Genomic DNA, 110,970 nt, shown 5'->3' on the forward strand with positions numbered 1-110,970 from the left:
TAAATTTTAATTTAGTATTTGCTGAGTCGAATACCCTGCTAAGAGCATTCCTAGTAGCCTCATCAAAATAGCTTTCTAGTTATTTTAGTGAGCCAATTTGACGAAAACACTAAAAAATCACTTCCAGCAGCCTCACAATTTTAACCAAAAAATTTTGATGAGTAAAATTACTTACAAATTCTTATGAGTAATATTTACTCACCAATTTTGTTTCACATTTCTCTCTCACATGATTAGCACACTTTTTTCATTTTTTTCTCTCATTTTTTTCTCCCATCTCCCATCTCCCATCTCCCATCTCTCTCACACGATATTGTCCTTATTTTATGGACATTAATGATTCTTTGTAAAAAGATTAAATAGAAAAAGAATAAAGAAATATAAAAAAATATTATTTAAATGGAATAGTGATAATAAATAGTTAAAATGACGAGGCTGCTGAAAAAATTTTAAAAAAATGAACCACTATAATAGATAAAAATGATTTTTAACTATTTTGGTGATTAAAATTTAACGGAAAATGCTATGAAGTATGAACTACGTACCAGAAAGTCAATAAAAGAAACGTTTTTATCACATGGAATCGACGTGACAAAAATGTCGCTTTTAGGGAGGGAGAGAGAGGGGCCGCTGGACCCCGATAGGAGCATTCAGCCATTAGAGCGATGTGCGAAGCGCCAATACCCGATACGAAACAAAATACTACGTAGTAAAACAGAGGTGATTTGAACACCTGTGCTTATATCCCTATATTTGACATGTGGTTCTGAGAACCCATTTCGCTTATACTGTAATATATACTGTACACTACATACTCTCCCCCCACATCGCTACAGATATTTCCAACTTTCCCAAAGTCTTCGTCTATGCCAAAGCTCCACCTTTTGCTGATATAGTGAAGACCTATTCGAGTAGAGGAAGTAGAGGAAGAAGAGAACCCCCCATTTCCATGAAAATTTCCAGATTAGAAGCTCGGTATCTGTGTGTGTGTGTGTGTGTGTGTGTGTGTGTGTGTATCTGTGTGTGTGTGTTCTGGGGGAGGGGGAGTGTTTATTTTTGTTCTGGTGCAATATATGGAAGTTGGTGTCAAAGTTGGGGTGTGAATTGGTAGTTGTTAGGAGATTGTTTTAGTAAATATTCTCGGGAACGTGTAATGAACTGTGTGATAATGTGGAATTGTTCAGACAAAGCTATAACTTAGCATTTCATGTTTAGATTTTTAGAAACTAGAACATTGAAAAAAGAAGAAGCTACTTACCTGTATACAAATTTCAAGGAAGCTCCTTTTTATTTTATGTTTTCTTTCAAAACTATTTTCTTTTTCCAAGTTTTGGGTTCTTTTTTTTTTTTCTGTTCGTTAAGTCACTTGATTTACACCTTACTACCTTAGCATAAGGATTTAAAGGAAGCATTCTTCCTTCACTCGGAAAAGATATATCTTTCTTTTTTCTTTTTCCTTTTATTTATTTATTTTCTTTTTTAATTTGGAAATTGCTATTAACTAACTCTTAATTTTCTTGTACTGAATTGATGGTAGACTATATTTTTTCTTAGCTTGGAAGCCAATTCCCCTAAAATTGAACATTGCCAGAAGTTCATTTAATGGAATACACGGCTAAACAATGTTGCTTGATGCTCTGTTTTATTCGTATAAAGGTTTTTTTTTTTTTTAACAGTCCAGTGTTGTTTATTATCTTAATGCTCTAGTAACTCCCTTTTTTTTTTGGGTGCTAGCTATCTTGATTCTTGCCAGAAGCATGAGGTGCTACCCAACTCTGCAGTGCTATCCTTGTTTTCTAAGGTCCTTTTTAAATAAAACTCGTACTTCCTTTAAATCATCATTGATCGTGTAAATATTTCACAGCTTTCTTAGCTTAATTTTCTGCTTGTTATACTTTTGTATATGCATATGTGAGTGTGTGATGTAGTAGACCCCCATAACAAATGTGCACCAAATGACGTGCTACCCAACTCTGCAGTGCTATCCTTGTTTTCTAAGGTCCTTTTTGAATAAAACTCGTACTTCCTTTAAATCACCATTGATCGTGTAAATATTTCATAGCTTTCTTAGCTTAATATTCTGCTTGTTATACTTTTGTTTATGCATATGTGAGTGTGTGATGTAGCAGACCCCCATAAAAAATGTGCACCAAATGCACCATTCTAGAATCGAGGCAAAATGCACCGATTACAACCAGGTTCGGACAGGTTGCAAACTGATCGAAACTAGGTTTGAATGGGGTTGCAAACGTGACAATTTGAGCCGAGGCAAAATGCCCCGTTTGCAATCAGGTTCAAACTACTTGCAAACACAACAATTTGAATTGAGGCAGAATGCCCCGATCGCAATCAGGTTCGAACAGGGTTGTAGACGTGACATTTTGGGAAATCCACTCGATATGCAACATATGTTTCAAAAGGAAATGATCACCGATTTCTTTTCAGACTTTCCAACTTTAGATGATTTTATTGCATTTGAGATTTAGTCTTTGTAATGTTTCCTTCTTAGATGATTTACTTGCCTTTTAAGTTTTACTTTAGGTGATCTCGGTTAATGTTATACGAAGACTATGGATGTATTGATAGGACAACTTTGAGAATGAAATATTGAATAGAGTAATGATTCTTGCACAACTCTTACACAATTTTTGCACAACTCTAACTAATTTTTTTTTATGATCAAACATTAAATTTATTCTCCTACATGTGGGTCATAAATATTCAATGGTTGAACTTATAAAAAAGTTGTTAGAGTTGTGCAAGAAACATTACTCTGTTGAATAATAGTGAAAGTTTCAGTTTCTTTTGTGTTTCTAAGCTATTTGTTAGCTTGTTAAGTTTCTAGAATTGAAGTCGTCGAACTTCTTTTCTTTTTTTATTGCTTCCTCTTTTCTTTTTCTTTTTTTATTGCTTCCTCTCCGTCAGTGTGGGTGTGTGTAAAAATCTGTAAAGCTTGTATGCAAATACCCAACCCTTTCTTAGCTTGCAGCAGCATAGTGTACTTACTATAAGGATAACCTCTTGTTTCATTATCATTCAGGGCAATATCCAAAACTCACTCCATGAGAAGTGTACTGTAGTGGTTTCATTAGACCAGCTAAAGGATGCTGATATCTCCCCACTGATCGATGTATTTATGGCAAGCGACTGTTCTGACATTGATGCAGTTGACATACTTCATGAATCACATTGTGTCTTGAGTAAAGAAAATATTACAGCTTTGTTGCGTGTGATCAATCTAAAGCTCCGTATCGTCGATCTCCTGGATATGTCATTGAAGAAGGACGTGGTGTGGTCTGTATTAGTAATATTCTATGAATTCATTAGTGTTTTGTACTCATTTACTCACCCTGACTCTAAGAAAGCTTAACAGTCAAGGCCGTACAGCTCTCTATCCATTGAAAAATAGATAAATAAGGTCTTACATATTTAATGAAGCGTTTTACTTATGTATCCATTTGGGTTTTCTCCAGGGATGTTTGCGATGATGGCTTGGCTTGTGAAGTCTTGAATTTGAGGTCTCTCCACATCCAAAAACTCAACATGGTTGGAATATATATGCAGTTACACACCCTTAATCTGGATTTTTGTACTTCACTCACCGGCTTACAGAAGGACTGTTTTTCTTGCATGCCAAATCTGATGCGACTCTCAATGTGTGAGACAAGAGTTGCTAATCTCTGGACAACTACTGCTGCACTATTAAAACTCCCTTCTTTGGTGGAATTACGGTTCCAAAATTGTTTATGTTGCAAGGACACTGGAGCATGTCCTGCATCATCTGGTGAGAAAACTAATTTTCGTTTTTGTGAGAGAACTGGTTCAGCTCAGTTGAATATGAGTTATAACAGAGAGACACCATCTACTGATAAAGGAGATGCTACATATGTTTTTAGGACAAAAGAAGCAGTCAGGAACTTGCTTGCTCTTGATGATTCAGAAATAACTTGTGAGACCCAGAGCGGACCTGATAATTTTTCAGAGAATAGGGAAGTAAAACTTTCAAGTTACCTAAAAGAAATGTGTTTGTTGGAACTATCATCTACTATTCCTGATTTGAATGGACAGACCAAAATGCAAAATAAGGTAAGAGTAGGATATACTTTTGGATTGACATAATTGACAATTCCAAAAGGGAAAGTTTACAAATCTAATTTATTCTTGATGAATTTGTTAGCCTATGTAACAGGTTTCTTTTGGCAAATTGTAGATTCAAGACAAAGATGAATTTACTCTGAGATTTCATAAGCAGCTCTTGACAAATGGCACCATGTCATTAACCATGTATAATTCTCATAATCCTTCACCCATATGCTTTGAGAAACATTATAGGGACTACATGATTGCTTCATTGCCTCGTTTAGAAGTTTTAGACAATATCCCTATCAGAAAGATTGACAGGGAAACGGCCAAGTCAATCTCTTCAAAATACTATGAATACTTACCTTATACACGAAAGCTCAAGGAAAGTGTTGTTCATGTTTTGGATAAGCGTGAAATGGGAACAAGTGGTATTTACTTTCAAAAACCTTTCAAGCCAAAACAGCTATTTCCTTATAGAAATGGTCAACATTTTTTCTCAAGATCCCTTAGTGCTGCCAAACTTGGGTCTTCTGCTTGGCCACTCCTACAGCCGGTGTTTAACTTTAGCCACACATTTAAAGAAGAAAGCAAGAGGCTTCGTCCGAGGCAGTTTGAGTATCATCCATCAAACTCTAGTCTTATGGCTTTTGGAACTCTGGATGGTGAAGTAGTTGTTATCAACCATGAAAGCGGAAAGACTGTAAGCTATATCCCATCCATAGGAGCAATGAACAGCGTTTTGGGGCTGTCTTGGCTCAAGAAGCATCCATCCAAGGTATGCACTTTCCTTACAGCACTATATGCTCTTAAGTGTACTGTGAGTTAGCGGTATTAGTGAAAACAGCATCTTGCTTTTTAGATTTAAGTCATTTATGTTGATGACATTTTCTGGTGTATAATCGGATACTAATATATGAGAATGCATGATGCTTCCTCTCTAGATTTGCCATAGAGTTTGTCACAAAGACCTTTCTAATTTATGAGCTAATTTGAGATACCAAGATATTTAACGGCACCATGTTGTGTATCAAGTGGGCATGCATATCCTGGAAGATTGTCAAATGGGACTGATCAGAGGTCAATCCATGGCCAACCAATGTGCTTGGTTGGCATGCTCATATACGTATATAATTGACATATTAGTAGCCAGTAAGCGTACACAGGGTTGGAAACTTTTCAGTTACTTTAAACATCTGCCTTTTCTCTGACTTCTTTTCCATTTGTGATGAACAATCAGCTTCTTGCCGGTTCTGATAATGGTTCGTTGAGGTTGTTTGACATCAATCATATGCCACCAAAAGTTGCAGATCTCTGTTGCTATTCTGCTACCGTAACCTTTGATGCTTTTGAGCAATTGACTTCTCTTCATGTCAATTCAACGGATGATCAGTTTCTTGCTAGTGGATACTCAAAAGATGTTGCTCTATATGACATCAGCAGTGGAAAACGTTTGCAACTATTTACTAATATGCACCAAGAACCGATCAATGTTGTTAAGTTTGCACACCATTCCCCTTTTCTATTTGCTACTTCATCATTTGACAAGGATGTCAAGATGTGGGATTTGAGACAGAACCCAGTGCGGCCTTGCTATACAGCTTCAAGCTCAAGGGGAAACGTGATGGTTTGCTTTTCTCCTGATGACCTCTATTTGCTTGTTTCAGCTGTTGACAATGAGGTAAACCTTCCTAGGAGTATACGCGAAATTAAGTGGATAAATTTTGATGACTCGTGCATATGGTCTCCACTATCCTGATTAAAAGGGTCTACTCAAATCAATATAGTCATCCCATTTTTAGGTTAGCAATTCTATTAGGTCAAAATTTGACCTGGGTGAGCTTAGAGATGTTGATGTTCTCAACATATTGCCATGTGCCATGTCATAGTTTAAGGTCTGCTACTTCGGCAGTTAGGCTGTCAGCTTGCCTTTTAGCGATTACAAATTTATGTTGTTTCTTTGTGGGTTTAAAATGGAGGCTAACAGTTTAAGGGATGCCAGGTTAAACAACTTCTGGCAGCAGACGGGAGGCTTTACCTAAATTTTGAGATAGCTTCAACAGGAAGTGCTCATAATTATACACGTTCCTATTACTTGAATGGAAGGGACTATATTATCAGTGGGAGCTGTGATGAACATGTTGTTCGCATCTGCTGTGCTCAAACTGGAAGACGACTTAGGGATGTCTGTTTGGAGGTACAACGAAATTTGTAATTTTCACCTATGGAGCATTTCCGCAACTGCTTCATAACTTTTTTTATGGCCTAGGTATTTGACATGTCTGGTGCTTCCCTTTGCAGGATAAGGAATCAGGAAATTCTCTGTTTGTACAATCCTTAAGGGGCGATCCTTATAGGGTAAGTCTTTTGCAGATATGGTGCATAATAACTTTTCTACTTAACGTTTCCCATCAGCAGTTGTTCTCTTTAGCATATTCAAAGGACCAAATTCAGTTACCAGCTGTATATTATAGCTAGTTGTTCATCTGATCCTGATAATATCATCTGGAAATTCTCCCTCTTCTTGATCTCCATACTAGAATGGCTTATGAACTCCCACAAAATGAGAAAAAAGTAGTTATCAGAAAAGTTTGAGCTTCATTAAGATTATTCACAACGTATATGCTGCAGTTAAGCTATACATGTTTACTTGTGTTCCCCAAAACAGGAATTTCACATGAGTATCTTAGCAGCCCCTGTGCGTCCAAGCTCAAAGTGGGAGATTATCAAGGTAATATATGTGTGCACTGGTTCTTCATGTTGTTGATGGTGCATGCGAAAAGCCCACAAGTGGAGTGGCTAAAACCAGTGAGATTCATGCAGGTCAATTTGCTTGCTTCCAGTTGCGATGCTGAAGAATATTCTTATGGCCAACGTTGCAGTCCTTTCTACGGTCTAGGAGGATGATGTATATATCTTTGTCATGTGCCATTCAAACCATAATTCACGTTTATATGCCTATATGTACGAGGAGCCATGTTGTTGTAGCCATGCTTCCTTATGTACTGCTGCATGTCCTTGTTAATCTGCCAGAACGCCTAATAGCCTAATTCACATGTTGTAAATCTCATAACTTTTTGGTTAATTATAAGTTCCACACTTGTAAATAAATACTGATTTAATCGGATGGTTCCCCTTCAAGCTTTATGCAGAGACCATACCGGACTCAAAATGAGTCCATATATTGTTTATTGTAGGGTCTAAATAGAGTTTGTCTTCTGAGAAAGCAAATTCGCCATTTCCTTAGATTTTCTGCCCTCCCATTTGACCTTATTATGCAGGGGGACAGGTACCCCCCGTCCCTCTCTCTCTCTCTCTCTCTCTCTCTCTCTCTCTCTCTCTCTCTCACATGCATGCACGTGCGGATGCACAAAGGCGATTAACAAACTCTTTAATATTTCGAAGATTCCCTGTCTCTGTCCTCTCTTAAGTATTCATATTTTTCTCCGAGCTGGAAAGGGACTGAGTTTAGTATACAACAAGTGCTTATGGGTGAGACCGAGGAAGCTACAGAGTATAGAGCTTGTAGTCTTTCCAAGGACGGAAACGGAAAGGCCGGTGATCTCTAATTTTACAGCGCAAGAGTAATCAAGATATTAATTAAAAAGAAAATCTGTAGTGTACAGAGACTAAACTTCCATGGTTAAGTAGTGTGAATATGTCCTTGGGTGAGGAAATTAAGAAGTATCTTACATTCTTAGCTCCCATTTTCTACTTGGAAATTCAATCTTACATTAGGTGACACTGATTTATGCTTAAAGGAGAAGATATTAAGATGGCATAAAATGTGGTGCTAGCGTACTTTAACATAGAGGACTAGCGCAAAGATGGCAAGAATTGACATGATTAAACGTAATTGGGGCTATAACGTGTTGTGTGCAGTAAAACGGACATAATTTTTGTGGTATCGGAGTTGCACATATGATCCCAATTCAGAAAGCTTATTTTTGTGCGAGTAATGCAACAGTTCCCAACGTTACGACATATCAATCTACTCTTCCTGCTCTAAAGGCTTGTATTTCTCATGACCCTCGCAATGTTTTGACAACCGGTTGGTCCACCAACATCTTTGTTTGCATTTGAGTTAGTATCACTTATGATTCTAGCTATCATCGACTCACCACCTTGAACCTTTCTTACTTGGGCCTTGAAAGCACCATTTCTCCCCACATTGGCGAACAAGCTAGTTCATTTCCAGCCCTAATTGCACCTTTTCTTTTGAGCTAAAACTCCAATTTGATTTGTGAGTAGGGTATTGGTAATTGGTATCCCCTCACCATTTATTTGCACAATCTATCCATTTGCTCAACTATTCTTCATTAAGTTTAGGCGTGTTGACTTTTTTGCACCAACTATCTGTCCAAGACCATTCTGGAAAAGCTTTTGGCGGTTGACAATTTATCAGGTTCAAACTTTGATTTAAAAGGGTCTTTAGAATGAATTGATTTCAACTTTAATATTTTTAATTATTTTTTAAAAAAACTTTATCCCTTAATCTTGCTCCATGTGAAATGAAATTTTGGCTCTGCCACGCTTTATAGCTCTATCCTAAGATTTGTAGAGCGTCAAATACTCGGGGCCCTCATTATTACTTTTGGAAACTGAAAAAAAAAAAAAAAAAATGGTACTTAAACACACATTAACCAAAACAAGTTTTTTTCTCTTTGTTGACCCTACCCTACTTAAGAAGCTTCAGTTAAGCTTCTGCGTAGCATAAACCTGGTTGGACAGCATAAACTGACAATGAGGCAAGTAGACCGCATGTTCTCCCAACTCATCAAGTCTGTATTAAAGGCTGTAAATCATTCTCAGTGTTTTCTTTCATGGATTCCTTCATGCTCTGTCTCTCTGAATTTTCACGTAAACCTCCACTTTCTAAAAGACTACCGATTATATAAATACCCACGTAAACTTTACGATGCTCTATAGCCTCCTCAGTCCTCAGGTCTATCACACTATTCACAAGTGGTCTCTAGCCTTTTCAACGCTCCATTTTGATCTCTCTCTTCCCTACTACTATCAACAAACAGTGAAATGAAGCCTACCCTTTCAACTTTGCTACTTGTTTCAATGCTTCTGAGCTCCTCTTTCCTTCAGTTCGCCATGGCTGATCCCACCACCATGGCTGCTGCTCCAATTCCAAGTAATTAAGTTCCTTTGGCACCGGTGCTTAAGATAGTGGTTTTTTTTGGCATATTTGTAGGCTGATTGGTCTTTTTGCATATTTGTTTTTCGCAAGGTTTTTGCGACTCCAAATGCGGCGCGAGGTGCGCAAATGCGGGAGTGAAGGACCGGTGCTTGAGATACTGTGGAATCTGCTGTCAACAGTGCAAGTGTGTTCCTCCAGGGACATACGGAAACAAGTCTGAATGCCCCTGCTACAGAGACATGTTGAACTCCAAGGGCCAGTCTAAATGCCCTTGATTGCTTTCATCACTTATGCATTGGTTTTTGTACTACTTGGCAGCTTTGGTTGGCATTATGTATGCACTTTTCTTGCTTTGCTTCTATGCAATTCACATTTATTAAAACTCACTCTGGTGCTCGGTCCCTGCATCTCAACAGAACTTGAAATAATAACAAACTCGACCAAATCTAATCTTGATCATTAAATGGTTCTTATCAATTTAAAGTGAAATGAAGAGAATCCTGATCCGTCATTGTCTTATGTGCATCATTATAAGTAATTGCATTGGCGCGCTCATGTACACCGCAATGCAATTTCTCTATGTGAGATAAAAGGCTGATAATTATCTTAAACTTATTGTACTAGTGCTCTTCTAGACTGCAATTATAAGGGAAATCTTGGCATCAGCTCCAAAGTGAGACGGCACCAGCACAGGCACGGGCACGGGCACCATCTCTTTTGAGTAAATATAGAGATAAAGCTGAGTGGAAGCAGGTTTAGCAGCCAAGGAACCAGCAAAAGAGGGTTAATTTTTCCATTGAAATGCACCTAAACTGAGCTACTAAATAGGGTAAACAAAAGGCACTAATTTGGCAATCAAACTGTTTTACAAAACAAAAGCTTTATTTATCTGCAAAGATAACTAACGTGCAAAGAATAACCAGCAGCCTACACTAAACAACATTTTGAAATTCAATGAAACACTACTGAAAAAAAAAACAAATATGCACAAGAGAAAGATGCAAACGAGGCCACGAAATTAATTAAATAAAACTGATTATTTGTCTCTCACCATCTTGCCCAGGCTTACTGCAACTTAACTCTCAACCTGTATAAAATTTTCTTCCCACATTCACATGTTTCACATGTAGATGTATTTCACAAGAGGACTCTTAATAAAATCCTCCATAAATCATAATTTTTTCTTTTCTTTTCTTTTCCCTCTACAATACAAGTAAAATCCAAGCAACAACACCTTCACATGCATTATTTGCACCAAGAAATGTACACACGCCATCTTTAAAACTTGACACAAGAACTTGGGTATGAAACCGAAGGTTGTGCTTCCAAAATCAGCCCCTCCCAGCATTACCATGCCTGTGGGTTCTAAAGTAGCTAAGAAGCGCCTGTGCCTGCAAGTAACAAAAAATTCGTCAATTGGTCTTCTACATAAAATTAACAAAAACTGCAACATAATAAGCAGGTATATACCTTTTCTTTGGCCCTTGGGGTGCCTGACTGTGACAATGCCACCAGTGGTGGGACAGCTCCTTCTTGGAGCACCATAGTGCAAAATCTACTACTGTTAGTACATAGATGTAAAAGAGCAGCAGCTGCATTCTCCCTTCCTCTTGCAGAACCCAACTCAACAACCTCTACCAGAACAGGGATCCCACCCTCCTGACCAATAGCAACTCGTCCCTCAGGAATGGTAGCCAGATTTGCCAAAACAGCTACTGCCTTGTCAACCATTCCGGCAGCTGGGTCCATCAACTCCACAAGGTGCTTTACGGCACCAGCTTGCACGATACGGGCCTTGTTTTCATGAAATATTGATAAATTAAACAAAGCTGTGGCTGCATCTTTCTTCCCCCTAGGGGTCCCATTCCCTAATAAATCAACCAGAGGCCCAATTGCACCAGACCTTCCAATCCTGATTTTGTTATCTTCAATCACTGACAGGCTAAAGAGAGTGGCAGCTGAGTTCTCCCTCGCCTCAGGACTCCCTGTCTGAAGAACATGAATCAGAGGTACAATTGCATCAGCATTGGCAATTGCCGTTTTGTTGTTATCATTGATTGATAAGTTAAGAAGCGCCGTAACAGCATTTTCCTGAATCCTTGTGTCTGTTGAGCAGAGCAAATTGACCAACACGCCAATGGCCCCACAGTTAGCAATTACAATCCGATTATCCATGTTGTGTTTGGCAAGTAACCGGAGCTCAGCTGTCGCATCTCTTTGAGTATCCAGTGAAGTGCTCTTCAAGTCATCAACCACCTTCCGCACTATAGTTTCGAGGCCAGAAAGATCAGCTCTTGTTTCAATAACAGGAGAAGAAACCAACCTTGGAACATACCTCTCTGATGGTCGCCGCCATATTGTTTGGCTTCGAGACCTTGTTTCCAACAATCTGGGAGAGAACTCAGGTTCTCTCTGTGGCGAGGTCAAGGCAGCAGCATGTGGCTCTGCTCTCACCTCTCCTGACACATCACTGCTGTAGCCAGTCATATTGGCTGATATATGCGAAGCTTCATCAGCATCTCCTGGTGTTCTTTGAGAAAAATTTGTACCAGAAAGAACGCTGGAGGCAGAGGCAGTTCTATTATGGCTCTGTGATGACTCTTCATCCCCAATAGCACTAGAAAATTCATTTCCAGATGGTGATGCAGTGGGTTGGCCAACTGAATCCATACTCCGTTCTTCCGAGTTAGCAGACCTGTCTTCAGAACTTGTTAGTGATATTCTTGCAATATCCAAATCCTGCCCATTGTCGGCTACAGCAGTCATGGAACCCTCTGATGAAGAGCGAGGGTGCAATGGAGAAGTTCCCTCTCGACGGATTCCGGCAGAAGAATTCAAGTTCGTACCAGGTGAACCCATAGAGCGACTTGACTCAAGCGATATTGGTTGGTTGCCCCTGGAATGAGGAAAAACAGCAGACTCCCTGGTTGCACCAGGCTCTGGGTGCCCAAGAAGGGGCAATGGTTGGTTTAAGCTCGTAGACCTCATGGGATCGGGCAACTTCACATTGTTTGACTCACACCAGTTTGCAATTAGTGCCTTTACAGTGTAATTCGTTATTAGATTGGTATGAGCCAGCGTCTGCCGCGTCTTAGGACAGACTGTGAGGCCCAGATCAATCCATTTCTTGATGAAAGCCCGCTCATAGGTTTGCCCTGAAGACACAATCACCGGATCTGTCATCAGCTCGAGAGAGAGAGGACAGCAGAAATCAGGAGGTATCTGAACCGGGCTACAGTTCTGAGATTGCTTTGTCGTTGTAAGGCGATCATGCATGCAATTTACAAAAGTAATCATTTTATCAATATATTCAGCTTCCCCTGTCTTTTCGGCTTGTTCAGCATTCTCCTTCAACTTTTCAAGGGCAACAGCTTCAATGAGGATCTCCTGGTTTGACCTCAAGCTCAGGCTCTCTGCAATTTTCACCAGGATCTCTGAGCTGGGTCCAACACCCTCCATTTGATCCCTTATAGCTTCTTTAATAATAGATGACATTTGTTCGTATCCCTTAGGCTTAATTTTCTGTACACAGTGCTGCAATTGAACATGCTGAGTATTAGACATCATAAAAGAATTTAGTTCATACAAGTTCCCAACTCTGGCAATGTAACTTAGTGGGTCAACCGCAAAAACTGTGGGCTATGTCTATCTGTAACACTATGAAAAACAGCTGATAATGATTACCTCAAGAGATGCTGAACTCAATTCGTCAGGGAGCTGTTCATGTGAAGCTTTCAACAGCTGGAAAATGTCAAGCCCAGAAGTCCTAGTCTTTGATATAAATGATTCACTTCGCCGAACCTATAGATCATGCAAAAGAAAAAGACGTTTACAGAAGTTTTATCAATCACCAAAACATATATAAAAGATTTTATACCTCAAGCATTCAATGCCACATAAAAAGATTAGAAGTGCACAATTTTATGGAACTTCTATTTTAATTTTAATTTTTCCAGTACTTGATCATACTGTAGAATTACAGGCGAAGCTGGATGTGGGAATCTGGACTGCCCATAATTTCAATTATTTTCCTTTTGGAGAGATCCTTTAAAACTGAGTAAATTCCTCTAGAAATTTCAAAATGAAAGTATTCATAAAAGAAAAAATGCATCAGAGAACCCTGAGAAGGCCTTAAGAAATGGAAGATAAAAGGGAAGTTTTATAAACTAGAAGATAGAACACAGGCATGTGCCGACTCTCATTCTTCCCCGCTGTCACGCATAAACATGCACTAAAAGCAACCCAATTCACCACCACATCTTTCACTACCCCTTCACCACCATCATCATTGCTGTCATCATCAAAAACCCACAAAACTGCCCATCGAATGCTTCTGCCCATGCCGTCACCTCCAGCAACATTAATGCCCCACCACTATCAAAGGCCACCTTCACCAGCATTACTATCACAGGCTGCAGCACCTTCTCAGAAGCATCAATTCATTTTCTCCAACCAATCTACTACACCTTCTCCCGAGATTATAAGTCCCCAGTGGGAACTACAGCCTATTTGAGAGAATGGACAACTGGACTGACAAATAGAGATAAAGTGAAGGATTACAGCACAAGAAATTACATATACTTCCGTGGCCAGAATAGCTGTGTACCGTTATAACCAAGTTACCCCTAAAAGCATATTGAGGAAATATATCAATTTTAACAGAAACTATAAGGTATACTAATCATGAATTAACAGAAACTATAAGGTATACTAATCATGAATAAGACAACTTTTCTGTATTTGTGGATTTATGTTCTTCTTTTAGTTATCAATGAGGACTCTCTTTGTATACATCCTGTGTACTAGGCTTGCGCTCCTCTGCGCTTATTAATAATATGCATTACTTATCAAAAATATGAATCATGAATAAGACAACTCATACATGGCCAGAATAGTTAGTTCTCTTAAAATTGGTGATCAAGATCGTATCATCTAAGTCATAAAATACACCTGATTATATTGCTGTAATTGGAACTTACAAAATAAAGTTTGCTCGATAATGATTGCCAGTTTTCAAAGAGCTCTCTCAATTCTTCAACAGAATGACTTAGTTCTTCAAATGCCTTGATAAGCACTTCATCAGAAGCTATTTCAGAATCAACAATCACATCAAGTATTGGCTTCAACAACTTCAATATTTCTTCTGCCTTTTGATAATACTTCAGAACTGGTTCCGAGTTTATATTGTCACAAGATGATAAATGGAAAAATGAGGAGATGTTATTAAGAAGGGCTTTTAACAACGATATCTCCATCACACCTGTATCAATAACGGAATTAGAAATGGTTACTCCACTCTACCTTGTCAGCATGACATGCAATAAAAGTTCTACTACAATAAATTACATACATTTATTAAGAAGCAAAAATATGTATAAAAGCCCTTCCTTTCAGTTAATCTGTAGAGACAAAAGGCAAAAAGAGTGCCACAATATGAGGCTTATTTTATTGCCTTAAACATTGAGGCAGATGGTTATGGAATTTATGCTTGAGATGTAATCCTTAAGCAAAAAATCAACTTAATAGAATACGGTGGGTGGGAAGGAGGTAGAACTAATTAATGTAACTTATTTAGAGCAAGCATTCTTCAAAGTCTTCAATGTCACATTTTTTTTTTTTTTTTTTGAAGATTTGAAGGGGGGAGGGGAGGACTGCCCATGGCATGCCAAAGTTCCCCAAAAAATTTTAACACCATAATATTAATGCAAGTGAAACGATCCTGTCACAGGGAAGACACAAATTATATTTAACTTAAAAAAAATGATGGTAAATAATATTACTTAATTATTATTTTTCCCAATAAGCACATTTTACTTGATTAACTCATGAACCTCACACTTCATTTGTTTATGGGGGAAGGTGATGCCATTAGGTCCAAAGACCACAGGCACAAACACAAATAATATATATATATATATATATATATATATATATATATATATATAAGTAAATTTAGTCTTATTGAAAGCGTAAGGCGCCCCTGAGTACACTGGACAGGAAATACCTAACTAGAAAAGGAAAAAGAAACAAGAAAATCAGCAAAATTGATAGATAAAGGGTACAAAAAAGCCATCGACCAGAAATACAAAGTATGGAGAAACGACTCTAACACCTCCTCTAGGGAGCTCTCTAGGTTCTCAAAACACCTAAGGTTTCTTTCTCTCCAAATACACCAAAAAATGCAGATAGGCACCATCTTCCATATTGTAGCACTCCTTGATCTTCCAAACTTCCACCAACAGGCAACTAGGTCTAGCACTCTCCTAGGCATGACCCAAGAAATACCAAAGTGATAGAAGATGTTGTTCCACAGAGCGGAAGCCACATCACAATGCAGAAGAATATGGTCCACTGATTCCACATCTCGCTTGCATAGGCATCTTATATATATATAAGTAAAAGAAATGATATGTATTTAAAAAAAATTACACAGAAAGTAAACTAATTGGATCACCCCCCCCCCCCCCCCCCCCCCAGATTTTTATTTTTATTTAAAAAAAAAAAAGAATAACAGTGCAAGATCTGAAGTTGAGAAAATCTATAAAATCAAAGAAAAGAAACTGAGCCAAATGAAGAGTGGACTGAGACCCATCTGAAGAAAACTTTTAAGAGTATTCCACATAATTTTCCCCATGGATTTCTCCACACCGTCAAAACCCATCATGTTTCTTCTAACCAAATGCCCCACATATGGCATGAAGGGATTGCTCTCCAAGCCACTAGGCTGCCCCCAACCCCAACTTCAAGCCCCATGAAGCTAATAATTCAGTGACTATTTTGGGCATGACCCACCGTGCTCCAAACAACAAAAAAGCCACATATAGATCATGAGCAACAGTACAGTGGAGGATGATTTCTGCTACAGTGAGAGGAGGACTATTATCTGGATTCACCTTCTGTTTGCGGATGATACTTTGATTTTCGGTAGGGATGACCTAGATCATCTACGTCATCTGTGGTGCTTGTTTTTATGTTTTGAAGTTGTCCCAGGCTTGAAGGTTAATTTGGCTACGTTGGAATTAGTTCCTGTGGGTGATGTTGCTGATGTGGATGAGTTGGCAAGTACCATGGGTTGTGGAGTTTCCCTTTTGCCTTTAAAGTATCTTGGTTAATAAGGCCAAGTCTATTTGAAATGGCGTTATTGAAAAGATAGAGCGTCGGTTGGTGTAACAACTTGGTCCCAGCTGAGTAGCCTAAATAGAGTGGGTAACTTAACAAAAAAAATTTATAAAGACATTTATGGGTGCTAAGTTACTATGTGAAACTAAACTTTATAAGTGATTCTAGGAAAACTCTAAATTGATTAGTCCTTTTGAGATGATAGCGCAGATGTAGCTAATGTTTTTCTCTGGGTCATTACAAGTCCGGTGGAAGAACTTGGTTTTTTATCCCCCTCTCTTAGCCATAACGCCTTCGAATTTTGCCTCCAACACAACTTTTCCAAAGGAGTAGTCTTTTCCAACTCCATTGTAACCACATCCTTCCTCAATTTCTCTTCCCCAAACAAAGGCCTCTGCTTCTCAGCCACATCTAGGCCTTGTGGCTCATCAAGAAGAGCCCTTATTATCTTTTCAACGTTACCAAACTCCAATTCATTCCACTTCTTTTAAGTCGACTTTCAGAGCTTTAAACTTCTGAGCTAAGCAAAAATTAGGGCACCCTTGGAAGCTCCACCAGTGTCTCACCTTCTCAACAAATCCATCAATTTTCAACCACATGTTTTCAATTTTAAAGTCAATTCTACCCTTTGAAAATCACCGCAGTCATGAAGTAGAGGGAAATGATATGAAAGAAGTCTGGGTAACCTATTCTAAACAACGTCCGGAAAGTGAACCTCCCAATTAGGAGAAATGAGAAACCCATCAATTCTAGACCATAAGGGGGAGTCTCGATTGTTAGACCAAGTGTGAAACTTCCACCCCAAAGAGGTAAATCCATAAGACCTTGCTCAAAGATAAAGTCTGAAAATTCTTCCATAGAGGGAGAGAAATTAGCCCTCGATCTCTCACTAGGGAAACAAAAGATGTTAAAATCACCCCCAATACACCAAGGGGTATCCCACCACAAAATCAGACCTGCTAGTTCCTCCCATAGCAACCGACGGTCAACATCTGAATTGGGCCCATCGACACTAGCGAAAGCCGACTCAAACTGGTCAATAACACTTCTGAATTTACAAGCCACCAAAAAATTACACGCAGTTCAATCTTTTCCACTACTAATATGTAACACAATCTCTAGCTAGTAGTGAAGATAAAATTAACATGTGTATCAATTGTAACCAGCTAGTATGTGCATGCATATTTGCAGAGTGGACAACTTATCAGGAGCACTATGACCAGAAATTAACTGGTAAATAAGTTCAATTCTTGAAGGGATGAATCAACCAAAATGCAGCACTTCCACGGCAAAGATATGTCATACAGAAGAGGGGAGAGAGAGAGAGAGAGATTAACTTAATGGAAAAAAGGAATAATCAAGCTGGTTGAAAAACTCCAAGAGCAACATCTATAAAAGCTAAGTTTATCAAACAAATGTCCTCTTGGCTTAGTGATGCAAGTTAAGCATTGTTAGACTCAAGTTAAATGATGTCATGACCTCAAAACTCCTTAAGCGTTAAGTGATGGCTCATCTAGTGCATTGATTCACATGGATTCTGTGTGGTTCAGGTTCTTTTACCATTTCCCCAAAAATTAGAATAAACACTAGGCTTATAAAAGTTATGTCTCTTTTAAACAAACAATGCATAAGTACCATACTAGAATAAGAGAATTCAACCCAATAACGGATTTTTTTTTTTTTTATAAGCAATCAATATATCATTAAAAGCGTTAAATACCCCGTGTACACATGAAGTACCATGTACACAAAAAGTATATAAGAGAAGCCACCTAACTAGTAGGGGCACAAAGAACAAGAAAATCATGATAACTAATCACTAAAGGAGAGACATAAGTAGCTGTCCAAAGATACAAAGTGTTGAAAAATAAAGACTTCATTTCGTCTAAAGTTCTTTCGTGGTCCTCAAAATTTTTATCATTTCTTTCCATCCATAGACACCACAAAAGGCATGAAGGCACCATCTTCCACACAATTGCACTCCGAGTGTTGCTGACAGTCCACTAATAGTTTTGCTCCTTGAGGATTCAGGTTTGAGGGCTTGGTATTTGAGGGATTGTTGGGTTTTTTTTCTTGTTGTAGGTAGCTTTGGTTATTACTGTGTATACTTCCTATGTATTTGGGGGCGCCTTATACTTTTTTATAAAATTTTATTAATTAAAAAAATAAATAACCTAAGACAATCCAAATCGACCGAGGAAAACATTTCAAATGGCCCCAAACAACCTCATAATAAAGAAGAAGAAATATGGTCCACAGATTCCCCATTCATTTTTGATACGTTCAAATTTTCCTAGGGCTAGGTGGCACTACTGTAGCCACCAAGCAACCCCAAGCCGGCTGGAATAAGGAGTTTAATTCTCCATATTTTATTTCTTTAAGTATTTAGTTTAATAAGGAATGTATTTTCCATTAGTTATTTCCTTCGGAGTTTATTTTCCTACATTGTGATATGACGGCTAGACCTAATGGTTATGTCTTATGACCTAGCCGTCATCTATTTAAGTGTAATCCTACTCAATGAATAAGCATGCTGAATATTATGAAAACCTAAACCTTTGTGGTTGTTTTAGAGATCAAGGCTCTCTCGAAGTAACTATTGGAGATCACGGCTCTCTTGAAGTAGCCATTGGAGATCACGGCTCTCTTGAAGTAGCCATTGGAGATCACGGCTCTCTCGAAGTAGCTATTGGAGATCACGGCTCTCTTGAAGTAGCCATTGGAGATCACGGCTCTCTCGAAGTAGCCTTTATCCCTTTTCTTTGTTCTTTTTACTATTTGATTGCATCAATTTTGCACATACAACACTTATCAACCACAATGATGCGTCACTTCCATATATTATCCATAGTACGAATCTTTTCTAAGGCCGTAGACCACACAAAAAGGCCACCCTGAACGAAACCTTAGTCCGCCAAACACTCTTCCACTCTTCCAAGGACAACGGGAACCATCATGACAACCTATGACATTGCAGAAGGATTTAACACCAAACAACCCTCTTTTAAAAGGGACCCACCACAACTTGTCTTCCTCTTCCCGTCTCATTCTCACTAAATACAATATCTCAGAGAACGAAACATAGGCATCCCACCTCCCAATCACGAGCCGCTCTAACAAAGCTCACGTTCTACTAAATGACACCTCCAAAAAATTTCAAGTGAGCTGCAAGAGAAGCATTCTTTCCACAAGCAATACCAAATAAAACTGGAAAGACATCCTTAAGGGCCATATCCCCAAACCAAATATCATACTAGAATCTAACCTTGGAGCTATCTTCCACCTCAAATCTGGTGTAACTACAAAACTTCCCCCAACCCCTCCTAATATTATTCCATAAACCCACCCCATATGCCCCAACAGGCTCACTAGAACACTATCCTCCCCATCAGTTTCCATATTTAGAGCCCACCACCATTTTCCACCAAACCTTCTTCTCAAACCCGTAGCCCTAGAGCTATTTACCTAAGAGATCATGATTGAACCTCAACAAGTTCCTAATCCCCAACCCTCCCTCAAAGATTAGCGTGCAAACCTTGGGCCAACTCACCAAATGATATTTGAACTCTTCACCTAACCCACCCCATAAGAAGTCACATTGGAGCTTCTCAATACGGTTTACAACACTCATAGGGAGAGGAAAGAGGGTCATGAAGTACGTAGGTAAGTTGGATAGGGTGCTCTTAATAAGGATAATCCTACCACCTTTAGACAAATACAAAAGAGAATAACGGAATTAAATCAACTCAAACAACAAAAGAGATGCTTAACAAAGCCTGCGGACCTTCCAATGGTCCTTGGAATCTCCTGCCCCATAAGTAAAGGGTGGAGAGTGAAGTCATAAGATCTATCCTGTGTGGCATGTGTATTTACCTACAGCAAAATATATATATATATAAAGGTCTTTGAATCCATCCACCAGTTTGAAGAAATACCAACAGAAACAACTCTACCATGCCTCTGAATATCTGATCCACCAGTCTGAAGAATTAATAGTAGCCACATATGTCAGGATGAGACGAGAAAGAAATGTACCTTTCTCACAACAAACCTGTAATTTCAAAAACCAAAATAATCTTTCTCACACTGCTGATCCTTACGAAACCATATTAATCCATATAAATGAAGATTGCACTTTCAAGCAGACATAGACAAAACCCATGCACACTAACTGTTAGGAGATCAGATCAACGTAAAGCATCTTTGATCCAAAGTCATCCAGGTAGCAAACCCTGTACAGAACCAAAAAATTTGTTTATGAATTCTAACTATCATAGAGTTAATAATATACAGGTAATTAATTGCTAATTTATAACTTTAAACCTTCAAAATAGAGCTAGCTAAATGCTAATGCAGCAAATCCTTCCCTTAATTATGGGCATTAGCCAAAAAATTCCCCCCCCCCCCCCCCCCCCCCCCCCACCACCAAAAAAAAAAACACAAAAAATTATGTAGATAAGAGTGGACAGAGAACGAATTCATCTGACTAGGAAAAAAAAAGGCAAATGGAGGAGAAATCCTACTGTCAAAAATTCCTAATCATCCCGCTGCATCTCCAAGTACTTATACAGCATCATTTTTTTTTTTGATAAGTAAAGTATATTCAAAAGGCGCAAAGGGGCACAACCCATAGTACACAGGACGTATACAAGAAGCCCCTAATTCAAAGAAAAAAGAGAGCACCTATCTATAAATTCAAAAAAAGAACACTCATGCATAAGCTGAAATTTTTCTCTCCACATAAACATCGTTTGTAGCATCATTCTCTTCAAGTTCATCAAATCAATCTCACAATCTTCAAAACAGCGTGCGTTTCGTTCCCTCCAAACACACCACATCAAACACAATGGCGCCATGCGCCAAATCGGTATCAGAGTCTGATTACCCTTTTGCCCCCTCCAACTCCCCAACATATCTTTCACCGACCGCGGCATTACCCACTCCACCCCAAACATTTGCAGTATCGTCCTCCACAATTCTGTAGCCACCATACAATGCAAAAACAAATGGTTAATGGACTCTCCAGAACTCTTACACATAAAGCACCACTCCATCACAATAATGTTTCTCTTTCGTAAATTATCCAAGGTTAATATTTTCCCTAACGTTGCCGTCCAAACAAAGAAAGCCACTCTCGGGGGGACCTTAACTTGCCAAATACTTTTCCACGGAAAGGAAAACTGAATAGGACTAGATAAGACCTTATAGTAAGACTTCACCTCAAAAGAATTCTTTCGCGCAGGATTCCAACACATCTTATCCTCTCCCTCATTTCTAATTTTAAGAGTGTACAACATCTCAAAAAATCTACTAACCGCTTCGACCTCCCAATCATGAACTGGGCGAGAAAACAGAATATTCCATAGAATTGTGCCATTTTGTTTTTGCATATTCTCCTCCACCCAAGCATCATTGCCTCTAGCAATGAGAAACAATTCTGGAAAAAGAATCTTCAAAGGGATCTCCCCACACCACAAATCATGCCAAAACCGAACTTTCGAACCATTCCCTATCTCATATCTTACATGAGCTGCAAAAGCATCCCATCCCCTCCTAATACTCTTCCAAACACCAAACCCATAACAACCCCCAACCTCCTTAGAGCACCAACCACCCCTCATACTTCCATATTTGAAGTCCACCACCATCCTCCAAAGAGCATCCCTCTCCATAACCATTTACCCATCAAGGCTTTATTGAACATAACCATATTTCTCACCCCTAGCCCCCCCGAAACCTTAGAAGAACAACTCGTATGCCAATTAACCAAATGAAATTTAAATTCATTTCCAATACCGCCCCACAGGAAATCTCTCTGAAGTTTTTCCAAATGATTAGCCACCCCCACTGGAATAGGGAAAAGAGATAGAAAATACGTAGGTAAACTTGAAAGAGTGCTATTAATCAACGTTAACCTCCCACCTTTAGATAAACACAACCTCTTCCACCCCGCTAATCTAGCTTCCATCTTCTCAATAATGCTATTCCACATATGCGCGTCTTTATACTTAGCACCCAACGGAAGACCCAAATATTTTATCGGAAGGGAGGCCACACCACACCCAAGAATACTAGCCAATTCCTCCACATCCCCTACCTCACCTACCGGAACCATCTCAGATTTAGACAAATTAATTCTCAATCCCGAAGCTGCTTCAAAACAAAGCAACAAACACCTCAAATCTCGGATCTGGTCAGCAATAGGATCACAGAAGATCAACGTATCATCTGCAAATAATAAATGGGAAACCATCATCGCATCTTGCGTGCTCGATCCCACTGAAAACCCCAATAGGCGCCCACTATCCACCGTCGCATATATCATCCGATTGAACGCCTCCATCACCAACACAAACAGAAGCGGAGACAAAGGATCCCCTTGTCGAAAACCCCGTGAGCTACGGAAAAACCCTGAAGGCGACCCATTGATATTTATGGAAAAACAAACAGTGGAAATACAATGAGCAATCCAGCCATTTGATTCTCATAGTTTGGATTATTTTTATGGTCAAGTATTCACATTCCTCTTTACCATGTCTAATTTTTTTAATGGGAGAATACTATGTTCCTTCTGCTTACTAATGCATTGGTAAGGTCACCCAATTTAGAGTTAAGAAACTAATCCAAAACTAAAAAGGTTTCAAAGCGAATTAAGCATAGAAAATGGGACATGAAAATTTTAGTTCCTGCTATTTGTCAGCAATATGATATTCTTCTCTAAGTGGATAGGTCATACCTCTAATGCTACCGTAATTTACTTCAACTTTCCAGTCTACACCACAAACAACTTATGTTACAAGGTTCAAACTAAAACAAAAAACAAAAAGGAAAAGAAATGAGCAATAAGATGGGTTCTTGCTAATTGTTTGTCAAACCATAATCAACCCATTCCTTAAATTTTCACATTAAACCATCCCACATAATCTAAGTGTCAGAAAATAAGTTTTAAAGTACTTATAAAAAACCAAAATTCTCATACATTAAAAAACTTGGTATGCTAAGAGAAATTAACATAAGAAGCGTAACCCTTTACCAGAAGGGGGCCCTAACCCCAATCAATTGATTATCAAAATTTTGCAAGCTTCTAACAAGCATAGATCACACTATCGAGTATATAAGTTCTCCTTTACACATTCAGAGCTTATTCGTTGAGATTCTATGCTAAATCAAAGAAATTATGGAATTTTCAAATCCACAATTGCCACAAACTCTCTCCTAAAAGCAGGAAACCTGCTATCAAAAGCAAAACTACGATTGCAAAATGAGAATAGTTTTGTTGTTCCTAACAACTTCTACTTAGTTTCATAAAAGCTTCCACCAATCTTCCCATAACAGTCAAGCAAATTGGTAAGAACTTATTCGAATTCATACTTCCAAGCTCAAATGCATTCCACCGTGGCATAGAGCCATACCCCATAACTATTCAAACACCCTTGTAAACTTTCCCATTTCTAAACCAAATTTCCCATACCCACCTCCTCCCATAATGGCTTGCCCGAATCAGGAACAATGTTATCAGCTACCTCAATTTATATAAGCTAGGATACAAAGCACTAATACCAAAAACCTACTCAATCAATAGAAATAATTTCCAATACCATAACCAGCCCAGATATCAACTCAGGTCGTATATAGCTACAACAGCAAATTCAAAACTCACAGCCACTAAGGAGAAAATATAAACACATGCACACAAACACATATGATGCATCAATTAAACGAAAAAAAAAAATGACAAAAACAAAAACGAGAGGCTTCCCAATCCAAGACACAACCTTCAAATTTTGCCCGACCGGACTTGAAACATGCTTCAATCCCAAAAAAAAACAAAGACAAAAGGGATTCGATAAAATTCTGAGCCCCAAATGCAGGTACCAGGGTTTCAGAAGCGGCCAATTAAACAAGGAGAAAATTCAAAACCCTAGGCTAGTTGGATCAAGCCGAAGAGGCTGAAAGAGAAAATTGTACCTGAATGCCAGCGAAGATGAGAGCTCCGGTTGTTTGTTTGTTTGTTCAATTTCGCTCTCTCTCTCTCTCTCTCTCTCTCTCTCAAACGCACAGATTTCGCCAATTCTCTGCTGGTTTTTTGATCCGTTTTTTTCTTTCAGTCTTACTTTTAATTTTTCTACTATATTTTTATTTTATGATTTTTATATGTTGTTGGGAGAGGGGTAGTAACGTACAGCGGGAGTGAGGGACATTCTCGTCATTCACTCCGTATTTATGTATTATCATAAACACTTACGAATTAAATGCCAAAGTCCCGTTTATTTATGTGGATTGACTGGGTATTGTGGGATTCAATGGGTAGCCGCCAAAAGGGCCGTTAAGGAAGTTTCTTTGGATAAATATGTTTTACTTTTCTTTTCTTTTTTCTTTTTAATATATATTTTTACCTTCTTTTGGAAAATACGAGGCATAATTTTTATTATAATTTCCTTATAAATATAAAAAAAATTTGTATTAATGAGAACCTAATCATGTGTTATATAATTAATGTTTTTTTTTTTTAATGTTTTTGTTCATTTTCAACACACATGAATTAAGAATATATAATAAAGTTGTAGAGTTTCCATAATTTTAATATTATGAAATTCCTTGAATCAATCATTAAAGTTGGTCTGCAAGCCTTTTTATTAAGCAGCATCAATGTCATTCAAAATTCTCACTAGTAATAATTTTATGATTATTGGAGAAAAGGACGACAGAAATTTTTTTTTACCTTCTTTGAATGGGGTACCCACGCAATTCACAATCCAACGAGCGTTTTGGATTTTTATGCCTTTGAAAATCCAGTTTGACCAAAAAGTAGGAGATTCTCCTAAGCTGCCGGAGAATGTGGAAAATGGGGAAGTTCTCGGAATCTCTTCCCAAATGCAAGAGCCATTCAAAACCTTATTCTTTTCTTTGATTTTCTAATCGATCATGTTAGGTGGTTAATTTATAGGATTAGGTTCTTAATAGATTTCAAATGAAAGAACCAAGAAAAGGAGTTGTCACTTGGAAAGAAATCGCTAGAAATCTTTATTCCTTAAACTTAACCATGGTTAAAAAAAAAATTGTTTGACTTAAAACCTCAGTAAGATGTTAACACGTATCTTAAAGTTGTAAAAAAGTTAATTAAGGAATTGTGAGTGTAGCATTACTTTTCATGGTATGAATTGCATTTAACCTAATGTTAAGAGGAAGACTTTAATTAGGTGTTTGAATTGCACAGTTGAAGCCACACTAAGGTAAAAAGGAAAAAATTGACAAAATACAAAATGGGATCCTTAGAGCAGATCCCAACAACATGGAGTTACAGTACAATGACACGTGTAATGTGTCCTGCTTGTTTTCATTTACACATTTTGTCCAAGTACTGCCTTTTGGGGTTTATTTGGTTGCATTTATTATGGCGACCCATAAATTTAGTCTTGCATTGAGAAAATGAATTTTTCATATAAAATGAGTAAATTGTAAATAAGTTTATGGTTGTTGTTACGTTTATAAGTGTCTCACATGGCTTAAATGCAATATTAATCATGTGTATATAAGCTCTTGGACACCCTTTCATTGCAAGCCGGTTTCCAATGATAAGTTCTACTTCAGTTTTATATCATTTAGTATCAGAGTCACCACCACGTCAAGTTTGAGATTAAATGGGTTGCGGTTTTGTAGTTGAGTCCCGGTATGGACGACCTGTAGGTTGTATTAAAATGTCTTAGTATTATGTATAGACATAGTATTAAATCATTGAATACTGATAGGTGAATGAAACGGCCTTCACTAGCTCCAATCTACAATTGTTGCCAGAGACAATGTCCTGGTCCATTTTTTTTTTTTTGTTGCTTACTAGTATGGACCATACATCGGATCCAGTATACTCTAACACTAAATGATTTAAACCTCATATAGAACTCATCATTAAAAACTAGCTTACAAAAGAAAGGTGTTCAAGAGCTTATATACATATGGTTAAAATTGTACTTAAGCCATGTGAGACACTTAAGATCGTAACATATGCTAAATCTTATATTGGTTATTTACCAAGTAAGATTGGACTTTATAAGCAATTTTAGAGAGTTCCAATTACAATTTGACCAATCATTTTGAAATAATAACACAAATATAACTAGTACTTTTCGCGATCGTCACATTTAACTCACATAACAAAACAAGTGAAAATAGAAACAATATGACAAGAACAGTCTTTGCTAATTGGCATAGGCTGTAATGTTTGATTGGTTGCAAAAGCCATAGTCTATAATTTCAGTCATAAAGGTAAGCCGCAAAAATGAAGTAAAATGATAAAAGAACTTGAAAATTGCTTTATTGAGCAAGCTTTTGGTTCACTGTATGTTACAATATTGCATATAAAAACTTTAGGGATAATCCAAAATTTAAAATGTTTACAAACATATCCCAAATCGAAAATTTGTGTTCCTATACCTCTCTATCCAGATTTACTGAACAACAATCTCGGTCAGCTTAAAAAGCTATGGTTGCAGACTTTAGTCAGTGTGAGTCAAAAATTCAAATAGAAACAGAATCCAACATAAATCACGACAACTCCCGGATAGTCTATATCGGCTGCAGTTCTTGCTCCGGAACAGCTGCATTGACAGGCTTGTATGCATTTAGCTTTTGTTGTCTGTCTCTCCAAATAAACCACATTCCAGAAGCTGATAATCCAATAATTAATGTAACAAAAACTGCTAAAAATACTATCAGATGGTTTTGCTGCCACCATGTCCTGCAATATTCAGAAAACCCCAATATAAAGAAAAGAGGCTGTGTATAATGTTAAACTTAGAAAGGATATGGCATATACTGAAGGATACCAAATGTAAGCAACTATTATTAACAAATAGAAAGGCATGCAAGATCGATATGGAAATTTCTGTAAGGGAAAATCAGATGAGAAAGGAAGCCCAGATATAAAAACAAGAAACTATAACAAATAAATGTTGAAAGAGGTCATGACATACAATAATTTAAAATAAATAGCTCCTTCACTGAATATATTTTTTTATGGGCAAATACAACTGACACACAAATATCAGGGTGGATCAAGCTCACCCTCCACCAAGCATGGTTCTCCACGCATAGTAGAGGGCTTCCCTCTTTTATTAGGTTTCCCATCCTATTTTTGCTCCATATATTTGAAGTGCCCACAGCTCTCAGCCTCAAAATAACAAAATAATGATCTTGCCCTTTTCATCATAAGCGTTTTCTGAAAATATCTAATTTTCTTTAAATGGTTATATTTAGATTTTAGTAACTCTAAGTGGTGAGATTTTAGTGACTTAAGGAAAAACAGCTCAGGTTTTTCAATTCTATTAGCATAATTTTATACTTATAAAAATACCATAAAGATTACCACATATCCTTAATCTCATTGCCAATATCCATATATCAAACTCTATACAAATACTGAGAGAGGAACCCAAGAAGTAAAAATAATATACCGTTTTGCCAGAGGCTCAATGTTCCATCCAACCAACTGATAACTTCCAAAGGTACCAGGAAGCTGCACGCGGTGTTCAGCAAATCGGGCAATTATACTCTGTGGCCAGAAAAAAATTATCACACAAATGCTTCTAATCTTTTCCAAGGAAAATAGTAGCAATCCATATTTGCAAACTTACTGCAGCTGTTGCATTAGAAATGTAGTGACTGGACCCTGCTGGAAAGATGGCCCATCTAATGAGGGAATCATTTCCAATTGGAGTAAAATTCAATAAAAGGACCTGAAATCATATATTCAAGATTATTGGCATCCTAAAGTGAAAATGAACTTTCACTTAGAAAGACCCAATGATAGACAGACATCTATCAATTGGGAAGCTAGCTTTTAAGTAAATTATGAACATATGATGTTCCAAAAAAAAATTCTGCATTCCAATGTGGTATCTATCTAACCTGTGAAGGATTAACATCTAAGTCATCAGCTATGAATTTAGCCAGTTCTGTAATGTGAGGCTCAAGATCTGAGTAGCTGACATTCACCAAGAGATTGAGTGTTATTTTTCCAATTGGGAGTTCCCCTGTGCATCAGAGTTACAGAATCTAATGAGAGAGTGTCTCCAACAAGTTAAATCTGATACATATTTATGTCAAAAAGACATAAAACAACAAGCTTCTGCTACAACATAAATAAGATCATAGCTTCAGATTCAAGTAGCTAAATTTCATCTTGACATAAGATAATAGGTGGCAAGATACCAAAAACGGTAATTACAATAAAAGTCTAAAAATGTTCATTTTACTCTCGGTATCCCATTTGCCACAAATATAAAATTCCAGTTTTGCAATCAATCTCTCTTTTACAAATTTCGTATCTTAATCATTAACTTAAATCATAAGATCTGAGTGAAAGGGCATCTTTTGCTATCCATGTCTTTACTGAATGGGATTGGAAAGCAAGAATATATTACATACAAGTAATGTTTATTTAAATGGTTGGTTCCCTCATCTAGATTTCTTCAGTGTGGTTGTTTGAACTTTGAACATTATATCCATGCAAATCAACATAAAGAAAACAAAAACCACAATCTGAAGACCTGTAGTTAACGGTACCTGGAAGCCCATAATGTGGTGCTTCAGCCGGAGCTAATGTAGGTGGGATTTCTGTTGTTGAATTCTCTCTATTTGGAGCTGAAGGCATTAGTGGAGGGGAACCAGATATGTGAAGCTTTTCCCATAACTCTGAACAATTAGTTTTCCAGAAACCAATCTTTGAATGCTCACGATCATACATCACAAGAGTATTGCGGACAATGATACCTATTCAACAAATAAGTACATTAAAAGAATTTTTGAAAGTACGACACAAATTAAATGAAAGTAAGTTGGCAGTTCACCATGAGATGGAGGAGAAAAGCCATAGCATGGCTTGGTGGGGGGGTGGGGGGCAAGAAAAATGAAAAGACATTTATTAAAGCATAACATACCTCCTAAAAGAGTAGTTGGATCATTTCTATTCTGAAAAATCCCCAGGCAATATGCACCTTGTACCTTTGAATGCTTCATGAAAATTGACGACAAATAAACCAAAAAAATTAATGATCAGTTTATACCAAGTAACCAACAGCAGGAATAGTAAAGTCGCATTTAGAATGCGGTAATCCTATTAGAAAAGACTTTAACAAGCTTAGTTTGTTCTCATAAAGGATATGCATACTCATAACATTCATACATACATAACTCCATTACTTACACGAAACAAGTAATTTTCAGGTGATAGTGACAGCTTTTGTCCATTGCTAAATACCATGTCAACAGCTGGAAAGGTGTTTGATAGTTCAGAGACATCACTGAAGCAAAAAAAAAATATAATGTAAATGGCATCAGAAAGTAACTCATTTATGCGATCAAAGTCTTCAGTTATGCTATAGACAATACCTTCCAGCACCAGAAAAGCATATATCGTTATAATTTGGATCAGGACCACGGATCTTCTGGAAGGAATGAAGTTCCTTCATAATCTGCATGCATATGTAGACAAGATCAGAAACTTTTTTTTTTTTTTTTGATAGGTAGACAAGATCAGAAACATTTCAAGGTCAAAGAAAGACAAAAAGGAAAAAAGTAAAACAAAAAACAAAAAAGGTTAAGAACATAAAAGATGAGGAACAAATAACTACTGGCAGAAAGAAAAACATAATTTTTTCTTTCACAAGTATAAAGAAAATCAAAAATGATTTTAGCACAAAACCAGTTTTGCCAACAAATTCATGGTTTGACGCATATTTCAATCAAATATAGATTAGCCTTTGCTGCCTCTGTCTAAATGAATCAACCACAAATTTTTTTTGATAGGTAAACAAATTGCATTAAAAAAGCGTAAAGGCGCCCCTAAGCATACAGGAAATATACAAAAAGGACACCAAAACAAAAGAAAAACAAAAACACAAAAGAAGAGCAACCGAAAAACCCAAAAACAGAAGAAAAGTTACATCAAAACCCCAACTTCTTGCCTCTAACCCGATTGGAACCCACACCCCTAGCATCGAAATTCATCGAGCATTCTAAATTCTTGACCTCTCTTTTCCCCTTTTTCCTATTTAGCTTCTTGTCCTTCTTAGGAGGGGAATCAGAGTCATAGCGCTGATTCTCAGTCCAAGTCAAGAAGTCCAAAAAACCCTTCTCATCAGTTCCCAAGAACGAAACCCCCATCGTGCGAAAACACGAACTGGCATGCTGCACAACCCTGGGGTAAACCACATCTCTTTCCTCCTGACCGGCCCCCTTTGAAGATTCTCCAACCTCAAAGACTTCAAACGACACAAACTGGGTACACCCATACAAATTCACCAAACAAGAAGAACTCAAGATGACCTGCTTTGTTTTTTTATCTATTAGTTCTATAAGTACAACTCACCCCTCTACTAATATGATTCACAAAGAATTGTGATGTATTTAGGTCACTTAATTTCATTTTTTCACTTATAGTTATGAGGATGAGTCAAGCAAGAATATGTTAATGTTTTCTCTAAAATCCAAGAAAAAATACTTTTTTTGAAAAATAATATGGAAGAGTGGATGATGAGACTTAAAGAAACAGGTCTTACAGCATCCTTAAATGCTACAAACGCTGCTTTAGGCAAGTAAGCATATGTTGTACCACTATCCAAGATAGTTCCATGCTTTCCGTCAAAGACACTTGGGTTTAACGGCAATGGCTTTCCCGCAACATGTATCTCCTTCAAATCAATATTGTAGTATGGACTGTTGCCATCCCGAAACTAGAGTAAATGTGTGAGATGTATCAAAATTATTTCTTAGGGAAAAAACAACACATGATGTCTTATATCTATAAGACAAAATGTTCACGTAAAACACACCTTCGGACAGGGTTCGAGTGGCTAAACACCATGTCTGTTGGTGGAGAAATACTGCCAAGAACCATAGCACCCCCGCCAACACCCATCCCGCCATAGCATAACGAGAAAGAATCATTAATGACACCTTTGTCAACAAGTTGGTCCATGATACTGAGATCACCACTGCCCAAACCCATGATTCCGTCGGCACGTTGAGTATAAAGGTCACCAGTTTCCACGTTCTCGCAACCAAAAACAGCACGTTGTGGCTCAAGCTCACTCAAATTACCAAATGATATAAGATCCTCACCAAGAACACCGCTGCTGGTACTCATCTCAGCATATTGCCTCTCATACACACATTGCCTACTCTCACTGTCACAATTACAATCCAAACTACATTTCACAGGTTGGTAGGTGCTCGACAAGTCCGGCTGGAACTTCGGATCCTGGTGAAAACAAAGCATTGTTACAAAAACCAATACGCATTTATCCGGTTGATTAAGTAACTAAAATTGCCTAAAGTATCAAATTGTTATAGTTTCATGTGTGATAGAAAATCCCAAATCAAGTAGAAACAACAATCTTAAGTGAATTGACATAACATAACTAGGCCTAATCACATTGGCTTCCATTGTTGCAGTTTCAGGTGTTACAAAATGCCTAAAATATCAAATTGTAGTAGTTTTATGTGTCCCAACATGTTATATCAACATCTCCTCAACAAGTAGTATAAGGTGGTGCTTCAAATCTACGAGCACACTTGAATTTTTTTTTTTCTTCAAATTTTTGTTTCTTTTTCTAAGTTGAATCATCAACTCTGAATTAGACACAAAGCTAACCAAAAAAAAAAAAGAAAACTGAAAGAAAAGCAAGAGAATCAACACATGATTGAGAAATCTTAGACCTGGTGCCTGCCACAATCTACGCAAGTAGAGCAGGGGACGTACGTCACAGAGCTACCCGTATCAACAATAAGAGCAAATCTCTGAGGTGGCGTCCCGATCCACAACAACGTCGTGTAGTACCTATACGCGTTTCCATCCAACCCAACCAATCAAAATTACAAAACATAATTTGCAAAAAATAATAATAATAATAACGAAAATACCCGTGGAGGAGGAGATCGTCGTAGAGTCCCATGCGAGCATTGGATCTCTGGAGGAGTCGATGGGGATTGGAGGAGCCTCTGGAAGTGTTCGGAGGAGAGTGAAAGAGCGGTAACAACATGGCGGGACGGGTCCCATCGTGGAGGAGAAGTGGCGTGGAGGGAGATGATTCGGTGAGAGAGAGGACGGTGGTGATGAAGCTGACGGTGATGACGAGCTGGATTAATGCCCGCGCCATTTCGTTCGTTGGCACAGGCGGTTCGTGCGAGAGGGATGCAGATCGAGAAGGAAGAGAATGCCAGGGAGGCAAGGCAATGAGTGAACAAAACGGTAGATCGTTGAAACTTGAAAGAGACCGTGGGAACTGGAAGGAGGGAGGAAAGCAAAGAAAGTCAATGTGCCTGAAATTTATTAGTCATTTACTTATTTATTTGTTAGGTCATAGGTGGTATGTCTTTTTCTATTCCTTTTTTTTTTCTTTGAGATAGCGATAGAAAAAACAACAATTACATAATTTGTATACAATAATCATTCACATAAAGAGGGGCTTATTACCGCATGAATTCATTCCATGTGAGTGATGGTTATGTAAAAATTGTATAATTATTTTTTTTTATCATTTTCCTTTTTCGTGTAAAGCTTTTTCCAAATTGGCCGGATTCGATTGTTTCTTTTTTTAAAAAAAATAATAATTTATCAAACTGTCTAAAATGCATGTGATTTAATATATTAGCTAGAAATTAAAAATGAAGGTAAGTATTACATTCATTTTGAACATACGTGAGTATAATATATCGATTGAAAATAAAAAATAAAAAATGAAGAAAACTTTATCGGATAATTTTTTTTTCTTTTAATTACTTAAATTATTTTTCTGTTTCTCTCTCTCTTCTTTTTTTTTTGGGGGGAGGGGGGGGGGGGGGGGGGTAGTGTGTTGCAATCAAAGTAGGTAATCCGACAATGAGATTCTTTCAGCGGCTGGTGATGAAATGGTGAAGTTTTTACGAGTTAAACGACATGGTTTGAATAATCATTCTGATTTAATTAATTCTTCCTCGCAATGTTAGCGTCTTCTTTTATAAAAAAATAAAGAGTTATGCTATTATGGTTTGGTGACTGCAAACCACATATATCACCAATTATCTTGTCCTCCAATGTCATCTGCCAGAATTTGAAAGAGGGGAGAAAAGACTGGACCAATCTATGAAAATGTTAAAAGCCTCTTACCATAAATACAACATATTCATGTCTTCCCGGCCAATTTAAAGCCATCAGCCAGAAACAATATATAGGTTCAATCTAGCAGAAAAGTACTAGTTCTAACGCATTTGGCAAGAGAGACCTTGAGCCCTAATGACAAAAGAAAAATAAAACGTACTTGCATTGAACAGAATATCAGATGAGTTAGTCCAGCATCTCTAATATGTCAATTGTCAATGGCTGGTGGGAAGATTGCAATCCATTACCAATATAACTGCCGTAAGTAGTCTAATAATATAAATTATAAATAGTAGCAATCCATAGTTGCAAACTTACTGCAGCTGTTGCATTAGAAATGTAGTGACTGGACCCTGCTGGAAAGATGGCCCATCTAATGAGGGAATCATTTTCAATTGGAGTAAAATTCAATTAAAGGACCTGAAATCATATATTCAAGATTATTGGCATCCTGAAGTGAAAATGAACTCTCACTTAGAAAGACCCAAATGACAGACAGACATCTATCAATTGGGAAGCTAGCTTTCAAGTAAATTTTGAACATATCTAAGTCATCAGCTATGAGTTTAGCCAGTTCTGTAATGCGAGGCTCAAGATCTGAGTAGCTGACATTCACCAAGAGATTTGAGTGTTATTTGTCCAATTGGGAGTTCCCCTGTGCATCAGAGTTACAGAATCTAATGGGAGAGTGTCTCCAACAAGCTAAATATGAAACATATTTATGTCAAAAAGACGTAAATAAGATCATAGCTTCAGATTCAAGTGACTAAATTTCATCTTGACATAAGATAATAGGTGGTAAGATACCAAAAACGGTAATTACAATAAAAGTCTAAAAATGTTCCATTTTACTCTCGGTATCCCATTTGCCACAAATATAAAATTCCAGTTTTGCAAGCAAACTCTCTTTTACATCAACTTAAATCATAAGATCTGAGTGAAAGGGCTTATTTTGCTATCCATATCTACACTGAATGTGATTGGAAAGCAAGAATATTACATATGAATAATGTTTATTTAGATGGTTGGTTCCCCCATCTAGATTTCTTCAGTGTAGTTGTTTGAACATAATATCCATGCCAATCAGCATAAAGAAAACAAAAACCACAATATGAAGACCTGTAGTTAATGTACCTGGAAGCCCATAATGCGGTGTAACATCCGAGATGTTAATTAAATATTTAAAATGTAAAATTGAGTAATTAAATAATTAGGGAGTATTTGGATGTCAGAAAAATTGTTAGAAAACACTTGAAATAGTGTCTTTGCTTCTTGCGTCCGGATGGTGAGCGACTAGTGTCGAGACGGTCACTAGACCCCCGACTGAACACTAGCCACAGAGAGCAAAATTTGCTCTCTGGTCCAGTTGTCCGGACAGGACACCGAATAGATCACCAGACGCGACTCGAATCACAGGGAACAAACTTTTTTGGGCGCGCGTCCCGATGATCACTTACCACGTCCAGACGACCTCGGACTTAAATACGGAACTGAGCCCTTTTTGGCTCATTTCTCCGGTTTCCTCTCCTCCTTTACACGATTTCTTATGGGTCTTTCATAGAAAACATGTTATGTCAAGTCCAGGTGTAAAAGAATGCCCAAATGGACATTCTGGTTGCACCATTCACAAAGCTGTCGGGATGCCCGAGCAAACGATGAAGGCAGAAACTCACTTAAAGTGCGCGTATTCGGACGCTCACTTATCCCGTCCAGACGGTGGCCAATATAAAAGTGAAAATGGGTCATTTTGACTCATTTCTTCCTAATTTCTTCTTCCTTAAACGTTTTCTCTTGGTTTTTCACCCAAAAATGCTGATCTACAAAGATCTAACTGTTCAATCTCAAATCCGACTTCGAAAACGTAATCAACAAAGCCCGATCTATGTTTCTACCAATTGGTTTGAGGTATTTTCGTAAACTCTTGTCTTTTAAGATTTTGGGTTAAATCTTGAGGGATTTGAGTTTAATCTTGTATATTCTTTAGGATTTGCACGATTTGGAGCTTCATAAACACTCTTCAAGTGTTTGATTGCATTCGGATGAATTTTGTTTAGTTTCCTAAAACCCTAACTTTTAGGTAAATCGTTTAAGAGGTGTTTTCATGTGTTTAACCCTAAGTAAACCTTATGGGTTTATGTTATTGTGAATATGTTAGTGTTCAATGTTAATGGGTTAGTGTTTATTGTTATGGGTATTTGTTTAGGTTGTGATTTTAGTGTCTAACCCTAAACAAATGTTTTGGGTTAGTGATATTTGGGTTGGTTTAGTATTTTTATATTATGGGTAAAATGTGTTTGGAACCCTATAAATTCTATGGGTTTCCAATGGGTTTAACTTATAAGCATTGATTGAGGGAAGTGTGAGTCTAGAAATATAAATGCTAATGTAAGGTGCAATTTAATACAGCTATACATTGCACGACCTTGGTTGTGGATTATTCCACTTAAGCCGCGAATCTTGCAAAGAGGTGAGTATTCTACTCACTTAGAGACCATATAAACTTTATATTTATGCATTACCATGTTTGGTTGAACTTGAATGAACTCTATAATGATAATTATATATTTATGATTATGAAGTATATTGATGACAATATATGTGATTGCATTGTGAATTGTTGGATTGTGAATTATGAAGATAAGTTGATGTTGAGATGCTTGAAATTGTTTGGGATTGAGTAACATGACATTGGATTGATGATTAGAATAACACAGGAGTATGCTATAAATGTGATTGAGTTGTAGATTGTTGGAATATGAGTATGATGTGGTAATTGTGCAATGTGGGTGAACATTGAAGTAAGTTGAGTTTTTGTAATGATGTTAGCATACGAGTACTTAGCATACAAGGTAAGTCTAGAATTGTTGCTCCTAACACTTGTCTGTTGTATGCCATGCGGGTCATTACTTTACGGGCAGTGTCTATGAAAGGTAAGCCTAGAGTCATTACTCCTAGCACTTGAGAGTCTTGCATTGCGGGTCGTTGCTTTACGGCCGATGTCTATAAAAGGTAAGCCTAGAGTCATAACTCATAGCACTTGAGAGTCTTGCCTTGCGGGTCGTTGCTTTACGGACAGTGTCTATAAAAGATAAGCGTAGAGTCGTTGCTCCTAGCACTTGCGGGTCGTTGCTTTACGGGCGGTGTCTATAAAAGGTAAACCTAGAGTCATTGCTCCTAGCACTTGAGAGTCTTGCCTTGCAGATCGTTGCTTCACGGGCGGTGTCTATAAAATATAAGCCTAGAGTCATTGCTCCTAGCATTTAAGAGTCTTGCCTTGCAGGTCGTTGCTTTACGGGCGGTGTCTATAAAAGGTAAGCCTAGAGTCATTGCTCCTAGCACTTGAGAGTCTTGCCTTGTGGGTTGTTGATTTACGGGCAGTGTCTATAAAAGGTAAGCTTAGGATCGTTGCTCCTAACACTTGTTTGTCATACCCTGTGGGTCATTGTTTTACAGGCGGTGTTAAGGTAAGCCCAAAGTCATTGCTCTTGGCACTTGAGTTGATATTCTTGCGTTAAATGCGTAAGTCTAAAGTTGTTGCTTCTAGCTGCAGTGTTGGTAAGTCCAAAGATGTTGCTTTTGGCACATGTAGGTCGTTGTCCTTAGAATCAAAGATAGAATATAAGCATGCAATGAATGGTGTGATTTGGGTTGGATGATATGCTGGTGTGTGAACATAGTAAATTTAGATTGCTATTATTGTATCTTGTATGTGTGCATGTTTGTGTGCTTTTGTTCACTATGTAGTGAGTTTTATACCACTGAGACCTCAGTATTTCTTATTGAGATGATAAACTCACACTTTTACCTATACAGATATGGCTACCACTACAACCATATAGATGAAGCTTCTTTGGCTACAGGTACTCTTGATGTGGAGGATGACTCCGCAGCAAATTACTTAGAGCACCACAACTAAAGCATGTAGCTCGGGTTTTAATGGTGTCAGACTTGCATAGTCCCTTTTGATGTATATTTTATATATGGCTAGTGTTGCTTGTAACACTTAGTTATTAGCCATTCTTTTGTTATGTATAACTTATGCTTAAACTTTAAACAGATAGACATTAAATGAATCTTTTGTGAAAATGTATCAGTTTAAGTTTATGATGTTGATTTTCACTATTACATCTATAATCCGCTGCATAGATTTTATTACTCGTATATATCAGGTACATGTTAAGGAACGTGTGCTATGAGTTGGTTGGGTGACATATAGTTGTAATGACTCATTTTTATGTTTTCAAAAAAAAAAAGAAAAAAGGCCATCACATGCGGTGCTTCAACGGAAGATAATGCTAGTGGGATTTCTGTAGTTGAATTCTATCTATTTGGAGCTGAAGACATTAGTGGAGGGGAACCAGATATGTGAAACTTTTCCCATAACTCCGAACAATTAGTTTTCCAAAAACCAATCTTTGAATGCTCACGATCATACATCACAAGAGTATTGCGGACAATGACACCTATTCAACAAATAAGTACATTAAAAGAATTATTGAAAGTACTGCACAAATTAAATGAACGGAAGTTGGCAGTTTACCATGAGATGGAGGAGAAAAGCCATAGCATGGTTTGTGGGGAATCATAACATAACTCCTAAAAGAGTAGTTGGATCATTTCCATTCTGAAAAATCCCCAGGCAATATGCACCTTGTACCTTTGAATGCTTCATGAAAATTGACGAAAAATAAACCAAACAAATTAATGATCAGTTTATACCATGTAACCAACAGCAAGAATGGTAAAGTCGCATTTAGAATTCGATAATCCTATTAGAAAAGACTTTAGCAAGCTTAGTTTGTTCTCAGAAAGGATATGCATACTCATAACATTCATACATACATAACTCCATCACTTACATGAAACAAGTAATTTTCAGGTGATAATGACAGCTTTTGCCCGTTGCTAAATACCATGTCAGCAGATGGAAAGGTGTTCGATAATTCAGAGACATCACTGAAGCAAAAACAATATATAATGTAAATGGCATAAGAAAGTAACTCATTTATGCGATCAAAGTCTTCAGTTATGCTATAGACAATACCTTCCAGCACCAGAAAAGCATATATCGTTATAATTTGGATCAGGACCACGGATCTTCTGGAAGGAACGAAGTTCCTTCATAATCTGCATGCATATGTAGACAAGATCAAAAACTTTTTTTTTGGTAATTACCTTTTTCCCTCCATCAACTACCAGCCATTGTCAACATGACCCCATGAACTGACACCTCGACCAAAAGAGAGTATCAAACTACCAACTTTACATACCTTACCCCCTTCCGTCAGTTTAATTCGTAAAAAGACTGAAATACCCTAACTCAAATTCAAAAATGACATAAATGCCCTCAACTTTTTTAAACATATTAATTTTAATATTTTTTTTATTAATTACTGTTGGAGGGGATTTTAGTCTTTAAACCAAAATTAATGCCCAAAAATGAAATATTTCGTCCAAGTTAACAAGATTTCCTGACGAAGGGGGGCAAAGTATGTAAAGTTGGTAGTTGGATGCTCTCTTTTGGTCGAGGTGTCAGTTCATGGGGACTGTTGACAATGGCTGGTAGTTGATGGGGGGAAAAGGTAATTACCCTTTTTTTTTTTATAGGTAGACAAGATAAGAAACATTTCAAGGTCAAAGAAAGACAAAAAGTAAAACAAAAAAGGTTAAGAACAAAAAAGATGAGGAACAAATAACTACTGGCAGAAAGAAAAGCATAATTTTTTCTTTCACAAGTATAAAGAAAATCATAATTGATTTTAGCACAAAACCTGTTTTGCCAACAAATTCATGGTTTGACGCATATTTCAATAAGATATAGATTAGCATTTTTTATTTTTTTTTTCGATACTGGGTATCCTGTTTCACTTATAGCTGAACAATACATCAGAATAGCTGGCCTACACACAGTGGTAGCGTAGCCGAGCATAGAGGCCCAGTCAGGATCCAAAGACTAATCTCTGGCCCAACACACCCATCTACACCAGTTGAGCATTGAAACGCAGGCTATGCCTGGGTGGTGGCCCCAAGAGGAAAGTAGCACTCAGGAGAATTTGAACTAGTGACCTCATAGGAATTATCTCTTAGAAGCCATCAACTCTGACCAACTGAACCACCCCTTTGGGGTTTGCTGCCTGTGTCTAAATTAATCAACCACAAATTCACCAAACAAGAAGAACTCAAGATGAACTGCTTTGTTCTTTTATCTATTAGTTCTATAAGTACAACTCACCCCTCTACTAATATGATTCACAGAGAATTGTGATGTATTTAGGTCACTTAATTTCATTTTTTTCACTTATAGTTATGAGGATGAGTCAAGCAAGACTATGTTCATGTTTTCTCTAAAATCCAAGAAAAAAAATACTTTTTTTGAAAAATAACATGGAAGAATGGATGCTGAGACTTAAAGAAACAGATCTTACAGCATCCTTAAATGCTACAAATGCTGCTTCAGGCAAGTAAGCATATGTTCTTACAGCATCCTTAAATGCTACAAATGCTGCTTCAGGCAAGTAAGCATATGTTGTACCACTATCCAGGACAGTTCCATGGTTTCCATCAAAGACACTTGGGTTTAACGGCAATGGCTTTCCCGCAACATGTATCTCCTTCAAATCAATATTGTAGTATGGACTGTCGCCATCCAGAAACAAGAGTAAATGTGTGAGATGTATCAAATATGTTTCTTAGGTAAAAAACAACACATGATGTCTTATATCTATAAGACAAAATGTTCACGTAAAACACACCTTCGGACAGGGTTTGAGTGGCTAAACACCATGTCTGTTGGTGGAGAAATACCGCCTAGAACCATAGCACCCCCGCCAACACCCATCCCGCCATAGCATAACGAGAAAGAGTCATTAATGACACCTTTGTCAACAAGTTGGTCCATGATACTGAGATCACCACTGCCCAAACCCATGATTCCGTCAACACGTTGACTATAAAGGTCACCAGTTTCCACGTTCTCGCAACCAAAAACAGCACGTTGTGGCTCAAGCTCACTCGAATTACCAAATGATATAAGATCCTCACCAAGAACACCGCTACTGGTACTCATCTCAGCATATTGCCTCTCATACACACATTGTCCACTCTCACTGTCACAATTACAATCCAAACTACATTTCACAGGTCGGTACGTGCTCGACAAGTTCGGCTGGAACTTCGGATCCTGGTGAAAACAAAGCATTGTTACAAAAACCAATACGCATTTATCTGGTTGATTAAGTAACTAAAATTGCCTAAAGTATCAAATTGTTATAGTTTCATGTGTGATAGAAAATCCCAAACCAAGTAGAAACAACAATCTTAAGTGAATTGATATAACATAACTAGGCCTAATCACATTGGCTTCCATCAGGCGTTCCAAAATGCCTAAAATATCAAATTGTTGTAGTTTTATGTGTCCCAACATGTTATATCAACATCTCCTCAACAAGTAGTATGCTGGTACAAGGTGGTGCTTCAATTCTACAAGCACACTTGAAAACATTTTTTTTCTTTCAAATTTTTGTTTCTTTTTCTAAGTTGAATCATCAACTCTGAATTAGACACAAAGCTAACAAAAAAAAAATCCACTGAAAGGAAAGCAAGAGAATCAGCACACAATTGAGAAATCTTAGACCTGGTGCCTGCCACAAACCACGCAAGTAGAGCAGGGGACGTACGTCACAGTGCTACCCGTATCAACAATAAGAGCAAATTTCCGAGGTGGCGTCCCAATCCACAACAACGTCGTGCAGTACCTACACGCATTTCCATCCAGCCCACACAATCAAAATTACAAAACATAATTTGAAAATAATAATAATAATAATAATAACGAAAATACCCGTGGAGGAGGAGACCGTCGTAGAGTCCCATGCGAGCATTGGATCTCTGGAGGAGTCGATGGGGATTGGAGGAGCTTATGGAAGTGTTCGGAGGAGAGTGAAAGAGTGGTAATAACATGGCAGGACGGGTCCCAATGTGGAGGAGGAGTGATGTGGAGGGAGATGATTGGGTGAGAGAGAGGACTGTGGTGATGAAGCTGACTCTGATGACGAGCTGGATTAATGCCCGCGCCATTTCGGCCGTTGGCTCAGGCGGTTCGTGCGAGAGGGATGCAGAGGGAACTGGAAGGAGGGAGGGAAGCAAAGGAAGTCAATGCGCCTGAAATTTATCACCTCATTGGAGGGAGTACAAAAGCCTATTGGTTTTTCTAACGGTCCTCTTCCTAGAAGAAAATATTCTCCGCCTCTTAAATATATAATTTTTTATCACATTATTTATGTGATAACGATCCTTCACTAGCTTTTAAAATTTTTTATTTTTAAAAAATAAAATAAAATGAGAACCACCTTATCACATATACAAAATGTTAAAAAGTCGTATATTTAAGTGGTGGCTCTTCGTAAAAACCAAAATGATTTTGTTCTTTAACGAAAGAGGGAGGACAAAAACCTCTTGGTTTTTCTAACACCCCCCTTCGTAAATACCAAGAGGCTTTTGTCCTTTAACTTTAACGAGAGGTTGACACATCAGCATCAAATAAAAAAAAAGTGTTAGCAAAGGAAAATGATTTTTGCACGACCCACATGCACAACTATTACACAATTTAAAATTCATTGGTGGGACCCACATGCGTAGGACCTACCATTGAGTATTGAGTTGTGTAATAGTTGTACATGTGTGTTGTGTAAGAACCGCATCACGTTAGCAAAACGCTAGATCTAACCATTCTTTCACTTTTTTAGCCTAAAAAAAAAAAAAACCATCACAGCCACTGCCCACCCCAGACGCCGTTACCACTGCCCCCACACCGGACAACTCTGCTAATTCCGCTGCTCCTTCACCAGCAAGCTCAACCTCTCTCTTCAGCAATAAACAAGGAAGCATCCAAGATTTTTTTTAAAGAAAGAGACTCATGCCGGCTAAAATCGTAGAGAGCGAGAGACCCACGCCATTAGAAAGAGAGGGAGAGAGGGGTTGAACTTATCGGTGGAGGAGCGGCGGCAGCGTTTAAAGAAAAACCCGCGCCATGAGAGAGAGAGAGAGGGGTTGAACTTATCAGTAGAGGAGCAGCAAAACCAATGGCTGCATCTAGTGTGGGCGGTGGCCAGGAGGTTTTTTTTGTTATTTTCTTTCAAAATGAAAGAAGGATTAAATCTAGTGTTTTGTAAATACTTGTTTTTCTTGTTCCAGGCTGATATGTTAACCTCTTATTAGTATATATAAAGAGCTTGTTTTCTGCTGGGACAAAACAGAAGTTGCTGTCCTATTTATTTACTTATTTATTTGTTAGGTCATAGGTGATGTTTCTTTTTCGTGTTAAGCAATGAATCCAACGATCAATGGATAAAGCTTTTTCCAAATCCGATTCGATTTTTTTTTTTTTTAAAAAAAAAAAAAAAAAGTTTATCAAACTGTGTAAAATGCATGTGATTTGATCAATTAGCTAAAAATTAAAAATGTAGGTAAGCATTACATACATTTTGAACATACGAGAGTATAATAGATCGAATTAAAAAAAATAATAATATTAAAAATTGAGGAAAACTTTATCTGTTAATTTTTTTTTCTTTTAATTACTTAAATTATTTTTCTGTTTCTCTCTTTTTTTTTTTCTATCTTTTTTTTTGGGGGGGGAAGGTAGTGTGATGCAATCAAAGCAGGTAATCCGACAATGAGATTCTTTCAGCGGCTGGCTGGTGATGAAATCATGAAGCTTTTACGAGTTAAACGACATCGTTTGAATAATCATTCTGATTTAATTAATTCTTCATCGCAATAAACACATATATCACCCATTATGGTTGGTGACTGCAAACCACATATCATCCATTATCTTGTACGATAAAAATAAAGGGTAACAAATTGGTTAATTTTGTCCTCCAATGTCATCTGCCAGAATTTGAAAGAGGGGAGAAAAGACTGTACCAATCTATGAAAATGTTAAGCCTTTTACCATAAATACAACATATTCATGTCTTCCCGGCTAATTTAAAGCCATCAACCAGAAACAATATAGGTTCAATCTAGCAGAAAAGTACTATTTTTAACGCATTTGGCAAGAGAAACCTTGAGCCCTAATGACAAAAGAAAAATAAAACATACTTGCATTGAACAGAATATCAGATGAGTTAGTCCAGCATCTCTAATATGTCAATTACATATATGGCTGGTGGGAAGATTGCAATCCATTACCAATATAACTGCCGTAAGTAGTCGAAGCAGCATTATATGAGGTTGGAGTAACCCTGTCATCTTGGGGATAGTAGTATAATTTTTGATCATTAGTTTGCTGAGCATATGCAGGCTGGCTAGGAACTTGATAATCATAGGTTGCCAGACCAGCATGAGGATACCTCTCTGACATTCCTGTGTATGCTGCCCTCTCAACAAAAGCAGGAGGAATGTGCCTGCCAACAGAGGCAGCTGAGGGGGCAGTGACACCGGATGCACGGAATCCACGGAATCCTCCATGCGCTCTGGGCTTCTTTGATTGTTGACGTTTGCCAAAATCTCCACCCCTCTTTTTATCAGTCTTGGACTTGTCCAGTTGAGCAACCCTTTTCTGGAGTGGATCAAGAGGGTAGTCGGCTTCAAGCTTAAACTCTTCAACACACCTGATTACAGCCTTTAGTGCTGCAAGTTCTTGTGCATTTACGTCATTCTGTAAGTGAGAGAATTCGTCAGTAAACAAGTCTGTAAACAGAAAATTCCCAAACAATCACTTGGTCATTCTATAGAGACAGAAATGTACCTGTCCACCAGCAACACCTTCTGAGTTCCCACCCTTTCCTTGCGAGTTTCTCCTCAAGTCCTTCAAGTATGTCTTCAGGAGGGGCACAGGGGGAAAGCTTTGAGTAAGCTCAAACACATGAATAAAACGCACCGCATAAATCTGTTTCCCACAGCTGATCAATAACTCAACAAGATCTGCGCACAAACAATAGAAGTTTAGAAGTTCGTATCCAATAACAAAACAACTGTTTTTGTAATGGCAGAAAAATCCTCAAAGCAGCATTACGCTGCACATGTTTCTCACAAACTACCGACACCTAAAGGAAAGAAGCGTAAGGGACATCTCATTGAAACAAGGCAGAACTCTCCAGACCCCATCAGGTCAGTTAGTTGAAAGAACACCAACCTGGCATTTTGTGTGTTAACCCAAGAGTACGGCAGAGCTCAGGTGCCTGCCTGCGGTGAGCAACTGCAAGAACAAACTTGCAGAGTTCTTCTTCATCAAACTCTGAAGCAATCCTAAAAGTTGCGAGGAGCTGCAAGAATGCCTCTGCTTCCAATGAATTTCCATTGGCAGCATCTATGCCTTCATTAGCCAACTTAGGCTTCCACTCATCAGCAATTGCCTTGGCTTGCTGCTTGGTCTCGGGGTTCAGTAGGTGATCACCACCTGGGTCAACCCTTGCCAATAAGGCACTCATGGCTTCCAAGAACATAACACAGGATTTGCGCATGCCCCGTAGGGCAGCGCCCCTCTTATCCATTGGTTGGGTAGTTTCATCAGGGGGGTAAAACCCCTCCAGTGAATCCAGCACCAAACGGGCCGGTTCAGTTGCACTTTCTAGTGCAACAGAAAGTTCGTCACGAATGGCATTTAGAAATTTTTTATTCTCCAGAAAAGTCAGAAGCCCTTTTGAATCCATCTGCTGGCAAAATTGCATCAGCTCTGGGCGTGGCTTGACCTCAACAGCCACACCTTCAGCATTGTCACTGGTTTTATGAGAAGAATCCTCCTCTGGGGAATTCATATCACCAAGAGAGCTGCTTACCTTGTCATCTTTGTTGTCCCCACCATCAACAGGCTCCGCAGATGTTGGCTGGTGATTTGCTCGTGTCTGCAAAATAGCAGCAACCGCGGCATCTTTTAGCTCCTGCACTTGATCCAACAGCTCTTGCTCTTTAGCAGTGACAGCTGCCTCTCTATCTGCAATCAGTGAATGAGTTTGGGCTTCCTTCTCCTCAAATTCCTTCTCCTTCTCTTCCAGCTCTTCAAATTTTTTCTTCAATAATGTCTCAAGGTTGCGAAAGTGTTCTTCGACTTCCATCCACTGAACCTTATCCTCATAAGCATCCTTGCAAGCTTCCAGTTCAAGAAATGCATTGCCAAGCTGTTCTATCAGAGAGGATGTTGTATCTTTGGCCCCAGCTTGCTCTATATCAGTCATGGTTACAAAAGTGCTAGACAAAGCTTCAAGAGCAATTCTACAAAAGGCATTGGAAGTAGAAAGACTTAGCAATACATGGAAAAAAAAGTAATAAATGAGCCTCTAGGTATATTCATTATCATGTTTCCATCTGCTAGAAGTTCACATAAAGGCGATTTACAACCCTCATACACATGCATCGATGTAAGATTATAATGCGTTTTTCAATTACCAGATGAATTCTGACACACACACAAACCCCTCCACGCAAATGAAAAAACAATAAAAACCAGACCACAATTAGCTCTAGGCTGAAGACTGCAAAAAATTTTGAAAAAAGAAGAAGCTGGGACTGATTAACTTGCAACATTGAGTAGGCATCCCTTTTAAGATGATAGGGTTCCAAAATCAGTTCCTTGCCTTTTAAAAATAAAGAGATATCAAGAAAGGAAACTGTATGAAACACCATACATTTATTATGGGAAAAAAAAACGTTTCTTTTTTTATGTGATAAGTGTTAAAATTTGAATTGAAGGTGCAATGTAGCACCTTGCGTAGTAAAATACTAAAAGAAAATATAAAAGAAAATAATAATAATAATAATAAAGAAAAAAATAAATAAATAAAGATATGTTATGGTGTAAATAGATGGACCGCAATGAGCCTCGTAAACTTTTGATCGAAAGAACATTAAGGTTTAAGGCTTTAAATTTTGAATATGTGACATCTTGTTCAAACAAGAATAGAATCTCCACGTGTCAGTGTTGAGAACATGCGAAAGAAAATGGACGACTAAGATGAAAATTTGAGGAATCTCGTTCAAAAGTGCCATGTGTTCTTTCGAACGAGAATGGCATCTCCAAGTGTCATCCCCCACAATAGTGGTAGGTAAAGATCAACAGCCTAGATTTAACCACACGTGCAGGTAGGTGAGATTTGACGCTTAATTGAATGCAGATGCCACGAGTTCATTCGAACGAGGCATAATCTCGTTTGAACTAAAGCACACATTCATACGAGAGAGAGAGAGAGAGAGAGAGAGGGGAACTTAAAAACTAAAGTCCCGACGGATTTTTCATCCATTTGACAATATAGTTTTTGTGTATTGCTATTAAAATGTTGTTAAAGGTTGATTGTTGATGTTTTGGCATGAGCGATTATTGTGTTGTTTTGAAGCCTTAGTTTGAAGCTTTGAAGATAAAGCGTGAATGTTGTGGTGTTTGAAGTTTAGGGTTTGTGTTGTGTAAAGGTTTATGATTCGTGTGTTGGTTTTTGAAATTAATGTTCTGATTGTGTTGATTAAGTAGTGGTATTGTTGTAGTTGTTGTTGTTTTGTTGATTGGAGAAAAGTGATAAAACGAAAATTAGGTTTTGATGAAAAGGTGGGATTTTTTGTACGTTGAAAGTTGTTTTGAGGTTGAGCTTTGGTTGATAATGTGTAGTAGGGTGTGCAGGAAGGGAATGGTAAGGAGAAAAGTGATTTTCATGTAAAAAAAACTCTAGGTAGTATGTTCTCGTTTGGTTCGAAGCCTAGCACATAAAGCCTCGTTCAAACGAGAATGCCCAGTAGTGAAAAATGAAGGATTTCTCTTAGGAAAGAGAAAGTTTTAGGGTTTAAGGTGAGATACGTTTCATAAAAGAGTTCAGAGAAGTCTAGATGACATACAAGTCTGGGGTTTTGATAATTTGCAAACGATCACGTGACACGTGTCAAAGATATTTGCGAGGGATTTTAAGCAAGTGCTATAAGTAAACTCCCTTTCAAAAAAAATAAATTCTTCTTACATTAAATGCATTTTAGTACAGATATGTTTTTTTTTTATAAGTTCATTTTAGTACAGATATGTATGTATTAGAAAAGCATGCAACATTGTTTTATCGTGATATGAGCCCATAATTTATATAGCTTTGCATGACATTGATTTCTCGATAGAATATCATGATTACTAGAAAAGAGTTTTAAGAACAATTTTCAAGTAAAGTTTTAACAAATATTTCAGTAGCACAAAAAGGATCACATGTTAAACTAAGTTTCAGTTTTCAGCGTTATGTTTTTAAAGAGAACATACAATAAGAACATGTATAGTTTTCAATAAAGTAAGCTTAACCCTACGACACAGAACAGTAAGTAGCTGGTACCGCATGAAAAGTTAGTGGTGTTGTTTGGCAAGAACATGAACGGAACAGAATAGTGCCTTCTGCTGTTCATGTACTTTTTTTTTCACTTTTTCATATTTTCTAATAACATCAACATCAAAACATTCTCACTTTTTTCACTTTTTATATCACATCAATAATTTTTTATTACTATTCAAATAAAAAAATTCACTACAATACAAAATTTTTTTACTTTTCTATACAAATTTTTTTTACTTTACATCACATCATCACTTTTTACTAATTTCAAAATTAGCAACCCACTACTCTATTCTGTACATGTCTTTACCAAACAAGACTAGTAGCTACTCGATAGCATACGCAACCACACAAGGGTGTGGGCTACCACTTAGGATTCATCCTTTCGTACGCCACCCACGGCGTCAGCATAGTTATGGATGGTCACACAACTGGCGTCAGCATAATCAGGCCCATGAGCCACACATGACTTCAGCATAGTCACGGTGTGTGCCACCTATGACGTTAGCATAGTCAGGGTTGGGCAAAGATGTGTTCCTAGTTAGTTTTGGTATGTCATGTAGCCACAGGCGTGCCCAGATGCCTAAAAGAGGCGTGTCAACCTAAGGTTGTATGAAGGCATACATACGGCAACTCAAGGCCGAACAGGGTCATATGTTCGGCACAAGCCCAAGGGAAAATACTTTGTTAAAGTTAATAGAAACAGTTAACTCGGTACAATTTTCATTTTCAGCTATACATTCAAGTTTAGAAAGTATGCTTTAATTTCTGTAGTTTACTTTCAATATCTATTTTATCAGAAAAGGTTTGAGTAGTAGCACCAATTACCTTAGTATGTTTTCAGCTATTTTACTTATGAAGGTAGAAAAGCTAGCATTTGAATTACTACAAGCTATACATTCAAGTTTAGAAAGTATGCTTTGATTTCTGTAGTTTACTTTCAATATCTATTTTATCAGTACAGGTTTGAGTAGTAGCACCAATTACCTTAGTATGTTTTCAGCTATTTTACTTATGAAGGTAGAAAAGCTAGCATTTGAATTACTACAAGCTTTCAGCTCTAGTATTTCAGTAGAAAATCCTCTCTCGTTGTGTTTCAACAAAAGGAAATTTCAATGTTGTTTTTAATAAAAGCAAATTACCTTATTGAGTTTTCAAGCAAAAAGAATACTTAAAAAGATTATGTAACTTGATTTTATAAAACAAAGTTCAGCATTTTAATGTTTTCAGTTCAGTAAAAGAGAGAGAGGGTTTATCAGAACAAAGAGAGCTCACAGCACACACCACTACTCCAGTTTGATTGGGTTTTTACTTACTAAGTCGTTGACTCATAGTTCCACCTGTAAAATTTGTTAATTTTATAGCTATAGCAGCTCGTGAAGCAGAGTGGGTCAAGGAGGCTAGGCAGCTCGGACCTTAGAGCTTTAGTGTGGCTTAGCATTTTGGGACCCAAGCGAGGACATTATTTTGGAGATGGTTGGGTCTGGATGACAAATGACAATACTGCCTTTTGAGTATGTGTATGGTCTTTGTAAGTTGTGAACAGTGTAGTTATGATAGTAAGCTGTATATTGTGAATAAGTGATGTATATTAAGTTATTAATGAATGAATGTATACATGTTATGCTATTGCTCCGGTGAATTTTATATATATATATATATATATATATATATATATATATATATATATAGCATTTCTGCTGCGAATTTTATAAAGTAGCAGTAGCGCCACGCGGTAATTATGTAAGCATAATTGCCGTGGGGCATTACATTTTATTTTTTTATTTTTTTTCTTTCTTCTTCGGGTTTTTTCTTTGTAATTTGGGTTTTGGGTGTTTCACGTGGGTTTCGGGTTTTTTCTTTGTTCAGGTTGTTGTGTGGGTTTTGAGGGCTTCCTTGGGCTTAGGGGGTTTTCTTGTTTGGGGGTTTTATTGTATTAGGGGGGGGTCTTGGGTTTTATTGTATTATGGGGTTCTATTGTATCTTGGGGGTTTTATTGGATTATGGGGGTTCTATTGTATCTTGGGTGTTTGTTGGGGGTTTCTATTGTATTTTGGGTGCTTGATGGTGTTTGTTGGGGGCTTCTTTTGTATTTTGGATCACTTGTGGGTTTTGGGCCTTTGGGAGTTGTGGGTTTGTAGTTTTCTGTGGGTTTTCTTGGGTTTTTTATGTGGGCTAGCTGAGTTATCCCTGTGTATACTTCATATGTACTTAGGGGCGCCTTACGCTTTTTTAATGAAATTTTCTTACTTATCAAAAAAGAAAAAGAAAAAAAAAGTATAGGGTCATTTCCAATGTTCCCTCAGCTATAGAATCATTTAGAACGTCCCTTCCAAACTATGAATTTGAGCACTCAACCCCCTAAACTAATATTAAGTTGCTATCTTCCCATTGTTAACATTTTCCAATTTCCGTCATATTTAACATTTTAAAAAAAAAAAAAAAAAGCGCATCTGGTCGTGTGATAATGTAATAAGTTTATAAAATTAATGTTAAGTATAAATGAAATTGAAGAAACTTTAACAATAAAGAGACACTGGAACTGAGGGGTTGATTTCTCAAATTTAAATAAGGTGAGATATTTCAACCGACCTAATATTTTAATCTGAAGGAATGCCATTTACAAGAGTACTTAAATGAAGATCTCCAAAGCTAGTGATCTCATGCCATTGAAATTCGAACTATTCACTCAACGAAAATCCAAAAGATTCACCTTCTTCCTTTAGTACCATATAAGTCTGTAATTTCTTATTTCCATTCTTAGGAGCTCATTCGGTTCCTCTAAACGTCAGTGGCATAAATTGGTTATTTCTCCCTCTAATGGTAGCCATCACAAAATAAATTTAGTGCTTGATTTTACCCATTCTTTCAATGACTACCATTTATTCCATAGTAGCACCAAATACAAAAGGAACCTAGGGTTCAAGAAAAAACAAAAATTCAAATTCCCTAAACCAAATGCGCAGAATATGACAATTCTTTCCATGGTAGCACCAAATAAAAGGAACCTAGGGTTCAAAAAAAAAAATTACAAACACCCTAAACCAAATGCGCAGAACATAAATGGGTAAAAACAGATCGTTGAAATAGAAAAGCGTAGCATATAAACGGGGGATCGAATAGCGTACCTGGTCAGGTGAGAGAAAATGAATGCAAATGCTCAATAGCTTCAGAGGCTTCGCGCAGCAGAAGCGAGTCCAACTCCGAGTTTCAGATTGCGTTGTATACGTAATTTGAGGTGCACGAGGTTAATTTTGATGAGATGATCGTTGCTCAAGAGTATATATCACACTGTGAACCCTACGCTCTGTTTGGCTAAGATGGTCGGTCTAAACTCCAATGAGTTGTTCTATACGTGAGACCAGTCCGGTTCTTGTCCGGCTCTTGTCCCTTGTGGCCACGTGGCATGTTTTTTAGTTTTTAGTTTTTTTATTGAAAAATAAAAAAAAAATAAAAAAAAATAAAAAAAAAATTAAGAAATTTATAATGGAGGATCCTTACCTTGTGAGATGGTCAGCTGTGCTTGAAATTTCCGTGGATGTTTTGAGTCGCTGAAGAGGAAAGGGTCTAATAGCCTTTTCAGCAATATTTTTAAGAAATATTAACAACAAAATAAATACAAACCTAAGAACATCCAAATTCAAATTCAGTTATGAGTTTCAAACTCAACTCCATTGAGAATAATGGAAGTGAGATTCTAGATTAAAAAACAAGAGAAAAAACGAGATCTTTCTAATTATATCATAGGAAAGGAAAAACCAGTTCATCTACTTTTACCTATTTTTAATTAATTGACTAGATATTCTTTATGCTTGGGGAAAAAATAAATAAGTCTCTCCACTCAATTTTCATTCAAATTTTTTACAAATATGTTAACACTTATCATATTGAGATAGATCAATGTATGTAGTCCAAAATTAAAAAATATATATTTAAAGAGTGGTTGAGCCATTCATTTTCATTTTGGCCATAGAGTGGTTCGGACGACTCAAATATGTTCAAAGAGGATGACCCAACTGCCTGCACGTCTATTTAATATTATATTATATATATAATATATAATTTCTATCTAATATATTTACCAAAAGATAGTGACTTTTATTCCAAAGGATAAGCTACCCAGGGTTGGCTAGTAAGAGAGGTGTCTCATGCCCATCACTTTTTATTAAAAATGTGTTTTTTAATTAAAAAAAAAATGAAAGATTGATAAAATAGTATACTTTTTTAATTAAAAAACATTTTTTATTAAAAAGTGACTGACAGGAGACGTTCAAACGTCCCCTTGTCTATCATTTATCGGCCAGTAATGTGCGTGTATGAGAAATGATAGACAGAAGACATTTAATCATCCCCTGCCCGTCTATTTATAATAAAAAAAATACATATATATACATTTTATTAAAAAACGTCTTATTCTTTATGCATTTTTTTTCATTTTTGTTGAACAAAATATATTTTTTTATTATAAAAAGACGGACAAGGGACGGTCAAACGTCCCCTGTCTATCACTTCTCGTACGTGTATACATGGCAAGCAGGTGCATGCGTGGGTAGATCCATAGATATGATGACAGCTCTCTTCTGGTTGCGCTTTTTGTGCTTCATAATTTATTTATTTTTCTTTTTATCATGGTATTTTAGTTTTACATATGAGGTAGGCAGTATCTCGGGCTAGCCTACAAAAAGTGATAGTATCGAGCATAGACGCCTAGACAGTCTAGTATCCCACGCCACTTGAGATATTGTGCATTAAATTGCAGGCTTCGCTCGGACAGCTGGCCCCAAGAGAAAATAGCACCCTCAGGTTTTGAACCTGGGATTAGATGGGTAATACACCCTACCATCCCAGGCGCTCTACCATCAGGACACCCTTTGGGGTTGAAAGACTTCAGATTTAAATATGAACTTTATGATATACTGACTTTGTTGTCATCTATCTCATAGTTCAAGGTGAAGACTTATCATCTACTTATAAATATATCTCTTAGCCTTCATAGCTCATTCTGCAACTGGCCTAAAGCTAAAAACTTTTTAAGTGCCGTCCATGACACTTGCAAATTTTTACCATAAGCCGCTATAACCAGCACTGCTAACAGCATTCTCGTATCTTCCTCCTATCTTGAAGATACTTTTTGAAGAAATAGATTGCGAAATGGATAGTGTTACTTTGTTGGTATTTGATTTGATTTCTGTAACTTTCTACCGTCCAGGACACCTCCCATTGATCTAAACTAAAAAATTTAAAAAAAAGAAAATAAGATTTGCCCGAAATGCCAGTAAGCTGAGGTAAAAAGAGATCTTCGTGGAGTGTTCATCATTTGAACTCTCCACAAAAGAAATAAAAGGGCAAATGCGCCGTGGGGATTAGTCTGATTAGACTCCAGCAGTAATGGCTTGCATTTATCTTCCCTTCAGCAGCAACCGCCTAACACAATTAGGGTGGCAGTCAAATATGTTTTTTTTTTTTTTTTTTTTTTTTTTTTTTCAATAAAAAAAAAAAAAACAACAACAACAACACAAGAATTTAGGAAAATGAGAATCCCAAATGACAATATGCACCGAAGAAACAGAATTCACTAAAACTTTCAATTACTAATGTGAAGCCAAGTTTGAGTACAGGTGCTGCAACCATAGGTTGTCTCAAAAGCAGGCTCATGCAGCCGTGATTCCTTCAGTCCCCACTCCCAGTATGGGACAGAGGATATTAAATAAATTGTATCATACAGAAACAACTACACTGAGTTGCTTAATACAGATCATATTAAAAAATAAATATTTAAGCCACTGATTTTCATATTTGTACACAACTGAGATATGCTTAAAGATTGAAGGCCATGTTTGATCAAGAAAGTCTTCTGTGAACTGCAGTCTGACAGCGCTTTTGACGATCTGGTAGTTATTAAGACTGCATTGTTTCAAACATCTTGCAATTAAAACTGACGATCGAGATTGATTACTCAATTTCCTGTCTCAGCTAAACTCTTGGATCATCTGCACCAACTTAAACAGGTAACACCCCGGGCAACAAGGTAAGCTATAAATGCAACGTATACAGCTGTAAGCACACTCACAGCAGTGCTGAACAACACCCCCTTCACTTCAGAGGAGAAGAAATCCACCAAAAGATACCCATTAATCACTATTACCAGCCCTGCCACAAGCCATGCAACCATCTACAAATAAAAGAAAAAAAGTTTAACCCTTGAATCAGTACTAAATTATTTATGATCACTGTGCAAAGAGAAATACAATCTGGGCTTGTAAGCAAGTCATTAAAAAATAATGGGTGGAGTTAAATGGTCTTTATCTATATTTTATAAGAAACTAAAACTGATAGAGCATAATATCAGAAAACAACAGAAAAAACCAAGCACCGTTTTGCCTTTCCAAAAGAAACCAGAACCAATCCTCTAGGACCTACCAAGAACAAAGTGAATAAAGAAACAAAAAGTCTGAGTTTCTATTTAGGAAGACGATCAAAACAACTCATTTACCTATAGTTTATAACTTCATTTTCAAATTGGCTAAAGACAGACAGCTCAATGAAATTCCACAATTTTTGTTTATCCTTACCCCTCGGAAGCAAAGAAAGGATTATACATCTTAGCCCCCCACCCCCTCCAAAAATCACTTAAAAGCTTGAAATTTGGGGCAGCTGTTAGTCAAAACTACTACATTAAACATGGTGTTGAATAAGTAAATATGCAGAAAATATCAACCAAATATATATCTGTAATTTGAGATGAGACCACGAAAATGGTCGCAAGGTTTACGCCTAACTTGAATACTAGCTTTTAGTTCCAACTTCAGGAGAAGCTGGCTATTAGGGAATATGCGATAGGTCATTAAGCTGAAGGGGGCAATGCACCTACTTCCAAGTCGCTAGTTCTTTATGGAGACACACCTGTTAACTAAACTATGGAAAAAAATTTGACAGTAGGAAATTGCATTTTGACTTCTAACTTGTCCTCCAGAATAAGCAAAAGCAGTCCTGACTGCTTCACAGATATGAAGGTATCACTCCCTATTTTCAACGCATCCTCACACTAGCACTTCCAGTCAAAATCATTATACCATCCCATTAAAGAGCAAAGTACTTGCAACACATACTGACCAAACTACAAAACTTTCATTTGACTAGACAACTGGAGAATTTAGCAAAATACAATTGATCAAAGGCACTGCTATGCAGTTAACAGACTGCAACACCAAGAGAGGCATGTGTAGATGCATGTATGTGACACATCAAGTCACTTAGTACCATAAACAGGAAGACGGAAATAGGATAAACTGAACACAAACTGTGCAAGGTATTATTGTAGGAAAATGGGAACGAAAGTAACTATACTAGGAATAATTTTCATATGAACAACAAATTTATAATTCAACTAGTTCTTTTATACGTAATAGTGTCTTAATATAAACACCATTCCCTTTAAGCTTCTAATCACAAATAGAACTCAGACAACTTCTCAACAAGTATAAAATATCACAGAAGACTGCTCTGGACATCTATGACAACATCCTATGGCATTACCCTTCCACTCTAAATAATGAAGCCATACCATGACAATAATTTTGTAATAAAAAACTACCTATGCTGAAGCAGAGAAAAATATAGAGATAGTGTGGTGATTTATGTAAAACGTAAAACATGGATTTTTATCCGATCAGGCATCAAATATTCCTTCCCAAAAATTAAAAATGGAATTATCTTTTATGGTGAGGATACATAACAACATACCTTGAGAACAGGGCCAATTCTAAAAGTGCCCATGATCTGCTCCTTTGACACCAAACAAAGCAGGGGTATAAGTGCAAAGGGAATTTGTATTGACTGAAGAACATTAAGCCATTCATTTAGAACATCTAGCGTGCCCTCAGAGGTGTCAAAGACAAGAGCAACAATAATAGTTGGGATGATTGCAAAACTTCGTGTGATCAATGCCCTCAACCATTTTTTCAACCTCAAGTTTAGGAAACCTCCCATGATAAACTGCCCAGCATAAGTACCAGTAATGGTGCTACTTTGGCCAGCTGCTAATAGCCCAATACCCCAGATATAGAGAATTGGGAAAAGTCCACCCCCGTACTTCTCTTGAAGAAACTGTCCTGCATTTAGAAGGCCAATGCTATTGGCTGTCTCTGTACCATAAAAGCCTTTGGCAAACACAGTCGTAACGAATAGATTGATAATGAATGACACAACGAGGGCAACAGTGGACTCAATGGAGTAGTATCTGATAGCTTCTTGGACTCGCTCCTTCTTGCTATGGTCAACCTCCCTTGATAGCACAAGAGCCGAGTGCAAGAACACATTGTGAGGCATAATAATGCAACCCACGACTCCAACAGCCTGCCGTATTGTTTTGGAGCTCAGTTTTGGAACCAAAATACCTACAAAGACCAATCCATTTGACTCTGTATTAGTGCAGGCAGTATAATAGCTCCATAATTGTATCAATATAGACCAAATTACAGGGGGGAAAAGATTCCAAATGAACAGAACGCATTTTCTCACCAAGAAGGAGTTCCACGCCATTGGGCTTCGTTTCACCAAACATCCAAGCAAATGTGACTGCCATTGTCCCAATGAGAACGGCAAAAACTGCTTCCAATTTCCTTACACCGTAGTTCTCAAGAAATAGAAAGATAAAACTGTAAAGACAATTAAAAAAAAAATCTTGTTAAAGCTATATTATTGTCAAATAAGAGAATATGCATGATTCAGTTGCTCATAAAATGTAAAAGAATGAGAAAATTCATATTCGGAATAACTTGTTTTTTTACCACGACAAAACAAAATCTCTTTTTCACTTGGACACTCAACAGAACCTGACTAAACTATCCAGCATGATAGAGGGAGTTTCTCTATTATTAATTTATTTTGAGACCAGACTTGACCAAGTGAAAAACTTCAAAAACCAGCTAATATCTCAAAGACCGTAATCATTAGAAAAAAAAAATTAAAAAAATTAAAAATAAAAAAATAAAAAAATAAAAAAAGAAGAAGAAGAAGAAGAAGAAGAAGAAGAAGAAAAGATTAAAACCTTCTAAAGCTCAATTCAGCGTCATACACCTACCAATAAAATGAAAACCCACAGAAACGTTTGAAACCAAAAAAAAAAATCCTCAAAATTTTTGCAAGTAGAAGACATCAATCTCCAGAGCTACACAGTGAAAAGCCAACGGAATCATAAACTTTAACTATTTAAAAAGAAAGAAAGAAAGAAAAAGAACACCATAATCCGCAAATTACAGTAAAATCAAAACCCAAAAAAGGCATCAAATTCAGAAGAGCCGTACCAAAAATATAATTATGCAACACTTAAAAGCAGCGAAACCCCACTACTAAGAATTATCCAGAACAAAAAATAATAATAAGACAAACTTTGTGCAAGCAAAGCAATTAATTTACCAATCTAAAGCGGTAATGATGACCCCGGCCCAGAGAGGCAAAACCCCATTACTCAAAATCTTGATAGCAATGGCACTCCCAATAACCTCCTGAATATCGGCCCCAATGAGAGCCAACTCGGCCATCACCCACAGCACCATCATCGCCCATGTCGGGTACTCGTCCCTGCAGAGCTCGGCCAAGTGGCGCCCGGTAGCCACGCCGAGCCGCGCCGAAAGAAGCTGCACCAGCAGTCCCATGGCCGTGGCCCACAGCAGCAGCCACAGCAGCGAGTACCCGGCGATCGCGCCCGCCTGGAGATCGCCCTCCAGGTTCCCAGGGTCCAGGAACGCTATGCTCATCAGGAATCCCGGCCCAGTGAAGAGCCACAGCTTCTTCCAAGAGAACGGCGGCAAGCCGCCGGCGGAGTCGGATCCTTCGGCCTCGTCTTCATCGACGCCGATGATCAGGACCTTCTCGGCCGAGTCGTAGGCTGTCTCTTCTTCTTCCGTGTCCGAGTCCACTAGCAGTGGTCGCTGTTGCTCCGGCTGGTGGGGTTGCATAGTTCGCGTTTGGATTCTGGCCTGAGAGACGGAGAGAGAGAGTTGAAATGGCAATTTGGGTGGTGGGTACGGTGGGAAGGAGTGGCGATGGATGTTGTTTTTGCCTTTTGCTTGCTGTTGTGGTTTTTATCATGTCCCACGAACAACAAGAAGTTATCGTTAATGGAAAGAGAACTCCGAAAACGCAAACTACCGGTCCCCTCTCCTGCCTTTACTTTTTACTTTTTCGTTTTTGGCTTTTTTATTTTTTTTCCTTATTTTTTTTCCTCTTTCTATGACATACTTGGTAAGGGAATTTACAGAAGTATAGAATAATGGCATGGCACGTGAGGTGATTTTGGCCATTTGCCTATATATTCTGCAACGGTATTTTTGTCATTTAAACTTGTTTTATTGCCTCTTTTTATTTGGTAAAGAGAAATGCTCGAAGTACTTACGAACCTTAACAAAGAGAGCTTACAAATTGACGTGGAACTCATGTGACATTTTATCATTTAAAAAATTTAGACAAATAGAATTTCACTTAAAATTGATGTTTTATCAAATTAAAAAACCATCGACATCCCAGTAATCTCGACCTAGATCCTGACCACTGTCGACGTCTTGGTCAGAAAACTGTAGTCGCTTAACTCTTTGACGGCGACTTTTGTGATCTTGGAAGGCTTTTGGGAAGACTCAGAAACACTGTCTAGCAAGTGCTTTGAATTTTCCGTCATGAATCTTAACTTTTCTCACACTTTCTCAGCTTCCAACCAGGAAACAATTGGGTTTATCTGGTTTCCTGACCCAGATCTCGTCTCCATTGACTCCTGACCCAACTCCATTTATGTCGAATCAAGGTTTTCGGCGAGAGGGGAGAACGGCCGGCGAGGAGCTCCATTCCCAACCTAAACCCATGCACATCAGCATGGGTTTGAGAGATCCGACCGGAAAATAGAGATCCACGCCGGTATCTATCGCCGTGTCTATCGGTGGTCGAAGAGATCAATGTCCTTGTGTCCGTCGGTGGTCGGAGAGTCTTCCCAAAGGCCTTTGTCGCCGTGTTCATCAATGGTGGTCGAAGAGACTTCAGGGGTCAAGTTTGAGAGATGTCGTCTCTGTTGGGGGTTCAGGTTTGAGATATGGGGCTTATCGGATTATGTTTTAATTTTTAAATGCATTTTTTTAATTAATAAAATGCCACATAGATGCCATATCACTTTGTAAACTTCTATTTATAAGAGTTTGTAAGTACCCCTAGCATTTTTCTTTGGTAAAATATGTTCCTTTATACAAATGTAGGTTGTGCAGTTTTCTTGCTTGGGGGTATGCTGATATGGTAATTAAAGTCTTTTGGGACTTCAAACCAAAAAAAAAACTAAGTGTTTTGAAAGTTATTTTTTATTTAAAAATTTTATATTTTTTCACGTCATATATATGTATATATTAAGAGTCTTTTATATTTTGAGTTGGTTGATAATATTTTATTTTATTTTTTTAAAAAAAAAAAACAGAACAAAACAAAATCTTTACCACCAAAATGTGCACTATCTCACAGTTCTTACACCTTGGATAACATTTTTTTTTTTTTTTATTGGACCTTGGATAACGTTATACACACCTGACTGTTAAGAAGAAGTGGTTTGACAGTCACACATATGAAGAATGCTACTAAATTGTCATGGTTACGTGTAAAGCTACATCTCTAAATATAATACCATATGCAAGACTTCTATTTCCTTCTTATCTTCGCAATATAACATGACATTTAAAATTATAATTGAATTTTGAATGAATTATTAATTTATTATTGAATTTTGATTTGATTTTAAATTTATTTATTTATTTTTTTTACATGTTCACATAAGAGGGAAAGGGGAGTTCAAACTAGGGATGTCCACTTCATGAGGAGTGATCTCCAACAGATTGAACTACCCCTTTGAGACATTTGATTTTAAAATTCATGTCACCTTTAAGGGGATAAGAGAATGATATGAGTATTGCATATAGTATTATACCCTATATTTTTATATTATAATTGTTTTATAATGTTGCCGTAGTACTCTAAATTAACCATTTATTTATTTTTTAATAAAAAGTTAGGAGTGATACATTAATCTTATTGGATGAATATTCTTTAATAGAATTATAGTATTTGACATTTTTTTGTGACTATTACACTGAAAGATGGTACGGATATGGATATGCATCACACAATTTTAATAAGCAAACAAAAAACTAAATAAAACATAGGAACATAAGTGCCTTAAAAAACAATATATGCACAACGGTTTAAATTTTAGGGGAAAAAAAAATGCAAAATCAATGATTGTAGGTAGACTAATTTTTAATAAGCTTACCAAGATTTAAAAGTGACTTAAAACTTTATGTAGTAATCATTAATGACAAATAACTTTCCACCATAAATTTTCATTTAAAATTTGGGATAATTGCATCACTAGTCCTTAGGGTTAGCATAAATTACAAATCACTCATTGTAGTACAAAAAGTTCATGAAAGGTCATCGTGGTAAACTATAATTACGAATCCCTCCCTGAACTCGTTTTTCATCCACCAAGTTAACCGATTCCGTTAGTTTGTCACGTCATACCTAATAGGAAATCGATACGTGGCCACCCCAGGTTTAGGGAAGGTCGTGTGCCACCCCCCAAACGTGGACGAGCCACCTTCGGCAACCACCCCATTTGCTATTTTCTAGTTTTTTTAAAAAATAAAATAATTTTAAGTTTTATTTATTTATTTATTTTTATTGTAATAGACACATGTTGATTTCTTATTGGGTATGACATAACAAACTAGCGGAATCTGTTAACTTGGTGGACAAAAACTGGTTCAGGAAATGATTCTTAATTATAATTCACCACATGGACCATCTATAAACTTTTTGTACCCTAGGGTGAGGGACACATTCGTATTATTGTTGTTGTTGACGTGGTATTTCGATATATATATATATATAAAAAAAAAGAAAAAAGAAAAAAGAAAAGAGAAAAAAAAGGTGGCTAGACTATTCCAAATTAGCTAGAGGGAATAATCAAACCATCGCCAAGGATTTGAGATGGTTTAGTGACCGTCAAAATATCAAAATGAAGTTTGAGATGAGAAGTTATTTATCATTTATGATTTATCACGTATAGTTTTAAGTTACTTTTTAAACATTAAATAACTAATAACAAATTAGTACAACCAGGTGGATTGATCTTTTTTTTTTCTTCTTAAATTTGAAATTAAAATGTATGTTAAATACTTCATTGGCACCTGCCATAAGTGTCGTAATCAAACAACCTCTTTGATTTCAAAAAGTATCACAAGTGATACTTGTCGTTAATCGAAATACTCAATTAGTATTTTTGTCAAGGTTTCATCGATTTTTTTTTTTAGAGTCATCCACGTCATCCCCTTAAAATTGTGACACGTGCCCTGATTGTCACATATTTTAATCAAATTAGAATATCATCCTACGTGAACATGTATCACAAGTGATATCTGTCTTTTAATGTCACATAAGATGCAAAAAAATAATAAAAAATTACTTTTTTTTTTTTTTTTTTTTAAATATCACCTATAAAACTTATTGAAACCAAAATAATCGTTTAATTATGACGTTCTTAACTAATACCAATGAGATATTTATCTCAAAATTTATCACATTGACATATGATACAAATGAAATGTCACAACTTACATTACATGGACAAGATAAGGCAAACATCACGGTTCTTTCAATCGCCCTTCCCAAAGAATCGCATCGAATTTTGTCCTTATTCCGAAAAAAACCATTTCGATGCATTGATTTATCCATATCAGCATTTTTTTATCAGTTTGCTCATTACGAGACTGTTACCCACCAGCATTTTGCCTTCCTTGAAGTGTGACAATGTCCAGTGGCATGTCCCACAAATTCCAATGTCGTTTATCTACGAAGATCGTACGAGGCGGCGTGACATCTATTTATTACAAAGCGGTGAGCCAATCAAACAAAAAAATAAAAATTGAAAAGCGGTGAGTGGGTGGGAGCCGGGAGGGAAAGGAAAGCGTTAGGATGGTCGCGTCCGATTGCTGCCAACTGTGTGGGGCAAACGAGCGAGCGGACGCTTTTGTCGTGGATGGCTCGTGGATGCACGAGCCTTTGTGCAGCCACTTGACGACAAAAATAAATCGGATTTTTTAGTACGGTCTACTGCTAGTGCTCGAATTTCCTCAACGCACGCGCCCAATTCACACGTGTATGTTACGTGAATACCACTTTTCCTTCTCCTCTCCTTATGACTTTTTATTAAATGATTAAAAAATAAAATTGATATGATATAGAATTGAAATAATTTATATGAAAAAATGAGAAAAAAAATTGTATTATAGGGAATTTTTTATTTAAAAAATAATAAAAAATATTGATGTGATATAAAAAGTGAAAAAAAAAAATTGATAATATTTTGAAGTTGATGTTTTTTTTGGGAGAAGTGAAAGCAAGAGAAGAAGAGGAGAGGGGAAAATGGTTTTCAAATGGGGCCATTCTTATGTTGTCATCCTGTCTATAAACCAATCACTGGCATGCTGACTTTCACCATTAAAAATAATAATAATAATAATAAAAAGCATGAGGTTCCAACGAATGTTGTTGATTTTATTGTTTATAAAATGAGTAATTATATTTAGTAAATTTATGTGTAAAAATCAATTAATAGTTTTTTTTTTCCTTTTTTTTTTTTACAAGTTTTAATTTAATTGTTGATTTTTACTGCCATACAACTAACATAAAAAAAGTCTACTAAATAACATGATTTTTTTATAAGTGAACACATTCAACAAATATAATATTGAAAATTTGTTGAGAAATATGAATATATTGAAGAATCTTCGCATGAGGTTTTAATATATAGAGAGTTAGATATTATCATAGTCTATAAGTTTAAATATTTAAATTTGAAAGATGTGTGTGTTTCTCAATGTATAAAGTCATTGGGCTCTATTTGTTAAAAAAATTGCTATTCATCTTTTATTTTATATTCTAAAAACAAAAACATTAATAAAACCAAAACATAAAACACTCTTAAAATCATAAAAATGATTTTCACATTTTTCAAATAAAAAATTAAAAAAAAAAACACACTCCAAAACACATTAACAAACATGCTCTTAATTATTCACACACAAATACTCTATAAGAATTATGCAAATAGTATTATATTAGTCCAATTTTTTTTATAGGTTATCACACTTTATAGTCCAATTCATTATTAGATTCTTATAATCCTAAATCCTCAAGAATTTAGAATATTCCACCACATTGATGTCTTTAAACCATAATTATTATTATTTTTACCTAATAGCATGTGCTATCATTGATTCCGGAAGCCCAAAGGCATACAAGATGATAATAGAGGGACAGACATCCTCACACTCTAAGCCAGAAGGATCTGACCTAAAAAACAACCGCCTAAGCAAAATCACAAATCTCACTATAATTACATTTAAACCCACTTATAATAAAAATTATAATAAAATTTGAGCCATACATAGGCAGACTATATATAGAAACAAATGATTACACAAACACACATCTAACAGAAAAATCAACCCAAGCCGGCAGTAGGGATACTGTCATCGCTGGAGCCCGACGCGTGTGCGGCACGTGCCACCCCCGGAGCTTCCCAAACATCAGATCGGCCTCCCTGTCTTCCGATGCCACCTTTGCATGACGAAAAAAGACGGAGCGTGACCATCACGCTCGGCTCAAGAATAAAATTTCCCTGGCGTGTGACAGCCACACGCCAGTCATCGGTAACCCACATGGCCGCTGCAAACGACGGTATAACCAAAAAACCACGGTGGACCCATCTGAGTGGTGCGTGTCTCTCAAAAGCCGATGGAAAAGCGAAAATCTAGCATCAAAAAATAAAGGAAAATGAAGACCGGTCAAACGGTCAATTGGCGACACGAACGATAACAAGCTCCCCACCGAACGTCTCAAGATGGACCTTCCTGTTAGCGAAAGACTAGAATAAAAAACAAAGCAAAATAAAACAAACTCCATAGTTTTAAAAACTAGGAGAAAACACAGCCACTAGCCGAGGGAACAAAAGCTCCGCAACTCTAGTGGTTGGGAGAAAAAAAACTAACCCAACTGGAACAAGCCAGGGAAAACAAAAAACACTCTGACTCAGGATAAGCCAGAGGGAAATCACCACCGGGAGGGACCCACCCCTGATGAAAACCATGCTCATTGGAGAAGGCTCTAGAAGAGAGAAGAATCATAGAAAAAGGAATCTAATGATTATTTTCAAATGTAATGGAATAGTATAAATTTTATCATGAGATTTTTTCAAAAGATTTTATCATATGAATCTTTTACTATCATTTCTTTCAAAATTAAATTAAATTTAGGGAATAAGGCATCATTTACTGGGAATAGAAGAATGTGGAATAAAATAGCTATTCATATTATTTAGTTTGGTGATAACACATATGCCTTCACCAGAATTGAATCAAAATTACTAAAACTTACCCTTTTTTTCTTTACAAAAAAAGAAAAGAAAAGAAAAAGGAATGGTTGTTCCTATCAATTTTAGGGAGTTGTCTCACGTATCAAACGTACTCTTAGTATACACTATATAGTATGATTTTTAGATGTACAAATATACAAATTGGTTTTTTTTTTAATTAATTATTGTGATTTTTTTTTTGTTAATAATTTTGTTCTCTCTCTCTCTCTCTTCTCAAAATAAAACTATTAGCAAACAATTTAGAGCATAAAACTCTCTTAAAAATACAAGAATGATTTTTATCTTTATGTCAAATAAAAACAATTTTTTTTTATTTTTATTTTTAAAAAAAATACCCTTAAAACACATTAACAACTAATATTTTTCGTTCAGCAAACAAAATTGAAATGAAACAAATTTTTGTGGTCTTTAGTCCTTAGATGGGATGAATTTGCATTTTACGTACCCTCTTGAAATTATGAATTTGATGGTATGGTCAATGGTGGAGATTCCTTCCGATCTATGTTCTTCCAAATAGTACTATAATAATGAATAAAAAAGAGTGGTACTTTTTTATACTTTTGTTGCAACTTGTTAAAGCGCAGAGAATCCACACTAGTTTATTAGTTTTTTTTTTTACCCTTTTTTTTTTACTTGGGGTGCTTCTGACAATTAACAACGTGATGTCAAGTGTCAACTGACTGTCTTTGGCTTCTTCTTCTTAAAGTGGCATAAAGGGCATAGAGTTAACGTGGAGATAATGTATGGAGAAATATGAAATATTTTTTTTGTCCACGTTGTTTGTATTATTAAATATCGAATTTAATTTAAATTCAATGCTATGATCAGAGATATATATAAATAATTTTCATGAAATTCAATATCTTTTATGTCTTTTGTTCGTCTTGAAGGGCAATTACTCTACTTTGTTTGATTTTTTTTTTTCTTCTTTTCTCTCTTAAAAATAAAAATATTAACAAGCACTCAAAAACATAAAACACTCACAAAACAATATTTTAGATCAAACTAATATGTGGGGTAATTTTATCTTTTAACATGATTAAAATGGGGGCATTTTTGAAAAAGTAATTAACCTAAAATTCTGGTTTCACTCTGCATATAGCCCCGCATGGCCAATCTTTTGAAAAGTAGTGTATTCCTCCGAGTAATCCCATCAAAAGCAGAGGAAAAGGAAGAGACAGCTGAAAAAAAGAAACAAATAAAGCAAGCAAATATGTTCTGCACCAGGAAATTCTCAATCATGTTCTGAGCATAAGCTCCCTTGTAAGCTAATTTATTTTCCACCTTTTTCTTTTCTTTTTCTTTTTTTTTTTTTTTAAAAAAAATAAAATCACTTAGTCATTTTCTTTGTTAGGTACTCGAGTGAAAAGAGAATTTTGAGTAAGGATACGGCCACCACCCTTAGTGCATGTCCCCATCGCTCCCCAAACCCGTTAGTCCATCACATCTCTGGGCCTTTCACAAAAGCCCGCTAATTTATTTATTTTTATTTTTTTTTAATTTTAATTTTTAATTAGGTACAAGTGATTCTTTAGTGGCATGCTTCAACGCAACGTAAATAATTGCCATAAAGATTATTTAAAAAAAAAAAAAAAAAATTGCCATAAAGATGCGCGGAACATGCAATGTCTTAATGCGTGGTCCATTATTGACCACGTGTCCCTTTCATTTCTTTGACATTTTTAAATCTTTTATTTCTTTTTTCAAACGAAATATTTTTAGTCCATAGTGTGATGTTGTGAGTCCATGTGGCTGATGGGGCTGTTCAGATAGACGTTGGGCCTTGGGCCTTGGGCCTTGGGCAACACTCAATTCCTGATTTCATTACGACCTAAATAAAATCTAATTTTATTTTATTTTTCTGGTATCGATTGGTTTCAATGGGCCGAGATGATTAGGCTGGGTCTGAATTTAAATAATCTCTATTGGGCCCTTCACAAATTCGTGGATCATACATACATTCTCACTTTTCCCACTTTGCTGTAAAAGGAAGTTCATCAACCCAACTCAACTCCCCCAAAAAGTAGATAGATTGAACAAAAGATATAAAAAGACAGTTAATCATTTTTTAATTTGCTAATCTGAAAACTAATCCTCTTCCAAAACGTACATGTATTTGTTCACCCAAAAAAAGAACAAAAAAAAAAAGGTTTAATCCTGAGGGGCAATAAGTTTTCTTACTTTGCCAATCAATCTTCGGCACACTGGGCATGTCTTGTTCTCTCCATTAAAAATCCTGCAAAACATGTATATTTTCATTAGTTTAAAACTTGTTCACACTTGTCAGCTTATGATTGGAGCGTCTTAAATTTTTGGATATCCATCTTTTAATTTTTTTTTTTCAATTTCAAAATTCATGTAATAAAATTTTTCGTTAAATCTTGTTAAAATTCTCAAAACAACCATATTTTTTTCTAAGAAAAAAAAAGAAAATAAAATTACAAAGATTTAGGTGCTGGTCAGAATTTGAATCTTTGAAAATATTTATAATTTTTTTTTTTAAAAAAAAAATACCGAATTTTTGAAAATTTTGACAGGATTTAACGAAAAATTCTAACAGGGTGTTAGAATTGAAAATAATAGAAAGATAGATACCATAAATTAACACTTTTTAAAGTTTGAAGTCATGATTTCAAAAATAATAAAAGATTAGAGATTGTAAATAAAGTTTTTCCTAAAATTATTTTAGTAGTTGAGGCGACTCTAATCACGTGCCGACACGTATTATCAAATTGTAAAAAGAAAAAATCACCTAAGTATAAATAGATCCATACCTTAGAGCACATACAAAACAGGTGGCGCAGTGGCCACAAGGAACAAAGAAACAATCACGTTGCTCATCGTAGCAGATTATGCATACTTTTTTATTGTACAAATCGTCCGACTCCGAGGAATTACTATTGCTGCTACTAGCGCCGCCGCCGCTATTTGTACAATTTCCCGATTCCAAATCTCCTTCACAAGTTCCATACGTGAATTGCACTGTCTTTTCTGGCCGTAACGGGTTTGTTTCGGTTGCTCCCACTTCCCCTGCGCTCCTCTCGTCACCAAAGTTTTCAAGGTACTTCATAACCATAAACATGACGACCACCAGCAATGCTGCACCCATTCACCAACATTATCTATTCAAATTCAATTTCAAATTCAAGTAGCTTAAATTTGGAAAAAAAAAAAAAATTAAAGTAGTTTGGGCGTAAATTTTGGGATCAATTAGGCACACTTGCTCCAGACAGATGGTAGGACAACTCTTCTTTTAGGACAACTCTTCTTTTAAACTGTCTAAATTTTTGTGTCCAGTAACATAAGATCCATCTTAATTTTAGTAAGTATATAGGTGGGTGTTTAATTTATTAAACCACCACTTTTTCTAAAACTCTAAGCTTAATCTTTTAAGAAATGATGAGTTTAATAATTTAATTAATACTTTAACACTCATCTCACATAATGTGAAATATTCTATTTGAAAATATGAGATAGATTGTGGAGCCAAAGTTTAAAAACTTTAATTTTGATATCATGTTAAATCACTAGCTACTTATTTCAAAAAACTTCAGCTTATAAGAAATAATTAATTTAATAATTTAATAAATATTCTAACATTCTTCTTTACATGTGAGCTCAAACTCCACTTTAATATAACTAATTAACGAGGCCTTACTCATATAATTTTATGATGAGTATAAATTTTGAATTCGTAATATCATGTTAAATTCCATAAAAAAATTAATTAATTAATTAATTAATTAAATTTAATTATAAAATAGGGAGCAACATGTTTTGGGATTAGAGTAACCTACCTAAAGCTGCAAAATAAGCAAACAAACGAGCCACAAATGCAAGCGTGAAGCACCATTCAGCAAAATCATCCTGTAATCGTTAAAGAAAAAAACATCATTATCTAACGGTCAAAGCTATAACTAACACGAGGATAGAGATAGTACAGCTGCCATACTTCGTTGGAGGTGGTTAAATTTAAGGATTGGGAACTGGCCACGTGGAGCTTTCCTCTGTCCAGCACGTTTACTGTGGTACACATGCTTTTGGCCCTCTCTTTCTCCGGCAGTCTTCTTTTCCTTGAAATTCAGATTATTTCTGAAGAAAAAAAAGGAGAAAAAAAATAAGATTAGACTGCTCGAGATTGACACGCACCACTGGTACATCCTATAACTAGCATATTGGAGATTTTCTCTTTTTTTTTTTTTTTTTTTTTTTTTTTTTTTTTAATTTTTTTTTAATTTAATTTAATTTAATTTTATTTTTAATCAATTTAAAAGTAAATTCCCGATAAGATAAAAAAAAAAAAAGAAAGAGAAAATTATGTGTGTCGACAATAATTATATTTCAAGTTGAATCGGATAGTAATTCTAATTTAGGTTTAATAAGAACTTATTGAAGAATCTAGTCAACAGTCCAACTCCCAGTTGAATGAGAATAAGACTCTTAAACCAAATCCAACTCAGAACACTCCTAAGTTATGTGGGAGTAGAAAGGCATATATCTAGGTATAAACAACAGACTGATTATTTTATGTATTGAACATATTTTTATTTCAAAAACTAATTTAGCCATTGGAACGAGACCCACCGTTCACACTGTACTGAAAACTGTCGTTTATTTTAAAAGTTTAAGCTTATAGGAATAATTTAAATGATTATTTTGCAAAAGTGATGTTTAATGTGTTTTGGAGTGTTTGTTTTTTCTTTGGTTGAAAAAAAATGTTTGATGTGACATAAAAAAAAACATGTTTTTATGCAATAATTAGAGATTTATATTTAAAATTGTTTGTTTGGAAAACAAAGAAACAAAAATTTTAACAAACTCTTCCAACATGAATTAGGCCCTTTGCCTTGTGAATGTAGATTTACATTGAGCTTCAAGCAAGCAAGTAAAACACAACATGTGTATGAGATCCACTTGCCTCTGCGATCGATGTAAACAGGGAAGAACAGAGAGAAAAGGGTTCGTTGGTTACCTCAAAAGATGTTGCCGTTTTGGAAGCTCAGTTCCGGTTCATGGATCCATGAAAAAACATCCATTTCAAGTGATCGAAACGACAGTGCTTGAACAATGGCAGTACAATGTACACCTTCACTCTCGATCAGAGCCTTAATGCAAAGAAGAACGGCAATGTGTTAAAAGATTGTGAATACAGGGAAGTGCGTTATGAATATTAAAGCTAGAAGAAATAATCGAAACAGATCGAAGCCGCAATGTATCTACAAAATTTGGTGGCAACCTAACAAGCCCTGCGCACCGTTTTGAATTTTGAAAGCGAGAAAGAAGAGAAAAATCTTATGGTGTGTACAGAGAGGGACACGATCGAGAAGCCATCAGGTGAAGTGGGGAAGAATGGTAGTTGTTCGTTTCTCCTATGTGACTTCAACTAACCATCCTTGGAATTGTCTGTCGGATAACGGAAAGGTAGGTGGGCTTTTCTGGTACAAACCATAGAGCCCACCCCAGCCCAGTCTAGCCCACAATTTTCCCATTAAAAAAAAAGCACATTATTACCCTTGCTTGAGCACGTCTATTCTATAGACATACGTCGATTTAATAGAATTTTTCTAATTCAAATTAAAAAAAAAAAATTATCTAAATTTTTCTATGTTAATTTGGATGAAAACTTTATCATATCTCCCCTGCTTGGTGTTCATGATTACTTTCAAGTGCCTGTTGTAATAGCTGCATATTTAATAAAGAGTAATGTTTTTATCCCGATTTATTGACGTACGTGATATTGACAATTAGTCATTATTATTATTATTATTATTTTTTAAAAAAAGTGCTGATCGATCTTAGGATTAATTTGTCAATTTGTCGACCTTTGTAAATTTCATTAGAAAAAAAAAGATAAAAAGAAAAGTAAAAGCATGGCTGGCCACTCTCTCGTAGAGTTGCCGATTACTGTATTACTTAATTAATTTTGAGGAGGTTCTTGAGTGGTCACAATGATAGAAACTAGAGGTTTTTATTGCTCGAGAAAAAAAAGGTAATGAAAAATAAATTGATCGCTTCAAGGGAATCGGGACTCTTAATTAAAGATCATTTCAAGGGGATCAGCTTTAAGCAATTGAGTATTTTTCTTGATGAATTGCCATTATACAACATGTATATGCATCCTTTTATAGCCGGGGAGAACTTACAACTTATTTAAAAATAAAATTATTTCATAATTATGAAAATTTCCTCAAAAAATGGACTGGAGAGGGGGTGGTGCAATCATTCCTAAGGGTTTGGGACGGGCTAACCAACCTCTCAAATGGTAAAAGGTGGTTGTCCACATCTCAAGGGGGCAGGGTGGTCTAGCCCACTCAGGTGTGGACCTACATGGGAGCCAAGCCCCAAAATTTCCCCCCCAATATATATATATATATATATATATATATTCAGTTTTGCCTCCCCTAAATTTTTTTATTCAATTTGGCCCCCCATATTCAGAAGGCCAGGCTGGGTCCGCCACTCGGATCAGGATCCCCTCAAATTTTTTGCCCGAATTTAATACAATTCGGGCAGGTTGTTGTGAGTAAACATTTATGAAATTCACTTGACCGGATAAGCAGTTGGGCAGCCCAACTTTTATTTGGTCAGGTGGGTCTCATAAATGCTCATTCACAACTATCTGCCCGAATTCTATCAAATTCGGGCAAAGAATTTGAGGGGATCTTAATTCCCGCCACTCAGCCTACTTCTTTAATTTATTTATTTAAATTAATTTTATAAAGCTTATGTGACTCAATTTAAACCGTTGATTTTGAATGAACGGCCTATGTGCATGAAATTGTAGGAACCTTAATCCTGGTGCTCAGTCCAGTTAGAGCAGAGGATCGAGTAGAGGCGGTAGATCATACGAAAAAAAAACGAAGAAAAAAAAGACATTTTGTAGGCTCCGGATGGGCTCCTATACTTTGCGTTGAACTTGGACTGCCCCTGGGGCTGGAGGGGTGATCCGCCATCATGGCCGGGCCCAGTATGACTAAATGAACAGAAGGAATGAAGGAGAATTGTATCGTCTAAAAACTTTTTATTCTTCTTAATTAATGGACAGAATGGCTACTAATTAATAGATAAGAGCTTCCAAATTCCAATGCGCGTATATTTCAATTGTTGCTCTCCTTTGGAACAAGTGCTCCTAATTAAGTAATTATGCATAGAACGGCGTACAACCGCCAAAAGCATGCCAAATTCGATGGGAAGCTCGATCGATCGCATTTATCAGCAATTGTACAGTCTATTTTATCTGCCGGAGTCACCTTTTCAGTGGATCGAGTTAGGAGGGAATTTTCTGATTAATCTTATGTTCTTGTCTTTATCATCTAAGCTAATGCTTTCGTTATTTATTTATTTATTTTTACGTATAGGAGTCAGCTTTTCAGTGGAGTCAGCAGGGATTCTGTGAGTCCTTAATGCTTTACTACTAGCTACTTCTTGGTTTTTTGTTTTCTATCTTTTGCTAAGCTAATATTTCTACTCTTAACTCTAGAATGGAAGGCTATCTAGCTGGATTTTCCTCCTCGATCCACTAACAGAACAGGCTAAGGATCAAGGTGTTTCATGGAATCGATCATGGGTAGTACTTATCAGAATGTAGTTGATTCCTTCCCCAGTGCTGATCTTCTCTTTATTTGCCCCTCCATCAGTTTTCAATTTGCAGCGCGCAGATCGATGGTGAGCCCTAAGAAGAGAAACAAGTTTTTAATAGCTTTGTTTTCTCCCTTCTAATCTAATAACTTCGTTAGTTTAAACTTTTTAAATAAGTGATGATTTAACATAATATCATAATAAAGATCTTGAGTTCTAACATTATCTTTATTATTCCTTTTCTAATTAACTATTTCAATCAAATATTTTACATGTTGGGCCGAAGAGTTTAACCTCACACGTGACAAGAGTGCATGCTATAATATTTAATTAAATGATTAAGTTAATCATTTCTTATTAACTTAAACTTTTGAAGCAAGTTAGCCTTTTCCTAAAGAGTAAAGTGGATGATAACATCCTTGTCTGTAACGCTATTCGTTCACACCATGTATAGTGGGAGCGTTTCTCACTAAAGAATGTCCAAGATGGAGGGAACATGACAAATCATTAATATGGTGATACAGCTAGCCAAAGCTCCTTATTAATTGTTGCTTAAGTAGCACTGCAGCAGCCTAATGAGACATTTGAAACAATTTTAATTAACTAATAAAGCATCTTTAACCGAATCTTATGATATATATATATAGAGTTGAAAAAAATTAAAGTATTTTGGCTAGGACTGGAAAAAATAGTTTAATCAGATTGTGTTTATACAGGCAGTGAAACATTCAAAGCTTTTACTTTCAGAAGATTGGAGTCACTTTGAGCGGCAACGTACGTACAGTCGTCAATCTAAAGGTTTACTTTGACAGCTTTGAATCACTTTAAAGACTAAAGTCATATATAACTCGGTCACCGACCACATCTTCTGAGTGGCTGGTGTTATAATTGAGACACATAATCCTAGAGACGGAAATAACTCAACTAAAAAACTGAAAAAAACTTGATTAGACAGTTATTGCACAACTTTTGCCTGCTACGTGGCAAAACATTAGCTTGGCAACAACATCGAGTAAACGCATCCAAGAAAGAGATATATGCGGATATAATTGGCAAAAGGATTTAAGTTGATTTTTTTTTTTTCTTTTAGATGGTAATTGCAAGAAGTGATAGAGGTAATATAAAGTAAAAAAAATTTGCATAAAAAAATAAAAAAAGTAAAGAATTTATATAGAAAAATAAAAAAGTTTTGTATTGTAGTGATTTATTTTTAAATAGTAATAAAAAATTATTTATATGATATAAAGTTAGAATTAATGTTTTAAAGTTAATTGTTTTTTGAAAAAGTGAAAATAGAGTGAAAGAATTTTTTTTCACTTGCCAAACAAGCTCAACATATGAACATATTTTGTACATTTTTCATATATATATATATTTTAAAAAAATCAATCTTCGGATACGTAGAACTTATGTATGGATTCTTATAGATCCTACAAATTTAATAATTAATTTAAAAAAGAAATATATGTTTGAGAAATATACAAACAAAAAAAAAATTGTAAAAAAAATCATTTATCCCATAAATTTTATATAAGAAAAGTCATAAAGCTCCAAGAAAGGTTTGATATCCAATATCCCAAAAACTCTCTATTGATTACTCTTTCTCATAAAATTATCTGATTTAATCATTGAAGACTCTCTGTTAACTCTCGGGCTGACTTCACTCCAACATTGGTCTTTTTCTCATTTTGTCAGTGCCCATCGTTCAGATCAACCGTCTTAATTGATTCTTTTAAGCAATAGAGGAAAAGGAGATTACAAGGGGCCTCCCCCGACGTACAGTAAATACTAATTAATAAACTTAATTATACTTCTTTGCCAGAAACATAGTTGGTTAAGATGGTTTCACTACTTTATTATCATCTTCTAAAGAAAAAGAGAAGGCTGTCCAGTATGTAAATGTGACAGAATCCTCTCACAAACCACAGTTAGATGGCTATATTGCCATAATTAAGCACATGTCAAATAATAAAAAAGAAATTTATCTAAGAAGACTCATGCAAGGATCATCGAATCCGACATTCTTTTTGACTGAAAGGGAGTCAGGAAGCTGGACAAGGAAGCAAAGGCAGAGTACTTTTCTCTCGTGGTTGGATGAAACTGGGGTTGGTTCGAGATTCCTTCCTTCCCCGCCAAAACAATTTCCATCCAAAAGTTGAAGTCAAAGAAATTAAAAGAGAATACCATACTTTGCTCTACATTTTGTTCTCGATCAGTAGCTTTCTCTTTTTTTCTCCTTTTACGGTCGACTAGATACATGCATGGATAGAAAGGTAATATGATCCCTCCCTCCGCTTTCTCCGACTAGATACATGCATGGAAGGGGGCTGGAGTTCGTCTCTGCGCGCGTACCTTGCTACCTTACACAGTGCACACACCACATGCTTGAACTCTACTTTTTTTTTTTTTTTTTTTTTCCTGCTGACTTTGTTTACTAACTTTACTTGTTTGAAACTACGTTCAGATACCACAATAGCCAATAGGCAATACTACAACGGCAAATAAAAGTTTAGAAAACTATAAACTGCTTGCGCACAAATAAAGTAGAAAATGAGCATATATATATATAGTCTCAGCAAAAACAAACCGTCGGAAAATGTAAATTTTCAGGCGGTTTAGTTCAAACCGTCTGAAATTTATTGCAGATCTAGATTTAATGCTCTTCTCGATCGATCCGGCCATTTCCCCCCCCCCCCCTCTCTCTCTCTCTCTCTCTCTCTCTCTCTCTCTCTCTCTCTCTCTCTCTCTCTCTCTCTCTCTCTCTCTCTCTCTCTCTCTCTCTCTCTGTGTGTGTGTGAGACCGACCCCCTTTGACTTTGCTTCGGCCGGTGACACCGACTCCCTCTAATGACACCGTAGCACCGTTGCCCTCATCATCGATGTTGCCGGCCGAGCAAAGGAGAGAGAGATAGAGAGAGAGAGAGAGGAAAAATGGCCGGGTTGATCGAGAAGGGCATTAAATCCAGATCTGTAATAAATTTCAGACCAAACCGTATGGAAATTTACATTTCCCGACAGTTTGAACAAAACCATATGAAAATGTAAATTTCTCGACGGTTTTATCCAAACCGTCCACACAATTTTTTTTTACAGACAGTTCTAAGAAAACCGCGTGTCTCTAACAGTTTTTTTATAGATGATCTTAGAAACCGTCTAAAAAAAAACCATCAATAATTCACATTTTTTCTTGTAGTAATAGGAAATTACAGTGTGATTGGTGTCAAAGTCTTGAGGGCGGTAATATGATTTTTGTTAGTTTATTGGTTGTATTATGTTAATAAAATCACTACCATATCAGGGTACTACTGAAAAATGAACGCCATAATTTAGAGAATTTTTCAGAGTTATTCATAGTATTTTCTCCAATATGAAAATGGCCTAATTTGACAATTTTCGGAAGTCAAGGAAGATTCTGACTCGCTTAGAGCTCAATAAAGACGGTTTTCATTGTGATCGTTTGGACGGTCAGAGGAAGCGTTTGGACGCTTTCCAGTATTCGAAGAAGCATCTGAATACCTCAGCAGACACCAATCACAAAGAGCACATATTTGTACAGATGTTCGGATAGCCCAGCGGACACCTAGACCTGAGAGCTCATGTTCGATGTAGTGCCCGAACAGCAAACTGAGGGCTGCGAACGGTGAAGATAGCATGCAACCGTCCGGACGCGCTACTGAAGACTTATGAAGAAAAACGTGTTATTTGAAGTCGGTTGCTGCTTGACGTCTGGACGCAGAGATGGTGTTGTTTAGGCAGAGATTGTAATATTTGTTAGCTCTTTTAGAATTTTTATTTGTATAATTTGATCAACCATTGAAGTTTAGTTTAGGGAGGAGTCCTAAGTTAAAGAAGTCCATTGAAGAACCCTTCAAACAGGAGGTCTGGTTGGGAGGCACTCACGTATAGGTACATGTTAGAATTCAATGTACAAGTATTGCATCGGGAGTATGTGAGTACGACTGTTTTGTAACTAGCTATTTATTCTGTTAGTGGATTTCTTGGGTTTGACTGCCCCGTAGTAGTTTTTCTCTTAGATAAGAGTTTCCACTTCGTCACCAAAATATCTGTCTCATTTACTTTTCCGCTTTTATATTTTGGTAAATTGTTGATCACACACATATACACTTAAATTAGGAGTTACTTTATATTTTTCAATTTTGATTTTGGTAATTTGAGAGAGAGAGAGAGAGATTGCTAGAGTTTGGGGATCGTGCCTCATGAAGTGGAGATTACTAATTCGAATATTTCATTTCGTCTCCCTTTCGAGCCAATTATATATATATATAGAAGAAATGTGTATATACATGTGAGTGTAGGAGACTACTCTAGAACTCCCACACACAATCGCACATAGAAAATCAACAGTCATATAGAGAGAAGAGAAGCATATTAGGCATTGGCTAATTTTTTTTGGAGAGATAATGTGTGACACCCCAAAGAATCTTATGTAAATTGGGAAGATGCATGAATTGCCGACTTAGAGTCGATGATTTGTAAAAGAGTTAATAAGTGTTAATTAAGTTCCATAATAATTCTTTATTATGTGAGACTGAACTTTATAAGTAATTTTATTGAGTTCTAATTGCAACTTAACTAATTCTTTTCAAGTGATTGCATAGCTGCGGCTAACCATTTCTCACTATTATTCCATAATGCACTATAATTGTATTTGTAGATGGTTTTCAAAATGGTTGTGTACTATAGTTGGGACTTGATGGTTTTCGATCTTTAATTTAGGCCCGAATGGGTCATAATCGTTTTCTCACAAAGCTAATATTTTTTTAATTAGGTTAACCATAATTACCGTTTTTGCCGATAATGTTAGTATTTGGGGCCTTGTTCCACTATATATATATATATATATATATATATATATATATATATGGGCCTTAAACAACTGCAGGTAAGTAAACCTAGTAAACCTTAACATAGAACAAAATCAGATCGAACAATGATAACTGTTATGATACTCCATGATATTAGCACAAAATCATTAAATCAGAGTTCATTGTGTAAGAGACCAGACCACGTACGTACGTACCCATGATTTAGGCATCTATTCAGTGAGAGATAGGTGGCGAGGTATATATGCTTTCAACCTTTGAGTCAGAAGACCTGAAAATAAACACACAGTAATTACTTCAGACAGTAACAATTAGCTTTTAAATCAATAATTTTTATTTTAAGTAGTGATTTTTACTGCTGATATTCGATTGTATATGTAATTAGTAGGAACTAGGAACGGTAAGAGAAGCCTTTTGTCTAAACATGTCCCAATATCTATCGGAACAAGTTGCACGAATATGAGAGACGTCCCTCCTTGAAGTAACCCTTTCACATCTCTTCTGTAATTTTCTCTGCCCTTCTTTAGGAAGAATTAATTGTTGGAAATTCAAATTCGAAAATTTTCCTTTTCTGGTTTTGCTTGGGATCGAGTAGTAATAACTCACAGATCACGATGACCCCCCACAAAATCAAAACCTGCAGGCGAATATCTTGCACGTTCGCTAAATGCCATGCAAATAGAGCCCGCGCGCAGACAGATGCTACACAATAACATATCTTTTCCCTAAATTTTAAGAAAGATGAAAGAAATAAAGACAGGCGGAAAAGGATACAATACATCATACATTGACTAGCAAACACGTCCGTGACAACAATTACATCATGCGCACAGAAGAAGATTATCAGAACTTAATACAGACACACACCCACACCCAAACAGTTTGAAAAGGACAACTGAAACAAAAGACACTTTTAAAAGCTCAAATAAATTCAACAAGGCACGGTTTTTTGGCTGGTATCCAAACAGATTTTTCTGGCCCCCGTTCTTATTCCATGCCGTCATGTGGTCAGTGACGTCGTTCAGGGGTCCAATGCGGCGCAGCAGGGCTAAAATGCACCGAGATCACCCTGGAGTCGAGGAGCTCCATGATGGGGGTGAAATTCACGCACCTGGGTACTTTGTACTGGTTGATCGACGCTCCCCGAGAGATTGCGTAGTCCATGAGCTCCTCAAACGTACCGTTCTTAACCACCCTGATCTCAAGCGGTCCAATGGAGTTGTCCGCGACTCGGCCTTGTCTGTACACAGTGTTCAGCGACTCCTCCATGGCTAAGCAGCATTGGTTCAGGACCTCATCTGTGGGTGAGTTGGCCGGATCCTTTACAAGCAACTCCCAGTAAATTACGTAGTGTCCTGGGATTGATTTCGTGTCTGCGTAGCTCGTGTACTCCACCACGCTCGTGTTGAATTCCTTTATGAGCGCTGTTGCATTTTCTATGGCCTTCTGCAACTCAGCCTCGTCCGTCTTGTCCGAGTCGATGCTCAACAACACGTTCTTTCTTCTTAGGAACTGAAATTGCGGAGCCGAGTTGTAGAAGCCGGTGACTTGGAGTATGTCACCCACTCGGTAGCGGTTAAATCCGGCATAGGTGGTGATGATGAGCTCGTATTCCTTCCCAACTTCCACGTCGGCAAGGTCCACAAGCCGCGGAGGTGAGTCGCGAGATAGAGCTGGAGCGTTCGGCTCATGTGGCAAGAACTCGAAGTAAGCCATGTTTGGCATGATGGTGTAGGAAACTTCAGAAGGCGTGGACATTGGTTTGAGATTAAGCCCAAAGTAGCACTCGGAAGATGCATACATAGTGCAAGAAAGTGGTAGCCCGCTGCTGTAATAGTCAAGTGTAGGTATGTACTGGGTCATCGCACCCGTTACAATCACGTCTAGGTATTTCGTGTTGGGCCAAATTCTTGTGATTATTCCTTCCCAATTCTCTTCCGAACACTCCTTGGTAATGAACTCGGAGAGTTCTGGGTTTGGTTTGACAAGTTTGGAAATGCTTTCCCGGAGAGAAGGGTCTGTGATTTTAGGGTTTAAAGTTCCGGTTGAGATGTCATCGGCCAATTGCTGCCAGTTTAGTTGTAGGAATCGGATGGCTCTGAGTAGGCCGGAGGCAAAAACAGCACCGACTCGGAGGACCTCTTCGCGCATAATGAGGCCGCACAACATCTGTGTATACATGCTTTGAAACGAGTCGACGCAGAGAATGGCCTCGTTTGGGCTGGTGTACACATTGTAAGGGTCATACGGCCTGGTCTTGAAGTGGTCGCTCTTGTAGTAGCTGGTGAGTACCGGACGTGCCAGGAGGCCACTGGGAGTCTTGGTTTCCGCCTTCACGAACAAAAAGTAGAGTCCCTTCCCTTTGTCTAAACCCGAGACATATCTGTTAAGAACAACGCCAATATTGTTAAATCACTGCTTGTTTAAAAAATTTAAAATTATAAACTTAGATGAATTTAAATATTTAATTTATTATATTCTAAAAAATATTTCAACCAGGTTAACGGAATAAGATGAGACATGTCAAACTAAAGTAAGTCGGATTTGGACCAATTAATATTATAGCCGAATGTTCTTTGCTGAATGTGCCCTTGGACGTACTGGGACGATTTGCTGAGCTGGGGGCCTGCTGTTTACCAGCTTTGGAGGCAGCGGAATGACTTGATGCATCGCAATACTCCTCGGACTGAGGAGTCCATTCTAGCGCAGATTAAATGGGAAGTTCGATCGTGCGAGATTTATGGCAAAGGGCAGTTTTAAGTGTTCTAGAAAGAACTTAATTGGAACTTGCTTCCCGGTGGAATATACATAGCTAATTGTTTTTTGGCTTGATTTGCTTGTTTGTTCTTTGGTGTTGCACGCTAGCTTCTTCTGTAAGTTGCTGTTGGGTGGTTTTTTGTTTTCTGAGTTCTGGTGCTGTTAGCTTGTAAGGCTTGGGTTAGTTGGGTGTGTCATGCCTGCAGCTCTGTAGTAGCCTGGCTTGTTGTTAGCTTGTTCTTTGTGGGCTGAGGTGTTGTTGTAATCGGGATTGTTCGGATTGGGTTCCAGTTTTTCGCTGGAGTGTTGTAAGTGTTTGCGGTTCTATGAAAGATTTTATTCATAAAAAAAGAAAAAGAAAAAAAAAGCAAGTCGTCAAGATGTACTTACAGGTTCATCACCGGCATAAGAAGGCTGTACAATTTCTGGCGACGGTCCAACTCTTCATGAATCGTTGGCATCAATTTTCTCTCACCAGCCGAAGTCCCAGAGCTACAAGTTCACAGATTTTATCATAAGCCAGAAGAGAAATCACATACATAAACACGAGAGAAACATGCAGGTTTGTGTGAAAGAGAGATTAATAGTGATAATATTCTCACCTGGTGAGGAACTCGGAAATGGGGTGAGAGGACAAGATGGGAGAGCGGTCACCATTAGCAATACGTTGGATCTCAGGCTGAAGATCCTCATATGTAACCACAGGGACATTCGACTTGAAAGTATCGCGGTCCGTCTTCCCATTGAGCCGGAACCGCCTGAGGTACTCGGTGTCTGCGTTCCGACTCAGTATCTCCGCCAAAACCCTCTCCTGCACAGCGTCTATGTTCCTTGTCATCTCCTCGATGAACTCAAGTGCCTTTGTGTGATTCTCGCATGCCGGAGGGCCAAGAGGGTGCGAGACCTGGGATTCAACCGCCATTGTTGAAAGCTTAGAGAGACAAACGTACAGCAAAGATGATCGAAGAAAACAAATTGAGAATATGAGAGGCAGTGCGGTCATTTATGGTGAAGGAGCTTGCTTTTTATAGGTGAAATTGTATCGAATTTTGGCTCTTATTTTTTCTCCGATCCCATCATCACCACGTCACTTTCCACGCCATGGGATTAGCCACGTAGATGGCCGGGCCAATAGTTGTTTGGAGCGACGCTAAGTTCGCTAACAGAGCTTTTGTTGATCATAGCGACACGCCAAAAGTTAAAAAATACTATTTCTCATTAAATGTATCTCTTATAGGGAACAGGTTGGACCCAGGACACGTATGAATGGCTTATATGCCGACATGTGGGGCCCGTCACTTTGCCAGGTCAGCATGGGATTGCGACCCTGTTTTTATTGGACAGCTACTGGCGCCGTCCGTTTATGGAGGCATGATATGCACCGTAAACCGTCCCCAGCAGGCCTTTTTAAATAAAAAATTTGTTTTTAATTAAAAAATTATCTCTTAGGAAAATTGCCTATGATATTACATAAGAGACAATTTTTTAATTAAAATTAAATTTTTTAATATGAAGAGAGTATTAGGGACGGTCAACCGTCTCTCAAAAATTATTTCTTTCGGTTTATGACTCAGTTTTAGTGACGAGGAGACGACTAAGAGATAGGCCAAGACTGGCCGGGCCCTATTTGGAAAATCCATCCCTCGTATTTGAGTTGAAATATTTTTTTAGTGCAAGTAAAAATTGATGAAAGATTATTAGGATATTAAATTTTTTATTAAGAGATGGTTACTTAATAATTATTTCTTAGTAAAAGATTTAGTACTCCTAATATTTATCGTTTTATTTAAATAGTCAGAAAAATTGTTGATGTGATATAAAAAGTAAAATAAAAAAAGTTAGATATGTGGGAGTGTTTGGTTCCCTTCCTTTATTTTTCATTTTTTTTTTATAATTATTATATCACATTAATAATTTTTTATTACAATTAAAATAAATAAATTCACTTCAATACATTAATTTTTTGTTTTTTCATACAAATTTTTTATACTTTTTATTACATCAATCAGACAATCACTCCTTATTGCCACTAAAAAAAAAAAAAAAAAAAAAAATTCAACAAACTTTTCCAAATACTTTCAAAATATTTTTTTTTAAGAAATAAAAATAAGAGAAAGAAAGAAGGGAATCGCCAAACGGAACCTATATAGCTTATGCGATTCTGGGTTGTGTATGGGAAATAAAGAACCCAAGTTTGAATAATCAGAGCTAGCTAAGAAATTAAACCATACTAGGGCAGAACTTTCTTTGGCTAGTGACACCTTGCAATGCTACATATCATTAATTAGGAATATTAATTAAGAAAACTAAAAAGATGTCGGGGGTGTAGCAATCACGTGGACGTGATCGAAGTTTGTGTTTATTTTCTTGTTTTTCATTGATTTGGTTAGAATTTTTTCCTTGTACTTGTTCTACATGTCTAGGCCTGTCACAATATTTTTATATCCCGAGGGTAGGTAAACTTTTGCATTAATATATATTTACGTCATGACAGTTCCATTACATTTTTCATTGGTTTCTTCACCATCTTTGGGGAATGATTACAATAAAATTATTTGAAAATCTGGTACGAGTGGGTTCTCATGTCTCTATGGTTGTGGAATCCAAAGGAACTTTAGCCATTGATTTTGATATTTTATATATTAGAAAGATTGAAAGAAGAAACATAAATCCTTTGGATGGAAGAAATATATATCAATTAAATAGTTATTTACTTGTTATTCTTCACACTTATCCTATATATGTTGGTTGACGTTATGTGCGTATTTTAAATAATTTTTTATATTAGTCATTTATAATTAAAAATAAAATAAAAAATTACTTAAAATACACTATATATACACATTAACACATATAAAAAAAGGTGTACGTAGTATATAGGTGTGGAGAGTATTATTATTCTTTTCTTTTCTTTTAAATAATTAGAGAGATATGACCTGTTTAGGAAAAAAAAAAAAAAAAAATAAAGAAAAAAAAGAAAAAAGAAAAGAAAAGAAAAGAAGAGGAATGATCTTATGACAGCCAAACTTCAAGCTAGGCCTTCTTCTAATTCTAATCTTGCTTTGGAGCTCCATCTCCATAATCTTCTAGATGTTTATCTTCAACAGGAGGAGTCCCTCTGAAAGCAAAAATCTAGAGAATTATGGCTCACTACACTACAAAAATTTCTGTGATTTGCTACTTGCATTTCACCACGTGTACAGTGTCACGTGTACGGACACTGTACACGTGGCGAACAGTTAGGCACGTGTAAATGACCACGTGTTCGGTGTGTGGTAGATCCGATTGTAGCGAATTGTACAATTGGCCACGTGTTTCAATGTTAAAAAAAGAATATTTAGTTCTGCACTACATTTTTAAAAGAAGAGAAACAAAAAAGAATAGAAGAAAACTTTAAAAGAATATTTAGTTATGCACTAGTTATATGTTAAACATGTAATGAGCCAATAAAAAGAATGTTAGAAAAACTCATAAAAACCTCGTTTTATGTTTTAGCATTCCTCACTAAATTAGAAGTTTACGTAAACTTTGGAGTTTTTGGCCGTCAGCATATCATTTACACTCAAGTAATTATTGGATAGATAGAGATTTTCAGTAATTTTGTTGCTTGAATTGCAATCAATTCAGATAGCAAATGAGATAGAATTTTTATAGAGTTCACTTAATTGTATGAACAGGTTTAGAGCAGCTTTTTTGTTTGGACAAGTAAATTCTATAAATTAAAGTTATCTCACATTTATTGTCCCGATATGATTGATTATTGGGATCCAGATTTGCAATTACATACCAAGATAAGTTGATTAGAAAAAAATTAGCAGGATAAGTTCTTAATTATTAGAGATCCCAAAGACTTAACTGCGGGGGCTAATGGAAAAGGTCGAACTCAGGATTAATTCCAGGATTCCACGGTAAGAAATCATGAGTTCGAGGAACTAGTAGATCAGCCCCTTAGGATTAAATTAAAATAAACCCAGAATTTAATTGGTGGTGGTCCATGGCATTATATATAGTATAAAAATTAAGCCTTTCACAATCTTCCCTCCGATCCTTGTACATTTTACTTAGCGCCTGCATCCACAATTGTGGAATCTCATTATTTCCTTAGTATGGGAAAAGAATCAATTGCAATCCATTGGGTCGCTTCTTTAGCATTTTCTTTCTGAGGTAGGAACAACCGAAACTATTAGCAGATTATGCTGCTGCTAATTAATTGTTGAGTTAGACTTTTGTGGCCTCTAGCTAGCTACAAGTAGCTAGCATATCTAGTGTATAGTAGGAAATGAACCTTAGCTTCATTATTCATGAATCATGTTTCATACATAGACATCTAATTAATAGTATTAGGTTTAGGGATGATATATTAGTTTCTAATATTTTATGTTTCTTTTACTCACTATTATATTCCTTCATTAGAGAGAAAGATCATAACCCTATAGCCAATTTCTGGTGTTAGAATCCTTTTAGCCAACTCAACATAAGTTTTTTTAATTGCACATATGTTGGTATAGTTTTCGATCGTCAGCTAATCGATCCTTGCAAAAGAGTATCGATTTCTGCAAAAGAGTAAGATTTATACAAAAGAGCTTATCGGAGCAAACATATAGGAAATAACTCTGACGTCTAAGTCAGTTATCACCTTAGATCGAGATGAACAAATACTGAATTTAGAGCACTTAGATGCTGAAGGGGCCCAAAAATAAAAGATTCTTGATACCTAGCTAGTCTTAATGTTGTTTAAATAGATGTTGAGTGTACAACGTGGTTATCAAGGCTAGCTAATCCTCTTACTCCCCTAGATCCCATGACTAGGGGATGGCGCTGGTAGGGCCGAACGCCATGTGTCAACGAGTTGTGATGCTAAAGCCCTTAAAGTCAAGGGATTGATGAGACACGGGTCAAGTCGGAGCATTGTAGGCAGACATGTGCGCTACAATATCATACTATGATACCATTGAGTTTGAGTTGAGGTGCATTTATGATCTTTCAAAGCTTTGGTCACTTAATGATGGGATTCTAAAATCCGTTCTATCCATCAAGATTGATGCAATGATTGCGGCAAGCGATCGAGTCCAATAATCCTCCATTAATGATGTTAGAATAATTTTAGCTAATTATTTGTAAATTTTTCTAGTTTAATTTGTTGGAACAAGTGCCTCATATTCTCTTTGGCATAATGGGTACTATGAGAGTATCAGTAAAGTAGCCAGTTTGCGGGTCCATATCTATCCGTACATTAGGGTTTTGTTATAAATATGTAGTTAATTTGAGAGAGACATTGATAATTGAGTGGTAGTTTAAAAGGGATATGTGTACTTTTTCCCAACTATTATTATTATTATTATCAGATCAATTGGCAAGAAATGTCAACCATTGTGTAGATGACATACTATCTTATATTTAAATGAACCAGCTGTGTCACAAAGAATTCGGAATAATTAGACTGAAAGAAAACATAATGCTAAAATAAAATAAAGCGGAATAATAGAAAAGAGACAAGAAATTTTACGTGGTTCGGTTTATGACTTACGTCCACAGGATAAAGTCCAAAGGGTTACATTTTACTCTTATTTGTCTTGATGTTTTCACAATACAATAAACTCCTATTTATAGGGAGAAATGATTTTTGCACATCACTTGTACATCTTTTATATATACATTACTTTTTAAAATTAACTATCGGATCTATAGGACCCACAAATATTCACATGTGGCTCATACAGATCCAATGGTTGATTTAGAAAAGTGATGTACAAAAGATATACAAGTGATGTGCATGTAACATGTCTTATTTATAGGAGGGTTTGGGTAGATAAGTATGGTAATCAATCAATGTGATTTGATTACCATCAAATTTGCTACAAATAAATCAATCAAATCAATCAGATTTGATTGATTATAATTACAATATATTTCTCAAACCAAATCTCCCAATATATATATATATATATCGCGAGTATATTCTCTAAGAGCATTCTCAGCAGCTTTCCAACAATTTTTCCTAAATATAAGGAATAAAACTACTTTTTACTTCCCTATAAAAAAATACCCCACATCAGTTTCTCTTCATTTTTCTCTATATCATTAAAATATTATTTTTTTACTTTTACTTTGATTAAAAGTAGGAAAAAGAAGATAAAGTAGGAGAAATGTAATATATTTTTTACCTTTACTTTAATTAAAAATAGGAAAGAAATAGTATATTTTGTGAATAAACAATTGAATGGGAAGTGAATAGTGCTTCACAATGCATTGGGAAGCACTATTCATTACCCAGGGAAACGAAAATTTTAGGAAAGCTGCTGTAGAGGGGTTTTCGTAACTTTTTTGAAATTTTTCTTAAAACTTAGAGAACAGACTCCCTTTAGAGAAGCTGATGTGAATACTCTAACAAAAAGGACATACTAGGTCTATCATATATTGTTATGGGCTTAATTTCTCAAGCACATAACGGATAGAATAAGGGTAGTTCGAGGAACCCTAACGCCTTCCAAATCAACTCTAGCTAGAGTTGAATAATATTAAGAGTAATGATTCACTACCACTCAAATATACAACTTTTCACCACCTTGTCTATATGGTAAGGTGGTCCCTCACCTTAATTTATTTTTAAAAAGTAAAAAAACTCAAAAAGTAGTAGGGGACCACCTTGCCACATAGGCAAGGTAGTGAAAAGTTGTATATTTGGGTGGCATTGAATCATTATTCTAATATTAATCTTTGCTTTGCTTAATTTTATTAATGAACTTATGGTGTCTTTAAATAGACACTTACAATGCATAGTAAAATTAAAAGACTAACTAGAATAAACCACTTCTAATGTTATCAATAATGAAAACATATTATCTGTAACATTTAAATCATAATCTAATTCTAATTCTAATGTTATCAATAAAGATAACTTATTTTAAGTTATTCAAGTCTTAAACTCCTAATAAAATTATACATTCTTATTTTAAATTAAAAGAGTATTGCTATTACGAGACTTCTTCAGCCGCCACAGGACGTAGACCGTAACAATCATCTATGTTTTTTTAATTTGAAACTGTTATCACGGGTTCTGCCATCTGCCATCACGATAATAGAACCAAATATCATGGAAGGTGACACCCTAACAACCAACAATAACTAATAAGCTAGGTAGGCTAGCTAGCTACGTAACACTCAGTGCAAGCGTGTCTCTGACTAGTGACTACGGCACCCATATATATATCCACATCCCAAGCATATATATATATAACCTCTAATCGTCAACAAATTAGCTTGATTTTCCAGCTCGATCTGTAAAAATTTCGGTAAACATCGATTTATCCTGCTTCTTGTCCTCAAATACTACAACACAAAACTGACTAAACCTTTCAAATTTTCCAAACAATTGACATTAATCTTTTCTCTGTTGTCACAAAAGGAACACGGTCAACGGTCAAGGTGATTGACTGGAATAAATGGATTAATCTATGATCACTTATATACCTACGAGTTTGATGGCGTCAAGAAACTCAGTTTGAATTTATTTCTTAGGGGACAACTTCTTTTAGTTTATATTTAACCTAATCCAATATTATTGTCTGTCGTCTTGAATTTATGGATCATATATATGGAAGTTGGAACTAATTAATTTCATACCCATGTGATTAAAAACTAATCAACGTACATGCATGTCCGAAGGAAGCTTCAAAGCAAATCGATCGCCGGCGTGAGGCGCGGCTGCTTATTGCAAAAGTACATTCGAATCTTATGGAAATTATAACCTAGAAAAAAAGTATCCCTGCATGGCCTATCAAACAATATGGTTAGCAAGGGACCACACACGAACCTATAGAGTACTAGATTTAGCCTTTAGGTGTACTAACTTCAAGCACTGTGTTATTAGAAAGAAAAAAACGAAAAGAACTTCAAGCTCTGCACGTGTAGAGTTAATTACATTGACGGGCATATAGTGGAAACCAGCGCAAAGTACTCCTTCACATGCATAAATGTTAATTAACGTTTGCCCCAATTTGTCCTTCTCCCATTCGCATATATGCAACTACTTGCGTTGCGGTCCATTTTGTACGAAGCGTGTGAAATTAAGCTGTGAGGTTGAAGAAGATGGAGCGTAGACTAGTTGGAGATCAGATCGACCATTTAGATCATATGCATGCATGACGCAGGCGGGACACTTGTGCATACATGCATGGATATATATATGGCCTTTGGTCTCTTTAATTTGGGCAGATACCTAATAACTGAGGGGAAAAAACAATTTCCAAGCACCAGCTTTGGTTACTTAGATCGATATCAAAACTCCATATATATATTATTCATCGAAAAGAAAAAAAACTCCATATATATTATGAAAAGAGAAGAAGAAGACAAAAAGAAGTAACAGTCTTAGGGGAACACCATCATTAGCAGGATGGAATTAACATTCTATGTATAATAAAAGTACATGAAATTGACAAGGAACCCTTCGATCTATATATATATACGGTGGCCGGTTTGTATAATTTAAGGTACAAACGCATGCAGGAGGCCAGGTGATCAGGTTCATGCATCTCCATCTGGTGTTTCAAATTTGACGGCGCAACAGCCATATATGGCCATCTCTAATACGAGCACAAATTTCCCTCGTTTGCTTGACAATCTAAAAAGTCGTGGCCTGGCATCCGCGTGATTAATAGATTCGTACGTGAACGATTGTCTCCCACAAATTCCTGTTGGGCTGTCTGAATTGATGTTCATTTTTTGTAACACTTTTTTTTTTTTTTTTTTTTTTTCTTTTCTCAGAATACTGACATTGGATTCCCTAAATTTAGGGTTAACAAGTTAATTTTTCTAGTTTAGTTCAGACTTTTCAAATGGTTAATTTTCAAAATGAAAGAATGGGAGAATATATCAAGAATGCTAGGAATACGTACGTAAAGATACGTATATATGTAGATTCCAATTTGAATACACTACTGATAATATTATGTACGTTTATCCAATTAGGGATTTTAGTACTTCGTTAATGAATTTTTTTTTATTTTTTTATTTTTTATAATCGAGTGATTAATGGAAGTAAATATTTTCACTATGATTGACGAGGGAATTTAAATATATATGTTCTTAAGTTCAATGCAAAAAATTAAAGTATATTAAAACTCATTTGGTAAGCTTCTGCAGATCTCTGTCTCTCTCTCAGACTAAAAGCAAGTTCTGATTTGCAACTTTATCAAGGTTTTGTCATTTCCATTTATCAAGGTATTAACTTAAACATGTTCATGGCTAAAATTATTTTTCAATTATATTGACTTTCTCTTAATTAGTTTTTAGTTTTTTGATTTTTTTCTTTCCTTCTGCTTTCAATTCCTGCATAACGGAATAAAAAGCTTTTGAAGATTTTTCACACAAAGATTCCCCAAGATAATGCTCATTTCTACGTACAAGTACAGCTTTGCTTAGAAAGATGATCATGACATCTGGTAATAATTAATGGTGACATTTTATCATTTATTCCATATTAGAATTTAATCCAATATTATGCAATATATATTCACGGCCTTGACATATTGCTCCTGTATCCGATTTGTAACACAAGAGAATCAAGTCATATAAATTTGCGTCAGTATTTTCAAGTTAATTACAAAATGGAACGGAACCAAGATATTTAATTATCTAGAGAAAATATTGGATATTATAATTCTTAAACAAAACCTCCTCTGTCCTCTTATAGGTTTGTCGCTATAAATATATGAAATAGGATATTCTTAATTTGGTGAATGATAATATCCTCCTCGCATTTTTTTACAGAAAAATATTAATTGGTAAAGATGATCAATCGTAATTGATATAATTACTGTCTAATATAGCATATATATATATATAGGACCCTAAATTTACATAGTAAACTGTAAATGGTCTGATATTTATGTTGTGTTCGCGTTGTATATATATCAAGATTTTTGGCATTAATTAATAATAGATATTTTTAATTATTTTAAAAAATAAAATACTTTTTTTTTTTTGGTTCTAGCTTGTGACAAAATGATCAGGGACTAATTAAATATCTGAATTGGTATAGGGGCAAATTAACAAAAAAAGAAAAAGAAAAATATTAATAACATGTTTATCAAAATGATTTATTTCTTTTCCTTTTTCTTTTTTCTTTTTTTTGAGAAAAGTTCTTACTTTTTTTTAATCTGTTATTTGTTTATACAAAATTATAAAGGCGCGCTTTTTTTTTTTTTGGTTACGGTGCTGTAATATTTTCATGAAGCAAGGAAAACTTTCAAATTAAACCATAAGATTTTTTTTTTTTTTTTTTTTTTTTTTAAAATAATTAAAAAGGGTACGTAGAAGGTCAAGGGGCGATCAATTGTGGTCACTCTATTTGAATGTGATCATAGTAACACCTACCTACTGAAAACCAATGACATGAAAGGTCTAGACGGTGAGAAACCTCAAATAGTACTCCTTCAAATCCGATTAATTAAGCCATAGCTTAATTTGACTCTATAAGAGCATTAATAAGATCCAAAATCGTTAACCCTAGTCAGACTTGTGCGAAAATTTTTATCGTCGATCGGCTTCGAATTAATTTTTACCCCAATGCGTGTCTATCCATTTGAGAGTTTTCAGACCACAAACTTAAAGAGCTTTAAGTTCATAGTTGTCTTCTAACGCATGCGCGGCGGATCTTTGGGGCCCCGGTCCTAGCTAGCTTGATCACAAAGTAGACCACGAAAATTGAAGCGTACTGAAGCATGAATAGTATTATAAGTTTTAAGCACATGGTTATCAGTCTGGTAAAATTAAGTAAATTATAAGCTACTTTGCTAACATGCACCTTTCGTGCATAGCAATAAGAGTCATGCCTTTCTCTCTCTCGATCTCTCTCTCAAAGTCAAAGTCATCCAACACTGCAGTGATCATCACCATCCAACACAGCCTAGCTAGCTAGTAATTAAAGATGCTTAATTTCGTTCCGTGGAATAAGAAGGTCGATAATTTATTGTTCAAATTATTCGTAATTTATGTATATAGATATTCATCTTTAATAAGAATCTACAAGCCTCTTTTCATGATTTAACGAACTAATTAATTCTTTGACGTCTTTCATGCACATTCAACATATATATATACCATTCACGTACCTACTAATTAAGTTGTACTATACTTCTAATATTGTTATAGTTTGACATAATCTTTATAAATACATCATATTGTAATGCAATTAGAATAAAGTCAACATCTTACAAAAAATAAATAATAAATAAAGTCAACATAATTAAACTATCGCCCTATTAGGTATTATGAACGGCAAACATATATATATAAGCTCTAAGGCTTCTTTTTTTTTTTTTTTTTTTTTGGATTGAATAAGCTCTAAGGCTTACGTAAACCTTAAATCTCTAGCTTGGGTCTTTTTTCTCTCTCTTCCTAATTTAATTCTTATTTTTATTTATTTTATATTTTAACGGCATTAATTTCTTATTTTGGAATATAGTTGAGCACTAGCTAGCTAGCTAGTAATTTCTTTATGTCCCCCCCCCCCCCCCCCCCCTTACTTTTCATTTCTTTAGTTATATATACGTGTGAAGCAAGCATATATAGGTAGGAGGAAAATGTCTTTCTCTCGACTAAAAAAAATTAGTTTATTAATTAATTTCTTTTCCTATTCTTGTGCACCATATATACTTGCACGTTGATGCCAGTCGGTCCATCTAATTAACTAATCACGGATTTCAATTTCAATTTGGTTGTCATTGATATCTTAATGCACGCATTTGTGACTAGACCAATTCTACGAGTAAAACGTCTTCGGTGGGTAACTCAATTGGCTTGAGATCACGTCTCATGAAGCGGAAGTCATTAGTTCGAATTTCCCCTCCCTCTTCTTGTGTGGACATGTAAAAAATAAAAAAATAATTCTACAAGTAAAACGTCAACGTTTTGTTGCTTTCCGTATTGAATGATAAAGTTAATTAGTTATTTTATTTATTTGACCCCATATATATGTATGCAGATTTTTTACAAACGGTGAGGCTAATTAAGCAAATCAAATCATAATACCAACACGTAGGGCAAAAATCCGAATATTGCGAGGTGTCAGGATATGCCTCACCGGACCAACATGAAACGTAAATCATGTCGTAACAAAATATATACCACAGGTTGAGGTTGAGCATCCAGGAAAAGGAGACCTTTTTTTTTTTTTTTTTTTTTTTTTTTTTTCGACTCCCTAATTATATCTCTAAGATCTTAAAGGATTATGAACTTATAATCTGTAATATGATCGATACATGATCGAGTTGATTCTATGGCAGTACTTATTACTAGCAAACCAGTGGCTTAACTTTTATGTTAAGGTTGACAATTTTTTACACAATTTTAAATTTAATAAGAATTTATAAATACAAAATTAGTGGATTAGGGTTGGGGCGTCTAACCCGTATAATTAAATAGATCAAATTATAGTTGACCTTTATAGTTTTATATATACCCATGCTTCGACATAACCGGAACTTAACACGCGACATTTATGGCTGTCAATTTTTGACACCACTCACAAATCTGACATGAATTCAACATAAAACTAGCTAGCTAGCGGGTTAAAATTGAAATATCTAACATATATAGTCTTATATTTATATCTTTTTTTTTATTTTTTTTATTTTAATATGTCCACACAAAAGGGGGAGGAAATATTTGAACTAGAGACTTCTGCTTCATGAGACGTGGCCCTAGCCGACTGAGTTACCCCTTGTAGACGTCTTATATATATTTATATCTTGACACAACTATACTTTTGTCTCTTTTTTTTTAGGATATGTAGCCTTTGTCATTAACGTTAAAGCAAGGAGGGTTTGTACAGCTGTGATCTATAGCTATATGTTAGGGTGATTTAAAGGAGCATGGGAATCTATCTATAAAAAAAATAAAGGAGCATGGGAATCTATCTATAAACGTATATATCTTTATTTTGGAAGCGAATGTCATGATCGAGGCTTTTGAATCACTCGATCGATCTCTGATCCTCTAATGTCAAATGTTACACGGGTGTTGTAACTTGTAAGAGGCCATGATCATAGGCTTATATTTGATCCGATACATCGATCCCTAGCTAGTATATATATATATATATATATATATATATATATATATATATCTTTCTTGGTAGATGATATATCCTTGTCAAAAGGCACTAACCTCTCTCACACGGCTTAATTAGGTTATCTTCGTAGGCTATATTTGATTCGTGTTTAGGAATACTACTTGACCATGTAATTACCTTCTAGCTAGCCTTGAGCCTAGCTAGCTAGCCCTACTAGTGCCAGAACTTAGTCCATAATCCATATATATGCTAGCCGCCTAGCTAGCTAAATGTCTCAGCCGCTGGGCTTTTTCCCTATATACCCATTCTGTTACGTTTTTTCTGCTTCATTTTTGTTCCCTTCTGACTTTAACTAATAAAAGACGTGATTCATGCCTGGAAACTTGATAATGGGTACAAGTTATGAACGAACCGAGTACGATTTAATAATGGACCTTGTCTATACATCCCTTTCTTTCTAATTTTAATTACTTATATATATTATAAAAAAGAAAAAAAGAGAGACATTGATGTAAGAGAATGGACATATTAATTAATTGACTATAGTTTGTTAAAAAATAGGGCTGCCAAACCTAACCTTTTGTAGCAAATTGCTATTATAGACCAAGAGTCCTCCATCTCCAACCATACCGACAGAGCTCATATATAGCTACCCACCAGTCCATGAAGCTAGCCCTAAAGTTTTATGGACCTTGTGAATCCTCCAATGAGTGGACAAATTAAAGTAGCTTACCGACTAAACCTACCCTCAAGTTCTATGGTCTATCCAGTTTATGATCATATGATATAAGTATTATTGTATGAATGTATGATCATATGATTCATACAATCTAACAATTTATATGATCTTAGTCTCTTAAAAGCAATCATATTATTGTCATTTTGGGTCACATATATCACATATGACCCATTTTTCATCGAATTTAACAAAAACTCCTAATAGAGGAGGTTAAGTGAAAGAACAAAGTAGTTTTTTTTTTTTTTTTTAGACATTTGAAGTTTTTAAACTTTAAAGGAGACATTATAATTTGGGAGTAAGTTTGAGAGCTAGCCTGAATCCCCCCTCCGGACTACTTAGAGCGTTCCTAGTGAGCTCTTCAAATTTTCTCCAAATTTTAGTTAAACAATTTATTTTTGTTATTTTATCTATCACTTTTAAAAAGCTTCCTACATCAAAATCTTTAGATATTACTTTATTTTAAATAGATATTATTTTTTATTGATTTTGAGAGCAACCACTTTAACAACTTTAACTTCCATGAAAAGTTGCTCCAAATGAGTAAAATAAACTTTATCCAGAAAAAGAGTATTCACAAAATAAATCTAACAACTTAAGCATGAACTGTCAATATTTTTTTTTTTTTTTTTTTTTGGGGTGAATTAAAAACTTCATATATCAAACACATAGAAATATTACATTCCAATTAAAACTGGATTCAAACACCTAGTCAGGGACAAATCCTCCGAATAGGCACCACTCAAGCCAACCTGCTAAAAGACAGCAAGAAAGCAACAAAACAGAATTATGCAGAAGCAAAACAAACTACAAAAAGAACAACAGCAAACCAGTAACACTCTAACAAGCCTGGAGCCAACTCAAATCAGGGACATACCCCCCCTAGAAGAGACAAACAACACCAACTTGCTAAACAAGTAAAACAACTAAAAGACCGTAATATGCAGAAAATAAGACTGCAACTACACCAGCCTTTCTTGGATCAAATTATGCAGATTCCACCCATGGACAATATTTCCTTCAATTAAAAAGAAAAAAGAAAAAAAAAATCAAAATCGGCGAATTTTAATCAAAATGTAAAGTTTTATTTTTTAACATGCAACCATCTCAAGCAACTAGTATCACTGTATTCAGCACCCAGATGTCAATAACCTAGAAAACAAAATTATGAAAAGAAAATGCAACATAAACAGGTAGAAGGTTAATTAAAGATAGTGAAGATCGACAAAGAACGTAACAGAATGCATAAATGAATAGAAACCCAGTATAGCCTACGTATTCAAACAAAAGTAAGGATGAGAAACACCCAAAGCTCAGAAATTAATTAACTTTTGCGTGCAAAACATCTCAATTAGAAAAACCCAACTTTTTAATTCATTCACAAACCCACACGCGCACATAGAAAGAGAGACAATCGCGAGAGGGAGATGGAGAGATGCGTGAGAGTGAGGGAAAGAGAAACAGAGTGAGACGAGTGAGGAGGGAGAGAGAGATGAAACTAGAGATGTTGAAAGAGTTACCTGCTGTGAGTAGGGGATGGGGAAGGAAGTGAACGGGAGAGAAAAGTGAAGAAGGGGGGGAAAGAAAAGTGAAGAAGTGAAAAAGAGATGGGAATTGAAAGTGAAAATAATAAAAAATTGAATCGATCATTAAATTTGTAGGTCAAATTTGGAGTGAAATTTTGACAAGAACAAAGATAGAAATTATAGAGATCGAGTTTGTTGAAGTGGATTTTTTTGAATTTTTTTACCAAATTTTAGTGAAAAAATTGAAATGAAAAGCTTACGAGGAATGCTCTTACAAATCTAACCACAGGAGGTCATGAGATTATGTACTGCACTTTGCATCTCTCATCTCAGATTCCGTGTCATTTATCATCGTAGAGTGAGACCCTCAATTGAATGCAGATTATAGTGGAAGATAATAATAACTACAATTGAATTGAATTGGTGACATATAATTCTGCATACCAACAAGAAGAAGAAAAAAAAGGAATGATGTATCGAACTCCATTTCAATTTAGATGAAGCCCATACACCTAAGTATATTTGATTTATTTGAGGGATGAACATAAGAAACATATTACATGGATGGGATTAAAGGACAACATTTATTGAAACACCAATAGAAGGATAAGGTATATATATATATCACAGCCGAAGATTAAGTCAAAGAAAATGCCGTCATGTGGTCAACGACGTCGTTCAGGGATCCAATGCGGCGCAGCAGGGCTAAAATGCACCGAGATCACCCTGGAGTCGAGGAGCTCCATGATAGGGGTGAAATTCACGCACCTGGGTACTTTGTACTGGTTGATCGACGCGCCCCGAGAGATTGCGTAGTCCATGAGCTCCTCAAACGTACCGTTCTTAACCACCCTGATCTCAAGCGGTCCAATGGAGTTGTCCGCGACTCGGCCTTGTCTGTACACAGTGTTCAGTGACTCCTCCATGGCTAAGCAGCATTGGTTCAGGACCTCATCTGTGGGTGAGTTGGCCGGATCCTTCACAAGCAACTCCCAGTAAATTACGTAGTGTCCTGGGATTGATTTCGTGTCTGCGTAGCTCGTGTACTCCACCACACTCGTGTTGAATTCCTTTATGAGCGCTGTTGCATTTTCTATGGCCTTCTGCAACTCAGCCTCGTCCGTCTTGTCCGAGTCGATGCTCAACAACACGTTCTTTCTTCTTATGAACCGAAATTGCGGAGCCGAGTTGTAGAAGCCGGTGACTTGGAGTATGTCACCCACTCGATAGCGGTTAAGTCCGGCATAGGTGGTGATGATGAGCTCGTATTCCTTCCCAACTTCCACGTCCGCAAGGTCCACAAGCCGCGGAGGTGAGTCGCGAGATAGAGCTGGAGCGTTCGGCTCATGTGGCAAGAACTCGAAGTAAGCCATGTTTGGCATGATGGTGTAGGAAACTTCAGAAGGCGTGGACATTGGTTTGAGATTAAGCCCAAAGTAGCACTCGGAAGATGCATACATAGTGCAAGAAAGTGGTAGCCCGCTGCTGTAATAGTCAAGTGTAGGTATGTACTGGGCCATCGCACCCGTTACAATCACGTCTAGGTATTTCGTGTTGGGCCAAATTCTTGTGATTATTCCTTCCCAATTCTCTTCCGAACACTCCTTGGTAATGAACTCGGAGAGTTCTGGGTTTGGTTTGACAAGTTTGGAAATGCTTTCCCGGAGAGAAGGGTCTGTGATTTTAGGGTTTAAAGTTCCGGTTGAGATGTCATCGGCCAATTGCTGCCAGTTAAGTTGTAGGAATCGGATGGCTCTGAGTAGGCCGGAGGCAAAAACAGCACCGACTCGGAGGACCTCTTCGCGCATAATGAGGCCGCACAACATCTGTGTATACATGCTTTGAAACGAGTCGACGCAGAGAATGGCCTCGTTTGGGCTGGTGTACACATTGTAAGGGTCGTACGGCCTGGTCTTGAAGTGGTCGCTCTTGTAGTAGCTGGTGAGTACCGGACGTGCCAGGAGGCCACTGGGAGTCTTGGTTTCCGCCTTCACGAACAAAAAGTAGAGTCCCTTCCCTTTGTCTAAACCCGAGACATATCTGTTAAGAACAACGCCAATATTGTTAAATCACCGCTTGTTTAAAGATTTAAAATTATAAACTTAGATGAATTTAAATATTTAATTTATTATATTCTAAAAAATATTTCAACCGGGTTAACGGAATAAGATGAGACATGTCAAACTAATTAAGTAAGTCGGATTTGGACCAATATTATGGCCGAGTGTTCTTTGCTGAATGTGCCCTTGGGCTGGGACGATTTGCTGAGCTGGGGGCTGCTGTCCTGACTGGTAGAAGCTTTAAGGCTACTCTAGAAAGACTTAGTTTGGGTGCTACTGTTTACCAGCTTTGGTGGCAGCAGAATGACTTGATGCATCACAATACTCTTCGGACTGAGGAGTCCATTGTAGCGCAGATTAAATGGGAAGTTCGTGGGAGCTAGATTTATGGCAAAGGGCAGTTCTAAGTGCTCTAGAAAGAACTTGGAACTTGCTTTCCGGTGGAATGTACATAGCTAATTGTTTTTTGACTTGATTTGTTTGTTTGTTCTTTGGTGTTGCACGCTAGCTTCTTCTGTTAGTTGCTGTAGGGTGGTTTTTTGTTTTCTGAGTTCTGGTGCTGTTAGCCTGTAAGGCTTGGGTGTGTCATGCCTGCAGCTCGATCTGTAGTAGCATGGCTTGTTGTTAGCTTGTTCTTTGTGGGCTGAGGTGTTGTTGTAATCGGGGTTGTTCGGATTGGGTTCCAGTTTTTCGCTGGAGTGTTGTAAGTGTTTGCGGTTCTATGAAAGATTTTATTCATAAAAAAAGAAAAAGAAAAAAAAGCAAGTCGTCAAGATGTACTTACAGGTTCATCACCGGCATGAGAAGGCTGTACAATTTCTGGCGACGGTCCAACTCTTCATGAATCGTTGGCATCAATTTTCTCTCACCAGCCGAAGTCCCAGAGCTACAAGTTCACAGATTTTATCATAAGCCAGAAGAGAAATCACATACATAAACACGAGAGAAACATCCAGGTTTGTGTGAAAGAGAGATTAATAGTGATAATATTCTCACCTGGTGAGGAACTCGGAAATGGGGTGAGAGGACAAGATGGGAGAGCGGTCACCATTAGCAATACGTTGGATCTCAGGCTGAAGATCCTCATAGGTAACCACAGGGACATTCGACTTGAAAGTATCGCGGTCCGTCTTCCCATTGAGCCGGAACCGCCTGAGGTACTCGGTGTCTGCGTTCCGACTCAGTATCTCCGCCAAAACCCTCTCCTGCACAGCGTCTATGTTCCTTGTCATCTCCTCGATGAACTCAAGCGCCTTTGTGTGATTCTCGCTTGCCGGAGGGCTAAGAGGGTACGAGACCTGGGATTCAACCGCCATTGTTGAAAGCTTAGAGAGACACACGTACAGCAAAGATGATCGAAGAAAACAAATTGAGAATATGAGAGGCAGTGCGGTCATTTATGGTGAAGGAGCTTGCTTTTTATAGGTGAAATTGTATCGAATTTTGGCTCTTATTTTTTCTCCGACCCCATCATCACCACGTCACTTTCCACGTCACGGGATTAGTCACGTAGATGGCCGGACCAATAGTTGTTTGGAGCGACGCCAAGTTCGCTAACAGAACTTTTTTTTATCATAGAGACACGCCAAAAGTTAAAAAAATACTATTTCTCATAAAATGTACCTCTCATAGGGAACAGATTGGACCCAGGACACGTATGAATGGCTTATATGCCGACATGTGGGGCCGCTCACTTTGCCAGGTCAGCATGGGATTGCGACCCTGTTTGTATCGGACAGCGACGGGGCCTAACTTATGCAATTTTGGGTTGCGTATGGGAAATTAAGAACCCAACTTTGAATAGTCAGAGCTAGCTAAGAAATTAAACTATACTAGGGCAGAACTTTCTTTGGCTAGTGACACCTTGCAATGCTACATATCATTAATTAGGAATATTAATTAAGATAACTAAAAAGATGTCGGGGGTGTAGCAATCACGTGGACGTGATCGAAGTTTGTGTTTATTTTCTTGTTTTGCATTGATCTGGTTAGAATTTTTTCCTTGTACTTGTTCTTCATGTCTAGGCCTGTCACAATATTTTTATATCCCGAGGGTAGGTAAACTTTTGCATTAATATATATTTACGTCATGACAGTTCCATTACATTTTTCATTGTTTTCTTCACCATCTTTGGGGAATGATTACAATAAAATTATTTGAAAATCTGGTACGAGTGGGTTCTCATGTCTCTATGGTTGTGGAATCCAAAGGAACTTTAGCCATTGATTTTGATATTTTATATATTAGAAAGATTGAAAGAAGAAACATAAATCCTTTGGATGGAAGAAATATATATCAATTAAATAGTTATTTACTTGTTATTCTTCACACTTATCCTATATATGTTGGTTGACGTTATGTGCGTATTTTAAATAATTTTTTATATTAGTCATTTATAATTAAAAATAAAATAAAAAATTACTTAAAATACACTATATATACACATTAACACATATAAAAAAAGGTGTACGTAGTATATAGGTGTGGAGAGTATTATTATTCTTTTCTTTTCTTTTAAATAATTAGAGAGATATGACCTGTTTAGGAAAAAAAAAAAAAAAAAATAAAGAAAAAAAAGAAAAAAGAAAAGAAAAGAAAAGAAGAGGAATGATCTTATGACAGCCAAACTTCAAGCTAGGCCTTCTTCTAATTCTAATCTTGCTTTGGAGCTCCATCTCCATAATCTTCTAGATGTTTATCTTCAACAGGAGGAGTCCCTCTGAAAGCAAAAATCTAGAGAATTATGGCTCACTACACTACAAAAATTTCTGTGATTTGCTACTTGCATTTCACCACGTGTACAGTGTCACGTGTACGGACACTGTACACGTGGCGAACAGTTAGGCACGTGTAAATGACCACGTGTTCGGTGTGTGGTAGATCCGATTGTAGCGAATTGTACAATTGGCCACGTGTTTCAATGTTAAAAAAAGAATATTTAGTTCTGCACTACATTTTTAAAAGAAGAGAAACAAAAAAGAATAGAAGAAAACTTTAAAAGAATATTTAGTTATGCACTAGTTATATGTTAAACATGTAATGAGCCAATAAAAAGAATGTTAGAAAAACTCATAAAAACCTCGTTTTATGTTTTAGCATTCCTCACTAAATTAGAAGTTTACGTAAACTTTGGAGTTTTTGGCCGTCAGCATATCATTTACACTCAAGTAATTATTGGATAGATAGAGATTTTCAGTAATTTTGTTGCTTGAATTGCAATCAATTCAGATAGCAAATGAGATAGAATTTTTATAGAGTTCACTTAATTGTATGAACAGGTTTAGAGCAGCTTTTTTGTTTGGACAAGTAAATTCTATAAATTAAAGTTATCTCACATTTATTGTCCCGATATGATTGATTATTGGGATCCAGATTTGCAATTACATACCAAGATAAGTTGATTAGAAAAAAATTAGCAGGATAAGTTCTTAATTATTAGAGATCCCAAAGACTTAACTGCGGGGGCTAATGGAAAAGGTCGAACTCAGGATTAATTCCAGGATTCCACGGTAAGAAATCATGAGTTCGAGGAACTAGTAGATCAGCCCCTTAGGATTAAATTAAAATAAACCCAGAATTTAATTGGTGGTGGTCCATGGCATTATATATAGTATAAAAATTAAGCCTTTCACAATCTTCCCTCCGATCCTTGTACATTTTACTTAGCGCCTGCATCCACAATTGTGGAATCTCATTATTTCCTTAGTATGGGAAAAGAATCAATTGCAATCCATTGGGTCGCTTCTTTAGCATTTTCTTTCTGAGGTAGGAACAACCGAAACTATTAGCAGATTATGCTGCTGCTAATTAATTGTTGAGTTAGACTTTTGTGGCCTCTAGCTAGCTACAAGTAGCTAGCATATCTAGTGTATAGTAGGAAATGAACCTTAGCTTCATTATTCATGAATCATGTTTCATACATAGACATCTAATTAATAGTATTAGGTTTAGGGATGATATATTAGTTTCTAATATTTTATGTTTCTTTTACTCACTATTATATTCCTTCATTAGAGAGAAAGATCATAACCCTATAGCCAATTTCTGGTGTTAGAATCCTTTTAGCCAACTCAACATAAGTTTTTTTAATTGCACATATGTTGGTATAGTTTTCGATCGTCAGCTAATCGATCCTTGCAAAAGAGTATCGATTTCTGCAAAAGAGTAAGATTTATACAAAAGAGCTTATCGGAGCAAACATATAGGAAATAACTCTGACGTCTAAGTCAGTTATCACCTTAGATCGAGATGAACAAATACTGAATTTAGAGCACTTAGATGCTGAAGGGGCCCAAAAATAAAAGATTCTTGATACCTAGCTAGTCTTAATGTTGTTTAAATAGATGTTGAGTGTACAACGTGGTTATCAAGGCTAGCTAATCCTCTTACTCCCCTAGATCCCATGACTAGGGGATGGCGCTGGTAGGGCCGAACGCCATGTGTCAACGAGTTGTGATGCTAAAGCCCTTAAAGTCAAGGGATTGATGAGACACGGGTCAAGTCGGAGCATTGTAGGCAGACATGTGCGCTACAATATCATACTATGATACCATTGAGTTTGAGTTGAGGTGCATTTATGATCTTTCAAAGCTTTGGTCACTTAATGATGGGATTCTAAAATCCGTTCTATCCATCAAGATTGATGCAATGATTGCGGCAAGCGATCGAGTCCAATAATCCTCCATTAATGATGTTAGAATAATTTTAGCTAATTATTTGTAAATTTTTCTAGTTTAATTTGTTGGAACAAGTGCCTCATATTCTCTTTGGCATAATGGGTACTATGAGAGTATCAGTAAAGTAGCCAGTTTGCGGGTCCATATCTATCCGTACATTAGGGTTTTGTTATAAATATGTAGTTAATTTGAGAGAGACATTGATAATTGAGTGGTAGTTTAAAAGGGATATGTGTACTTTTTCCCAACTATTATTATTATTATTATCAGATCAATTGGCAAGAAATGTCAACCATTGTGTAGATGACATACTATCTTATATTTAAATGAACCAGCTGTGTCACAAAGAATTCGGAATAATTAGACTGAAAGAAAACATAATGCTAAAATAAAATAAAGCGGAATAATAGAAAAGAGACAAGAAATTTTACGTGGTTCGGTTTATGACTTACGTCCACAGGATAAAGTCCAAAGGGTTACATTTTACTCTTATTTGTCTTGATGTTTTCACAATACAATAAACTCCTATTTATAGGGAGAAATGATTTTTGCACATCACTTGTACATCTTTTATATATACATTACTTTTTAAAATTAACTATCGGATCTATAGGACCCACAAATATTCACATGTGGCTCATACAGATCCAATGGTTGATTTAGAAAAGTGATGTACAAAAGATATACAAGTGATGTGCATGTAACATGTCTTATTTATAGGAGGGTTTGGGTAGATAAGTATGGTAATCAATCAATGTGATTTGATTACCATCAAATTTGCTACAAATAAATCAATCAAATCAATCAGATTTGATTGATTATAATTACAATATATTTCTCAAACCAAATCTCCCAATATATATATATATATATCGCGAGTATATTCTCTAAGAGCATTCTCAGCAGCTTTCCAACAATTTTTCCTAAATATAAGGAATAAAACTACTTTTTACTTCCCTATAAAAAAATACCCCACATCAGTTTCTCTTCATTTTTCTCTATATCATTAAAATATTATTTTTTTACTTTTACTTTGATTAAAAGTAGGAAAAAGAAGATAAAGTAGGAGAAATGTAATATATTTTTTACCTTTACTTTAATTAAAAATAGGAAAGAAATAGTATATTTTGTGAATAAACAATTGAATGGGAAGTGAATAGTGCTTCACAATGCATTGGGAAGCACTATTCATTACCCAGGGAAACGAAAATTTTAGGAAAGCTGCTGTAGAGGGGTTTTCGTAACTTTTTTGAAATTTTTCTTAAAACTTAGAGAACAGACTCCCTTTAGAGAAGCTGATGTGAATACTCTAACAAAAAGGACATACTAGGTCTATCATATATTGTTATGGGCTTAATTTCTCAAGCACATAACGGATAGAATAAGGGTAGTTCGAGGAACCCTAACGCCTTCCAAATCAACTCTAGCTAGAGTTGAATAATATTAAGAGTAATGATTCACTACCACTCAAATATACAACTTTTCACCACCTTGTCTATATGGTAAGGTGGTCCCTCACCTTAATTTATTTTTAAAAAGTAAAAAAACTCAAAAAGTAGTAGGGGACCACCTTGCCACATAGGCAAGGTAGTGAAAAGTTGTATATTTGGGTGGCATTGAATCATTATTCTAATATTAATCTTTGCTTTGCTTAATTTTATTAATGAACTTATGGTGTCTTTAAATAGACACTTACAATGCATAGTAAAATTAAAAGACTAACTAGAATAAACCACTTCTAATGTTATCAATAATGAAAACATATTATCTGTAACATTTAAATCATAATCTAATTCTAATTCTAATGTTATCAATAAAGATAACTTATTTTAAGTTATTCAAGTCTTAAACTCCTAATAAAATTATACATTCTTATTTTAAATTAAAAGAGTATTGCTATTACGAGACTTCTTCAGCCGCCACAGGACGTAGACCGTAACAATCATCTATGTTTTTTTAATTTGAAACTGTTATCACGGGTTCTGCCATCTGCCATCACGATAATAGAACCAAATATCATGGAAGGTGACACCCTAACAACCAACAATAACTAATAAGCTAGGTAGGCTAGCTAGCTACGTAACACTCAGTGCAAGCGTGTCTCTGACTAGTGACTACGGCACCCATATATATATCCACATCCCAAGCATATATATATATAACCTCTAATCGTCAACAAATTAGCTTGATTTTCCAGCTCGATCTGTAAAAATTTCGGTAAACATCGATTTATCCTGCTTCTTGTCCTCAAATACTACAACACAAAACTGACTAAACCTTTCAAATTTTCCAAACAATTGACATTAATCTTTTCTCTGTTGTCACAAAAGGAACACGGTCAACGGTCAAGGTGATTGACTGGAATAAATGGATTAATCTATGATCACTTATATACCTACGAGTTTGATGGCGTCAAGAAACTCAGTTTGAATTTATTTCTTAGGGGACAACTTCTTTTAGTTTATATTTAACCTAATCCAATATTATTGTCTGTCGTCTTGAATTTATGGATCATATATATGGAAGTTGGAACTAATTAATTTCATACCCATGTGATTAAAAACTAATCAACGTACATGCATGTCCGAAGGAAGCTTCAAAGCAAATCGATCGCCGGCGTGAGGCGCGGCTGCTTATTGCAAAAGTACATTCGAATCTTATGGAAATTATAACCTAGAAAAAAAGTATCCCTGCATGGCCTATCAAACAATATGGTTAGCAAGGGACCACACACGAACCTATAGAGTACTAGATTTAGCCTTTAGGTGTACTAACTTCAAGCACTGTGTTATTAGAAAGAAAAAAACGAAAAGAACTTCAAGCTCTGCACGTGTAGAGTTAATTACATTGACGGGCATATAGTGGAAACCAGCGCAAAGTACTCCTTCACATGCATAAATGTTAATTAACGTTTGCCCCAATTTGTCCTTCTCCCATTCGCATATATGCAACTACTTGCGTTGCGGTCCATTTTGTACGAAGCGTGTGAAATTAAGCTGTGAGGTTGAAGAAGATGGAGCGTAGACTAGTTGGAGATCAGATCGACCATTTAGATCATATGCATGCATGACGCAGGCGGGACACTTGTGCATACATGCATGGATATATATATGGCCTTTGGTCTCTTTAATTTGGGCAGATACCTAATAACTGAGGGGAAAAAACAATTTCCAAGCACCAGCTTTGGTTACTTAGATCGATATCAAAACTCCATATATATATTATTCATCGAAAAGAAAAAAAACTCCATATATATTATGAAAAGAGAAGAAGAAGACAAAAAGAAGTAACAGTCTTAGGGGAACACCATCATTAGCAGGATGGAATTAACATTCTATGTATAATAAAAGTACATGAAATTGACAAGGAACCCTTCGATCTATATATATATACGGTGGCCGGTTTGTATAATTTAAGGTACAAACGCATGCAGGAGGCCAGGTGATCAGGTTCATGCATCTCCATCTGGTGTTTCAAATTTGACGGCGCAACAGCCATATATGGCCATCTCTAATACGAGCACAAATTTCCCTCGTTTGCTTGACAATCTAAAAAGTCGTGGCCTGGCATCCGCGTGATTAATAGATTCGTACGTGAACGATTGTCTCCCACAAATTCCTGTTGGGCTGTCTGAATTGATGTTCATTTTTTGTAACACTTTTTTTTTTTTTTTTTTTTTTTCTTTTCTCAGAATACTGACATTGGATTCCCTAAATTTAGGGTTAACAAGTTAATTTTTCTAGTTTAGTTCAGACTTTTCAAATGGTTAATTTTCAAAATGAAAGAATGGGAGAATATATCAAGAATGCTAGGAATACGTACGTAAAGATACGTATATATGTAGATTCCAATTTGAATACACTACTGATAATATTATGTACGTTTATCCAATTAGGGATTTTAGTACTTCGTTAATGAATTTTTTTTATTTTTTTATTTTTTATAATCGAGTGATTAATGGAAGTAAATATTTTCACTATGATTGACGAGGGAATTTAAATATATATGTTCTTAAGTTCAATGCAAAAAATTAAAGTATATTAAAACTCATTTGGTAAGCTTCTGCAGATCTCTGTCTCTCTCTCAGACTAAAAGCAAGTTCTGATTTGCAACTTTATCAAGGTTTTGTCATTTCCATTTATCAAGGTATTAACTTAAACATGTTCATGGCTAAAATTATTTTTCAATTATATTGACTTTCTCTTAATTAGTTTTTAGTTTTTTGATTTTTTTCTTTCCTTCTGCTTTCAATTCCTGCATAACGGAATAAAAAGCTTTTGAAGATTTTTCACACAAAGATTCCCCAAGATAATGCTCATTTCTACGTACAAGTACAGCTTTGCTTAGAAAGATGATCATGACATCTGGTAATAATTAATGGTGACATTTTATCATTTATTCCATATTAGAATTTAATCCAATATTATGCAATATATATTCACGGCCTTGACATATTGCTCCTGTATCCGATTTGTAACACAAGAGAATCAAGTCATATAAATTTGCGTCAGTATTTTCAAGTTAATTACAAAATGGAACGGAACCAAGATATTTAATTATCTAGAGAAAATATTGGATATTATAATTCTTAAACAAAACCTCCTCTGTCCTCTTATAGGTTTGTCGCTATAAATATATGAAATAGGATATTCTTAATTTGGTGAATGATAATATCCTCCTCGCATTTTTTTACAGAAAAATATTAATTGGTAAAGATGATCAATCGTAATTGATATAATTACTGTCTAATATAGCATATATATATATATAGGACCCTAAATTTACATAGTAAACTGTAAATGGTCTGATATTTATGTTGTGTTCGCGTTGTATATATATCAAGATTTTTGGCATTAATTAATAATAGATATTTTTAATTATTTTAAAAAATAAAATACTTTTTTTTTTTTGGTTCTAGCTTGTGACAAAATGATCAGGGACTAATTAAATATCTGAATTGGTATAGGGGCAAATTAACAAAAAAAGAAAAAGAAAAATATTAATAACATGTTTATCAAAATGATTTATTTCTTTTCCTTTTTCTTTTTTCTTTTTTTTTTTTTTTTTGAGAAAAGTTCTTACTTTTTTTTAATCTGTTATTTGTTTATACAAAATTATAAAGGCGCGCTTTTTTTTTTTTTGGTTACGGTGCTGTAATATTTTCATGAAGCAAGGAAAACTTTCAAATTAAACCATAAGATTTTTTTTTTTTTTTTTTTTTTTTTTAAAATAATTAAAAAGGGTACGTAGAAGGTCAAGGGGCGATCAATTGTGGTCACTCTATTTGAATGTGATCATAGTAACACCTACCTACTGAAAACCAATGACATGAAAGGTCTAGACGGTGAGAAACCTCAAATAGTACTCCTTCAAATCCGATTAATTAAGCCATAGCTTAATTTGACTCTATAAGAGCATTAATAAGATCCAAAATCGTTAACCCTAGTCAGACTTGTGCGAAAATTTTTATCGTCGATCGGCTTCGAATTAATTTTTACCCCAATGCGTGTCTATCCATTTGAGAGTTTTCAGACCACAAACTTAAAGAGCTTTAAGTTCATAGTTGTCTTCTAACGCATGCGCGGCGGATCTTTGGGGCCCCGGTCCTAGCTAGCTTGATCACAAAGTAGACCACGAAAATTGAAGCGTACTGAAGCATGAATAGTATTATAAGTTTTAAGCACATGGTTATCAGTCTGGTAAAATTAAGTAAATTATAAGCTACTTTGCTAACATGCACCTTTCGTGCATAGCAATAAGAGTCATGCCTTTCTCTCTCTCGATCTCTCTCTCAAAGTCAAAGTCATCCAACACTGCAGTGATCATCACCATCCAACACAGCCTAGCTAGCTAGTAATTAAAGATGCTTAATTTCGTTCCGTGGAATAAGAAGGTCGATAATTTATTGTTCAAATTATTCGTAATTTATGTATATAGATATTCATCTTTAATAAGAATCTACAAGCCTCTTTTCATGATTTAACGAACTAATTAATTCTTTGACGTCTTTCATGCACATTCAACATATATATATACCATTCACGTACCTACTAATTAAGTTGTACTATACTTCTAATATTGTTATAGTTTGACATAATCTTTATAAATACATCATATTGTAATGCAATTAGAATAAAGTCAACATCTTACAAAAAATAAATAATAAATAAAGTCAACATAATTAAACTATCGCCCTATTAGGTATTATGAACGGCAAACATATATATATAAGCTCTAAGGCTTCTTTTTTTTTTTTTTTTTTTTTGGATTGAATAAGCTCTAAGGCTTACGTAAACCTTAAATCTCTAGCTTGGGTCTTTTTTCTCTCTCTTCCTAATTTAATTCTTATTTTTATTTATTTTATATTTTAACGGCATTAATTTCTTATTTTGGAATATAGTTGAGCACTAGCTAGCTAGCTAGTAATTTCTTTATGTCCCCCCCCCCCCCCCCCCCCCTTACTTTTCATTTCTTTAGTTATATATACGTGTGAAGCAAGCATATATAGGTAGGAGGAAAATGTCTTTCTCTCGACTAAAAAAAATTAGTTTATTAATTAATTTCTTTTCCTATTCTTGTGCACCATATATACTTGCACGTTGATGCCAGTCGGTCCATCTAATTAACTAATCACGGATTTCAATTTCAATTTGGTTGTCATTGATATCTTAATGCACGCATTTGTGACTAGACCAATTCTACGAGTAAAACGTCTTCGGTGGGTAACTCAATTGGCTTGAGATCACGTCTCATGAAGCGGAAGTCATTAGTTCGAATTTCCCCTCCCTCTTCTTGTGTGGACATGTAAAAAATAAAAAAATAATTCTACAAGTAAAACGTCAACGTTTTGTTGCTTTCCGTATTGAATGATAAAGTTAATTAGTTATTTTATTTATTTGACCCCATATATATGTATGCAGATTTTTTACAAACGGTGAGGCTAATTAAGCAAATCAAATCATAATACCAACACGTAGGGCAAAAATCCGAATATTGCGAGGTGTCAGGATATGCCTCACCGGACCAACATGAAACGTAAATCATGTCGTAACAAAATATATACCACAGGTTGAGGTTGAGCATCCAGGAAAAGGAGACCTTTTTTTTTTTTTTTTTTTTTTTTTTTTTTCGACTCCCTAATTATATCTCTAAGATCTTAAAGGATTATGAACTTATAATCTGTAATATGATCGATACATGATCGAGTTGATTCTATGGCAGTACTTATTACTAGCAAACCAGTGGCTTAACTTTTATGTTAAGGTTGACAATTTTTTACACAATTTTAAATTTAATAAGAATTTATAAATACAAAATTAGTGGATTAGGGTTGGGGCGTCTAACCCGTATAATTAAATAGATCAAATTATAGTTGACCTTTATAGTTTTATATATACCCATGCTTCGACATAACCGGAACTTAACACGCGACATTTATGGCTGTCAATTTTTGACACCACTCACAAATCTGACATGAATTCAACATAAAACTAGCTAGCTAGCGGGTTAAAATTGAAATATCTAACATATATAGTCTTATATTTATATCTTTTTTTTTATTTTTTTTATTTTAATATGTCCACACAAAAGGGGGAGGAAATATTTGAACTAGAGACTTCTGCTTCATGAGACGTGGCCCTAGCCGACTGAGTTACCCCTTGTAGACGTCTTATATATATTTATATCTTGACACAACTATACTTTTGTCTCTTTTTTTTTAGGATATGTAGCCTTTGTCATTAACGTTAAAGCAAGGAGGGTTTGTACAGCTGTGATCTATAGCTATATGTTAGGGTGATTTAAAGGAGCATGGGAATCTATCTATAAAAAAAATAAAGGAGCATGGGAATCTATCTATAAACGTATATATCTTTATTTTGGAAGCGAATGTCATGATCGAGGCTTTTGAATCACTCGATCGATCTCTGATCCTCTAATGTCAAATGTTACACGGGTGTTGTAACTTGTAAGAGGCCATGATCATAGGCTTATATTTGATCCGATACATCGATCCCTAGCTAGTATATATATATATATATATATATATATATATATATATATCTTTCTTGGTAGATGATATATCCTTGTCAAAAGGCACTAACCTCTCTCACACGGCTTAATTAGGTTATCTTCGTAGGCTATATTTGATTCGTGTTTAGGAATACTACTTGACCATGTAATTACCTTCTAGCTAGCCTTGAGCCTAGCTAGCTAGCCCTACTAGTGCCAGAACTTAGTCCATAATCCATATATATGCTAGCCGCCTAGCTAGCTAAATGTCTCAGCCGCTGGGCTTTTTCCCTATATACCCATTCTGTTACGTTTTTTCTGCTTCATTTTTGTTCCCTTCTGACTTTAACTAATAAAAGACGTGATTCATGCCTGGAAACTTGATAATGGGTACAAGTTATGAACGAACCGAGTACGATTTAATAATGGACCTTGTCTATACATCCCTTTCTTTCTAATTTTAATTACTTATATATATTATAAAAAAGAAAAAAAGAGAGACATTGATGTAAGAGAATGGACATATTAATTAATTGACTATAGTTTGTTAAAAAATAGGGCTGCCAAACCTAACCTTTTGTAGCAAATTGCTATTATAGACCAAGAGTCCTCCATCTCCAACCATACCGACAGAGCTCATATATAGCTACCCACCAGTCCATGAAGCTAGCCCTAAAGTTTTATGGACCTTGTGAATCCTCCAATGAGTGGACAAATTAAAGTAGCTTACCGACTAAACCTACCCTCAAGTTCTATGGTCTATCCAGTTTATGATCATATGATATAAGTATTATTGTATGAATGTATGATCATATGATTCATACAATCTAACAATTTATATGATCTTAGTCTCTTAAAAGCAATCATATTATTGTCATTTTGGGTCACATATATCACATATGACCCATTTTTCATCGAATTTAACAAAAACTCCTAATAGAGGAGGTTAAGTGAAAGAACAAAGTAGTTTTTTTTTTTTTTTTTAGACATTTGAAGTTTTTAAACTTTAAAGGAGACATTATAATTTGGGAGTAAGTTTGAGAGCTAGCCTGAATCCCCCCTCCGGACTACTTAGAGCGTTCCTAGTGAGCTCTTCAAATTTTCTCCAAATTTTAGTTAAACAATTTATTTTTGTTATTTTATCTATCACTTTTAAAAAGCTTCCTACATCAAAATCTTTAGATATTACTTTATTTTAAATAGATATTATTTTTTATTGATTTTGAGAGCAACCACTTTAACAACTTTAACTTCCATGAAAAGTTGCTCCAAATGAGTAAAATAAACTTTATCCAGAAAAAGAGTATTCACAAAATAAATCTAACAACTTAAGCATGAACTGTCAATATTTTTTTTTTTTTTTTTTTTTGGGGTGAATTAAAAACTTCATATATCAAACACATAGAAATATTACATTCCAATTAAAACTGGATTCAAACACCTAGTCAGGGACAAATCCTCCGAATAGG

The 110,970-nt window shown here is 36.1% G+C and overlaps 10 protein-coding genes across 19 annotated transcripts; 2 read left to right on the forward strand and 8 right to left on the reverse strand.

Moving 5' to 3' along the window:
* Window positions 1-756: 756 nt before the first annotated feature.
* On the forward strand, window positions 757-7,326 carry LOC133864507 (protein DWD HYPERSENSITIVE TO UV-B 1-like). The gene is made up of 10 exons (XM_062300860.1): window positions 757-975; window positions 1,735-1,801; window positions 3,041-3,294; window positions 3,474-4,086; window positions 4,211-4,858; window positions 5,321-5,761; window positions 6,083-6,277; window positions 6,382-6,438; window positions 6,749-6,811; window positions 6,904-7,326. Exons 1-10 carry the CDS (start codon window positions 950-952, stop codon window positions 6,985-6,987), a joined length of 2,448 nt encoding a protein of 815 aa, XP_062156844.1. The 5' UTR covers window positions 757-949; the 3' UTR covers window positions 6,988-7,326.
* A 1,591-nt stretch (window positions 7,327-8,917) lies between these two features.
* On the forward strand, window positions 8,918-9,615 carry LOC133864384 (peamaclein-like). The gene is made up of 2 exons (XM_062300707.1): window positions 8,918-9,223; window positions 9,320-9,615. Exons 1-2 carry the CDS (start codon window positions 9,115-9,117, stop codon window positions 9,502-9,504), a joined length of 294 nt encoding a protein of 97 aa, XP_062156691.1. The 5' UTR covers window positions 8,918-9,114; the 3' UTR covers window positions 9,505-9,615.
* Window positions 9,616-10,225: 610 nt separating this feature from the next.
* On the reverse strand, window positions 10,226-24,466 carry LOC133864382 (U-box domain-containing protein 4). Of its 7 annotated transcripts, none has more exons than XM_062300705.1 (6): window positions 24,317-24,466; window positions 20,400-20,580; window positions 14,209-14,489; window positions 12,914-13,030; window positions 10,700-12,763; window positions 10,226-10,620 (listed from the first exon to the last, which is right to left on the reverse strand). In XM_062300705.1, the coding sequence occupies exons 3-6, from the start codon at window positions 14,482-14,484 to the stop codon at window positions 10,561-10,563; spliced, it is 2,517 nt and encodes an 838-aa protein (XP_062156689.1). In that variant the 5' UTR covers window positions 14,485-14,489; window positions 20,400-20,580; window positions 24,317-24,466; the 3' UTR covers window positions 10,226-10,560. The 7 variants fall into 7 exon arrangements, with proteins under 7 accessions (XP_062156689.1, XP_062156687.1, XP_062156685.1 ...); XM_062300703.1 differs by having other exon boundaries at window positions 20,384-20,580; XM_062300701.1 differs by having other exon boundaries at window positions 20,284-20,580.
* Window positions 24,467-26,638: 2,172 nt separating this feature from the next.
* Window positions 26,639-32,628, reverse strand: LOC133862987 (aspartic proteinase 36-like). Its single transcript, XM_062298940.1, has 12 exons — window positions 32,267-32,628; window positions 32,063-32,183; window positions 31,177-31,604; window positions 30,904-31,060; window positions 29,735-29,817; window positions 29,550-29,646; window positions 29,284-29,356; window positions 28,910-29,116; window positions 28,253-28,377; window positions 27,979-28,080; window positions 27,799-27,896; window positions 26,639-27,083 (listed from the first exon to the last, which is right to left on the reverse strand). The coding sequence occupies exons 1-12, from the start codon at window positions 32,500-32,502 to the stop codon at window positions 26,912-26,914; spliced, it is 1,899 nt and encodes a 632-aa protein (XP_062154924.1). The 5' UTR covers window positions 32,503-32,628; the 3' UTR covers window positions 26,639-26,911.
* Window positions 32,629-37,604: 4,976 nt separating this feature from the next.
* LOC133862990 (aspartic proteinase 36-like) lies at window positions 37,605-41,722 on the reverse strand. Of its 3 annotated transcripts, none has more exons than XM_062298945.1 (8): window positions 41,323-41,722; window positions 41,116-41,236; window positions 40,235-40,662; window positions 39,962-40,118; window positions 38,527-38,609; window positions 38,342-38,438; window positions 38,023-38,148; window positions 37,605-37,945 (listed from the first exon to the last, which is right to left on the reverse strand). In XM_062298945.1, the coding sequence occupies exons 1-7, from the start codon at window positions 41,556-41,558 to the stop codon at window positions 38,065-38,067; spliced, it is 1,206 nt and encodes a 401-aa protein (XP_062154929.1). In that variant the 5' UTR covers window positions 41,559-41,722; the 3' UTR covers window positions 37,605-37,945; window positions 38,023-38,064. The 3 variants fall into 3 exon arrangements, with proteins under 3 accessions (XP_062154929.1, XP_062154928.1, XP_062154927.1); XM_062298944.1 differs by having other exon boundaries at window positions 38,023-38,139; window positions 39,908-40,118; XM_062298943.1 differs by having other exon boundaries at window positions 39,908-40,118.
* A 1,692-nt stretch (window positions 41,723-43,414) lies between these two features.
* LOC133862988 (FRIGIDA-like protein 3) lies at window positions 43,415-51,127 on the reverse strand. Its single transcript, XM_062298941.1, has 4 exons — window positions 50,905-51,127; window positions 44,623-45,698; window positions 44,236-44,411; window positions 43,415-44,145 (listed from the first exon to the last, which is right to left on the reverse strand). The coding sequence occupies exons 2-4, from the start codon at window positions 45,659-45,661 to the stop codon at window positions 43,639-43,641; spliced, it is 1,722 nt and encodes a 573-aa protein (XP_062154925.1). The 5' UTR covers window positions 45,662-45,698; window positions 50,905-51,127; the 3' UTR covers window positions 43,415-43,638.
* Window positions 51,128-53,340: 2,213 nt separating this feature from the next.
* On the reverse strand, window positions 53,341-57,927 carry LOC133862989 (metal transporter Nramp3.2). The gene is made up of 4 exons (XM_062298942.1): window positions 57,194-57,927; window positions 56,297-56,433; window positions 55,520-56,172; window positions 53,341-53,948 (listed from the first exon to the last, which is right to left on the reverse strand). The coding sequence occupies exons 1-4, from the start codon at window positions 57,733-57,735 to the stop codon at window positions 53,763-53,765; spliced, it is 1,518 nt and encodes a 505-aa protein (XP_062154926.1). The 5' UTR covers window positions 57,736-57,927; the 3' UTR covers window positions 53,341-53,762.
* Window positions 57,928-66,270: 8,343 nt separating this feature from the next.
* On the reverse strand, window positions 66,271-69,578 carry LOC133864564 (E3 ubiquitin-protein ligase APD1-like). Of its 2 annotated transcripts, XM_062300940.1 has the most exons (6): window positions 69,475-69,578; window positions 69,211-69,343; window positions 68,191-68,330; window positions 68,036-68,105; window positions 67,013-67,337; window positions 66,271-66,474 (listed from the first exon to the last, which is right to left on the reverse strand). In XM_062300940.1, the coding sequence occupies exons 3-6, from the start codon at window positions 68,272-68,274 to the stop codon at window positions 66,390-66,392; spliced, it is 564 nt and encodes a 187-aa protein (XP_062156924.1). In that variant the 5' UTR covers window positions 68,275-68,330; window positions 69,211-69,343; window positions 69,475-69,578; the 3' UTR covers window positions 66,271-66,389. The 2 variants fall into 2 exon arrangements, with proteins under 2 accessions (XP_062156924.1, XP_062156923.1); XM_062300939.1 differs by having other exon boundaries at window positions 69,211-69,546.
* A 7,785-nt stretch (window positions 69,579-77,363) lies between these two features.
* On the reverse strand, window positions 77,364-80,408 carry LOC133864587 (probable indole-3-acetic acid-amido synthetase GH3.1). Its single transcript, XM_062300970.1, has 3 exons — window positions 80,020-80,408; window positions 79,808-79,909; window positions 77,364-79,043 (listed from the first exon to the last, which is right to left on the reverse strand). The coding sequence occupies exons 1-3, from the start codon at window positions 80,337-80,339 to the stop codon at window positions 77,669-77,671; spliced, it is 1,797 nt and encodes a 598-aa protein (XP_062156954.1). The 5' UTR covers window positions 80,340-80,408; the 3' UTR covers window positions 77,364-77,668.
* Window positions 80,409-95,215: 14,807 nt separating this feature from the next.
* LOC133864608 (probable indole-3-acetic acid-amido synthetase GH3.1) lies at window positions 95,216-98,199 on the reverse strand. Its single transcript, XM_062300992.1, has 3 exons — window positions 97,811-98,199; window positions 97,599-97,700; window positions 95,216-96,794 (listed from the first exon to the last, which is right to left on the reverse strand). Exons 1-3 carry the CDS (start codon window positions 98,128-98,130, stop codon window positions 95,420-95,422), a joined length of 1,797 nt encoding a protein of 598 aa, XP_062156976.1. The 5' UTR covers window positions 98,131-98,199; the 3' UTR covers window positions 95,216-95,419.
* Window positions 98,200-110,970: the final 12,771 nt, after the last annotated feature.

Source organism: Alnus glutinosa, chromosome 3 (assembly GCF_958979055.1).
Source record: "Alnus glutinosa chromosome 3, dhAlnGlut1.1, whole genome shotgun sequence".
Lineage (NCBI taxonomy): Eukaryota > Viridiplantae > Streptophyta > Magnoliopsida > Fagales > Betulaceae > Alnus > Alnus glutinosa.

What these genes read in the sequence shown, in the direction of transcription:
- LOC133864507 (XM_062300860.1), top strand. Translation starts at nt 950, where the DNA reads ATGAAAATTTCCAGATTAGAAGCTCG. An exon ending in TCAAGAAGCATCCATCCAAG is followed by an intron (nt 4,859 to 5,320) that starts GTATGCACTTTC and finishes ATGAACAATCAG; the next exon opens with CTTCTTGCCGGTTCTGATAA. An exon ending in CAAAGTGGGAGATTATCAAG is followed by an intron (nt 6,812 to 6,903) that starts GTAATATATGTG and finishes AGATTCATGCAG; the next exon opens with GTCAATTTGCTTGCTTCCAG.
- LOC133864384 (XM_062300707.1), top strand. Translation starts at nt 9,115, where the DNA reads ATGAAGCCTACCCTTTCAACTTTGCTACTTGTTTCAATGCTTCTGAGC. An exon ending in GGCTGCTGCTCCAATTCCAA is followed by an intron (nt 9,224 to 9,319) that starts GTAATTAAGTTC and finishes GTTTTTCGCAAG; the next exon opens with GTTTTTGCGACTCCAAATGC.
- LOC133864382 (XM_062300700.1), bottom strand. Translation starts at nt 20,211, where the DNA reads ATGCCACACAGGATAGATCTTATGACTTCACTCTCCACCCTTTACTTA. An exon ending in TGAGTTCAGCATCTCTTGAG is followed by an intron (nt 12,764 to 12,913) that starts GTAATCATTATC and finishes GTTCAATTGCAG; the next exon opens with CACTGTGTACAGAAAATTAA. An exon ending in CCCCAAGGGCCAAAGAAAAG is followed by an intron (nt 10,621 to 10,699) that starts GTATATACCTGC and finishes TGTTACTTGCAG; the next exon opens with GCACAGGCGCTTCTTAGCTA.
- LOC133862987 (XM_062298940.1), bottom strand. Translation starts at nt 32,502, where the DNA reads ATGGCGCGGGCATTAATCCAGCTCGTCATCACCGTCAGCTTCATCACC. An exon ending in TGCTTTTCTGGTGCTGGAAG is followed by an intron (nt 29,647 to 29,734) that starts GTATTGTCTATA and finishes TTTTTGCTTCAG; the next exon opens with TGATGTCTCTGAACTATCAA. An exon ending in ATTGAGCCTCTGGCAAAACG is followed by an intron (nt 27,084 to 27,798) that starts GTATATTATTTT and finishes TGAATATTGCAG; the next exon opens with GACATGGTGGCAGCAAAACC.
- LOC133862990 (XM_062298943.1), bottom strand. Translation starts at nt 41,558, where the DNA reads ATGGCGCGGGCATTAATCCAGCTCGTCATCAGAGTCAGCTTCATCACC. An exon ending in GACGGTCTCCTCCTCCACGG is followed by an intron (nt 41,237 to 41,322) that starts GTATTTTCGTTA and finishes AAATGCGTGTAG; the next exon opens with GTACTGCACGACGTTGTTGT. An exon ending in TTGTAGCATTTAAGGATGCT is followed by an intron (nt 38,610 to 39,907) that starts GTAAGATCTGTT and finishes ATATGCATGCAG; the next exon opens with ATTATGAAGGAACTTCGTTC.
- LOC133862988 (XM_062298941.1), bottom strand. Translation starts at nt 45,661, where the DNA reads ATGACTGATATAGAGCAAGCTGGGGCCAAAGATACAACATCCTCTCTG. An exon ending in GTTAACACACAAAATGCCAG is followed by an intron (nt 44,412 to 44,622) that starts GTTGGTGTTCTT and finishes GTTTGTGCGCAG; the next exon opens with ATCTTGTTGAGTTATTGATC. An exon ending in AAGGTGTTGCTGGTGGACAG is followed by an intron (nt 44,146 to 44,235) that starts GTACATTTCTGT and finishes TCTCACTTACAG; the next exon opens with AATGACGTAAATGCACAAGA.
- LOC133862989 (XM_062298942.1), bottom strand. Translation starts at nt 57,735, where the DNA reads ATGCAACCCCACCAGCCGGAGCAACAGCGACCACTGCTAGTGGACTCG. An exon ending in ATCATTACCGCTTTAGATTG is followed by an intron (nt 56,434 to 57,193) that starts GTAAATTAATTG and finishes TTGTCTTTACAG; the next exon opens with TTTTATCTTTCTATTTCTTG. An exon ending in TGGCGTGGAACTCCTTCTTG is followed by an intron (nt 56,173 to 56,296) that starts GTGAGAAAATGC and finishes TGGTCTTTGTAG; the next exon opens with GTATTTTGGTTCCAAAACTG.
- LOC133864564 (XM_062300940.1), bottom strand. Translation starts at nt 68,274, where the DNA reads ATGTGTACCACAGTAAACGTGCTGGACAGAGGAAAGCTCCACGTGGCC. An exon ending in ATTTAACCACCTCCAACGAA is followed by an intron (nt 68,106 to 68,190) that starts GTATGGCAGCTG and finishes TAACGATTACAG; the next exon opens with GATGATTTTGCTGAATGGTG. An exon ending in TGTTTTGTATGTGCTCTAAG is followed by an intron (nt 66,475 to 67,012) that starts GTATGGATCTAT and finishes CATGTTTTGCAG; the next exon opens with GATTTTTAATGGAGAGAACA.
- LOC133864587 (XM_062300970.1), bottom strand. Translation starts at nt 80,339, where the DNA reads ATGGCGGTTGAATCCCAGGTCTCGCACCCTCTTGGCCCTCCGGCATGC. An exon ending in ATTTCCGAGTTCCTCACCAG is followed by an intron (nt 79,910 to 80,019) that starts GTGAGAATATTA and finishes GTGAACTTGTAG; the next exon opens with CTCTGGGACTTCGGCTGGTG. An exon ending in CTTATGCCGGTGATGAACCT is followed by an intron (nt 79,044 to 79,807) that starts GTAAGTACATCT and finishes TGTTCTTAACAG; the next exon opens with ATATGTCTCGGGTTTAGACA.
- LOC133864608 (XM_062300992.1), bottom strand. Translation starts at nt 98,130, where the DNA reads ATGGCGGTTGAATCCCAGGTCTCGTACCCTCTTAGCCCTCCGGCAAGC. An exon ending in ATTTCCGAGTTCCTCACCAG is followed by an intron (nt 97,701 to 97,810) that starts GTGAGAATATTA and finishes GTGAACTTGTAG; the next exon opens with CTCTGGGACTTCGGCTGGTG. An exon ending in CTCATGCCGGTGATGAACCT is followed by an intron (nt 96,795 to 97,598) that starts GTAAGTACATCT and finishes TGTTCTTAACAG; the next exon opens with ATATGTCTCGGGTTTAGACA.